This window comes from Panthera pardus, unplaced genomic scaffold (genome assembly GCF_024362965.1).
Source record: "Panthera pardus isolate Hobbes unplaced genomic scaffold, ASM2436296v1 HiC_scaffold_13, whole genome shotgun sequence".
Lineage (NCBI taxonomy): Eukaryota > Metazoa > Chordata > Mammalia > Carnivora > Felidae > Panthera > Panthera pardus.
In genome coordinates this window covers 163,511,247-163,625,523 of record NW_026526688.1, presented here as the reverse complement: position 1 = coordinate 163,625,523, position 114,277 = coordinate 163,511,247, and the positions used below count along the sequence as shown (strand labels likewise).

Here is a 114,277-nt window from a genome sequence, read left to right as displayed (position 1 = left end):
GCTTGCAGACGCTGAGCTCTGTTCACGGTCGCCACAAGCAAGAAGCAGGGCAGAATCCAAGCTAGGTCTCTCTGACTTGAACCGTGTTTTAGTCGCTGTTTCAGGGCTCAACAGTAGACATCTGCCGAGTGCCTCCCTGGGCTAGGCGTTGTGTTAAGCCCTGGACAGACACTGGCAACAACACGCAAACTCTACCTTCTAAAGCTGCCTTCTAACTGGGCTCTGACATCCTGCAAACCCCCTAGGTCTGACTGAAAAGGACTTGATAAGGACGAGTATATTTTATGAGACTTAAAGAAATCACTGCATGGAATTGGTTGGGGAATTTTTTTTTAAAACCTTAAAATATATAATTATGCAGCATTATAAAGCATTTGGAATTCTATTGGCTTTGTGTCTGCGAATTTTATTATCATTTATAGTGCTCTTTCAGTGGGAAATGCATTTTAAGTTTCAAACACTCAACTTATAAAGTAACTTTTCACAATCTTTTCAAGAGGCAAGAAAGTTATTATGGCATTTTGGAAAGATTTTCAACAAGAAGCATTGATGGAATTTTCACATACAGTACCGTGCTTTTGAATATTCTGGCTAACTGATTTCATTATATCAAAATACTCTAAGGTGAATGAATATAACCCTAGGAAAAGAAATCATTGTTCCAAATTTCCTTTATGAAATAAATAACTTAGAGCCTAATGGTATTCTTTGCTTTGCTGGAGTTTGCATTAGTATCCCTTGCTTACAAAGCCTTGGCCCTCCTCAAAATAAATATTTAGATGCTGAATGTATTTCTCTTAATCTCCACTATTATCACCTGACGGCAACTGACTTTGCATCCCTAAGTAGTAATGGCAAATGTCACCAAAGTTAATACTGAGTAAATGCCCGTGTTCAGAGACTGTATTTGTTCTTTTATACACTATTGACAAAACATGTTGCTTTGCAGTCTACAAGTCCTTTTCCATCTACAGTCTCTTTTTGAGTCTCACAATCATATTTGTAACTAATGTGGATTACCTATTATTATATAGTAAACTATGTCTCATGATTTTGTGGCTTAGAACTTGGCTGCATAGGGGCGCCTGGGTGGCTCAGTCGGTTAAGCGTCCGACTTCAGCTCAGGTCATGATCTCACAGTTTGTGAGTTCAAGCCCCGCGTCGGGCTCTGTGCTGACAGCTCAGAGCCTGGAGCCTGCTTCAGATTCTGTGTCTCCCTCTCTCTCTGACCCTCCCCTGTTCATGCTCTGTCTCTCTCTGTCTCAAAAATAAATAAACATTAAAAAAAAATTTTTTTTTTTTAAATTAAAAAAAAAAAAAAAAAGGAACTTGGCTGGGTAACATTGACTGGGGTCACTTGCTGGCATGTCCAAGCTAGTTTTACTCATGTGACTGTGCCTTGATGAGGACAGCTGGAAGGCTAGATTTAGCTGAACCCCTTAGCTGTTTTCTGTCTGTTGTCGGGTAGTTGGACTTTCTATATGGTGGCTCAGGGCTTCCAAAGTGAGTATTCCAGAAGATAGAAAACGGAAGCTTCCAGAAGAGTAAGGCCTAGGCTCGGAAATTGGAACAGTGTCACTTCTGCCATATCCTATTCACCAAAGTAGTGGATAAATTCAGATAGTGAACTGGACTCCACCTCTCAATAGGAGGGGTGTCAAAAAGTGTGCGGCCATCTTTAACCTGCCACACCTAGATTTCAGGAGGTGTTGTTTGCATTCTCTAGCTGAGGAAACTAATACTCAGGCTAATGGAGTTGACTTGCCCAGAACAGCACACTTAGTAACGTGATTCTAAGACCGACATACATACATTGCTGGACGCCGTACTGAACTCAAATAAATATTTTCTGAGGAACACAGTGTGTTAACATTGCTTCGTTTTTGCTCCTCTTCTTTCATTATTTTATTTTATTTTATTTTATTATTTTATTCTTTTTTATTTTATTTTATTTGAGAGAGGCACAGACAGGGCAAGTGGGAGACGGGCAGAGAGAGGGAGAGAGAGAATCCCAAGCAGGCTCCGTGCTGCCAGTGCAGAGCCTGACGGGGGGCTTGAACCCACAAAACTGTGAGATCATGACCTGAGCCGAAACCAAGAGTTGGACGCTTAACCGATTGAGCCACCCAGGCGCCCTTGCTCCTCCTCTTTTAAAAGCCATTGGAGAAGTCCAGGGTATCTAAGGGCCCAGACGGGCCTTATGTGTCTGTTTCTGATGCTACATGGTCCCAGTGCCTCTCTTTTCCCATTTGACCTATTTCCTTTCTGAGGCAGGAATGAGGTGAGAGGCAAGAGGTAAAAGGTGGAAGCCTGTTTGTAAGAACTGGATAATTGTAGCAGTGCCGGATGATTCCCTTAATGCATGCTGCTGAGTTGACATTACTTTAAGTTCGGAGCAAGTAAAGGCTTAACCCGTGGAAGAAACACCATATATTTGAGGCGAATGAGGGTGGAAAACTAGTGAAAAAATAAATAGCTGTGGGGCAAAGAAATGCGCATGAGCAGTTTCATGGGCCAATATGCATCAGTCCTTTGGAATCTGGTTTTAAATTGAGACTGTATTCAACAAAAGCCAGAGCGTGTCACAGCAGTCTTCCTGTATGGTACAAATGGCTTTTTGAAAAGGACCTTCTAGTACATGACATTTTCTCTATTGCTCAGATTTGGTCACAGGAAATTCTGGGGTTATCTCTGGCAGAAGGCACTTTGTCTTTACTAATAACTATGCTTCCACTTTCCTCTATGTCAAAATTTCACAAGAGGCTTCTTTTCTCTTCCAGTGAAGCAATGGCTAACTAACCTTTTTTTTTTTTTTATTATTATTATTATAGTATAGCCTATTGCTATAATTTAGAGTATTTATAATATTATATCTTAATTATATCATCTATTATTTATAATTATATTGCTGTAATAGCCTATTGCTATTGCTATTATAGCCTATTGCTATAATACCCTTTAGATATTATCTGTATTAGATATTACATTATATTAGACATATATATTGTATATAATATAGGTATTGAATTTATGCACCAAGTTTTTGCAAATACTTGTGTCTCTTCTCTTTCAAGGTGCTGGGACTGGTTTTATTCACTGCATGTAAACCTGCCTCATTTTTCACCAAACAGCAAAAGCACGGAAGAAATCCACAAGAGCACTTTGGAAATCTACATCATATGTGAGTAGGGAAAAATTCCTTTCCAAGTGCTTCTGAAGGTACCCATGCCTAACGTCGCTTGTGCAGAGCCAGAACTTCAAAGTAACAGCAAAATTAAAGTTCAATCGAAACGTTGTTCACTCAGAACACTTTCGCTTTGTGGATATCAAGTACCGCATGTACTTGCAGTGGCTAGAATTTCCATAAAAGGAACAACAGGGGTGCTAGATTGCATTACCTAAAAGTGATGGTAGCTGTTATCACAAAGGGAAAAAAATTAAGGCAGAAGAAAGATGATATGAGTAGAGTTAGCTGCAAATGAAAAGCAGAGTGCTTGAGCCCTGTGGGGGGGGATTAGTGGGACCGAGAGCTCTGCCCATCTGATGTGTCCTTTTATTATCTCCTTTGTTCTCAATGTTTGAGGTTTGGGAAATTTCTGTGATTTCTGAAGTGCCGCCTAGCCTGCCTCTCTGGCAAAGGACAGAGTGGCTCAGCTTAATGCACTGGTTTCCAAAATGGGATCTTGCACTCCTGGAGCTTTATAAGACAATTATCTGGGTGAAGGAAAAATATTAATTAGAATTACTGTTTTATTCCATAATATTTTAGTGCTTTACATTTCTACCTTGGGGGATGCCTGGGTGGCTCGGTTGAGTGTCCGACTTCGGCTTAGGTCACGATCTCATTGTTTGTGGGTTTGAGCCCCACATCTGGCTCTGTGTTGACAGCTCAGAGCCTGGAGCCTGCTTCCGATTCTGTGTCTCCCTCTCTCTCTGCCCCTTCCCCACTCAAGCTCTCTTTCTCTATCTCTCTCTCTCTCAAAAATAAATAAAACATTAAAAAAATTTAAATTTCTACCTTGGGGTCATGCTTATAGCAATGCTACTGAAAGGAAGGTCCATCAATAGCAGCATTGACACCACCTGGGAATGTTAGAAGTACAAGTTCTTGGGGCACCTGGGTGGCTCAGTTGATTAACCATCCAGCTTCGGCTCAGGTCACAATCTCACAGTTTGTGGGTTTGAGCCCCATATCAGGCTCTCTGCTGTCAGAGCAGAACCACCTTCAGATCCTCTATCTCCCTCTCTTTCTGCCCTTTGTCCACTCACTTGTGTGCTCTTTCTCTCTCAAAAATAAATAAACATTAAAAAAAAAGGCACAAATTCTTGGGTCACATCTCAAACCCACAGGATGTCTGATGCTCTGGGGATGGGCGCTGATGAGCTGTGCTTAAATAAGTTTTCCAGGTGATGCTGGTACTAAAGTTGAAGAGCAAACTGTTTTCTAACGTATATACTTTTTTCTTTAATGTTCATTTTATTTTTTATTTTTGAGAGAGAGAGAGAGAGAGAGACAGAGCATGAGTGGGGCAGGGGCAGAGAAAGAGGAAGACAGAATCGAAGCAGGCTCTAAGCTCTGAGCTGTCAGCACAGAGCCTGACGTGGGGCTTGAACTCACAAACTTCGAGATCATGACCTGGGCCGAAGTCGGACCCTTAAGTGACTGAGCCACCCAGGCGCCCCTCTAATGTATATACTTACAAATAAATACATATGGGAGACCCACTCAGAAGTTTTTCCCAATGGGACGTGCAAATACAGAAGTTTGAAGATGATGGTGTGGTAGAAATGCGTTGATTCAAGAATCACAAATCTTTTGCCTTTTTTTCCTACTTTGCCAATTGACCCTGAGGCGAGGAGGGTGAGTTAGCCTCTTTTACTTCCCGGGCGAGCTTAAGCAAGTTACTTGACCACCCTGAGAAATGAGGATAAAGTGAGATGTCGCTCTCTCACGGGACTGTCATGGGTGTTACGTGCACTTGTGTAGACTACAAACACGGAGTGAGCCCTGAGCATAAACCAGATGCTTGGTTTGTCTTTTCCCCGATAGCGGTGGACCCCACCACACAACAACCTATGTTCTTCCGCCTGCTAGGGTACACCTATCAGTCCCCAAACCATCAGTATGTTATATGTATGGAAGCCCAAAAAAATCCTTTACCTCTACAGACTGTAACCTGATATATTACACTTGGTTTAGCCTTGACAATAAAGACAGGTGCAGAAGGCAGAGTCAGTTTATTCAACATATTCACCCCTTCCATGAGTGGCACCTGACTTTCCATTGAATTCCGAGCTGACACTGCTGTGTCAGTGATGCGGTGGGAGACTGACGGTAGCAGTTTAACATCATGCTGTGGTGAGGGACACCTGGTAAAACCACGACATCGCCGATGATCCTGATAGAGCAAGTCGCCTCTGCCTCAAGCTGTGCATACAGCCCGGCAGCCAGACGCAGCTGAATCAGTCAGTGGGACAGAATGAAAAGTGGCCGGCCAAAGCTTTTCCCTAAAAGACCTGGAAGTACTCCCAACCCTGTGTTCATAGGAATCACCCCTCGGAGAGCTTGTGAAACTGGCACATTTCTGGGCCTCACCCCCAGAGATTTTTAGTCTGTTGGTATGAAATGGGCCTAGGACTTGTATTGTTAACAAGCTTCCCCCCTGCAAGCTTCACATTACAAGTGGTTCATGAAGGAGAGAGTTTATATTCCCTGAATCGCAGATGTTTTCAAGCTGATACGCACTTTTAGAGCTCGTTTAAGATTTCTTAACCTTTTTCCCTTCATGAAAGTCAACACGATTGCCATCAAGATACACACATGGCACTCTCTTATTAATATTTTCACATTTGACAAAACCACAAATGTTGGTAAGGACTAACTATTAGCGACAGTAATTCACTGCAGACTGAGTCATTGAAAAGATTGTGTTTTACTTGATTCGCTATGTCTGAATTAAACACTGCCTCTCAAGAAAACTTATCAAAAGTATAAGGAGGAGAGCATAAGTGGTAACACAGGGATGACTTTGAATCCACTCACATTTGTAAAACAATTCGTTAGTAATCTTGAGTAGTTCATGAGCAGTAGGTTTCCTGGTATACAAATCACAATGGAGACATTGTGGCAGAGCCTGTCATTGTCCCCTGATATTGGTTTTCCTGTGTCACATGGAAACCCAGAAAAAAGGCTACATTTCCCAGCCTCTCTCACAGCTACAATGATCATGGCACAAGTTCTTGACGCCAGGATATAAAAGGAAGGAGTGTATGAGACTTCAGAAGGTGTCCTTAAAGGGGGTCATGCCCTTTTCTCCTTTCTGTGCCTGAAACATGGAGATGAAAGCTATGGCAGCCATCTTGGACCATGTGGTGGAAAGCATGTGTTAAGGGTGCCAAAGGAGAGAACCAGGTAGAAGGAGCCTGGGTCCATGAAGATGCCGGAGATATTATGAGATCCTTGGGCTGTCTGTTTGTGTGTAGACAATTATATTTCTATCTAACTTAAGCCACTGTTATTTCTGGATTTTTGTCACATGTTGCAACCCTAATGTTGAGGACCTCTAATTTAGCTAACCCTCTTGGTTTTTGGATGAGAACACAGATACTTGGGGAAGTGAGTGGCTCAGCTGAAATCACACAGCTAGTGAGGCACAGACCTGGGAATGGAATCTAGGTCTCTTGGGTTCTGGGTCAGGGCCCTTTTTACCAACTCAGGCTTTCTCAAAGTCTCTGTTAGAAAGCAAGCTCTGGTATCTCTTTCTCTTCTGTAAGGACACTGATCCCATCACGGGGGCTCCATCCTCAGGACCTCGTCTAAACCTAATTACCTTCCAAAAAAGCCCTACTTCCAAATGCATTGGGGGTTAGGGCCTCAACATATGGACTTTAGGGTGATATAAACATTCAGTCGGTAACAATTCCTCATGCCAGAACCTGATTCAGGGAGATTTGCAAAGACGTTTTATCCACAAAACAACCCTTTGCTAATGGGTTATTAAATAGCACACAGCTGACAACTGAATTACAGTGTTGGGAGATCAACCCAAGGGGTGTGGCCAGAACTCAAAATGAAAATGGTTACTGGATTTCAAGCTATATTATAAAGCTGTTCTCATCAAGACAGTATGGTACTGGCACAAAAACAGACACGTAAATCAGTGGAACAGAATAGAAAGCCCAGAAATTGGACCCATAACTATATGGTCAACTCATCTTGAACAAAGCAGGAAAGAATATCCAATGGAAAGAAGACAGTCTCTTCAACAGAGCTGGGAAAACTGGACAGCAACATGCAGAAGAATGAAAGTGGACCACTTTCTTATATGATACACAAAAATAAATTCAAAATGGATGAAAGACCTCAATGTGAAAGGAAACCATCAAAATCCTAGAGGAGAACACAGGCAACAACCTCTTTGATCTAGGCAGGAGCAACTTCTTACTCGACACGTCACTGAAAGCAAACATGAACTGTTGGTACTTCATCAAGATAAAAAGCTTTTGCACAGCAAAGGAAAAATCAAAGTAATTAAAAGGCGGCCTATGGAATGGGAGAAGATATTTGCAAATGATGTATCTGATAAAGGGTTAGTATTCAAAATATATAAAGTACTTATAAAACTCAACACCCAAAAAACAAATAGCTCATAGAAATGGGCAGAAATAGAAATGGGCAGAAGACATGAATAGACACTTTTCCAAAGAAGACATCTAGTTGGCTACCAGACACATGAAAAGATGCTCAGCATGACTCATCATCAGGAAAATGCAAATCAAAACCACAATGAGATATCACCTCACACCTGTCCGAATGGCTAAAATTAACAACACAGGAAACAATAGGTGTTGGAAGGAGAAAAGGGAACCCATTTGCGCTGTTGGTGGAAATGCAGGCTGGCACAGCCACTCTGGAAAACAGTGCAGAGGTTCCTCAAAAAACTGAAAACAGAACTACTGTATGCTCCAGGAATTGGACTATTAGGTATTTACCCAAAGGGTACAAAAATACAGATGTAAAGGGGTACATGCACCCCAATGTTTATAGTAGCACTATCAGCAGTAGCCAAACTATGGAGAGAGCCCAAATGTCCATCGACTAATGAATGCATAAAGAAGATGTGGCATATATATATATATATATATATATATGATGGAATATTACTCAGCTGTCAAAAGAATGACACCTTGTCATTTGCAATGATGTGGATGGAGCTATATTATGCTAAGTGAAATCAATTAGAGAAAGACAAATACAATATAATTTCATGCATATGTAGAATTTAAGAAACAAAACAGATGAACATATGAGAAGTAGGGGGAGAGAAGAGAGGGAAAAAATCACAAGAGACTCCTAACAATAGAGCACAAACTGAGGGTTGACAGAGGTAGGTGGGTGGAAGATGGGCTAGATGGGTGATGGGGATTGTCCACCATCACCCATCTTTCCGTGCTGCCATAATGGTGTGCCTGAATGTCCTGGCAGATGCTCTCAAGGGCATAAACAATGATGAAAAGACAGGCAAATGCCAGGTTCTTATCAGGCCATTCTCCAAAGTCATCGTCTGATTTCTGACTGTGATGATGAAGCATGGCTACATTGGTGAATTTGAAATCATCGATGATCACAGAGCTGGAAAAATTGTGAACCTCAGAGGCAGGTTAAACAAGTGTGGAGTGATCAGCCCCAGGTTTGATGTACAACTCAAAGATCTAGAAAAATGGAAGAATAATCTGCTCCCATCCCGCCAGTTTGGTTTCGTTGTACTGACAACCTCAGCTGGCATCATGGACCATGAAGAAGCAAGACGAAAACACACAGGAGGGAAAGTCCTGGGATTCTTTTTCTAGGGATGTAATACATTCATACTAATAAAATGCCTCACTGGAAAAAAAAAAAAAAAGAAAAAGGAGAGCACTTGTGATGAGCATTGGGTATTGTATGTAAGTGATGAATCATTGAATGCTACTCCTGAAACCAATATTGCGCTGTATGTTAACTAAAATTTAAATAAAAACAAAACAAAATGAAATGGTTAAAGAGGGGATAAAAGTTAAGACTCATGGTGGATAGGTCTAGAAGTTTATGCGTTTGTGTAGAGGTAAGTAATGAAGAGACTGGAGGGAAAGAAATAAAGAAATAGAAGAAAAATGTCCAGGGCTGAAAAAGAGGAATCTTGATTGAATGTATCCTCTAAATCCTGAATGGGATGAAGGAGACTAAATCCACATTGAGAGACACCCTGGCAACATTTCAGGAATCACAGCCCTCGTTTCCACAGGATCTAGACACATTTCAAATTGCTGAAGACTATGGGATTGTTATTGCTTCAGTAACTTAACTCTTGAAATAACTCTCCTATACTCTGTTCTCGAGGTGTAGCGAGTAAGCAGCCAATGGATGTGTCTTGATCGATGTGCCTCCGGAGGAAAATGCACAGATACACTAAATTTAGATTCTAGGAATAGTATCACATAAAACAGAATGCAAAATAACAGTAAAGGAGATAAACAATAATTCATAGAAGAAAATAACAATTTCATATCTGTACCTGCTGTTGAAGCCCAACAAAAAGAACACCATGGACACCTGCTGCTTATACAAGCTGAGTTTATTGAAATTGTGAGCAAGGAGAAACATGAGCTGGATGGAATCTCAGTAGGGTCTCCAGAGAGGAAAATTAGGGAAGAGTACTTGCAGAGTTTGTAGGACTGGGGTTAGGTCAGGATTGACAGAATTTGTAAATCTGGCAGGTTGCTAGAACTGTCTGCGGTCTTTGGAACACAGAAATGAATCCACGTGAAGTGACTGTTACTATAGCCTTATCTTGGGATATATGGGTCTGAATGAGCTAGTGTTAAAATAATTTGCGTTTAGATAGTTTATATTGCATATTATGATTTGGTACAGTTGATCTATTTTGCAAATCAAAAATACAGGTTTCTTGTTTGTTTTTTTTTTTTTTTACCAATTGTGGTTTCCATTTCTTTTTTCACTGTAGTATTTAGGGAACTGCTTGGATGGGCACTCAATGAATGGTTGAATGAATTAGTAAATTAACCACTAAAGGGGAATCTGGAACAGAGGTAATGGTCTTAAATATCTACACACAAAAGCATGTGGCAGGGCTGCTCAATAAAAATTCAGATTCTGGGGATACCCCTCAGATAGTTTGACTCAGTAAGTCTGGATTTGGGGTGAGGTGATTCTGATGCAATTGGTCCACAGTTTCCACTTTTGAGGAGCTTGCACAGTGGCAAGACAAAGTAGGCTTGAGATGTTAACAAGTGCAAGGAAATAAGACCTACAGGTATCTCTGAGATTGCTAAGATAGGATTGATAAGTGAACTAAGGTAATCAAGAGTAGGTCCCCTTCAAAAGAAGCCAGCTGCTAGAAAAGGGAGCAGAATCAACCTGTATGTCTATAAGAACACACCTACCTGACAATCCACGCATCTCTAGGTGATACACAGTGGCAAGCACTTAGCTGAGAATTAAAGGGAAATAGAAGTGATATTGCTGGGGGGGGGGGTGGGGGGGGAGGAGGCGATATTGCTACAGTAGAGCACTTTAGATTACGGTGTCTTCACAGGTATGTTACTAGGCTATTTCATATTCATAATAAAAGATCTGGGTACCCGAGTGGCTCAGTCGGTTAAGCGTCTAACTTCAGCTCAGGTCATGATCTCATGGTTTGTGAGCTCGAGGCCCGCATCGGGCTGCCTGCTGTCAGCACAGAGCCCACTTTGGATCCTCTGTCCCCCTCTCTCTCTCTGCCCCTCCCCTGCTCTCTCTCTCTCTCAAAAACAAGTAAACATTTAAAGACAATAATAAAAGGCCAAAATTTGAATGCTTTGTTGTTTTTTTGTTGAGGTATATAATAAAAGGCCTAAATTTGAATGCATTATTATTTTTTTTAATTGAGGTAAATTAACAACAAATTAACCATTTTAGAATGAACAATTCAGGGGCAAGTTAGTGGCACAATGTTGTGCAGCCACCACCTCTGCCTAATCCAAAACGTTTTCATCATCCCTCAGTAAAACTCTTTCCCATTAAGCAGTTACTCTCTCCTCTCTCCTACCCCCAGCTCCTGACAACTGCTGATCTAGTCTGTCTCTACAGACCGACCCATTCTGGATGTTTCACATAAAACGAAATCACAGAACATGTGACCTTTTGTGTATGGCTTCTTTCATGTAGCACATGTTTCCAAGTTTCTAAGTTTCATCCACATTGTGGATGGATCAGTTCTTCAGTTTTATGGCTAATAATACCCCATTGTCTGCATACACCACAAATTAATTTGTTCACTCATCTATCCATGGATATTTGGGTTGTTCGCACCTTTTTGTTATTATAAATAGTGCTGCCTGTTCATGTGCATGTATTTGTTTGAGTAGCTGTTTTCAATTGTTTGGGGTACACCTACCTACGAACAGAATTGCTGGGTCATATGGTGATTCTGTTTACCTTTTGGGGAACTGCCAAACTATTTTCCCCAGTGGCTGAAACATTATACATCCCCTCCAGAAATGGAATGGTTGCAATTTCTCCACATCCTTGTCCACACTTGGTCTGTCTTTCTTTTTTCTTTCTTTCTTTCTTTCTTTCTTTCTTTCTTTCTTTCTTTCTTTCTTTCATTTATTTTGAGAGAGAGAGAGGGAGTGCACAGCAGGGACAGAAAGGGAGAGAGAGAGAGAGAGAGTCCCAAGCAGGCTCTGAACTGACAGTTCTATGCAGGCCTTGAACTCACGAACCATGCATGAGATCATGACCTGAGCTGAAATAAAGAGTCAGACGCTCAACCAGCTGAGCCACCCAGGGGCCCCTAAAAAAAATAGAAAGAAAGAAAGTCTCCCTAGCCACACTGACCTTGCTGTTCATCAATGTGATTGGGATACTCCTGCCTCAGGGCCTTTGCACTTACTGTTTCCTCTGCCTAGAGCACTCTTATCCCAGATCTCCCCAGGGCTTGTACCCTCATCTGCTGTAGGTCTCTTCATGTGTAATCTTCTTTGCCTTCAATAATACTCTAGTTACAATTGCAGCCTCTGCCCACTCTCCAGACCTCTCTCTCCCCCATTCTGCTTTAGAATTTGCTTTAGCAACACTGAAAACATTATGTTTATTTATATATAAACATCTCCCAATAGAGTGCAAGCTCAATGAGGGCATGGATTTCTTTTTTTTTAACATTGAGATATAATTCACATGCCACACAATTTACCTACAAAGTATACAATTTGGGGGTGCCTGGGTGGCTCAGTCAGTTAGGCATCTGATTTCAGCTCAGGTCATGGTCTTGCAGTTCATGGGCTCTGTGCAGACAGTTCAGAGCCTGGAGCCTGCTTCAGATTCTCTGTCTCCTTCTCTCTCTACCCATCCCCCCCTGCTCACACTCTGTCTCTCTTTCTCAATAATAAATAAACATTAATAAAAGGTACACAAATGCATTTTAGTATAATCACAGATTTGTCTAACCATCATTCCAATTTTAGAATATTTTCATTCATTTCTCCTTGCAAAATACATGCCCATTAGCAGTCACTCTCTTTCTTGCCATCTGCCACTCCCTCCACCCGCCATAGGCAGTGACTAATTTACTTTTTGTCTCTATAAATTTGCCTATTCTGGACATTTCATAAAATTGGAGTTATGCAATACATGGTCTTTTGTGACTGGCTTCTTTTGCTTAGCATGTTTCCAAGGTTAATGCCATAGAGTATCTGTACTTCATTCCTTTTCATGGCTCACTAGTATTCCATTGTATAGATATTCACATTTTATTTATCCATTCATCAGTTAATGGATATGAATAATGCTGCCATGAACATTTGTATATAGGTTTTTGTGTGTATATATGTTTTCATATTTCTTGGGTATGTAACTAGGAGAGGAATTACTGGGTTATAGAGTAATTCTCTGCTTAACCTTTAAAGAACTGCCAAACTATTTTCCAAACAGCTGTAAGTTTACATTCTCACTAGCAATGTAATTTCTTCAACACTTGTTCTCTAAGCCTTTTTCCAAGACTTGTTATTATCTGTCTTTTTAATATAGTCATCCTAGTAAATGTTAAATGTCCTCATTGAGGTTTTGATCTTTATTTCCCTAATAGCTAAGATGCTGGGCACATTTTCATGTTCTTATTGGGTATTTGTGTATCTTCCTTGGAGAAATGTTTATTCAGATCTTTTGCTCTTTTTTGATTGGGTTACATATCTTTTTTTTAAGGTTTGTATTTAAATTCCAGTTGGTTAATATACAGTGTAATTAGCTTCAGGTGTAGAATATAGTGATTCAACACTTCCATACATCACCCTGTGCTCATCATGACAAGTGCCCCCCTTAATCCCCATAACATATTTCACCCACCCCCGCCCCACCTCCCCTCTGGTAACCATCAGTTTGTGCTCTGTAATTAAGAGTCTGTTTCTTGGTTTGCCTCCCTCTCCCTCTCTCTCTTTCTTTTTTTTCTTTGTTCATTTATTTTGTTTCTTAAATTCCACATAGGCATGAAATTGTATGGTATTTGTCTTTCTCTGACTTTTTTCACTTATAATACACTCTAGCTCCATCTCCATCATCACAAATTCTTTTTTATGGCTGAGTAATATTCCATTGTGTGTATATATATATATATATATATATATATATATATATATATATATCACATCTTCTTTATCCATTCTTCCGTCAATGGACACTTGGGCTGTTTCTATAATTTGGCTGTTATAGATAATGCTGCTCTAAACATTGAGTCATGTATTCCTTTCAATTAGTATTTTTATATTCTTTGGGAAAATACCTAGTAGTGCAATTGCTGTGTTAGAGGGTAGTTCTATTCTTAACTTTTTGAGGAACCTCCATACTGTTTTCCAGAGCAGCTGCACCAGTTTGCATTCCCACCAGCGGTGCAAGAGGGTTCCCCTTTCTCCGCATCCTCGCCAACACCTGTTCTTTCTTGTGTTGTTAATTTAAGCCGTTTGACAGGTGTGAGGTGGTATCTCATTGTGGTTTTGATTTGTATTTCCCTGATGATGAGTGATGTTGAGCATCTTTGCATATGTCAGTTGGCCATCTGGATGTCTTCTTTGGCAAAGTGCCTATTCATGTTTTCTGTCCGTTTCTTCACTGGATTATTTGTTTTTTGGGTATTGAGTTTGATAAGTTGTTTATATATTTTGGATATCAGATATGTCATTTGCAAATATATTCTCTCATTCTGTATGTTGCCTTTTATTTTTGTTGATTTGTTCCTTGGCTGTGCAGAAGTTTTTTAATTTGATGAAGTCCCAATAGTTTATTTTTACTTTTGTTTCCCTTGCTTTAGGATATTTATTTATTTATTATTTATTTTGAGAGAGAGAGAGAGAAAGTGTGAGTGGGGGAGGGACAGAGACAGAGGGGGAGAGAATCCTAAGCAGTCTCCGCATTGTCAGTACACAGCCTGATGTGGGGCTTGAACTCAAGAACCATAAGATCATGACCTGAGCCAATGTTGGACACTTAACCCACTGATCCACCCAAGTGCCCCCTCAGGACACGTATTTAGTAGGAATTTGCTATAGCCAATGTCAAAGAGGTTACTGCCTGTGTTCTCCTCTAGGGTTTTTATGGTCTCAGGTCTCACATTTAGGTCTTTAATCCATTTGAATTTATTTTTGTTTTCGGTGTACAAAAGTGATCCGGTTTCATTTGCATTCTGCTGTCCAGTTTTCCCAATACCATTTGTTGAAGAGATTCTTTCCCCATTGGGTATTCTCTCCTGCTTTGTTGAAGATCAATTGACCATATAGTTGTGGGTTCATTTCTGGGTTTTCTATTCTGTTCTATTGATATATGTATCTATTTTTGTGCTGGCACCATACTGTTTTGATCACTACAGCTTTGTAATATAAGCTGAAGTCTGGAATTGTGATGCTTTCAGCTTTGCTCTTCTTTTTCAAGGTTGCTTTGGCTCTTTGGGGTCTTTGGTGGTTCCATACACATTTTAGGATTGTTTGTTTCAGCTCTGTGAAAAATGCTATTGGAATTGCATTAATGCTGTAGGGATTGCATTAAATGTGTAGATTGCTTTGGGTTGTACAGACATTTTAACAATATTTGTTCTCCCAGTCCATGAACATGGAATGTTTCTCCATTTCTATGTGTCTTCTTCAATTTCTTTCATCAGTGTTTTATAGTTTTCAGAGTACAGATAATCTTTTTAAAGGTATGAGAGTTCTTTATGTTGGCCAGATACAAGTCCCTTACTAGATAAATAATTTGAAAATATTTTCTCCCATTCTGTGGATTGTCTTTTTATTTTCATGATGGTGTCCTTAGTAGCACAAAAGTTTTTGGCTTTGATGAAGTCCAATTTATCTGTATTTTTCTTTTGTTGCTTGTGCTATTGGTGTCTTATCTAAGAAAGCATTGTCTAATTCAAGTTCACAATGATTTATGCCTATGTTTTCTTATAAGAGTTCTATAGTTTTATCTCTTCCATTTAGGCCCATGATTCATTTTGAGTTCATTACTGTATATGGTATGAGGGAGCAGTCCAAGTTAATCCTTTTGCCTGTGGACACCCAGCACCACTGTTGAAAAGACTATCCTTTCTCCATTGAATTGTCTTGGCACCCTTATTGAAAATCACTTAAATATTAATCCTCAGAATTTTAATTTATGCACTCTCAATTCTATTCTATTGATCTATATGTCTATCACTATGTCCGTACCACATCGTCTTGACTACTGTAGCTTTGTAGTAAGTTCTGAAATTGGGAAATGTGTATCATCCAACCTTATTCATATTTTTCAAGATTGCTTTGGCTATTTGAGGTCCCTTGAATAGCCGAACATGAATTTTTATGTTTTGTTAATCGTTGTATCCCCAGAGTTCAGCACAGTCCTGGCACATAGTAAATGCTAAACAAGTATTGTTTAAATAAACACATAAATTCTCATAAAATTACAAAATAATAATTATGAAGTAGACATTTCTGGAAAAAAAAAAGCCTTGCTTAGCATTCCTTCCCTCTATTCTTCTGGAAAGAACACTCACACTATCTTAGAAAACTACCCCTTACTAACTTCATGTTGTTCTTTTGGGGCTTCATATCATAGTATCCAATACCCCTGGCCTCAGAAGACAGTTTATGATTCAGGGCTGGCCAATTCCATTCCATTTCCTGTCATACTGATAGGCTTTGGTATGATCATGTGAGTCAGGCCCTGCCAGAGTTCTGTCCTAAGATCACACGTTTTAAGAAGTGACCCCAACTGTAAAAGAATGCACCCTACCAAGTTGAGAACCATGGGAAGAGTGTCCTGTTGAGTTCTAGTTCCCGGATCCAGTGGCCCCCTGAGGCTGGACTATCTCTGCTAAGCTTGGCAGGATTCTCAATCGTATACAATGCAACGACTCTGGTTAAATTACACAGATGAGGAATTCATGGGAAGGCTTTGGGACGCTCACAGAATGCATGGGAAGTTTGAAAAACCTGGCTGAAGTGAGAGCCAAGGAGGGTAGAGCATGATTTAGATCCTGCCGTAGAAGTTTTGTGCTTTGGACTTCCGGCTCGTGTTAGACCCTGCTACTCTTGAATTCTCTGCCCCTGGACCCTCAACCTTCCTGCAGTCAAGAAACCATCTCTAATTCACTCTTGGACCTCTGCACCATTTTCTTAAGAGGTGAAGTCCTGGATAGGAGCCTCTACTTTTCATATGTGGCCCTAGGTCAGCCACCATGGCCCTCCTCTCAGTGCCAGGACCAGCATTCAATAAATAAATTTGCTTCTATTATTACACTTGCTTTGCCTTTTTTTGATTATCTGAGCCAAAAAATTCCCCTCTCCACCCTTTTTTTGGTCTTGGCTACATTGATTGAATTTCTATCATTTACAACAAAAGAAATCTGATTAAAGGAAATAAAAATAATAGTAACAGCCACGATTTATGGTATGTTAGCAGGTAAATACTTTACATACTGTTGTATTAGTTTCCTATGGCTGCTGTAACAAAATGCCATAAATGTAGTGGTTTAAAACACACATACTTATTATAGTTCTTGAATCAGAAGTACAAAATGAGTCTCATGGGGCTGTAAAGTCAGGGTGTTGTCAGGCTGTGTTCCTCCTGGAAGGAATTCACTTACTTGCCTTTTCTAGCTTCTAAAAGACGCCAGGATTCCTTGGCGCTTCCCAGCAGCTGCTTCGCTCCGACCTCATCACATCTCCTTCTCTGACTCTGACCCTCCTGCCTCTCTCTTTCACTTGTAAGGATCCTTGTGATTACAGAGGGCCCACCGGGAGAATCCAGGATAATCTCCCCATCTCAGAATTCTTAATCATACGTACAAAGTCCCTTTTGCCATGTTAAGTAACATATTCACAGGTTTCCCGGATGAGGGTGTGGACATGTTTGGGGTGTCATTACTCTGTCTACCACACGTCTCATCTGTTTGAGTCCTCACAACAGTTCTGTCATGCTCATTTTGAAAATAAAGGAATATTGCACAGAGAGTTCAAATAATGTGTCCCATGTTGAGCCGAAGAGCCAATGTTCAAGCCTTGGCTGCCTTTCCAAAGTCTGGATGCATTATGTTTTCATAACCCTTCTACCTGGCTTCAATAGCCTTGTTGGCGTGGGAGTTGTGGTGAAGGAAGTATGGAAAGGATCTGATGGATGCATCATCTTTGTGTTTCCCTTCGTGTCTGATGAATTGAGAAAAGAATGGCAGAGTCTCTTGGATCTTGAGATACAGGGAAGAAAAGGAACCTAATTCTATGAATCTTATTTCCAAATGTTGGCTTATTCAGCAGCCTCCATAGGACAGCCTGCATCTCAAGCCAATAGAACTTGGCTTATTAAAAGGGGACTCGAGTCTCACAAAACCTCAAATACCAGCTCCTTTAACAAAGCTAATAGCCACAGTGGCATGAGATATTGCATGCAGCTGAAATTCTTCAGGCCCTGGAATTAAAGGGGAAGGATATACCCAAAAGAAGGACTGTCCTTAATTTGGGAATAATACAAAGACCAATGGGAAAGCAGACTGTTCTCGGCTGACAAAACGACAGAGGATTTCAAGTTGCCTGACACCCCTAAACAGGGCGTTAGGCATATTTAACATCCAGCTATGTCAGATCTAGAAAATGCTTCACCTGAAAGGCAGCCCACTAGCACTCAGCATGCAGAGACAGAATAAAAGCTGCTGACTCTTGCTTATGAAATCAATCCCACCAGCCCTCCACAGCCAAATTCTAGACAAACCAGAGCCATCTATTAACATAAGCATAAGTTGGAGTCTGCATACACTTAGGCCCAGTAGAAATCACAGGCGAACTGGTGGCAACGAGAGACACACAGAAAAGCTACTCTGTACTCTAATACTCACTTCATCCAGTCACAGTGGACAGAATGACCACCATTAAGAGTGACTCAAGTCTTGATATTATACTGAGTTTCCATTACATGCTGGAGACAATACTAGATCATCAAAGACAGAGTTCCTGCTCTGAAGATGAGGCAGTCTTAGAGAGTAGAGGTTTCTGACATGGAGGGATGGGGGCGTGGCCGAGGGAGGAGGCCCAACAGTCTTGGGAGGAGGGAGAGCTGGAGCAGCTTTGCTCTATGAGCTGGGGCTCTCCAGTTGCACGTGACAGAAACTAAATTTGAACTGTAAATAGAAAATGTGATGTTATGAGAGCAAGGCCCTGGAAAGGCGAGGCATCAGCTAAGACTCAGAAGTGACTAGAACTAGGAACTAGATAGCCATCATGACGAAGTCACTGCAAGGGCTGTTCCCTGTGTCTGGAAAGCTCTTCCTTTCCACTTAGTTTATTTACTACCCATCATTCATGTGTCTCCAGTTGCCTCCTCGGGGCAACCTGTCCTCTTTCCACTCATTTCTCTTACTGAATCACACCCAGAGTCCTGGCTGGTCTCTTTGAGCCTCTGGGACAAACTAGAAAATGATGACCCTTTTGGGTGGACAGTGCCCAGTGTGTCAAGAACAAAGTACCCTTTCCTCTGAGCAAACACAGCTTCACACCAAGCCCCATGGGTTGGTGAGCAGGCTGTTTAAGTGGTATTCCAGCCCTCTGCCCCCATGGCTGTGCCCCATTGTGCAGTGCACAAACTATATACCTGTGCAGAGTAGCTGAGCCAGCTCCCCTATTGTAAGCTCTTGAGGGGCACCTGGGTGGCTCAGTCGGTTAAGCTTCGGACTCTTGATTTCAGCTCACGGTTCATGGGTTGCAGCCCTGCATCAGGCTCTATGCTGTCAGCACTTGACTTCTGCTTGGGATTCTCTCTCCCTCCCTCTCTCTCTGTCCTTCTCCCATTCATTTTCTGTAAATGAATAAACTTAAAAAACAACTGTGTACTTTTTCTCCTTATTACTTGTTAAAATAGCAATTTTAGGAAGGCCTGGGTGGCTTAGTTGGTCAAGCATCCGACTCTTGATTTTGGCTCAGGTTGTGATCTCAGGGCTGTGAGATGGACTCCCGTATCAGCCTCCACGCTGAGAATGGAGCCTGCTTAAGATTCTCTCTCTCCCTGTACCGCACATGCTCTCTCTCTCTCTAAAAAAAAACAAACACAATTTTACATTGCTTGCATGATTATTTAAGGTATGCCTCCTTTGAAATCTCATAAGCTCCATGAGGGCAGCAATTGGGTCTGTTTTTGCTCAACGTGTAATTTCTAGAGCCCAGCAGTGTCCGGCACATGGAAGGCCATTGATATTGGTCATTTCATAAATAAATGAATGAGCTAGCAAGAGATCATGTGCTCACTGGGAGTGGGAGGCATGCTGATTGGCTATCATAACTCTGTTTGATGAATGGTGGGGTGAGTAGTTCCCCAAAAGAAGCAAAAGAGGGGCAGGCCGGGCAGAAAAGCATCCAAGTGTCCCCACCCAGCCATTGGCCTGCCTTGGGCAGTGTCTGACCAGTCACTTCTGCGTCTGTGCTTCCTCACCTGTGAGATGAGGGATTGTGCCCAGCTCATCCAACGTTCTGTTCCCTTTTGTTCTGGTTCCGTTCACTCCTTCCAAGTTCCATTCTAGTGCTGAAGGTACTAAGTGGAAAAAGACATGACTGTGGGCAGCCTCAGTCAAGGAAGGCTTAATGGAGGTGAACCTGTGCTGAGTGGGAAAGGCTGGGGAGGAGCTGTAAAGGAGAGACAGACGTGGGCAGACCTGGGGTGGGAGGCTGGCTGTGGGAAGTATGTTATTGGTGTTTGTCGGGAGTCTTTTTTTTTTTTTTTCAAATGTAAATATCTTTGCAAGGGGTACTATCTTAACACATCTATGTTTCCCCTGAACTAGCTTATCCGAGAACAGCAAGCCAGTCATGCACAAGGAGCTGAGGGAATGAGACATTGGACAGGTAAGTTTTAATCATCAAAATAGGTCCCGAATACAAGCGCCTCTAGGGTGTGTGAAAGCAGGCTGGTCGCCCTGGGGTCTACACGGTGCCCTTGTGTCTTGGGCTCCAATAGTGGCAGAGTGACTCAGAGGGAAGAAAGAAGTGTCTCCATTGCCTGATGCAAAAACCAGCAGGAGGAATGGGCCCTAACTCCCTTCCTGCGACCGCAGAGTGCAATAACCTCTCAGGACCGGCCTATTCTCCTTCCACTTCTTCAGGCAACCCCTCTGTGTCTGCCCTCCAGGATGTTGTTTAAACTCAAGTCTGGCTTCTTCAATCCTGCTCCTATAAGGGAACAAAGAGGTTTCTCCTTACTCACTAAGGGCGGACCTCATCCTGAAAATGGGCGCCCTCTGTCCTGGAGGGCCAGCCACCAGGCACCACAACGGGGCCCTGGACTGCTGGAAGGGGAGCCGGAAAAGGGAGAGAAGGCTCAGCAAGGTCAAGAGGGAGGCAGGGGCAAGAGGCACAGTTTTGGCAACCCTTTAAAGTCGAATTGCCCGTGACAATATTCTGCTACTTTTGGCCCTACTCTTACAGACCCCAACATGTAGTCCTGTTACCAGGTCCCCAAATAGGTTTAACAAGGAAGAGAATAAGGACACCTGGGTGCCTCAGTCAGTTAAGCGTCTTGACTTCGGCTCAGGTCATGATCTCACAGCCCATGAGTTCGAGCCCCGCGTCAGGCTCTGTGCTGACAGCTCAGAGCCTGGAGCCTGATTTGGATTCTGCGTCTCCGTTTCTCTCTCTGCCCCTCCCAGGCTCGCTCTCTCTATCGCTCTCAAAAATAAGTAAATATTAGAAAAAATTAAAAAAAAACAAAAACAAGGAAGAGAATAAATTTCCATACCCTGGAACTGGGAAAACCATGTTTCATGTTGCCACTGATGATGGGCAGTGAGAACACAGGACATTTGCCCCAGCCCCCTAGAGCTATGCTAGGTGTGACTGCCTACTGTTGCTGGAAAAATAGGTACAGCGTCCGCAACAGAGGACTTTGGGCTGTGTGTTGGGGGAGGGGTGGAGAGGGTGGGCACACAGCCATCTGTACAATGCTATGCAAAGAAGCAATATAGCAAAGTGATTGAAAATACGGATCTGGAGCCAGTCTGCTCGGGTTTAATTTCTCCCAGTTCAGCCATTTACTAGCTGTATGACTTTGGGGAAGATCCTTCACCTATCTGTGCCTTAGTCGCCTCACCTGTAAAATGAGTCTAACGAAAGTTTGTACTTCTTGGGATTGTCGAGAGGATTACATGGGTTGACAGGAACACTAGAACAGTGCCTGGTGCCAAGTGAGTGGTGCTTAAGTGTTTGCCAATACAGTATTTATATCCGCCGGTCTATCATCTGCGAATCTGAAATGTGTCCCAAAGCTATAGTTATAAATTTGAATGGAGGTTTAGAACAGACTACGGTGGTGGTGTTAGAGCTTTGAAGCCAGAATACGTGATTGGGAGGTGGAGGGATGCAGAATGAAACAGAGCAGTGGCAGGGGTTCAAGGTCAGACTTCCCCAGTAAATTGACCAGACTGTGGGGGTGGGGCAGGGCAGCTGGGAGACCCGGGGCGCAGTGGGGCTGATCAGGGCCTGGGGTCAGGGAATGGATGAGAGGGTGAAACAATTAGATGAGAGGGAAGGCAAAAGGTCCCCTGTGCACTGGGGAGGACCCCAAGTCCGAGTGTGGGTGGCTGCAGAAAAAGCAGTTTTGACTGCAACCTCGTTTGGAACTGGAGGGGAGCAAAATTTAGAAACAGAAATCTTGGGCACCTCCTCTTGCTCTTTGTCCAATAGTCCAATATCTCCATACCGTCTTGAAAATGCTGCCCCCTGTCCCAAGCCAAGCCTTCCCTTCTCTCCCACGACTCCACAGCCTGAAACTGTTCAGGTCCCCCTACTTGAGTGCAGGCTCAGAGGTCAGCCAGACTCGGGAGGGTAGTGTGGAACTCCTCTCTCATCAACAAATTACTCATAGCCACTGACTAATCCCTAAAGTGCCTGGGTTTTAAAAAGGAAGTATAAACTCAAATGAATGTCTAATCTAGGAATTCTTAATTTAGGGGGGTGATGGGGTGGGCATAGGTGGGTTTCAGGCCTTTGACAGAGTCATCATTTTCAATGCTTCCTAAAGGGGTCTGTGACTCCCAAACTGTTGGGGGCATTTGCTTTAACCTACTTGGACGAAGGCAGTGTAACAAAGTGAAGTGTAATAAGCATTCAGGTTAGTTGGAAGAAAATATTTTTCAATTGGATAAATTAGCGATTTGTACGTGTGTGTATGTGTGCCTGTGTGTGTGTGTGTGTGTGTGTGTACATGCACGCCTCCAAATTCTTTTTCTATTTTGGAACCACAGATATTTTTCTTAAATACTTGGATTCATTGCTTTCTTCCCACAACATGGCTTCTGTTGTCGGGGGGTTCTTCTTGGGGGGTTTGGGTATGAGTGTCAGGAGACTTGCAGTAGCTGAGGAAGATGTAACCGGGTTATAGGAGCTGGAATCTGCTTAGTCACAGGTGTTTTGACACCCTACATCCTCTTCCTTTCTAGAACAGGAAGTTCTTACTTCCATAACATGTTATCACCAAGGAAGTGAGCATATATTTTCCTCAGCTCCTGTCTTCCTCTTCCCTCCCCCACTTCCTACTGCTGCCTGCCGGCTCCATCCACTCTCCCAGAATGCTCCACTTTGCCATAATGAGATGCTCGGCAGCCACCGACGTCTGGAGATGGATGGGGCCTCCTGTACTGCCCTGAGAGGGATGTTAAAAAGACATTGTATTCATGGAAGCAGGCTAGAAAAGGCGAGGAGAAACGAAGAGCCTGACAGCACAGAAGCCATTGTACAAGTAAAATGGTTATTCTTTCTGCCCAAACCCTGCTAGCTGGAGTAACTGAAGCAATGCTATATTCATGAAAGTCACTATAAACGTCATGCATTGTTTAGATTCCACTGGAAAATTATACCTTCTGAGATCTAATTTAAGGCAACATCATTAGGACTTGATTAGCTCTGTGCGAATAAGGTGAAAATACCCAATTCAGAAAAGAACATGTGGTAATGAATACATTTTTGTTCAAATACTCTGTTAACTCCCTAGGCAGGTGTGATTTCTGTAAAATAAAAGGCCCTGGGTAAAATTAAAAAAAAAAAAAGTGCCAGTTGAAGCATTGTATAGTTGGGCTGGAGAAAAAGATTAGCAAAGAAAAAAAAAAAAGCTTATTAATGCTACCCTAATAGTCATGTAGTCATGTGTCAAGAAATCGTGGAAATTGGAAATAGTTTTAAAAATAAATGAAATTTTTTCTCTATATCCAGGAGAGGCAAAAAAAAAAAAAATGAAATTGAAATACTGATGTCAAATCTCATCAGAATTGGAAAATTCTTAGCTTTTCTGAGAGATCCCTAAAATGGCAGCTCCATAAAGAAGGAAACCAGGATTTTCTAGATAACTTAAAAACACAGACTCATTTTTGCTTGAAATAGCCCCAAGCATAAAAATTAGCCAACCAACTGTACCTCACAAGACTGCATGAGGTTCACAAAGAAAAATGTGGATGCATCACATAATTGGTGCTCATGCATTTATTTCTGCTTCCCTTTCCTACTTTTATAAATGCTTTCACATATTTTATCATATTTATCTCTGGAAGATATTACTCCCATTTTTATAGACGGAGGAATTGAGGCCCAGACAAGTTTAATTCCTGTTCAAGGGTTAAAGCGGTAGGGTCTGCATCTTATTCCAGGCTGGCTCAAGGGTAATATTTAAAGACATTTTGCCTCTGGTATAGCAGATTCAAAGTCTTTTATGCCAGTAACTGTGGCACTCAGAGAAGGGTAATATTACTTCAAAGGACAAGGAAGAGAAATGATTCACTATGGGAACACAATATATGCTTCTATTTATGTAGAATCCCCTGTAATTTGCTACAATTTGTTTAATTGTTTAGAAATTTCCTATGTACATCTGAACTTCCAGTATCAATCAATTTTCATTAAGCTAGTTTTCAAAAAGTTTGAATGACGCAGCATTGATATGGGGTCCCCATTTTCTTCTTTATTGTGTAAAGTCTCACATGTCAGTTTCAAACTAGGTTAATTTCACACTGGTGACATGTCTTGGTGAAGAAGGAGGCTTTTGTATCCCAACTCAGTGTTCACTGTAAACTCTAGAAAGGAGAAAGGAAGCCAACTTAATGAAACATAGTGACTGTGGAGTTAGAGACAGCTTAGAGGAAAAGAAGGATCTGGGATGACAAGGTGGATGTGAAGGGGAAGGGTTTATTCAAGAGTATGATGAGTACTGCAACTAACAGGTATTGAGCCAGGTACTTTCATATGCTTTCCTTGTACTTATTCATTTGCTTATTTCTCACAACATAACTATGAGGTGGTTCATGTTATTCTCACTCTTTTGCAGATGAGGAAACTAAGACACAGAGAGAGGTGAAATAATTTGTCTTCTTTAAAAAAAATTTTTTTTTTTAAATGCTTATTTGTTTCTGAGAGACAGAGAGAGAGAGCACGGGGCAGGGAGCGGTAGAGAGGGAAACACGGATTCCGAAGCAGGCTCCAGGCTTTGAGCTGTCAGCACAGAGCCTGACACGGGGCTCGAACCCACAAACCATGAGCTCATGACCTGAGCTGAAGTCTGACACTTAACTGACTGAGCCACCCAGGTGCCCCAAAATAATTTGTCTTCTCAAGTGGCGGAGCCGATGGGTTTTTAATCCAGGCCATCTGGATTAAGCCTATGTCTTGCTTCAGAAAAAAATGTCAAAAGTTCTGCCATGTCTAAAAATGCCCAGTGCAGAGTTGGTTCGAAAAAGTTCCATCTCTTAAGGTCTCTTTTTTTCCACTTTGGGAGTTACATTACTGACCCAATAGAGGCTGATGAAAAATATGGAAGTCCCGTTAATGTGCATTATAAACCCACATGACAGGTTATCAATTCTACGAAGTAACCTGTGATGATTATAGAGGTCACTTGCTTGTGTTTCACTGTCAGTGTTCTAACCTCTAGCATAATAGGGGCAGGGGAAAAGGAAGCTGATGAAAGAAAAAGTGTGTTAAACAAGATATATGGCAAATGATGCCATCTTTTCAGCTTGTCAATCATCACCAGTTTTTTTTTTAATTTTTCCCCACGTTTATTCATTTTTGAGAGACAGAGAGAGGCAGAGTGTGAGTGGGGGAGGGGCAGAGAGAGAGGGAGGCACAGAATCTGAATCAGGCTCCAGGCTCCAGGCTCTGAGCTGTCAGCACGGAGCCCGACACGGGCTCAAACTCACGAACTGTGAGATCATGACCTGAGCCGAAGTCGGACGCTTAACCAACTGAACCACTCAGCCGCCCCAATCATCATCAGTTTTGAGGAGAGACTGTCCCTGTTGGTGACAATGGAGGAAAATGTCTACTTCTGAGCCTTTTCCATTAGCCTAATAATTGGGACATGACTATATACAGGTACTGAAAAATGAAACCTACACTTTTATTACCCTAGTAGCATCTGCAAGTGGCTATTGCAAAACTGTTCTATGAATATAAGTGAAAAGAAGCATAAGTTACAGTGACATTCCTATGAAATTAAAAGCTTAAGAGCCGAAACTGTTTCCCAGTAACACAGGCCTCAATGGTTAAAAGGTTAAGTCCAGCAGGCCGAAGAGGCTGTCCCTTCCCACTGGTATATCAGAGTAGTGAATTTATTACATTCAGCAGAGCCTCATTAGATACTCTAGATAAATAATCTCATTAAAAAAATACCATGAAGTTGATAGTTGCTATTGAAATCAGGTCAAAGGATAAAACAGGTAAGAAGGATAGAGTAACCTGGAACTAATCTTTCTGACTCCTATTTTTCATAATATATATCTACAAAGGCAACCTGAGTCTAGATATTCAACTCGAGAATAAGGCCAGGTTTCACTATCTTTGAAAAGCACATTCATATCCATATCATTATATCCTTATAAATAAGTCTCTTAGGTATGCAGGGCATATATTAACCTGATTAAAAAGAGGGGGAACATTATAACGCAGGGAGTTTCACCACTTAGGGACACTATTCCTTATTAGCTAGATGGCAAGTTACTGAAGCTGTCTAAGCCTCCGTTAACTTATCTGCAAATTAGGGATAATATTAGTACTCTACTGGAGTGTTGCAAGGTTAGGTGGAATACTTTAACAAGCAAAGCACGATCACATGGGAAGGAACTAAAAAAAAAGTTGTCATCATTTGGATTAGCAAACTGTCAGTTGGTTATGAGTCTGGAGAAATGAATTATCCTGACCTCTACAGATATATTACTTTGTTTTGTTTTCGTTTCCATGTAAACCCAGGTAGCCTGACTTTTGATAAGAGTGGAGTTCTACACACTCTCGCACTGCAATCTGAGGCTGAATTGATTCCTCCTTGACATGTGTTCTTTTCCATTCTCTTCAAATTTTACCAGGGGCACATTTATCTACTTATCTAAGCAGGCCCAACTTTATTTCAGTCGTAGGACTCTGCCATTCTCCACTCTGTATCCCCATCCCCGACACATGCAGAAAAGCCTGCTATTGTGGGATGTGCGGAATTTGGGGGAAAGTTTTACTCTACCATCACACTCCCAAGATACTTATTAATTTTCCCTCCAAGGATTTGAATATAAATGCACAGAAGTGTAACATTATTATCTCTGTAAGCATCCCCATAAGGATCAAGTAATTTGGAAATGGCACCAGAGAGAAAAACGTTACATGTTATATTACATATTGAAAAAAAATTCTTATTGCGTTTCATAAAAAAGAAGGCAGTATTCCAGCTATGAAGTATAGAACTTGTATCAGGTTTTTATAATAACATTCAAATGGGAAGGAAGAGTAGCTTACCCATCCTTGGAGTTTGAAGGTATGGTATGGGACAGTGTGGTACGGGGGGAAAGACCTGGTCTGGGAGGTGAGAAACCTGAGTTTAGTTACTGCTTTGTTATTAACTAGCTGAGTGATTTAGATTAGACATTTAACTTCTTGGGACCTCAAGTCTCATATTCTTAAAATGAGGAAGTTGGGTTTTCCCAAGGCTTCTCCTAGATCTAAAATTTCACATTACAGTCAACATTCCGTTCACTTTAAGGAACGACTAACTGGTGCCTACTATTTGAAAGCACTATACTAGGTGCTGGGGACATAAGATATATATAACAAGTTTCCTGCCCTCAAAGGTTTCTAGTCTTGTGGATTATTAAAATGATGGGGTGATATTTACAGAATATTATGTAATCATTTAGTTATACCTGTTTTACTATTCATTCAACATGTGGGCAGTAAGTCTTAGCAAACTAAGAATGAACTTAGCCCCTCAATCTTCAGGCTGTAGCTGACCTACCAGAAAGATGTGTACTAATTACTAAGTCTGTTTTTCATTTGAAAATAACCATACAGGCCTGACTGAAAGTGATGCTGAGAAGTAACAAAGGCTGAACATCCTATATATTTTTTTGGACACCCTGAGCCAGTGAAGTGCTGGGTGCTAGGGGCAAGCAGTGGGCAGATCCCTCATGTAGCTTAGCCATTATATACATTATAAAGTTTGGTGCAAAAAAATCAATACAGTAAATGGCTCCCTAGAACAAATTAGTTGTGGGTTTATTTTAATTTGGTGGTGTCAAGAAGCAAACTCCTTTCTTTGCAAAATAACTGTGTCTCAGCCCTTAAATTACCATGATCAATAAAAAACATACAAATATATATACAAAATATTATGAATTTGTGTAAACTATATATAATTTACTATTTCCTAGATATAGAGTAGGTTGAACACATAAATGTGATAAGGATTGCAAGCACAGCTCTTAGTTCAGAGTAAGAAGGGACTTTTCTTAGAATTAGATCTGCCCAACAAGGAATGGCCTATTTCAGAGTCCGGAGGTACTTACCCATCTCTGTGAGGCCCAGCTGACAGACCTGTTAGGTTAAAAGTCACCAATATAGAGGAGATTCTTGAGAAGAAAACTGAAGCGGATAAATTCAGGTCAATTCTGAGATTCTATAATTAGGTGAAGTGATTCATAAATGTGTTAATGATAGGTACAAAATTATAAGGCTGTAATTTACTCGGGAGACATTAGGGATTTATAGGGATAGAGTATACTACAACAGGAGTGGTGTGGACAGATGAACTGGTTTGATCCTGTTCTTTCAAAATATCTTGTTTTTGGTGTAACATTTATCCACTGATTTGAAACCTAAATTTCGGAACTCTGAAACTCAAAAGCCTTGGCTATAGAAATCTAAAACTTAAACGGCTAATGTTTTGTTACCAGTTGTTTGTAATATTCTTGGAGGCGGTGGGTGTGTGTGTGTGTGTGTGTGTGTGTGTGTGTGTAATGCCCTGGCTGTAGGCTGGGGCAGAGCCTTGGGATACAGGTAAGCGGTGGATGTGCCCGTGATTGGGGTAGGAGAGGGCTGTCCTTCCTAAGTATCTCAAATTATTCTGCTACATTATGGTTAAGTGTGACGACTTGGTTGAAAAGCATTGAAAAAAATGGTTGGAACTCATAAGAATGGTGCGAGTTCTTGTCTTAGGAAACTCAGTGGTCCTACGAATTCACTTAAATTAACACCTTCCTCTGCCAACTAACAGCCAAATGAGGCCCTCTCAGCGTCAATGAATGACAGTCTCTCAATTCAGCCAGTTGTCCTTCGAGGACTCAGAACCTATCCTCTGGACTTGCCAACGTGCCAGACTGAGCCTGAAGCTGAGATCGTGGCCCTGATTTCCTGCGTGCTGTGGGGGGTGGGGGGGGGGGCGTATTCAGATGTGTGTATGACGACGGACAATGCCTGTTAGCATTCGAAGCCTTTAGAACAGCCCATTTGTGACCAAGGGAGAAGTGTGTTGATTCTGGAAAAGAAGTGCAATTCAAAACCGGGAAGAGGATGGATTGTTGTAATTGTTGTACAAGAAGTAGGAGTTTGTTCCTTAGAGGGTTTGCTGGAAACGAGAATGCGATGATCCTTTATCCAGTTTCCAGCAGTAGGAAACAGCTAACAAGAGAAGTCCCAGTCCAAGTTCGGAGCGGACTGGGCTTCTGTTGAGGACCGCTCCGAGGCGTGCGAGACAAGCGGGTGACGCAAGTTTGGGGCCAACTCCCCTACTCCTTGTAGCGGGACACAAGATGCCCCCAACTGTGCTTTCCCTTTACCGCTCTTCACGCAACACCACGCGTGCTTTGTTTCAGAAGCCGACCCTTCTTTCTCGGTTGGTCTGCAGCTCCACCAATCCCGCCCGTGACGGGGCGGGGCTTCAGGGTCAAGGTGGACCAATTCGCCAGCCTCGCCCCTACACGCGCTTTCGGACCCCCGGGGATGAGTGACAGCAGCCGGGCCCAACCTGCTGCTCCAGAGCGTGGCCTCCGCCAGGGGCGTTACGGGGACGAGGCGCCGGGACCAATCGCATTGGACCTCAAGGGGCGGGGCCTCTTTGCCAGCCCCAGACCGGCGCCCTCCTTACTCCTTTTGTCAAATGAGAGACGCGGAGGGGCGGTCCTTCGACCGAGGTTCAGCCAATGGTTGGAGGCGAGGTGGGCAGGCCGGGAGTGCTGGCGGCTGGTCCTCAGCTCCAAGCCGAGGTGCGGCGAGCCGGTGGGGGGACCGCGAGGCGAGCGCGGGAGCCTGGGCGGCGAGTGGGGTGTGAGCTGCCCGAAAATGCACTCGGATGCCGCCGCTGTCAGTGAGTAACAGAGAGCGAGCTGGCCGGGGCCGGGCGGTTGCTAGCACTCTCCACTCCGCTCCCGCAGTCCCCGCCCCGCGCCTCCTGTCCCGAAACGCGCCGGGAGTCCCTGCCCGGGAGCCACCCCTTCCCCTCCCGGGGCCGGGGCGGGCGGTGACGCTGCGGGCGGCGCGGGGCGGGGGCGGGCGTGGGGGGGAAGGGGCCGGCCTGATGGGGGAGGGCGGAGGTGAGGGGGGTGGGGACTGGCTCCTTTTCAGTGTTGGGGGCAGGGGGGGCGGGACGTGCGATGAAGGGCTGGGACCGGAGTGCCTGGGGTGAATGGAGGTGGAGGCGGCGGCGGGCGCTAGCGGGCAGGGCCGGGGGTGGCACCGGCGCGGGGAGAGAGGGAGGGAGCGAGCGAGCGGGGCGCAGGGGTGAGGATTTCCTAGGGGCTGAGTGGTGCGGGCGGCTCCGTGAGAAAGGCGGGTGAGTGCTAGGGGAGCGCGGGGGCGGGGACAATGGGAAGAAGGCTGGATGGCGGGGGTGGGGGGGGGGGAACAATGCGGTGGGGGAATGGGGGCAGCGGTCGAGCGGGGCTGGAGGGCGGGCGCGGAGATGAGGGCTGATGTAACGGGAGAGCGAGGTGGTGGGAAGGATTGGGGTGTGATGGGATAGTTGGGGAGTCCGGCGGGCTGGAGAGGCATAGGGAGGGTGGTAGGGTAATTGGGAGTGGTTAAGAGGGGGGCAGACGTTGGGGTAATAGGATTGAGCAGGTGTTGGGAAGAGAGGGTAATTGGGAGTTAGAGGCGAGGAAGGAGGGGAGGGTTTGAGGTGACAGGATGGGGGCAGGGGTAGGGGAGGTGCGGTGGGGGTGTAAAGCTAGTTGGGAGGAAAGGGGGGTTGGGAGGGGCCGGGGGCAGGGGGAGGACTGTCAAGTCCACATTCGGTCCGCGCGGGGCTCAGGGGAAAGGTGGCAAACTCAGTTTTCAGGGAGGTGTTCCCTCCCCCGGATCAAGATAGGGTCCATGTAAGGGGGAGCCCTGAGCTTCGGGGTGCCGGGAGAGGAGGGGGCGGGGCTGAGGTGGAGGGGGCGGGGAGGTGCCCTGAGGTTGGCGCTGGCCGCGGTTCCCCCAGAGCGGCGGGAAGCGAGGTCAGCGCTGGCGCGGGCTCCGGCTGCGGGACTGGGAGGCGGGGCACGGGCGCGGGCTGCGGGTTTTCCGCGGCGGGAGCGGGAGGGGTCGGGCCCTGGAGACCGGGTGGGGGGTTTTGCGCAGGGGAGGTGTTGGGGTCCCAGGCAGTCCGTGGGTTTGGCAGTCTGTGACGCAGTTGTCTAATTTCTGGTCGTCAGGTGTGGACGCTGGTACCTAGAGACCCGCTTCCCTGCACGGGGGAGCTGGACCACAGGCTCCACGTAGCGCCTGCGGAGCGCGACCTCTGCCTAGCTTGCGGGGAGGACGCGTTAGGGGTTTCCTTTAGGGTCTGGCTCTAGTGGCCGGGTGTGAAGGGGAAAGGCGGTCGCGCGGAATTCTGGGACTTGTAGTCCGCGCCGCGCGGGGCCGCGGTTGGGTTGGGTGCACGTGGGTAACTGTGGAAACGAGTCCCAGAATGCTTCGCGCCTTTCGGAGCTTCCCGGCTCTGCTAACTCGTGCTTTTTCCCCAGCGGACCCGAGCGCGCTCTTGGGAATCTTCTCTTGTCCCCTGGGGCTGGAGCGATTCACTAGACCTTCTCTCTGTGTCAGCGGGAGGGGGAAAACCAAGCCAGACACAGTCCTTTTGCACTTGGGTTCTTGATTCACTAGTTGATTACTTCCTCCGGCATTTGGTGGCCTTATTTGTAATTTGTAGGGTAATGCTTAGCCTTTTATCATCTAGCTCATAGGTTTGGAAAAACATTCAAAATTCAGCACGATCTTAAAGCAGAGTTTAGGATGCTGTGTTTATTGTGGCATCCAGTGTATGTAAACACTAGTTTAAAAGGCTTAATTTTACATAAATCTCGGAATGCAGTGGAGACCAGTGTAACCCTTGTGAAGGTAGTATAGATTATGTGGTTGTATTTCTTGGGCTGTTTGGACTGCCCAGAGATAGGACTTTTTGAAAAAAGATGGTCTTGAGTGATGGAGGAGGCTTAATGGAATTTAGGGTGGAAATGTGCCCATTCATAAAGCCTGCATGAAGACGAACAAAGGGAATATGTGATGTTTTCAGTTTTCAAGGGAATAGGGGAGCAAAGGAAGCTAGAAGAAGGTAAACTTGGTGGAGGGCCTTAAGTTTTCGTATTGGGTTTTTGTTTTTTTTTTTTTTTTTGGTTTGCTTTTAACTGCTACTGTCATTCTTTCTCTTTGCCTCTTTAATATTAGAGACCACCCTCTCAGTCTTTAGGTGCCCTAAATGCCACATCTTTTGCGGATTCCCATTACCATTTAAATACTGAATCTGTACATCGCAGAATCTGTAATGTAGAGGGCCATAAGATTAGCTCAGAGATGACAGACTGATTTTATGTGATATATAAGGTATTGTGAAACTATTGGTAGCATAGTCACTAGAAGAATATTATAATGATCCTAATGATAAAATTTGACCAAAAAGTCCTAAAATTTGGAAACCTTTTAGTATGGTTACAAATATACTGAACTTGCATACTTGATTAAGTGATTAATGGTTAAATGATGGCTGAAAAATTGGGCAATGTGTAATTTTTTCAGGAAAAGATTTCTGTTTATCTTACGTTTTGCTTAATCTTGTGATGAAATATTCAGGAAGCCTTTTGTGATGTGTAACTATGTAATGTGGACATGTTTTTTAAAATATGCACTTAATATTGGAATTTGTTCTCATATAAAGGGTAAAGTGTATGAAGATGAAAACAAGAGTTATAATTGTGTTCAAGGTGGTGTTTTAAAAGAAGTATTAGCTTAGTAATTTTTCCCTTTTTATCTCTATTATATCCCAAAGGGCAGTTGCCCTTTACACACACACAGTCCCCCTCTTCTCCAGCCCCTCAAACCCTAGGTTTCTAAACCTGATCAGCTTATATTTTATGCTGTGGATTTTAGGTTCCTCTTTAATTTTTGGCCTTTGGGGAGGTCCTTTCTTTTCTTTTAATTTTTTAAAATGTTTTATTTATTTTTGACAGAAAGAGACACAGAGTATGAGAGGGGGAGGGGCAGAGAGAGAGAGGGAGACAGGGAATCGAAGCAGGTTCCAGGCTCTCAGCCGTCAGCACAGAGTCCAATGTGGGGCTGGAGCAAGTGAACTTCGAGATCATGACCTGAGCCAAAGTGGGATGCTTAACCGACTGAGCCACCCACGTGCCCCAATGGAGGTCCTTTATTTTCATGTGAACTTATCTATGCATTTAAACAGATGTTTCTTACCCTTGGCCCAGTATTTTTGCACAGTTTTATATTGGGAAGGTTTTTAGGTTATCTTGTCTATAGCACTGCCAGCAAAGTCTCCCTCATTTTCTTCATCATAGAGAACTTCTGTACATTTACTCTTTCCTTCCTCTGTTCCTCCAAGAAGTGCCCCTGCCTGTACTTGATCACATTTTTCCAGATGTTATTTATCATTATATCCCTTTCTGTTTTTATCTTTAGCTGCTCCCAGCAGCTCTTATAGTTTATTGCTTTCTTCCTGGCTAATACGTTTGGTATTTTGTCATCTCAAGAATAAGGATCTTGTTAAATCAGCAGAATAAAAAATCAACCTGTCAGAAACCGACCTCATGATTTGACCTCTGTTGTATCCATTATTGGCAAGTAACAATACACAACTAAAAATGGCATAAATAATAGAACTTATTATTGCCCAGTAGCAAGAAATGTAGAGAATAGATGTTCTGGTGCAGTGTCTGAATGATACCTTTGAAGACTCTAGGTTCTTTGCATCCCTTTCTTCCTCTCTTCTTAATATTTTGACTTCTGGAAAGCCTCAGGCTGGTTGCCTCTTGTTGGCAATGTGGTTGCTGGGGCCCCAGACATCATGCCTGTGTAAGACAGGGAAGAAAGGAATATATTTTCTTATAACTCCCTCTTAGCAGAGAGGAGTCTTCTAGAAGGTCACCTTGGAGACTCCCAACCCCTCCCCCCCCCCCCCATTTCAGTTTCACTGAATAGAACTGATCCTATGGCACTGCTACTTGTAAGGAAGGTTGAGAAAGTGAAAGTCTGGCATTTTTCAGCTGCTTTTGTGAGATGTGGCCTGTGCTAGGGTGTAAGAACTGTGAGGAAAATGCTCTGGGTCGGCATCCTACAGGTTATATCCCTGATCCAGCTACTTTGTCCAGCTGTTTCTGGCTTGGTCTCAGTCTTTTTTTTTTTTTTTTTTTTTTTTAATCTGTCAGTTTATTTTCTGCTTCATTTTAAAACAAAGGTGACTTACTAAGTATAAATAAAAGCCTGTTAAGAGAAGGAAAATAAACTGTAGATTTACAGGCTGCATATAAATGCTTGCTGTATGTTAGAAACAGGCCATATTTTGGCTCTGAGCATCCTAGCAGTCAAAACAAAGAGGAAAACAAGACTAATTAGTTTTATTCCTCTGGTTCATGAACTGCAATTCATTTACTGACCCAAGCTGGCAGCTTAGATATTTCTCATCCTTCCCCATGCTCTACTGAACTCTCAGACCTATTGCCATCACCCTGAGGCTGATCCGTCTTTCCTTACGTTGTAGTGAATGGGCAGTAATCCTTTTGCTAGCCTCAGCCTCCTCTCCCTTTGCCTTCCTCATCGCTAGTCCAATCATCATTGTCCTTAGGATTCCCCTAGACAAAACGAGGGTTCCCGTTTGCTTCATGAAATACAGACTCCTCAGAACCTGGGTTTGAACCAGCTTCTGTAGTTGAAGCTCACTTTCTTCTCCCTGAACTGCTGCTTCCATCAGTGCTACTTCTGGGGAGCTTTTCCTTACCGGGTTCCTGTTCCCTCTCTAGCAGACTCATCCTCTCTCTGTGTGTTGAATCTCCAAAGTACTGTTTACTTCTGTTCTCAGTTTTAACTTCTATAACAGTAGCTGCTTGTTTACTTATTTGTCCCTTCCCCAATTAGATTATTACCCCTTGAGATCTGGGACTATCTGACTTAGTATCCACTTTGTCATCAAAGATGATGCTTTGTTTAGGTCCTCAAGCATGTATTGAATTGCACTTAAATGGTCAACTCTTAGTGAATTATCTAGAAAATTTTAATTCTCCTTCCTATTTAGTATGCTTCTGAGTCTTTCATTATCTTCAGATTGTCTTCAGGGAATACAAACTTTCACTTATTCATTCTCTTTTTTAACAAAGTCAGCCATAAGCAAACCAATTTCAATTATATAAATATAAATATATTAGAGAATGCAAGCATGAGCAGGGGAGGGGCACAGGGAGAGGGAGAATCCTAAGCAGGCTCCACGCCCAGCTACAGCCCCACCTGGGGCTTGATCCCACCACCCATTAGATCAGGACCTGAGCCGAAATCAAGAGTTGGTCGCTTAGCCAGCTGAGCCACCCAGGGGCCCCGATAATATTTCTTTTTAAATACATGCAGATGTATTGAAGAATGCCTGTGGCACGGAGAAGTTCTCAAGGGGAAAGTAAAATGCTGGTGATATACTAAGGGACCAGGAGTCTATGTGTGAAAGCGCATGTTTCCATTTCAGATCTGGTGTGTAAGTCTGTGTGGAGAAGGCTAAGGCAGGGCTTGAGAAGACTGGCATTACCTCTCTTTGTTTTGTGACCAGATTCTGGTCCTTAGGGTTTATTTCGTAATGTTAACTATACATTGAGATTGCTGGAAGCTTTCTTTAGATAATAAACTTTGTTAGTTGAAGGTGAATTTTCTGAGAATGTGACATTAATTCTGATATCTTTTTATAGTTGGTCATCTTGCATTCGTATTAATAGCTTTTCAGAGCTTGTTCTTTTTTCTTATTCTGAGATTCAGGTTAGGAGAAGTATCTCTTGAGAATTATTCTTTTAAGCAGAATATACATTTAAAAACTATGCTTTAAGTGGAAAAAGATATCCAAACGCATTTTAAATAGAATCATGTATTTTGGCAATAATTGCATTACTGTTTCAGACCTAAGTGTTTTGTTTTTCCCCTCTTGTGTCCATTATTCTAGCAAACAAAGAATTTACTACTCCAGATTTGAATTATTTTTCTTTTATTTAGAAAACACTCTTAATGAGTTATTTTCAGTTTAGGAAGGTAGGCTTGTAGTTTTTGCAACTAACTAATATACTAAAACACTAAATGATATGAAAAAGACCCCCACCCTCCCCAAATAGCATTACCTCTGGGTAGGATTCCTTTTAGTTCCATCTTTGAGGGGTTTTTTTGTTTTTTTTTTTTAAACCTTTTGCTACTTGCTGGCCCATATCGCTGGTATTTCCAGAGATGGTGTGCCATCCATTTGTGTCTGTGATGGGCATTGTCAGTCTTCGGGGCCCTGGCTCTTTCTCTGGTTGGGAAACTCCTACCTTTGTAGGCAGACCTGCTCACACACACCCACCACAGAACTTGAATCGTGAATGAATGGAATCTGAAGCTGGAGGCAAGGGATGGAAAGAAGCTGGGGGAGTGCCCTGAGGCCGTTTGGAGGGGATGGGCAGTGGGGGCAGCTGCCCTGGTCCCAGGGGCCAGCCAGTTCTGGCTGTGTCTGTGTGCTCTGCCGTGTGCTCGTAAGCATTGTTTTGGTTGTGTAACTTGGTTTTCTGGATTTCCTAGACATGCTGTGAATTATACGGTGGCCCTTTAAAAGAGCAGTCGTTATCCTGTTATATTAGCTAGTTGGTTTCTGGTGCTCGAGAAACTAAGAATTCTGAAGATCAACATCCAGACCTGTCACCGGACCGTTCGTGGCAGAGGCCCTTGTGGAGAAGAGCAGTGATGTGCCTTTCCACCCTGACTGGACTCTGTTCAGAGTCCTAGGTTCCTGGTCCCAGGTTACTCAAAGGACAGAAAGGACACATAGGCATGTATGACGTCCGTTGTGGGTGCTGTCTTGCCAGTGGTCAGTCAGGACTCTGGGCCACACATCAGCCACCCTGCTGGATCTCAGTATACAGAGCTTTTCACTGCTTGTCTTTTCCTAATCGCCTCTTTGCCCTGAAAACAAACAAACAAAGTCTGACGCTCAGGAACTAATGTATAACTTCTAGTGTGTCTTTTTTGGATCTGATTTGGAAGTATTAGCTATGGAAATAATATTTGTGGTTTTTTTGGGTAGAATGGGTGTTTGGCAGGCTAGAGTGAAGGGGACAAGGTGGAGGGGTGGGCAGGAGCCACACGGGCGGAGGGCTGCGAAGAGGGACCAGGGAGAGTGTATGAGTAGGAAGGAGAGGAGAGGAGGGAAGCACGAGTCAGACAAGGTGGGGCACAGGGAGAGAGGAGGAACGAGGGGGAATGGAGAGGGGCTGAGACAGGTTTGGTGATTATCCTTGGACTGTTCCAGCTGCTTTGCCCATCTTGACGCATTCAGCCCTCACCACGGCCCTCAGAAGCAGGCTATGTACCATTATTCCCATTTCACAAATGAGGAAGCTGAGGCGGAGAAAGGTTTAGTCGTCTTCGTAACGTCACACAGCTTGTAAGTAAGTGGCGAATTGAGATTCTAACTCAGGCATTCTGACCGCAGGGCTAGATGCCCCACCGCTGCCGATGAAATAATACTCAACGTTCTGTTTGTGCCTTTGGTTTAGTCCTTATGGCAGCCCTGCAGGTATCCTGGAACCCCCGATTTTGTCTCTGGCCTGTGGATGGTGACGGCAGAGCCAGCTGACCTCATCGTCTCCATTTTGCTTCTGGCTCTTTTGTTCTTGGAGTGGGCCCCAACAGCATCAGCATGGAGGATGAATTCCTTCTTTGCCACTCCTCTCTCCTCCTTGCTGCCATCTTCTCTCAGTGACAGTTGGCATTTAAAAACCGATTCTAACTGGGGGACTGATTGTGGCAAAGTATTGCATACCTTAACTCACGGAATAGTCGTGTTTATTTCGTCTCCTTAGATCTTATTTTACTTTTTTTTTTACATTTTTTAAGTTTTTATTTATTTATTTTTGATAGCATGGGAGAGGCAGAGAGAGAATCCGAAGCAGGCTCTGCACAGTCAGCACAGAGCCCGACATGGGGCTCAGTCTCACGAACTGTGGGATCGTGACCTGAGTCAAAATCAAGAGTCAGATGCTTAACTGACTGAGCCACCCATGTGCTCCAGCCACCCGGGTGTCTATTTTAAATAAACATGTATTAACTACTTCTAAAACATGCTTTTTAAAAATATGTATTTTTTTTTAATGTTTGTTTATTTTTGAGAGAGACAAGAGTGCGAGCAGGGGAGGTGCAGAGAGAGAGAGTGAGAGACACAGAATCCAAAGTAGGCTCCAGGTTCTGAGCTGTCAGCACAGAGCCCGGTACAGGGCTTGAACTCACGAGCCATGAGATCATGACCTGAGCCGAAGTGAGCCACTTAGCTGACTGAGCCACCCAGGAACCCCTAAAACATACTCTTTATATTATTTTTAAATCTAGGACATACCTAACAACATTGCAGAAAAGCGAGAAAACCTAAAACTTACCTTTCAGTAGAGCTAGTTACGTGTTTTTGTGTAACATCTTTGAAATTGTTTTCTTTTTTTCTGTAGTTGAGATTGAGTTCGACTCTTTTTCCCCTTTAGTATCCCTTTCTGCAGATGCCGTTCCCAGCAGTTAGACCACAGATTACTTGTTCTTAATTAAACGGGAGGCTGGGAAGGATAGTGGCATGGTCAAGTCCAGGCTACTGGCCACTGGTGCCACACTTTTAAAGACCCGTCACCTTGTCATCCCTTCTGCCCTGTCTTTACTTTTTGATCTTCCAGGTTCAGCGTGTCTTAGTCTATTCTGTGTTCTCATAATAGCAGGGGTTAAAACAATGAACCGTTACGGGTGCATAGCGTGGGCCAGCACTGTGCTAAGTGCTTGGCACACACCATCTCATTTGCTCCTCACAATAGCCTTGTGAAGGGGGGCCCGTTCTGTACAGATGAGGACACTGAGGCACAGTGAGATTGGGTCACAAGGGGTCGCTCAGCTAGGGTGTCACAGAGCTGAGACTCTTAACCCGGGCCTTTCTGATGCCAGAGCGTCAGGGCTCTTGTGACATCAGTGAGATTAAAGGATGAGTTTTACTCTGAACCACGGAGTGGGTCTGTGTTCTTCGGCGGGTGGGCTGGGGCAAAGGGAATGAATCTAGGGCCCCTTGTACCTTGTCACACTTGGAACGCAGCCAGACAGGGTGTCCTGAAGTGGCCGACTCCTTTGAGACGGCACCAGCAGGCACAGGTCGTGGAGTGGAAGACGGGGCTAGGTGGCGCACCGCCTCTCCCGGGCGGATGGCTTCTCGCAGCCTCTTTTACGGGTCCTGTGAGAGTTAGAAGGAAAAAGCCAGCAGCAGTATGCTTGGACAGCTTTAATTTTGGATCTTGTGCTCAGTGAAAATGCTGAGTCACCTACGGTGACCTGCTTCCCACCCCTTATCAGTGTCCTCTTTGTGTGGCTCACCTTTTGGCTCTTGTGCCTTTAAGTAGCAAGTGTTTATTGATGAGGGGAATGATGTTAAGGTCTTCCTACTGCTACTTTGTTTCTTTTCATTTTCACCTTATAATCTTTCCAGCCCTACAATCTTTCCCCTACATCTGGAGCTTTTCTTTTTCCCATGCTGACGGGGTCCCCGTGAATGAGTTGGGTTCTGGTCTGTTCTGTGCTGAGCTCGTTCTGGGCTGTGCCAGCAGGCTGGGGCTGGAACTCCCCTCCCTGGCTACATGTTAGAATCACCTGGGTTACTGAAACATCCACGACCCTGCTCCCACTTTTATCTAATTGATCTGGATTGGGGCCCTGGCCGGTTTTCAAGCTTCCCAGGTGATTCTTATGTGCAGCCACTGGATTAGCTTTAAGAAGCTTAATTAGCGAGCTGGGTTTGGTTCGGGCTACGGGGGAGAGGGCGCTGGGCGGATAGCCAGCCATTCCTGCTCATTGTGTGACGTCCCAGCCAGCGCTCAGTGCTTACCGTGTGCCAGGTACTGTTCCAAGCCCATCCCAGCATCAACCCATTTAATCCTCGCAGTAGCCCTGTGAGGCAGGCGCTGCTATTTTCCGTTTTATAAAGAAATTCCCACTAGCAACGAAGGGCATGTAGTATGAAACTGACCCACAAACCTAGCACACAAACTTAGAGTAATACAGTAAATCTAAAGCTGGGGGGTGCAGATGCTGCTTTTGATAGAGTCAGGAGAGGAGAGACCTCTCTGATGAGGTGACATTTGAATAGATATTTCAGTGAAGTCAGCTGGCAGGCTTTGCGGACACCAGAGGTCGTTGACGCAGAGGCATATTAAATGCAAAGGCCCTGAGGTAGGAATTCACGTGAGTCTTCAAGGAAGAGAGTGGCTGGAATGGAGTGAGCAAGGATAATGGAATGAGATGACTTAGGTCAGATCATGTAGGGCCTTGTAAGGACTTGTTGAAGACTTGGATTTTTTTTTTTTCTTTTATGCTGCAGTAACAAATCTAAAATTGTGTTGCTTGAAATCAGAGGTTGTTCCGTGTTCTTTGCAGGTTGGCAGGGGTCTCCTCTTGACATCATTGGCATTCTCATTCTCCGTCTCTCTGAAACTCACTGGACAAAGGGCTTCTGTTTCTAGAAGGAAGGAGGCAAGGCAAACCTAAAGAATAAATTTCAACTACCCTTGATTTTGACAACAGAATTTTTTTCATTTTCCTTATCACTGAGTAAGTCGACATTTCAGGAGAATGGGCCATGTAACCTGTAGCTTGGAGAACCCGTAGCATTACATATTTGAACCTGAGTTAGAGAGGCCTTAGCCCACTCTGCTCGACCATGTTGTAGTTCTGCCCCAGAAACATTAGGGACCCATGCTGATTTGATAACCTTTAATTTTGTCCGATCTTGTTTCACTTTTTTTTGTCAATAACATGGTTATTCTGCTCCTCCCCTCCTCAAGAGCCTTTACTGGTTTAGTTCATTCATGGTCATCAGGAAGCATTTATTAAGTACATGTCTGTGCATAGTGCTGCATCGAAAACCTCTAGACCTGAGAGCATTGCTCACTGCCCAACTAGAGTTTAGCTAATAATAAAATACTTTCATTCATCGTTAGTGCTCAAGAAGAAGTGTACTTGAAATCAAAATAACACGGGTGTTATTAGTGGTAGCTTCTTTGCACATCTTTTCTCTTAAAAAGTTGGTTGTTTTGGATTCAGCCAGTTTTAGTAACTTTTAAGAAAATGTTACTCTGATTTGTGTACCTGATTATTAACAACTTTGGGTGGGAAATGGTGTTGCTTTTTCCTTTTATGGAGCATGAAGATAGGTCAATTTTTGCTCTGATTACAAATAAGCTAGCATGGAGGAACGGACTTTGGATGGGGAATCAGAAGATGTGAATCATTCCCGGCTTGGCCACAGCTAGCTGTGTGATCCGCCTGAGCCAGTAAAAGGAGAATTGGACAAACGGACATGAAACGTTGAACTCCTCTCGCATCTCCTGAATGCAGTCATAGTGGTTTTTCCTCCTAGTACAGTGACATTTTATAAAGAGGTTAGTTCTGAGTCCATATGTAAGGTCAAAGTCACCTGTATTAAAGATAGCACTTGGGAACACTTTGAGAAGGTGCCCCTCGAGGGGTTTTCTCAGATCCACCCAGGACGGCCAGTTCTTTCCTCCAGCACGGGAGCAGATCACTGGCTCTTCGGTGGAGCACCAGCCGAAGCAGCTGGCCTGCATTGAGGGACCGAGTTTTATGGGAAATCCACTTTTAGATACTAGACTCGTTAAGTGTTGTGAGATGCACAAAATGTGACTGGCATGTGGAAACCGAGACTCAGGAGCAGCTATGGGATTTGTATTGCCTGTCTCCAGTTCGTTAAGTAGGATGGAGGGCGGTTGTGGGACAATTGAAATTTCTTTTCTTCTCTCTTCCTTTTCTTTCTTTTTTTTTTTTTTTGCAAGTGAATGAAGTTGAATTTGTGTGAGTTAAGCGTGGATCCTCTGCACTCCCACTGTATCGGGATTTCTCCTCTCCTCACTGTCTAACGTGAGGCCCTGCTTGTGCCCCACCTCAGTCACTCCCAGTCGTCTTCATGAGAGGCCACCCACCGTCCAGGCCGCACTCTTGCCGCAGAGTGATCCTTCTAAAGAATTCCTGATTTAAACATTTTGACCCTGTGCAGCACCCACGCTCCCAGCAGTGCTTCTCCAAGTTCTCCAGCAACACTCTGCCATGGCAGAGGTTCAGGGAATTAAGTACTTACAGGATCTTGGCAGCATGGCTCGGTGTGATGAAGTTTCTTTAAAGTCTTGTGCCATAACCATGTTGTTGTGTTCATATAATACTCTTAGAGGTGCCTTCTGTTGAGTAGAATCGATGCTGCTTGAATGCATCATGTTTATCTGCTTGGTTTGCATACCCTCTGGTGGCCCAGTTGGACATACGAGTCCTTAAGAGGGTAAATGGAAACTGGTGAGCAGGGTTCACAGACTCTTCATTTTCTGACCTTTGCCTTCTTTATGAGTTTCTCTTTTACCACACTGCTTCTCACAGTTCAAGGTCTAATGGTGTGGATGCATTTGAAATGCCCTGAATACATCAAAATTAAGATTTGGTGCCTTTGTATCTGCATTTATTCACTGAGTAATTATTGAGCACCTATTATGTGCCAGATAGCGTTCTAAGTTGGTACTAGGGATACAGTAGTGGACAAGACCTGAGTTCTGGCTTCTGTGAAACTTACACTTTAATTGGGAGAGAAAGATGACAAATACAGAGGAAAGAAAGAAAGCATGGTAAGGTGAAAGATCAAAGAAGGGGTCCTGCTTGTTAGTCTGGCAAGGTTGGTAAGAAGGTGATGTTTAAGGGCGCCTGGGTGGCTCAGTCAGTTAAGCGACCGACTTCGGCTCAGGCCATGATCTCACCATTTGTGAATTTGAGCCCCACATTGGGTACTCTGCTGTCAGCACAGAGCCTGGAGCCTGCTTCGGATCCTCTGTCCCCCCCTCTCACTCTCTCCCTCCCCTGCTGGTTTTTCTCTCTGTCTCTTAGATAAATAAACTTAAAAAAAAAAAAAAGGTGATATTTAAATGGCAACCTGGTGAAATGTGAGAGCAAGCTGTGTTATTATTAGAAGAAGGCTCAAGGCAAAGCATGTGTAAAGGTCCTGAAGTAGGAGTGTGCTTGGGATGGTCACTGAACAACAGGAAGCTCGTTGTGGCTGAGGAAGCAGCATGGGGAGGATGGGGAGGAGATGAGATTGCTTAGCCAACTGAGCCACCCAGGCACCAGGGAGGAGATGAGATTGGAGAGGTGGGTAGAGTCAGAGCAGAACCCGGAGCCCAAGATAAGGGCTTTTCTTTTGCCTTGGGTGCCTTCCCCTTCTATCTGTACGTAACTTTTGGGTGAGGCTGGAGTGAACTTTAATTTGTTCCACCTGCTAGCTAGTTGCCCCTCTACCGAATGATTAGCTCTTCCTCATTTATTTGAAATGCCGTTTTATCATATGTTAATTAGTATGTGTGTTTATAGACACGCACATATGTTCATCAGTGGTCTTCACTGATTTGTCTTCTTGCACATGTACCTGTCTATTATAATTGTTGTACCTTTATTCCAAGCATGGGCGAACTGTGGCCCACAGGCCAATTTGGGCTACCACTTAGTTTTTATAAAGTTTTATTGGAACACAGCTACACTTCTTTGTTTATGTATTTATGGCTGCTTTGAGCTACCGTGGCACAGTAGTTGCAACAGAGATTGCATAGCCCACAAACCTACAAAGATTTACTATCCGGCTCTCTACAAAGAGCTTACCAACCTCTGTTTTATACTCTGTTTTGACATCTGATAGGGCAGGTTCTCCCTCATTCTTCTTTTTTCAACAATTTCTTGGCAAGGCCAACATGTTTGTTCTTTCAGATGAACTTTAGAATCAATCTGCCCGAGTCCCTTCCTTTTCTCCACCTCTTTTGGGGTGGAGATCTGGGAGGCAGGAAGAATAGGAATTTGATTACATTTAATTTGTAGTTTAGTGCAAAGGGGAAGTGATTGCTTTACAATACTGAGTCTTTCCATTCCAGGAGTGTCATGTCTCTACATTTAGGTCTTTCGGTAAACTTTTATTGTTTTTTTTTTTTTTTTTCATTTGTATGTTACATATTAGTTTATTCCTGTAGGTATTATTGCTTTTTGTTGCTATTACAATGGGGATCATCTCCCAGCTATGTTTTACAAGTGAGGATGGTGTGAAGGAAAGGATTTGATTTTTAAGTGTTTAATTTGTGTCTGATCCTTTTCTGGAAGTAAACTCCTATAAGGGCTGTTCATTTTTAAATTTGATTCTTGTTGCTGATGGTCATTTGTCTGAACTCACATAATTGTTTCATTCCTAGTATTTATGTCCCTGTCTATATTGTGGAACTCTAAACCCAGGGGACTTTGGGGACACGGACTTTGACCTCCCCTCAGTGGCATTCTTTTCTTCTCCATTATGTAGGTCATGCCAAATGGTAATTGCAAAACAAACAAAAAACCAGGGAGCTTTATGCCCAGTCAACATTTGTTGATTGTTTTAAGAATACCCAGAATACCCAGAAGATAATTTAGGCAAGCTGTTTACCAAGCAGGCTGTGCCTTTTTGCAGAGCCAGTTTTGCTCTTAATACAGAATCTGGGGTTTGCATGTCACACAGGAGAGTGACACCCAGTCACTGCTTTGCTGTGGAGAAGCCATGTGGTCCTGGAGTAAAGGTGACTTAACCTGGCATTTATCCTTTGGAATTGAAATATGAGCAGAAGGAAATTTTTATGAATCAGTTAGTGCTTTCCTAAATACATTCTGTGTAAAGCATTTGATCTTTAGCCTTAACATCTATTCCTTAAGGATGTGAAATCTATTTTAGATTTCAAGGTCTATTACTTGCCCTGAGCACTGAACAGATGAACCATAAATTCAATATGTGTTAACCTTTGTGGATTTATCTTTTAATGCCATTTTTGTCTTTTTTTTCCACTGAATTTGTGCCACCTCCTTAGCTGCTTCTTACCTTGGTGAAGCTAAAGTAAAATTATGTGTGTTGCTGTTTCCTTTTCTTTTTCCTTTCGGTGAAGTGATGATAGTGGATATGGAAATGGAGAATTGCTGCCTATGTTATGTGATTTGGGAAATAAGCCTTGTTATTCTCCTTGCCGGTGAAGTGAAACTTTGTATCTAGAACCTGGTCTTAAACGGTCTTGTATATTTTTTCCACTGTGTTGAGATTATCTTTAACCATCATCGTGGACATCAGCTGGCGGTGTGTGAATACAGAAAGGCCATCACAGGCTGTAACGATATACTGGGCCACATGCCTCAATCACAGAGGGAGCTCCAACTTTGTGGAGTTTCTGTTGTGGGGCTTGACTTGGACCTATGGGAACTAGAGACCATTTTAGATAGAAGTGTGATTTGGAAAATGATATCAGCAAATGTAGTGATCGTTGGTCTCTTTTAGTGAGCACTTAATATGGTCCAGACATTGTAATGAATGAATGACACATCAAGGTGTTGTAATCTCATTTTATAGATGAGAAAATCAAGATTTAGATTAAATAACTGGTAGACTTGAGATTCAGATTAGCTCTCAGACTCCACAGAGAGGTTGTAAATCAAGTTGGTTATTTGGCTGTGATTTTTGTATGGAACTGTGTGTGTGTGTGTGTGTGTGTGTGTGTAGGAGGATTTAGAAATTTTAATTCATTTAGATTCTCTTATGTGAATTTTGACAATTGAATTAACATCAGAGGGGTGGAAAAAGTATAGCGTGGGGGGGGGGGGGGCGCGTCTGGAAACCTCAGTGCTTGAATGATCTTTGGCAAGCCCCCTTTTCTATTCCCTGCTCCATGTGGCCTCAGTGAAGAGAGAATCTAGACCCTTAATTTTTTTTTGTTTTTGTTTTTTTGGGGGGCCCAGGAGTTTAATTCAGGATTTAATTTGGAGATGGTAATGGAATGTATCATTTGTCCTCCAGTTTTTAAATTGCAAGTATGAAAAGGGGCCGTTATGGTGTGGTGGTAGATATGGGTCAAGGGGGCTGCGGATGTTTAAGCTCCCCAAAGCCTCCTGTGGCTCAGAAGAGGGCTGTTGCTTCTAGCTTTAGAGACCCCATCAATGTTTATTAAATGTAAACATAAGTAAATAAACACACACACATGTTCACATGCTCCAAATGCTTTCCTATACCTTTTCTATGCAACTGTACTAATTAAGATGGAAAATCAAGATTCTGTGCCACATTATGTCATCATTTACCTTAAGTGCGGCTAAACCATTCAGATGCTAAACAATTAACACTTGTCTGTATTTGAAGCCCATTTAGAGTCTGAGGCCCTGCTCTGATCGTCTCTCAGCCAAAAATTCTGGGCAGCTCTCAGTGGCTGTGAGTGTCAGACCATGGCCACCTCCAGGTGGGTCAGAGCAGTCCACGTGTTTGTGTGCAAGTGTGGCCTGCCGCTCCTGATGGTGACTCACGTGTGAGTGCCAGAGGCCCTGCTGCCCGCCAGCCCCTCTGCTCTGCAGGCCAGTCCAGAGCTGGATTCCTGGCACGACTGAGAAAAGAAAGTAAAGCTCTCTAAACACTGGCAGCGAAGTCAGCGTGCCTCCCAGACTCGGAGCAGCAGCCCCAAATCCAGCCCAGAGTCCAGTCCAGCACAGACAGCTGTATTGTAGTGTCTGCCGTTTGCTCTGTTCTTGGCACCCAATACAAGTCCCAAGTGAACTAGTGCCGTGAAGGGCGATTGTTCTCTTTTTTATCCAAATGGCATAAGTTGGGGAGTTACAGTATCTTTTCAAGGTTACTTTCAGACTAGCCTTTACGATAGAGTAGGGAAAGGAGCTAATATAAATCTTGATATTTTATGAAAATACTTCCTTGATGCTTTTTCAAATGTGAAATTAGTCATTGACTTTTAACTTGCATTTGTGTCGCCAATATGTATGCAAGCATACTTGACTTTAAAAGAAGCATTTGAGGTTAGAGATTCACAAGCCTAACAGTTGAAAGTTTTATGTTGTTTGGGATTCTACGACGTATGTATGATTTAGCATGTAGTCCTGAAATTATCAGAGATGCTGGGGGGCGGGATATGTTCTTTGAGTTGGACACGTCTATGAGCGCGGTTTCTGCTGCTTCCCTCCTGGGTCTGTGGCGCTTCTCAGTTCTGCAGTGCGAGTGACTGTAGACTCCATCCTCGGGCTCTGGGCGCGTGGACTCTGCTTGCAGCACAGTCCTTTAATTTGCCTGTGTTTGCTTGATGGGAGAGGAGGGACTTCGGTTCCATTTTTGCTCTCTCTGTTGTATAAGAGCCAGCAAAATAAATATATTGTAAGAAACGCCAAATGGCTGAGATGCTTTTCTGTTATTTTCTTGCCAGAAGCTTGATTGGATACTGTATCAGTAATTCTGGGGAAGGGAAAGAGAAAGAGAAAGTGAACATGAAAATCTCATGAACTTAAACATTTGGCTGGGGATTTAACTTTATTGTCAGACTTTAGTTCTAAGAGATAGGTCAATAGTTGCATGTTGAATTTTATTTAGTAAGTATCAAATTAACGAGGTACTATTCAGTGGTATCAAAACATTTGTTTTTCTGCACTTCTGAGTTTTCTTGTCTTACAGTTGTTTGGCAGCATGGGAAATAAATGACCCTGAATTTTCTTCTTTTTCTTTTAAAGACTTCCAGCTGAACTCTCATCTCTCAACACTGGCAAATATTCATAAGATCTACCATACCCTTAATAAGCTAGTAAGTCAAGCTTTTAAAGACCACCAACTGTTTAAAGTAGTTGTTTTAAGTGTATTTGGTAAAAATTCAGATTATGGATATTGAGATACCAGCTGTTTATGCAAATACAGAATTTTAAAACTTGCTGAATGGTATGTGATTTCTTGGTAATCATGAACATATTTCTTGCAGAATCTAACAGAAGACGTTGGCCAAGACGATCACCCAACAGGTATGTATAAATGCTTACGCTACTTAATTTAATTTAATTTAATTTAATTTTTTAAATTATTTTTAAATTTTATTTCTTTTTTTACTTAATTTTAAATAAGCTTCATAATACAAAGTTACGAAGGAGAAATACTAGCTGAGAATGATGTGTGTTGTAATACACTGACAAGTCGCTACTTGGTTGAGGATGTTTTTCAGGGTGTGTGAAGGAAACCATGTTGCAGCTCCTTCCCGGTGGTGTAGCTCCTTTGTGGGTCTCTGGTTTATGTCAGAGTACTTCAGTCCCTTTAAAGAGGCTGGGGACTCTCCCTAGTGGCCTCACGATACCGTTTCTTTACTAAAGTGCTTTAGTTTATACTAAAAACTTAACAGTAATGCAGTTTGAAAGGTATTCCATAAATGCCTGTTGAATTGAGACGAAAGATAATTTGATTGGTGGGTAGGGGTGTGGGTGGGTGGGTGGTATAGGTCCAGAGGAGTTACAAATGGAAACATTGAAACAGTTATTATGAGCCGTTCTCTAGTCCTGTGGTTCTTCAACTTCAGCTGGTTTATAATCAGCCAGGGAGGGCTTGTTAAAACAGATTGCTAGGCTCCACCCCCAGGGTTTCTGATTCTGTAGATTTGGGCTGGGGCCCCAGAGTTTGCGTTTCTAACAGGCTCCCAGATGATGCTGATGCAGCTGGTCTGGAGACCACACTCTGAGAACCACTTCTCTAAACTGTTGATAAGCAGAACGTTTAGAAACTTGCACTTGTTCTGTGGTTTCTATGACTTCCAACAAAAGTTATTAAAATGTATTTAGATTTTTTGAAAATTACCACGGTAATTTTCAGGTAATTATAATTATACAGGAATACAGGAATACATGCTTGTTGGTGAATGTTGAATAGCACAAAACTGAATGGAGTGACAAGTGACAATCTTCCTTCTCTTCTCCCAATCCAGCCTTCCCCCAGTATGCTGTTCAGTGTTTGTTCTTTCAGAGATTTTTATGCGTGCATTAATACTTTTATAGGACTTCTAAAAATTTAGCATCTGAGATCGTACCTGTACATATTATACAGCATCTTTCATTTTTCATGTAATGGTATATCCTTGGAGGTTTGGGGATTTAGAGCTCTCCCACCCTCTCCTCCACATTGGTTTAGAACCAGTTGAAAATTAGACACAAGATGGAGATTGAAGTACCAGTTTTGTTGGAAAACACAGCTTAGATATATAGCAAGAATGCAGAGGAGTTGTAGTATTTTACCTGAACTAAATAAATAGCCTTACACCCAGTCACCCAGTCACTGCCACAACTAGATGAGCACAGGCCAGCACACCTGTTGTCCCCACTCACCCCCAACTCCCCACTTCATGACAGCCCGAAGAGTCTGAACTTCTGCCGGCAGGTCAGTCTGAAGAGGGGGTTCAGATGGGGGCTGGGCCGCTCTGCTCAGCTCCTTCTCCCTGGACCACTAATTGGATTAGACAATCCTCCTTCCAGGGCAAGGAGTCAGAGAAGGAGAGCAGAGTCTGTGCCAGGAGTGTTCTAGAAGGCCAGGCCACAGAGGCTCCCTTCATCTGATCTTTTTGTGTCAGCAAATCAACTCGAGGGCAGTCAAAAACAATTTGCTTATTAATAAATTTTAAAAACATTGTGTGCACATGGTTTTAAAAGAAGTGTCGAAAAGGTAATTTAAAATAGGGGCTCCTGGGTGGCTCAGGTGGTTGAGCATCTGATTTCGGCTCAGGTCATGGTCCCGTGGTTTGTGAGTTCGAGGTTCACATCGGGGTCTGACAACTGGAGCCTGCTTCGGATTCTGTGTCTCCCTCCCTCTCTCTCTGCCCCTCCCTGGTCCCATCTGTCTGTCTGTCTGTCTGTCTCAAAAATAAATAAACATTAAAAAAAGAAGGTATAAAATAAAAAATGAAAATTTCTGTTCCATTTCATTACCCCCAGCTTTCATCCCACTAGTACTCCATGCTTGACTCTGCAGGGGTAACTCTTACAGTCTTATGTTTATGTCCCAGATGATGATATTTCCCCCCCAATACTGTATACATTTGTATGTGCCTCTTGTGTTTGTCACTCAGTATATCTTGATCTCTTCATAGCAGCCCATTTATAAAGCATGTGTTCTATACCTTCATGTCTCTGCATTTTTAAAGTTCATGGATATATCATAATATGTTTCTGCAGCCTCCTATTGATATACATTTAAGTGTGTTTAACTTGGCTGCTACAAGTAATGCTGAAATAAAATTTTCAGGGCCAGCTTTAATAGTTAAGTAGTAAAGCACATTTCTCTCCAATTCTAAAATAATATGTTGGTGGCTCTGAGGAGTTTTTAAACTTAAGAGTTAGTGTAGTTTTGATTTAAAACTGCTCTTTGTGTTTGTATAGCCTGGAGATTGTCTCTTCTTTAGCTGGGGTAATAAGACCTCTGAGTTCCGAATCCTATACATTATGCAGTTAACTTTGAACTTCAGATTTAAATGAATGTTGTTACTATAGTAATTTTATATCTAAATATTTAACCTGAATATAGCAATTAAATAACTGGAAGCTGTAATTAAGAAAATGAAAGTGGAAAGTGTGTTTGGCCTCGTGCCTCCTCTTGCCCCCTTGGGGATAGTGGATATGTGTGACACTTGGTATGTGACATGCTGGGGCAGTGCCTGGTACCCCAGACGTGCCAGTCAGTGCCAATTAGCATTAGTAATTCCTTCGAATAGTCCATTTCGTTAACGTTTCCCCGTTTGGTTATAGCATCACTTGTGATTCCCATACCTGAGTATACTCAAAAAATTAAACAACATAAAATCTGTAACGTTTGGAAATCCGAGAACATTAATCATTGTAATGCTGCTCTGAATCTTTTGGCACAACGGGGTCTCAGCAGTATCTGCCGGAAACTGTATGTGGAAGAGCCAACCAAGTGCGAAAGAGGCTGGTGTCTTCCTGCTCTGTCTCTTCCAACACTTTCCTTTGGTGCTTTCAGTCTTCCTCCCACCAAAAAGAGACAGACAGACAGAATTGATCTTGGACAAGTAGCCCCAAATCCGCATTATAGGGAGTGAATAAAAAATCGTGGACGGGGAGGACAAAAAAAATGAGTAACAAAGAAGGTAGATGTCAGAAGTCAATATTTAGAGACTAAGGAAAGGAAAATTTTTTTTTTGTCTTAAGTAGTAGGATGAAAATTGCACATTTGGACCCTGATAGTTTCACTCAAGCAAGCAAGTAGTTCAATGATCTGTTCAAGGAAATGAAAGAAAATATTAGGTACTGGAAAGATGTTTTCAAACACGATCTATTTATCAACTTAAATCACTATGTCTTTGTGACATTCTTCAGTGAATAGTGAGGTGAAATAGCTCCATAAAAAGTAGTGAAGTGGCAGAATGAACCACGTAAAATGTTATTAAGTGAAACAAGGTTATGATGCAACAAACTCAATAAAATGGAAAATTAGATGGTGGAATTTTTTTTAAGTTTTTTATTTTTTAAAGTTTATTTTTGGAGAGACAGAGACAGTGTGAGTTGGGGAGGGGCAGAGAGAGGAGGGGGAGAGAGAGAGAGAATCCCAAGCAGGCTCCTTACTGCCAGTATGGAGCCCAGCTTGGGGCTTGAACCCATGAAACTGTGAGATCACGACCTGAGCCAAAAACCAGGAGTCAGATGCTTAACTGACTGAGTCACCCAGGCACCCCAGACAGTGAAAGTTTGGTACTGGAACATGCATTTCTACTAAGTTAGGAAAGGTCAGAATAATTCTCTAATTTTATGGGCCTCTTGAGGCCCACAAACAAAAAGGTCAAAAAGGGAAAGGCAATGGTGCACCTACTTAAATAATGTTTACGAAGAATAACATATTTAGTTAAATTATTATCAAGACAACAAGCTGGATAGTCATTAAAGGGCCTTGGTCCAAACAGGTGAACTCAAGTTTCTCTTTAAAATAGATTTTCTAGGACCAGATATTTAAAAAAAAAAAAAAATGTTGAAAAATGTTGGCAGTATTTCTAATTGTTTAATGTGGGAAGAATTCATTGACTACCTGGTTTATTTGAAAATGCGGTCAATTAATAGAATATTTCATTTGTTTTAACAACTTAGATCACTTTAGATCTACTTTAGTGCTCTGAAGTTCTTTTAAAACTAAGCCAAAAAGAAATGAACTCAAATCATAACCTGGGGTAAAAAATATAAACAATTTTCATTGCCTTCCTAAGGATCATATATCGACCCTAGCATCTCAGGCTAGATTTCAGACTGACTGTCCATCTAGTGTAGAAGTATTGAGACTGAACACCAGAACATCAAGATAATTATAAGGAGTGAGAATTCTAGCTTGGGATTATTAGTTGATACTAGTCTTCTCTTTCTCCTGCTTTATTATGATTATCAGAAGGCTTTTCTTCTTTCATATGTATCTGCCAAATATTTCTCCTGATGTAAGATAGATCTTTAAAATCTTTTTCATCACCGCTTTTTCTTGGGTGATTGGCAAAGAATGAAAACTTGCAGCTCTGATCATTTCAGATGAATTTTGGGGTTTCTTAAAGTTCATCTACAGGAAGTTGCTTTTCTTTGTTAAGTATTTATTGATGTAGGAACTTTTGGGTACTCAACCTAATGGGCCAGTTTTCTCATCTGTAGAATTGGGGCAGTAATAACACCTCTCAGATTAGTGAGCATAACTTTGAAAGTTCTTCAGAGTTATCTTTAAAATGCCAGACATTTTAATAATAATATTTGGCCTCTAATATTTTGCCTCTACCTGTAATGTCAGATTGATTGTGTTTAAGTAAATACTTACACAGAGTGTTAAAATAGTCCATTCTTTGTTTTGTTTTCTAAAGCTTATTTATTTATTTTGAGAGAAAGAGAGAGGGTACGTGAGCAGGGGAGGGGCAGAGAGAGAGGGCAAGAGAGGATTCCGAGCAGACTCTGAGCTCTTACTTGGAGCCTGACGTGGGACTCTATCACAGGAACTGTGAGATCATGACATGAGCTGAAATCAGCAGTCGGATGCTTAACTAACTGAGCCACCCAGGTGCCCCAGTCAGATGCTTAACTAACTGAGCCACCCAGGTGCCCCAAATAGTCTGTTCTTTGAAGCAGATAAACATTTCATAACGTTCTTGTTACTTATTATTTTGTTTTTTTAAAGATAAAGTTTAATTGAAGTAGATTATGTGATATAAGTTCCGAGTAAAGCATAAATATAATGATGCAAATAAATACAAATTTGTAAAACATTCATTTAAACAAATACAATTTTTATTATAAAAAGACTTATCACAAAGTTATTTTAAGGGGCAGACATTCTTGAATATTTTTGTTTAAAAAAATCCTACTTTGCCAGGAGACTTAAAGTGAAGTGCTTATTTTCCTGACGAATGGGAAAAAAATCTGAAGTTATGGTATGTTATCTGTTCATAGTATTTTAAATCTCTGGAAAGGTACTGAAGAAACGTAGTGACTTTTTTTTTTTTTTTACTTGTTTATTTATTTTGAGAGAGAGAATGTGTGTGTGCACATGAGCAGTGGAGGGGCAGACGGAGGGAGGGAGAGAGAATCCCAAGCAGGCTCTGCGCTGTCAGCACAGACCCTGATGCGGGGCTCGTTCTCACAGAAGCGTGAGGTCACGACCTGAGCTGAAACCAAGAGTCAGACGCTCAACCAACTGAGCCCCCCAGGTGCCCTGAAACGTACTGACTTTTTAAAGTACAATTTGATTTATACATGTTTTAGGAACAGGTATTTATTGAGAGTCTCCTTTTGGATTCTCAATAATGTATGTATCTTATTATTATTGTACTGAGACACTGTATTGCCCGCTGTCTATGCACAGGTAAACCAAACGGGGCCCTGCAAGCCAGGGCGTATTTGGAATGTGCGCTTAAAAACCCTAGTTTATTGCTCTTGCTCAGCTGGGATCCCTGGAGCCGTGTTGGGGGGAAGAGGAGCAGTATTGGGGCAAATACGCCTTGAGTTGTGTGCTCTCTGTGTATTTTGTTGACTTGGTTCGTGTTGGCAAAGTATTTCAAGTAAACTTGTTTTCCTTGCATTAAAAAATTGCTTTTTAGGTAGCCTGAGACTTTTCACTGTCGTTATGGGTTCTATCTCGGGTTCTACCTGTGAAGCTGTGCTGCGTCGTCCTTTGTATCTTCCCTGGCATGGGAATTGGATGTGTCTTTCCTCTGAGGCAGGGTTGAAAGGGTCAGTGAGCCAGTGAGTGCTGGAAAGGTGAACAGATGTTGTTTCTTTGTGAAAGATGGCCCCACAGTAGCCACTCACTTACGCTGATCGTTAGAGTAGAGAGATCTGAACAGAAGCGATAGTTCTTGGCTAGAAGGAAAAAATTTTAAATAAATAAAAGAATAAAATGCCAAATTGGGGCTCAAATATGAGTGCATTTTACATGGACACGAGGAAAAGTGATTTGTGAAACCTTTTCACAGAAAGCATCAAATAAGGAAGAAAATAAGAGAAAGTTGAAAACGTTAGTTAACTTAAGATGTTTGTATGTTTCCCCAAAACATGATGCTCTTGTTGAGTAGGATTCAGTGAAAGCCAGACATTATACCTGTTTGTCTATGAGGAAGCGGGTAGGAGAGGAGCGAATGGGTTAACCTTTATTGGCGAATATTGTGAAGACGTTATTTTAAATAGTGTTCGCTGTTCCACGGGCTGAGGGGATAGTACATTTTCCTCTGTGTTCTGCAAACACTGGTGTGGGGGAGAGTTTATTGCCAGACTAGGTGCTCAGAACTAAGCCATGACTGGCACTGGAAGGAAGTGACTTTTCTTCATACGTACACATTCAGGGAGGGGAAAGTGAGCCTCAAGGTTTAAGACAGACTACTCTTCCTTCCTTCCTTCCTTTCTTTTTTTTAAGTTATAGTTGATATACAATGTTGTATTAGTTTCAGGTGTATAACATGTTGGTTTGGCAGTTCTGTACGTTACAGCGTTCACCAAGGTAAGTGTTGTTACCGCCTCTCACCATACCCGGTTATTACAGTATTATTCGCTATATTCTGTACTTTGCATCCCTGTGACTTACTTATTTTATAACTGGAAGTCTGTACGGCTGAATCCCTTTCACCTATTTTGCCCACCTTGCCCCGACCCACCTCTCCTCTGGCAGCCACCAGTTTGTTCTCTGTCTTTATGAGTCTGTTATTTTTCATTTGTTCATTTGTTTTATTTTTTAGATTCCACATACAAGGGAAATTCGGTGGGATTTGTCTCTCTCTGACTTCTTGCGCTTAGCATAATACTCTCTAGCTCCATCCATGTTGTTGCAAATGGCAAGATTTCATTATTGTTTGTGGCTGAATAATATTCCATTGTGTATGTACACACATCTGCTTTATCCCTTCATCTGTTGAGGGACACTTAGGTTGCTTCCCTATCTGGGCTATTGTAAATCGTGCTGCAACACACCTAGGCGTGCATATATTCTTTTCAAAATAGTGTTTTTGTTTTCCTTGGGTGAATACCCAGAAGTGGGATTGCTGAGTCGTATAGTAGTTACGTTTTTAATTTTTTTCAGGAACCTCCACACCGTTTTCCACAGTGGCTGCACCAGCTCGCATTCCCACCAACAGTGCACAAGGGTTCCCTTATCTCCACATCCTCGCCAACATTTGTTATTTCTTGGACAGACTGTTATTTCTGAGCAGTGTGGCAGGCTTTCCAGCTAGGCAGGATGTACTTTTACGTTCTGCAGGCCCCAGCCCAGAGCGTTAACGGACAAGAATGAATCTTTTTCTTGTGTGTTGGCAGTCTCCAAAAGCTTGGGTCGCTCTGAAACTCTTTGGACCTTTTTGTATGCTCCCATGTTGTTTATAAGCAGGACCACCCCTTCATAGGGGAGATGGTGTGTGTGGTGGTGGGCAACACTTTCTTTGGCTTTCTCTTTGGGTTATTGCTGCTGTTGTTGGGGAGAGAGACACGGTACGCCTTGTGTCTCTGAAAACCCCCCTGCTTGCATTCTTGCAAGGACAGGATCTGGTTGGGATCTGGAGTAGGGCCACTGAGGGTCGTCGTTCTAGCCCTGTTTGGGGTCTGCTTCTGTGCTAAAGGAGCAAGCAGGACCCTCGAGCTCACGCGTTGTTCAGGACCTGGCATTGGGTAGAAGCCTCATTCAGGCTGTGGTCCTGGTTTGTAACAGAAAAGGTGCTTCCTGGGAACCTAGCACAGTGTGGAAGCCTCACTGTGAACTGGGCTTTAGGTTCCAGTCCTGATGATTGCACTTCTTGTGGTTGTGACCATGAGCTATTGACAACTCTCTTCCTGCCCACAGAACAGTTTTCTAGAAGGAGCTGTCTGTGTGCACTGTGTTTGCTCCCTCACCTCGTATCCCTCTGCAGCCCATCGCAGTGTGGCCCCCGCCCTCACCGGCCCCGCGCTGCTGTGCTTCATTGCCCGTTGCGGTGTGTCCCTTTTGCTCCTTCCCTGAGCTGACCTCTGTGTGCACTTGACCGCGGCCCGAGACTGTCTCTTCCTGGCTTGTAGGACATTATACTTTCCTAGGTTTTCTCCCTGTCTGGGTCTTTCCCTGACCCTTGAACATCCGTACTCCCCAGGGCTGTGTCCTGAGTTCCTGCTTCTCATCTCTGCCTGGATGGCCTCAGCGGCTACAGAAAATAGCGGCTGAGGGCTTGGACTTTGCTGCCAAGCTGCTTGGCTTCCGTCATCCATTTCGCCTACCGCTTTCTGGCTGTCACTTAATCTGTCTTCTTCAGTTTCTTAGTATGTAAAAATGGGGTGCTAATCATACCTACATCGCAGGGTTGCGATGCAGCCTGAGCACTGCCCGCACACCTCCAGTATGGAAGTTAGGGCGTGTTTCTTTATGTCCCCGCCATCTGTCTACGCACAGCGCTTGGCACCTAGGCACTCACTGAATGGATGTTTTCCTTCATAGAAATCCGGAGAGGTGGGTATCACAGTTCTTACTCCTTAAATGAGGAACCGGAATAGGGTAGCGGTTGACCAAGCCACACAGTTAGATGAAGAGCCAGAACTTACTCGTCGAATGCAGGTCATTTACACACTAGCCTCTTATGCTGCCTCTTGTCTCTGACTCAGTGAGAGCCCAGAGCCTTCCACCAAGGAGCTGATAGAAGGAGGAGAGAGTCATGGGGGTCCAGAATACACCGCTGAACACTTTTGGGACCTTGGAAAATCACGTGGCTGCCTGAGCCTTGGTTTTTCCCATATGTCAAGTACAGATTATGATCTTTCCCCTGCCTGACATTTGGGGTTATTGTGGGAACCAGATGGCATATCTGATTACCCCTGTGCCAGGATGGATACAAGTATTTTAATTTATAACAGTTTTAGTCTGAAACGAGACTGTCTGGGTTTGTACCCCAGTTTTGCCACTTAACTCCCTGTCTCCGTTTTCTCATCTGCATGGGCAACAAGGGTTATTCTCTTTTCATAAGCCTGTTTGGAGGTAACAGGTCAGTAGGTCATATGAACGGGGCCTGGCTCACAGGGAGGTCCCTGTAAGTGCTCTATGTTGTGATTGTTGTTACTATAGTTTAGTATCTTTTACCAAATGAAAGTTATGCGTCTGAAAACCCAGACTGAAAGTGGCAGAAACAAACTCAAAATTAGTATGGAAATTCTGCTCAAGATCATGTCAGGCTTCTGTCCAAAAAATCTAAATCCTGTTTTTCTTTTTTCTTTTCTAATTTTTTTTTTTTTTTTAACGTTTATTTATTTTTGAGACAGAAAGAGACAGAGCATGAACGGGGGAGGGTCAGAGAGAGAGAGGGAGACACAGAATCTGAAACAGGCTCCAGGTTCTGAGCTGTCAGCACAGAGCCCAACGCGGGGCTCGAACTCACGAACCGCGAGATCATGACCTGAGCCGAAGTCAGACGCTTAACCGACTGAGCCACCCAGGCGCCCCTAAATCCTGTTTTTCTAAGATGAGATATCCCTGAAGCTTAAGAGTATTGGGACTGAGGTGCCTGTTTGTATTTTAGATTCAAGGTTACTGGTTGATCTGGCCTTGCCTCATGAAATACTCAATTGAGATAGCAGTGCAGTTCCTTTTGAAGGAACGTTGACAAATAAGAGAGACCGAAAGCTTTGATGATTTATATTAATGTTTTTGGAGAGTAAATGGAAATTGTGATAACTTCCGTTTCTGATGTGGTTTTGTGGGGACAGTGTTAACTTATTTGTGTCACTGCAAGGTTTATTTCTTGACTATAACATTCTCTCAAAGAGGAACTAAAAACCTTTTGTTCACCTTATAACATTTACAGATAACCTCTAAACCCTTTACAGTACAAGCCGTGAAAGTTTTTAATTTGGTGGTGGTATTCTTTGGAAATGTTAGGATGTGGCTAAACTTGATGCTGTGCCCTTTGACTCTCTGTTCGTAGGAAGCCTGCGGTCTTGCAGTTCCTCAGACTGCTTTAGTAAAGTGATGCCGCCGAGGAAAAAGAGAAGACCTGCCTCTGGAGATGATTTATCTGCCAAGAAAAGTAGACATGACGGGTACGTCGTAGATCAGAGCGGATGATGTGTATCAAAGAGGCACATTCCTACCCGGCCCTCTGTGGGTCTGCTCGTGCGCAGATTCCACTGGAATGTTGTTTTGGTTCTGCCAGGTGTATTTTCAAGGTGTAATTATCTTGCGATTCTTCTTTCGCGTGGGGGTTTCTAAAACGAAAACAAACTTAGGTAAGTTGAGTTCTTAGGAACCGAAGTTTTATCTTAGTCCATTGATCCACCAAAACTCGTGTAGAGTTCTTCTTTCCTTTGAAGGGCTTGCCATCTGTGCGTGTTGAGGACCGCGGGACTGGTATGCGTGTGTTCTTTAAGAGGTCTCACTGGACACACAACCACAGGAATCCGTAATCGCTTTCGCAAGGGACCCAGGCTGGGTTGCTAGAGAGCGCTGCCGGGACTGAACGCTCTGAGCCCACTCGGAGTATTAGCCGAGCAGAGGTTGAGTCTCAGATGAGTGAGAATTTGTTAGGAACTGCGAAAAAAGAAGACCATGTAAACGAATTCTTTTTCCGACAAGTGAACTGTTTAATTTTGCTAACTCTAAAAAGTCATTAGACTTGTTGATTTGAGGCGTCTCTATCATTGCACCTTGATTTTCATACATCATCTTTCCTTTTCTCTCTCTCTCTCTCTCTCTCTCTTTTTTAACAATGAACAAACATCATAATTTTAGTCTTTGCTGCTTTTCTTACATTTTCCTCCATTCTGGCCTGTAGGTTACTTCACTAATGGGCCTGAATATTCACATCTATAAATCAAGGAGATTAGATGAGATTTTTTCGTTTTTTTTTCTTGCTGTGATACTTAATAGGTTCCAACTCTGTTGGAAGGATAGAGAGATAGACTCTGAAAATGTGAAAATAATATGACTCTTCATATCCCAGATGAGTAGAAAATAATGATCTCTAAGAAGACAGCGGTGATTTAGAAGATAAGCACCAGCAGTGTGTAGACCAGTGATTTTCAGCTTTGGGAAGCCAGGTTACTTGATACTTCTTTGGTGTAAAGAATTATTTTTTTTAATTAAAAAATTTTTCTAATGTTGTATTTATTTTTGAGAGAGAGACAGACAGAATGCCAGCAGGGGAAGGGTGGAGAGAGAGGGAGACACAGAGTCTGAAGCAGGCTCCAGGCTCTGAGCTGACAGCACAGAGCCCGACGTGCGGCTCGAACTCATGAACCGTGAGATCATGACCTGAGCCGAAGTCGATGCTTAACTGACTGAGCCACCCAGGCGCCCCTTTGGTGTAAAGAATTACTAAGTTCTGATAATCACATAGCATTTTGTGACTGTGTATGTAGACTTGTTATTTTTCCCCACAGTCCGACAGAACTTAGTATGAAGGAGCTAGTTTGGAAACTGGTGGCTGTGTTGCAGAAGGATGTGAGGTACTCTTACTGATAGCATTTCATTGGCCACCCAGGGGGTAGGGGTCTGTAGCTTTAGCTCAGTTTCCCTCTTGTTCTTTTTTGAAAAACAAGTTTATTTACATACCATAGCTTTCATCCATTTTAAGTGTACAACTCGGTGATTTTTACGAAGTGGTTAGGAATTACACAGCTGTCCCTACAAAGCAGTGTTAGAAGGTCCCCACCACCCACTGCGATCCCTGATGCCCATTCACAGTCTGTCCGCATTCCCGCCCCCAGACGCTGCAGTCACCCATCCAACTTCTCTCTACAGATTGGCCTTTTCTGGGCATTCCACGTGAGTGGTCTTCATGCGTCATGCTTCTGTCACTTAGCATGACGTTTTAGAGGTTCATCCATGTAGTAGCATGTGTCAGTATTTTTCTCTTATTTACGGAATGGTATTCAGTTGTCCTTTTTTATGTGGGGTATTCTTAGGCCATTCAGACATTACAGCGTCATACGGAGGTCTCCGTGTTGTTACAGACTGTGAGCTAAGAATGTCTAGGCCCAGGACTGTAACCTGTGCGTTTGAACCCTTGGCCAGTACTCCCCTTTGTTTCTGGGTAGTATGGCTAACTCTTCTAGAAGAAATAGAACACTGGTGGTTTGCAGTTTCAGTATCTTAATACCTTGTAACCATGTTTGGTATCAAAACCCAGAATCTCTAACCAGAGGTACATATAGTTACTCTGATAAATGCCTAGGTCATGAGTAAATACTTACTAAAAAGTAATTATGTGTGATCTTTACAATATATACTATATAAAACTACATTCATAAATGTTCATATATATATATATATATATACACACACACATGCACACAACACACATGCACACACGTACACACATACACACCTATTTAGGCAACTTATATAGAAATGAGAGAAAGAAAAAGTATACGCTCCTCATTTTTCTATTAAAATGACTATTTTCAAGATCCTTCCTTCGTTCCCCTCCCCAGGTAGGGAATATCTTGGTTCTTAGCCCCAGGTCATCATAAAATAGAGAATTCTGCAGCAAGTCACAGTGTTGGAAGGAGGAAGCCACCCTGCCTCCCGACTCAGTTCTCCAGCTCATGCTAGCCGTCCGCACGGTAGGGGGGTGTTGCAAGAGAGTGGCAGAAACCAAGGCTCCTCTGTCCGTCTCTCTCCTGAGGTGTTTTCCTGGAGGTGTAGACATAATTTGATGTTTCTTTTTATTTGCTTCATGGTCGCTTGACATGTCTAATACTGACAGGTTCTTCCCTAGACTGTGTTCTGTGCCCAGCCTGACTTGTAGGACATGAAAGTCAGGAGGCTTTTCATGCAGAGACATGAGTGGGTTCTAGGGTCATCACTTGAAGAAAACACCTCAGCTGTTGCTGACCGTGTCTCACTATATCATTCTGTAGTTGGTTCTGGCTAGTGGGGTAGAGGGGAGGATATCCAATCAGTTCTTACCGATCACTTGTTAATCAGAGAAGAACCTGTATCAAGTGTTTACTGTTTAATTCTGTTATGGGTGTGACCGTGTTTAAAACGGTAGTTACAAAAGCTGAAGCTTCTGAATGCAGGAAGTAAAATGTTTATACCGGGAATCTGATTGAGTAGGTATCTGGTTTGGGTAAAAGAGTAAAAACTATCTGCTACTGAAAAGAAACTCAGCATCTTTAAATAATTTCAGATTCCTTTCTCAATTTCCAGCATGTATAGAAAGTATGATTCAACTAGAATAAAGACTGAAGAAGAAGCCTTTTCAAGTAAGAGATGCTTAGAGTGGTTCTACGAATATGCTGGTAAGGTCCTCGCTTATACTATCTAATACTGATCCTCATGAAAATAAGGAATACCTTAGGGGAGATTAAAGAACTTTAAAATGTGTCCTTTTCTAATGTGGTTTCTGTGCTGTCTCTTCCTGTTTGAGGGAGGGAACATAGTCGAAACAAATCACCAAATGTCCTATTTATAGCCAGCAGCTAAGCCAAAGAATTCAGAACACTAGAACGGAACTGAAAAGATGAATGCACTTGGGAGAAATACTCTGGATTGCTAGGAAACCTATTTAGAATGCTGGTAGTGGGTGATGATTTGGTTTGTATATCAAAGTTAAAACAAGCTTTGCTTGCTTTGAACCTTTATGTGCAATGGAATTTCTTATATTAAGTGTCTGTTTTGAAAGATCATTTGGTGGAGAATGTTTGTTTTGTCATTTAAAATGTCTTGAGTTCAGTCCTGTTTTTTGCAGCTGACAGTAACTGGTTGGATAATATAATACTGGAGTCTAGGGGTTGTTTGTCACTGTAGCTGTGCATGGTGTAAAAAGAAAAAGGAGTATTTCCAGATAAGTTTGAGCTGAAGGCTCTTTTACTTTTCCTCTTCACCTTATTTCAGGCCCTCTCCTGCCCCATCAACTTGACAATTTCAGCCACTTTCAAACCGATTTTCGTATCATGTGTCTCTGCTCCCGGCTAGGTTTCACGCACCTTCCGTTGTCTCATTTAAAAAACAAAACACAAACAAAAAACTGAACAGGTAGATCATACACGTCATTCCCTAACAATCCACTCCAGCTTCGCCCCCTGCTGAAAAATCCCTGCTACCTATATATGGGTTGAAAGACATCTGACTCCCTGCCGTCCCCTTACCTGGAGTGTTTTTTCTCCACTTTTCCATCTGACAGCTGTGCTGTACATCTTCTGAGCCCCTTAATTTGCTTAATAGCCTTCTTTGTACTTAACACAGCACAGGACAGTTTTCATAACTAGTTCTGATACCCTTTTATTGGGGGTCAAAGTGAGGGTTCCTCCTATGGCCTGATCTTGCCACCCGTCCCACCCCTCCCACCCCTCCCACCCCTCCCACCTCTCCCACCTCTCCCACCTCTCCCACCTCTCCCACCTCTCCCACCTCTCCCACCTCTCCCCCCTCTCCCCCCTCTCCCCCCTCTCCCCCCTCTCCCCCCTCTCCCCCCTCTCCCCCCTCTCCCCACCCCCACCTGACCCTAGCCCTTCTCTAATAACAGCCTTGCCTTTTTGGCCACAGAAGTTGTTGTAGGGGCCGACGGGTTACCTAGGCCAGGCCGACAGATAAAATTTCCCAGGATTTTCAGATTGAAGCTTGGGAGGGAGAAGGGCTTCTTTCTCTTCGGGTGGAAGGTTTGAAAGGACGCGATCCTGATTCCTGTAGGTCTTTGGTTTTGTGAGCTACCCCAGTATCTTTCTAATGAATTCTCCTTTATTACTTGAACTAGTTTGAGCTAGATTTTGTTTGCAGGCACGGACATTAGTATAAACACTTAACACAGTATTAGAATGTATGTGTTCCCATGTTTACATCATGAGAATACGAATCTTTTGAAGACATTTCGTGTCCCTAGGAAAAATGGGTGGCACTTTTCCAGGTGTTTGATATATGGGTACTGAATGAAGAGTTTTCTCATATTCGTATCACCTTGATTATGAAAGTTTTTTGCTTTCTTATCTTGGTTCACATTTATTTTTATGAAATGTGTTATGAAAAGGAAGTTTTATTTTTTTAGTTCTTTTAAAATATAATTTATTGTCAAATTGGTTTCCATACAACACCCAGTGCTCATCCCAACAGGTGCCCTCCTCAATGCCCATCACCCACTTTCCCCTCTCCGCCACCCCCCATCTACCCTTAATTTGTTCTCAGTCCTTAAGAGTCTCTTCCGGTTTGTCTCCCTCCTTCTCTGTAACATTTTTTCCCCCTTTCCCCTCCCCCCTGGTCTTCTGTTAAGTTTCTCCAGATCCACATATGAGTGAAAACCTATGGTGTCTGTCTTTCTCTGCCTGACTTATTTCACTTAACATAATACCCTTCATTCCATCCACGTTGCTGCAAATGGCCAGATTTCATTCTTTCTCATTGCCAAGTAGTATTCCATTGTATATATAAACCACATTTTCTTTATCCATTCGTCAGTTGATGGACATTTAGGCTCTTTCCGTAATTTGGCCATTGTTGAAAGTGCTGCTATAAACATTGGGGTACAAGTGCCCCTATGTATCAGCACTCCTGTATCCTTTGGGTAGATTCCTAGCAGTGCTATTGCTGGGTCATAGAGTAGATCTATTTTTAATTTTTTGAGGAACCTCCACACTGTTTTCCAGAGCGGCTGCACCAGTTTACATTCCCATCAACAGTGCAAGAAAGTTCCCATTTCTCCACATCCTCGCCAGCATCTATAGTCTCCTGATTTGTTCATTTTAGCCACTCTGACCGGCGTAAGGTGATATCTCATTGTAGTTTTGATTTGTATTTCCCTGATGATGAGTGACATTTAGCATCTTGTCAGTGTGTCTGTTGGTGAAAAGGAGGTTTTAAACAGACAAAAAGTATACTTAATCCCACCATTGTAGCACAGCTATTTTGATTTTTTTGTGTGGATGTGTCTTCGTTTACAAGCAAACATAATTTTTCCATGGCGTGATCACATTTCTGTTTCCTTTAAAAAGAGAGCAGTCTACAGTTTTCCTTTTTGTTTGCTTTTCTCTGGCTCAGGAAGGTGACATTTCGGATAAAGGTTACGCCACAGTTTTTAGGTTCCTGGAGATCCCTGCCAGGTGGTTCCTTGCAGTTCATCCCTGCAAAAAGTGTTTGTGGGTGTGGCCATCCCTATTTTTACGAAGCACCCCCCCCCCCCCCGGCCCTTTTCTTCTTTTCTTGTATCAATGCCTTGAAAGTGGAAATAATTAAGAGCCCCAACTGACACCCACTTCACTTTTAATATCGAACTACATAAAAACTGTAGATCATTATTATTTTAGAAAAACCAGTGGTGAAATGACCCGGGGTGACTGTTAGGTTGTGCTGTAGGATGAGTCTGTAGGCCACAGGCCCCCTGGATGCTAGAATGAGGAAGACTTCACAAGCTGTGGTGAATCCTGTTTCCTTAGAAAAAAGTCAGCTGGTGTGGGCCGACTCCCTGCACTTTAATCCAGAGTGAATGGAGGGGTGGGTAGAGGCCTTGGTAGTGGAGCTGCTTCACATGGGTGCCCCCTTGTTCTTCCCAGAGTTCTCCATTCCACTCCTTACCCTGCCTCCACCATCCATGGCTCCTGCAGCCTGAGCCCCTCTCCTCCCAGCTTTGGCCCAGCCAGTTAACCCCAGCCCTCCTTTACACATTCTAGGATGCAGCCTCCCACCTTTTAGAATCCCTATCAACTCCATTTCTGGTTCTCAGGGATTTAATAGGGAAACTTACTCCACTGGGGGCTCCTCCTGTTCTCTGTGGTTACAGGTTTACTCCCTTCTGTACTTTGATTACCTTAGTTCTCTGTGACTTTAGAAAGGATTGGTTCCATCTGAAACTGGGGCTCCATTTCTTTTCATTAGAATGAAAATAACCAGTCTTACATAATATACAATTTACCTAATAACTCCCACTTTCTGAAATATATCTAAGAATAAGGAATTAAGCCAAATACACCCGTGCCAACATTGACTTCAAAGTTACACTAAAGCTCACATAGGTAGATCGTGGAAGTTCTCTAGGTCTTGACTGTAGGCTCTTAGTTTCTGTTTTTGATTAAGTTCCATGATGGAATTGTTTTTTGGTTTACTAAAATGAGATCAGGGACCCAGGAGCAGGTGCTGAGTGACCAAGTGGTCTGTCAGCAAAGGAAGAGATGTTAAAAAGGGACAGTGTGGCCTTGTTCGCCTCAGGGATGCAGTGTGGTGTCATTATGGAAACCTTATCGTGAGGGTCTTGGGCCGTCGTTAAAAAGGTCACATATATTTTTTACGGGCCCCTGCTTAAAATGGCAGGGAAAGTGGGAGGACCACTTTTTCCTAGAGTGTTGTCAGTCTATCTGTCTTCTGAACGTATCTTCGGTGTCTCGTTACCAGGACATTCCACAGCTTAGGATTTTAGATATAACTTCTTAAAATCCTCTCCTTCTGCTTCACTTCTAACCCGCCTTGTGTTAGCCAGTTACATATGCAGAATTCTCAATTCTTAATTTTAGAATTAAGATTGGTCAATTTTACAGGTGGATTATAAGTTTAGTATAAATACAGTCAAAATCCCAAATAACAGTGTGATTACAGCTAAATCTAACTAACTGTGTGCGTGGGAAAGATAATGGCAAAAAAAGAAACGTTGTTTTAAGAAGCAGAATTGTGGGTATTTAAAAGATATGGAAAAGCTTGTTGATTAACAGGCTATATTTTACTGTTTTTAGGATAAAATACTACTTTTGGCAGAGTCGTGCCTTTGCAAATCATATGGTTAAAAACTTGCTCTTTAAAAACACAGATGCACACTCTGTACACTGTATATGCTGTATATTAGCTAACTTGACGATAAGTTATCTTTAAAAAAACAAAAATAAAATTAATTTCACCTATTTCTTTTTACTTTTGAACATGGCTGCTAGAAAGCTTTAAATCACATATGTTGTCTACAGTATTATTTCTGTTGAATGGCATTGAGATAGAAAGCCTGAATGATATAAAGTCAATGTAATAGATAAAAGATAAATAACAATGGAAAATAAAAACATAGACGCAGGTGCATACAAGTAATATGACAATGGCATTGCACAGAATCTGGAAGAAAAGAGAAAAGCATGGAGAACTTAACATTACTCCTGCACAGTATACCTCAGTAAACATCCTTTGAGGGCTTGCTGGGATGACGCACTCCACCCATTTTCTTGTGCAGCAAACAGACAAACTGAGAAGCATCGTCTTTAGGATGAACGCTGGCAGAGAGAGGCATCAGTGGCCAGGTTTGGAGGGCGGATGAGGGGGAGTAAGCCGGGACCCACCCAGGTCTTGTGCACAGACAGGGGGAAGGCAGGTGGCTCTTGAGATTCTAGAATAGGTTACAGTGGGGGCGCCTGAGTGTCTGAGTTGGTTAAAAATCCGGGTCATGAATTGGGCTCAGGTCAAGATCCCAGGGTCATGAGATTGAACCCCGCATTGGGCTTTGTACTGGATATGGGACCTGCTTGAGATTCTCTCTCCCTCTCAGCCCCTTCCCCGCTCGCATGTGCACACTAGCACTCACTCTCAAAAGAAAAAAAAAAAAAGAATTGGTTATGGGGAAAGAGCTTTTTTAAATCAGGAGGAATGGAAACCAAAGACAGGAATTTTAAAAGAATTGTAAAGTAACTTTTTCTTTCAAATCTGCAACTACCTCCCAGGGAGTCCTCTCAGTAGGTACCAAAAAAAGGCATCTGTTCCTAAAAATAAAACCTCTTAGCACAATAGGAATAGGTGAATATTTCCTTATGAGAATAATTATTCTTTGATCTCCTAGGCAAAATTCTTTCTTAGTAGTAGAATAATAAAAAAACAATGAAACATACATACATGCAGTGGAGTAAGGTAAGAAGAGTCCGCTAACAAAGGAGATGTATAGACATTCCCACAGGAAGGTTACAGGCGTACTCAGTGACAAAAGCCAGGTATAGGATTCATAGGGATAGTGTGAACCCCTGTGTGTAGATAAATTTAAAACTGATTTCATTGTATATTTGCACATACATAAATATAAGCACAAAGGTCTCAGGACACGTGTCTGACTGGTAAGGAAAGGGAGAAAACAGTTTTTTCTTTTTAGTCTATTTTGCTCTGACTTTGCCTATATGAGTATTTTGCTATGTGGACGCATTACTGTGTCATTCGTATAATATGTGCATGTGGGCACACATGGGTATATGCACTCTCAAAGCCAAAGCTAGCAGCCTATCAAATGATAACATGCAAAATGTATTTCCATTTTTGAGTGGAAAATGAGAAAAGCATGCTCACTCTTGGAATGCTTATTTGCCATTGTTTTGGAAATTATTAGCCAGTGTGATTAGACAAAAGGAAGAAAGAAGGGGCATAAATAATTGGAAATGAGGATGGGGCACCTGGGTGGCTCAGTCAGTTGAGCATCCGACTCTTGATTTTAGTTTAGGTCATGATCCCGGGGTCGGGGGATCAAGCCCGGCTGTTGAGTGCGTGCACTCTCTCTCTCAAAGATAAAAAATAATAAAAATAAATAGCTAAAAATAAATAAATAATTGGGAAGGAGTAGGCAAAAATGATCATTTGTTGGAAATGAAATGATTAAATTCTACCTGGAAAGCCACAGAGAAATTTCATTGACACTTAGAAACAGCAAATAAATATGTATATATTATATGCATGTAGAATTCTATGAACGAGTTATTTTGGGAAAGCTGCTTACAGGAATTTTTAATAAATGGTTGTCTCTGAGGAGTAAGGAGGGGTTGGAGGGGAAACTTGATTTGTAAATTTTTTCACTTTCACTTTTAAATGAAATTTTGTATCATGTTTATGTGTTAATGTAGCAAAAAATAACTAGCTTAAAAATGAAGTAATCTTCTTTGAGTAACTTTTATTATCTTAATATTTAATATTTAAATATTATTTAGATATTTCAGTATTTAAACTTTTATTTGAATAATAGCTATTCCCTTAATAATCAAGATAAGACAATTAGGAATACTTGGACAAACATGTAAAATAAAAGGAGAAAATAGAAAACCCCAGAAAAAGGTAACAGATTGGAAAATATGAAACAAAACATTTTGTAACAAAACAGCACATTTGTGATTACAAGGGAAATAAAGCATGCAAAAAAAGTATTTGCTGTGGCCAGATTACAAGGAAAGGGCCTGAGTGTGACTTTAGGGGAGCCAAGGATTTGAAGCAGAGAAATGACATAAGACTTTTCAACAAGCCCTCTAGGTGATTTTAATATTTATCCTTTGTTGAGGACAACCACTTTATACATTTATTGTGGTTTATTATTACTATTTTAAGATTATATTTTTAAGTAATCTCTATACCCAACGTGGGGCTTGAATTTGCAACCCAGAGATCAAGAGTCACCCACTCCACTGACCGAGCCAGCCAGGCCCTCCTGTTTATTATTTTGTATTGAAATTACTCCTGGGGCACCTGGCTTGCTTGGTGGTGGGGCACGTGACTCTTGATCTTGGGGTTGTGAGTCCAGGCCCCATGTTGGATGTAGAGATTACTTTAAAAAAAATAATAAAATCTTTCTCAAATTCCATATATGAATGAAACCATATGATATCTGTCTTTCTCTAACTTATTTCGCTTAGCATAATACACTCTAGTTCCATCCACGTTGTTGCAAATGGCAAGATTTCATTCTTTTTCATCACTGAGTAGTATCCCATTGTGTGTGTGTGTGCGTGTGTGTGTGTGTGTGTGTGTGTATACGTATATATACGTGTATATACACATATATACATATATGGACATATACATACTACATCTTTATCCACTTATCAGTCAATGGACACTTGGGCTCTTTCCATAATTTGGCTATTGTTGATAGTGCTGCTGTAAACACTGAGGTGCATGTGCCCCTTTGAATCAGCATTTTTGTATCCTTTGGGTAAATTCCTAGTAGTGCAATTGCTAGGTCGTAGGGTAGTTCTGTTTCTAAGTTTTTGAAGAACTTTGAGGAACCTCCATGCCGTTTTCCAAAGTGGCTACCGCAGTTTGCATTCCCACCAACAGTGCTAAAGGGTTTCCCTTTCTCTGCATACAAAACTCAACAGATTAATATGCAGGAAGGGAAGGAAAAATGAGATAAAAACAGAGACGGAGGCAAACCGTAAGAGACTCTTAAATACAGAGAACAAACTGAGGGTTGCTGGCAAGGAGGTGGTAGGGGATATGTGAAATGGGTGATGGGCATTAAGGAGGGGACTGTTCAGGATGAGCACTGGGTGTCACATGTAAGAAGTGAATCGATGGGTTCTACTCCTGAAGCCAAGACTGCACTGACTGTTAACGAACTTGAATTAAAAAAAAAAAAAAAATCTTTAAAAAAATAAAAAAAGAAATTACTCTCTACTCGATCTTCCTGGATGGCAGGGACCATGTTTTCTTCATCTTTAGCAGTTACGACAGTGTATAGCTTCAGTAAATGTTACCTGAGTGAAACTGAGATATATTGAGGAGTGGACGCTGCAGGACCACTGGATCTAGAGGCCGTGGAAAGGTTGTAGAGTGGTCCCTGTATTCTGGTATTCATTCATTTATTTATTCAGTACATTTTATAAAAGCAGCTGCTCCTTGCCAGGTGGTATGCTGAGGTTACACAAGAACTACAATAGCTCTTACTTTTGAGGAACTTAGAGGGAAAGGCAGATGAGCTGGGACTTAACACAGATGTGCTAAGTGTGAGAGAACCACTCCTAGCATTGCTGGGGTCACAGAGGACCGCCCCTCCCAGCCTCTGCAGGTGGGAGTCAGGAAGAGCGGGAGGGCTCCCGTCTGCTTTCCCCTTAAAGACTGAATGAGTTGGCCAGATAACATGGGGAAGGGAGAGGAAGATGGGCCGAGGTCAGAACAGTCTGGTATTGGGTGTGTGGCAGGACCTGTGTGCAGAGCAAACCATAGGTAAGTATTTCTGGGTCTCAGTTTTTATTCATTTAATAATATTTATTGATTCATTTATTTTCAAGAAACTTGATTTAAAGGTGGAAAGATAGGAGGCTGAAGAGGAAAGGAGGCACTAGATCATTGAGAACCTTATTTGGTAAGGTTGAGACTTTGGACTTTATCTTCAGGTGGTGGGAGCCATTGAAGGATTTTAAGCCAGCGTGGGATTTGTGTTTGGGATGGCTCCTTTAGGCAGCTGTGTCGAGGAGGGGCTGGAGGGTACAGGGCTATGGAATTAGGGAGATCCTGGGGAGACCGCTGTGGTCATCTGAGTGAGAGAATAAAGCCTGAGCAGGTCAGCACGGGATAGGTACAATTAGGTGTTTGGCAGGAAAAACGGGCAGTACACTTGGTAATTGACTGGATGTGGAGAGTGTAAGAGAAGGGAAGAGTCCAGAGTGACTCCCAGGTTTCTGTTTCTGCTGGTGCCACCAGTGGGACAGAGTACAGGAGGATAAGCAGGCTTGGCATGGACAGATGATCCTTCTCCGTGAGGTGATGGCTGAAAATGTGAAATGCAGGAAGAGGCTTGGGACAGAAGCTGAGTTTAGCTGTGGCAGTGAAACAGCAGGTGAGGTAGCCGGGCAGTAATGTGGTAGTCCAAAACTACAGGGGGAAAGTGTGGGCCTGGAAACTCGAGCATGGTTGAAGCTTGGGCGAAGGTATAGAATGGACCAGACGAGGGTTAAAGATGGAACCCTGCACATGAAATCTAACAAGCTGGGAGAAGCGAAGGAACACATTAAGAAGCCAGAGGAGGAGAGAAGTAGGAGGGAAACCGGAGGGAGGGTACTTCTGCGAGCCGTGGGAGGAGGCAGATTTTGCAAAGAATTGCTTCAGAGTTTCAGATACCACAGAAAGGTCAGATAAAATAAAGATCCGACTGTCGATTAGATTTGGCAGGTAAGGTGTTACTGGTGACCTTGGCAAGAAGTTTCAGGAGAGAGAGAGAGGAACAGAAACCAAATCGCAGTGGTTAAAGAAGGAACAGGAGGTCAAGTGGAGATGGACCATGCAGGCGGTTCTTTCGGGAAGAAGCAGAGCTGAGGCCCGAGGAGGAAGAGGCTTTTTGGCCTTACCAGGAACAAAAAGACTACTGGCTTTTCTTCTATGTAAAAGAAACGATTATGTTATTTCCCAGTTAATTTTATAAAGAACATTATGTGGTTCTCTGCTATGTTTCCAAAAATTATTACCAAAATCAGGCAGAGCTGTACGCTACTTTAAAGAAGCAAAGTGGCCTTATCTTCAGACACAAATTATGTGTAGCCTCTGTCCGTAGGTCGAGAGGCATGGCAATACATTGACAGATGATTGTGCAGAGCCGAATCCTTTAAAGAAGTAACTGAAATTCCCGAATATTTTTCACTTTACACTTGGTGATTTCTTTTTTTCAGAAAGGAGTTCTGGCCTGTAGGTATTATTTGATTTTCGTTTATTTTAATAATAAATATTTCAACAGTGTAATATCACTGTAGTAATAATCATGTACGTGGTCAGATTTAATTTATGTAAGATTGCATTTCATCGCAGGTACTGATGATATTGTAGGTCCTGAAGGCATGGAGAAATTTTGCGAAGACATTGGTGTTGAACCAGAAAATGTAAGTCTAGCCTATTAAGTTGGGCAAATCGGTTGATTATTTTTCTTGTCTTTTGTCCCTTGACAAATAAAGCAACAGTAAAGAAGGAATGGTGTGTTAGTTTTGTGAGACAATCTAAGAAACAAGTTCCAATTCTAATTGGATTTCTAAGCAAAATTTTTTTGTTTTAATTGGCATGGTGTAACTAGTCAGTCATGTTTTCCTCTTGTTTGTTTCTTGTATCTAAAAGGTACGATAGTAAAGTAATTAAACTAGATGTTTAGAAAGTGTTATGGGCATGTGTACCTCCTGTGAGAGATGAGCTGGGGGGCCGAGTTATAGTCTATTCTGTACCTTTGTCCCCCTCCCTAGTTGTTCCGCATAATGTAGAGTTTGTCCAGATTTTTGAGTAATTAATTATTCATAGGGGTTTGGAGTAAGTTGTAATTATCAAGAATCTTTCATAGCTCTTTCACTTCCGATTAAATTTAACTCAGGGATTGGTTTTTAGTATAAAGGCCTTAAGTATTTCCTTTAAAAATTTTTTTTGAGAAGTTATTTTATATGCTTAATTATTTTTCCCAACTCTTATTGTCATGTTATTGTTGAATATTTTTTTCCTGTTCCTACATCATCTCTCTTACACTAAAATGAAAAGTTATGCGCATACAGGTGCCCTGGTTCATTAACTATGCAGTTTAATATTGCATTAGCCTCCAATTTAACAAATATGTCTAAGGTCCTAAATGAGTTTATGATGGGGAAGAGATCACAAGAGATCATCCCCCTCATATAGACTCTTCTTGGAAGATAGGTGCTGCCTATGCACATATGTCATGCTCTTAAAACTAGAAATTAAGACTTCACACTTTTGGGGCGCCTGGGTGGCTCAGTCGGTTGAGCGTCCGACTCTTGGTTTCAGCTCAGGTCATGATCTCACGGTTTGTGAGCTTGAGCCCCGCATCGGGCTCCGTGCTGGCAGAGAGGAACTTGCGTGGGATTCTCTCTTTCCCCCTCTCTCTGCCTCTCCCCCAGTCGCTCTCTCTGTCTCTCTCTCAAAAATAAATAAACTTTAAAAAATTAAAAAAAAAAAAAAACAACTCTAAAGACTTAACACTTTATTCTTAAAACTTTTCTTACCCTTGACATTTGTATGCCTCTGTCCTCTCCCAACTCCCTCCAACACCTTACATTTTCTAAAGAGCCTTTTGCTCATTACGTGGATTTTTGTCTTGTAGTTTTTTATTTTTTAAAAAATTTTTTTTTTTTCAACGTTTTTTATTTTATTTTTGGGACAGAGAGAGACAGAGCATGAATGGGGGAGGGGCAGAGAGAGAGGGAGACACAGAATCGGAAACAGGCTCCAGGCTCCGAGCCATCAGCCCAGAGCCTGACGCGGGGCTCGAACTCACGGACCGCGAGATCGTGACCTGGCTGAAGTCGGACGCTTAACCGACTGTGCCACCCAGGCGCCCCTGTAGTTTTTTATTTAAAAAAAAAAAAAAAAAATTTTTTTTAACGTTTTTATTTATTTTTGAGACAGAGACAGAGCATGAATGGGGGAGGGGCAGAGAGAGAGGGAGACACAGAATCGGAAACAGGCTCCAGGCTCTGAGCCATCAGCCCAGAGCCCGACGCGGGGCTCAAACTCACAGACTGTGAGATCATGACCTGAGCCGAAGTCGGACGCTTAACCGACTGAGCCACCCAGGCGCCCCTGTAGTTTTTTATTTTAATGTGATCTAGTTCAGTATCTTAATGAACTATTCATTTTGTTAGAAAGGTTTGGGGAGAACTGCCAGTAGTATTTTGTCTGATCTTGCCCATAGACTAGTCATAAGCATAGAAAAGAACACTTCAGGGGCACTTGGTGGCTCAGTTGGTTGGACGTCCGACTTTGGCTCAGGTCATGATCTTGTGGTTTGTGGGTTTGAGCCCCTTGGCAGGTTCTGTGCTGAAAGCTCAGAGCCTGTAGCCTGCTTCAGATTCTGTGTCTCCCTCTCTCTCTGCTCCTCCCCTGCTCGTGCTCTGTCTCTCTGTCTCTGTCTCTGTCTCTCTCAAAAATAAACATTTTTTAAAAAAGATTAAAAAAACCCAAAACACTGGCTTATGAAAGAAGTTTCCTGATGACAGCTGGGCCAACGTTGGCAGAGTGTTTTCTGGACTGAATAATAAGAAGGGCAAGAGTGAGTTGGACCTGAGAGCAGACCCAAAGGCTCTCTCCCTCTGTCTCTTAAATTTTTATTTAGTTTTGGGAGAGCGCAAGCCAGGGAGGGACACAGGACGGGGACGGGATCCGAAGCGAACTTTGCACTGACAGGCTGACAGCAGCAAGCCTGATGTGGGACTCGAACTCACGAACCACAAGATCATGACCTGAGCCAAAGTTGGATGCTCGACCAACTGAGCTACCAAGGTGCTCCAGACCCAAAGGTTCTGCCCAGGGGACTGTCATCAGCATATGATCAGAGGTGGGCAACAGGGCCAGAAAGGGAGGAGATTGGGAGGCCAGGGTCAGGCTGCAGGTGTGAGAGGCACTGTGTGAACATTTATTCTCAGAGGCCCGGAGGCCTGTCAGGTGGGAGGGAGGGCTGGTGTTGATTCTAACTGAAGAAAGGCACAGTTCTTCAAATAGCAGTACTCCGTAACAGAGAGCTGCTGTTATTATCCTTTTGGGGGGCAATGGTGTCCCTTAGTTCTCCTCTTAGGAATAGAACTAGACTTAACATGTTGAATCACATTGAAGACTAGGAAACTGAATTCAGAAGATTATTCTCAAGTATTTATTACTGTACTTCAGTTCTCAGCTGCCATTAATAGAAGTTGTATATCATCACTAAGAAAGAAAAAATGTTGCTAAATAAACTCTGATATGCATCCATTTGGAATGCATCCCAATTTCAGAAATGTTAACATTTGAAAAATAAGAAGTAAAATTGTTTTTAAAGCCTTGTCCTCATTGTTGAGTTAGCACTTTCAAATACTTTAAAGTACTTAAAAGCTTTACCTTGCCTGATATTTATAGCCTAGGAAATTTAAGCAGGTTTGTAAAATTCAAATCTACTGTCATTTACTACGGCCACAGCAAAACCTTTTGTTTGCCTAATTAGCTTCCTTATTAGCTACCATAAGAAAAGTCCATTTTGTGTAAAGAAATACTCATCGTGAATATCTACTTTGACTTTTTAGCCACATTTCATGCATACTTGTGTGTGTTTCTGTGCCCTAACCATTTTTTTTTTAAATTTAACAAGTGTTTATGTGGAACTTTAAATCTTTCTTACTGAGCATTTAGTATATATATTGTTTGAGAACATAGGAAGTTTGAGTTCTAGAATGTGGGTTAGGGGCGCCTGGGTGGCTCAGGCGTTGAGCATATGACTCTTGATTTTGGCTCAGGTCATGCTCCACATCCGGCTCAGTGCTGACCATTCAGAGGCCGCTTGGGATTCTGTCTCTCTCTCTGCCCCTTCCATGCGCACACGTGCTCTCTCTCTCTCTCTCAAAATAGTTTTTTTAAAACTGAAAATGGGGGTTATTTCACCTAGGTAAATTGTTATGTGGGAGTCAGAATTCCAAGAAAAGCTGAGGGATGAGGGGAAATCCACTAATGTGTAAATATTTGGAAGAACATGTGTGCTCTTTTGGGGAAGTTTGGGTCTCTTAAGTTAAAAAATTTTTAACGTAGGGGTGCCTGGGTGGCTCAGTCATTTGAGCTTCCAACTTCGGCTCAGGTAATGATCTCGTGGTTTTTGGGTTTGAGCCCCGTGTCGGGTTCCATGCCGACAGCTCAGAGCCTGGAGCGTGCTTCAGATTCTGTGTCTTGTCTCCCTCTCTCTCTGTCCCTCCGCTGTTCATGCTCTGTCTCTCTCTGTCTCAAAAATAAATAAACATTAAAAAAAAAAACTAAAAAAAAATTTTTTTTAACCTATTAAACAATGCTGTTTTGTGATGGTGTGCATATGTAGAAACATTGGTTTACTAATCAGTGCTAGTAATCTACCTAGTAATCTAGATTGTTTAATCTAAAAAACCTAGTGACTTTAAAAATTGATATGTACTGATTTAATTGAGATTTGATGAAAGGGCTTAGAGATTCAGTGGGTTCTCACTGCTAATCACTTCTAACGTGGAAAACCATAGAGTCAGCATCAAGAGAAAGCTTTTCATTAATCTTGCAGTTATAAATTAGACAAAGCTGGACATTTTTAGTCCACAAGCTAGCTTGCTGGCAAACGCAAGGACCGACTTTCTGAACCTCCTAAATAGTATTGTTCTGCAGTACTTAATTTGTGTAGTGGCTTTCAGAGGCCAATTAAATCATCTGGAGTGATTTCTAATTGACTGCTTGCCTTACTTTTTTCATGTTACATCATCCCGATTCCTTTTACCACCATCGCCATCTGACCCAGTGGGGCACGTGGGTGATAGATTAATGGTTGGGTTGGTTCTTCCAGCCGTCGAAATGAGGCCTTCAGGTCCTGTGTGAAGAAATCACATTAGCTGCCAAGTGTGGAATATGCTAGTCCCTGGCCAATTTTCACAGATCTATTTTCTTACCATTGATTTTTTGTTTGTTTGTTTGTTTGTTTTGTTACAACAAATGGAGATGTAGCCATTTAGCAGTGAATATGTGATCCCCAGGTCAGGACTTGGATGTCCGTTAGGTGTGGACGATGTCCTGAGGTACGCAGTCCCACAGAGTGGCAGGATGGTCCTCGGAAATCCCTGTCCCTCTTCTTTACCCTCTTCTTGGATGGATGGCCTCAGCTCTTTCCCTCTGCAGAGCCCTGGATAGTTGGAAGCTAGATGCACTTTTGAAATGTAATTTTGTCTTTACTCCTTCAGGTATTTATTAAACTCACTGGCAGTATCTCTGTGTCATCTTTTCTCTAAAGCAGCTAAGTGACAAGCAGTGCCATAAACTAGAGTTGTTACAGTTCCTGATGCCTACAGAGTTTCAGAAGATTCACTAAAAGCAAGAGTGGCGCCCCGCTGAGAAGTGATTGGGCCCTGTCACTCATCCTGTGCTCATTCCAGGCACAGCGCTATTTAAGTGGGATGTTGGGCCACTTCACAATAATTTTCTTCAGTGTGTATAGTTCAACTCACAAACACTAATGTATTTGTGGTACAGCTGCATTATTGTATATGACTCCCCACTTCCCTTTTTATTTTTCAGCCCTCTGATCTACAGCTTGCTCTTTTCACTAAATCTTGGAGATCGTTCCCTATTTGTACCGATAACTCTACTTCATTTGTCTTAATGGCAGCATAGTATTCCTTCGTATAGAAAGTATTCAGCAAGGAAGTATATACTTAGTCCCTGATTAATGTTTGGTTGTTCTCAGTCTTTTGCTGCTATAAATAATTCTGCAGAAAATATTGTTGAATATACATCTTTGTGTTCGTGCACAGGTATAAGTTATATAACTTTCCTTAAGTGGAATTGCTGAGTCAAACACTGGTTTTAATTTTGATAAATATTGCAGAATTGCCCTGTGGAGAGGTTAATGGCATTACATTTCCACCATTCTGCATCATAAGAGTTCATGTCTCCCCAAGCCCTTGTCAGCAGATGAATTACCAAACTTTTGGATGTTTCCCAGCCTAGAACTCATTTTTGAAGTTACCCTGTTGATATTTCAGTGACTAAACTGTGGCGAACAGGAGCATTTGGAGAGTTGTTAATATGATTAATTACTGAGATCTGTCGTTGTGATTTGATTGGTCTGTTTTTTTGTTTGTTTTTATACAGGTAGTTATGCTTGTCCTAGCTTGGAAATTGGATGCACAAAACATGGGTTATTTTACTCTGCAGGAATGGTTAAAAGGAATGACTTCTCTACAGTAAGTCCCGCGGCTGCCCTGGTCGGGAGGCGGGGTGGCGTCCTTGCACTCCCCAGCTGGCTGCCTCCTCCCTGGCGGGTCAGGAGCCTGGGTTGGGTGACTGCAGGAAAGCCGGGTGATCTGGCAAACTTCACCTGTGGCTATAGGTGTAAAGGCCAAATCCCATTTTCATGATGAAGAGAAGACATTATGCATGAAGTTTTGTAATTATAATCTTTATGTAATGTGTATTGTTTATTTTAGTATTCTTCTAGAGCAGAGCTGCCCAATAGAAAATAGACCAGCCTGTCCTCTTCTCACAGATGTGAGCCACATATGTAATTTTAAATTTTCTAGCAGTCCCATTAAAAAAAAGTTAAAAGAAACAGGTAAAATTAATTTTAATATATTTTATTCAACTCCAGATATCCAAAATATTATTTATTATTCAGACATGTAATCAATATTTTCAAAATTTATGAGCTGTTGTACATTCTTTTTTTCATATTAAGTCTTCAAAATCTGGTACATATTTTACATTTATGATCCCTCTCAATTTGCATTAACTGTATTTCAAGTGCTTGATGGCCATGTGTGTCTAGTGACTGTCATGTTAGCACAGGCTTAGAGCTTAAAAGGCAAAGGCCTATCAGCATCTGGTTTACAGTTAGGGAGAAAAAGTTGACTGAAGTTTAACTTATAAATGAAAATATGTATTTTATATATTCTGATTTTACCTTTGGGCAAAATTGGAACTTCATTACTCCAGTGGTTGAAAAATAATAATAAAGAGTCTATTTGTGTTACCCAGAATGAGAAAAAAAACGGTGGTTTTATGTGTTCATTGTGTGTGTGTGTGTGTGTGTGTGTGTGTGTGTGTGTACGCACACAAAGTTTCATTCAAGTAAACAGTTGTTACTCTGTATTCTGAATTGAAGGATACAGTTGAGATGGGTAAGTAAATATTTCAGTGGTACCTGAAGATGAAGAGCAGATTATTAACATAGTAACTTTGATCTACGGAATGACTCTTTTTTTTTTTTTTTTTTTTTACTTTTACTAGGAATAATAGACTTTGACATTTACTGGATTGAAATTGGAGTGGAAATGGTTTTATGGTTTCATTCAAATAATTTTGGAATTTGCCAAAATTGTTATCCATTTGTTATTGATAACAATGCTTTATTTTCACCATGCTTGAGTAGTTCATAAGTCATTTTGCTGCTTTTCCATTTGAGCCTCATGGCTGCCTTCCTTGTGAGGAAGACAAATCAGGCTTTATCCTGCACATTTTACAAATGAGGAAACTGAGGCTTAGAAGGGATACATGGGATACATGATGTGTTAAAGTAAGTGGCAGAAATGGGAAGAAAACCTAAGACTTCTGATTCTTTTTTTTTTTTTTTTTTAATGTTTATTTTGAGAGAGAGCACAAGTGAGCAGGGGAGTAGTAGAGAGAGAGCACAAGCAAGCAGGGGAGTAGTAGAGAGAGAGGGAGAGAGAGAATCCCAAGCAGGCTCCACACTCAGCACAGAGCCCGACGTGGGGTTTGATCGTAACCGGAGATCATGACCTGAGCCAAATCAAGAGTTGGATGCTTAACTGACTGAACCACCCAGGTGCCCCAAGACTTCTGATTCTTAAGTCACATTCTTCCTTTAACAACTGTTGTCTGATGGCAAATGAGTTTTAGTTAAAGCCATACACTTTCCTGTCATCATGCTCTAGAATTTTAGGGTTAAGTCCTCTGAAATCTCTTTAAAAATTACGTTTGTCATGTTGGGAACATCTCCTTAAAAATTTTAAGTCTACTAACTTTCACTGTTTCCCCCCTGCCTTTCTTTACTGCCTTCTGAATACAGCACGTAATGGCTGCACTTTTTAAAGGGGGGCCCGTGTAATGATGAATGCATGGCCATATCAAGATTTTATTTCAAGCCTTCAGAGGAGGCACCATTAGTATGTTTCGGGCACATTTTCATTTGTCTTAAGAGGCTATAATATCCATTTTTAAGTAATTCTAGATTATTTTTTACATTTGCCTTTACAAAAGAATGTTATACACTGCCGGGTCTTTCCCTTGCGTTTTGAGGGCCACACCACCTGGGAAGTATGCAGTTTCCTGGGAGGTCTATGTAAGTTCAGGGAGGGCAGAGGGGAATTGCAGGGACCCCACCTCGTAGGTTCTTTGTTGGGAACCCTGCTTGCCACTCCGTGTGACACACACGCGGGCAGTTGGGTTCCTCTAGGGTACTGCCACTTGGTCCTTGTAGTTCAAGATGAGGTGACAAGCTGGGTCCACTCTAAGGGCAGGGAGGAGCCTGCTTTCTTCTTGTGCGATATGAAACTCGGAGACTGGTTTCCTCATCAATGAGGAAGAGATCATTACTCAAAACAACCTTTAAGGTTCTCTATAGTTCAGAATAGTCGAATTGCAAGTTTTAAGAACCTCCACTCCCCCTCCCTTAACCTCCCTAGATTCGTTTGTTCAGCAAGTGTTTGGATGGCAGCGATGTGCCACCTGCAGTATTCTACATCCTGGGGAAATAAAACTCACGAGCAAGACAGTCCTTTTGGGGCAGGGGCTCAGAAGCAAAGTTCAGCCAACAGATCCAAAAATAGTAAGGCCACTTCTCTTTATGCTTCTCGAATTGATTACATAAGTACTGTATTTTTAAGGTGTCCACACCCGGTAAATAAGAATACTCAGAGACGAATATGCTCTAGAGATACAAAGTAGTCTGTCTACTGAATTGCCTGTTTTGTCTTCTAGTTTGGGTTTTTGTCTTTTTTGCCCTTTTTTTGGTTTCATTAAACCTGTCCAGTGAAGTGTTTTGAGCTCAATCTGGAATTAAAGTGTATGTGACAATCCCTGTATTTATAATAGAATATTTGATTAAGATGCTAAGTTTGAAGAAAATGGTTACTGGACAGAGGGAGTGGAGACTATGCTCTGCTGCTCCCTGGGTGGCTCTGGCAGCACGTCTAGAACCAGGAAAGGGAAGCGATGCTCTGTGACTCCCACCTGGGCTCTCAGAACTCCGTCTCCTGGACACTGGGGAGGGGAGCGAGCTGTGTGCAAGCCCCACCAGGGCCAGTGTTTTCGAAGTGCTGGAAGGAGTGACGGAGGGCATCTGGCGGGGGTGGGGGGGCGGTACGTTCATTCCACTCATTCCACGTTCTGTAGCTCATTCTCAGTCAGGAGAAGGCACAACTCATTTCAGTGGACTGTTTGTTTTATCGCCTTGCTCCAACACGTGGGTTTAAGGTTACTTCTAATGAATCAAACTTATAAAGCTGTTTAAGCTAAACGAAAGTGTGTTAGACTTGTAGCTTACTTTGCATAGACGTGAGGATTGGCTGGAAAAATACCTTTGGCTAAGTGAAGGGGTGAAGGCCTTTCCCCAGGGAATGGAGAACTCCTTTTGGTTCTAACCTTTGGTGCTTACCGTCCCGATTTCTGGTGCTTCTGAATCTGTAACAGGAGCAGAAGTCACGGAAGAAACGATGCCACAGTGTGGCCACGTTTTGTTTTGGAAAACAGTGCTCTTGAGTGGTGTGGCACTATGTCAGTCAGAAACTAACAGGAGTTTTCTTACGTGTGATACACCGGAAAGCGGGGGTGGGGAGGGGGGAGGGGGCAGGGGGGAGGCTGAAGATGTGGCTGCTTCCTGAAGTCCCGGGCTGGTTTGCTTCAACTTCCCGACAAGCCAGTTTCTTCACTTGATCTTGTTGAGTGGCCACTAGATGGCAACCTGTAGTTCGGACTGGGTGACTCAGAGGCGTGTTCCCTGCTGGGGGTCACTCCAGAGGCTCTGTGGGTCAGGGCCCTCCCCCCCCCCCTTTTTTTTTTAAACGTTTATGTATTATTGAGAGACACAGCATGAGCATTGGATGGGCAGAGAGAGGAGGAGACACAGAATACGAAGCAGGCTCTGAGCCATCAGCACAGAGCCTGATGCAGGGCTCCAATTCACAAACCGCAAGATCATGACCTGAGTCGAAGTGGGACGATTAACCGACTGAGCCACCCAGGCGCCCAGGGGCAGGGCCCCTTTTAAAGCAGATTAAACTCTTTATTGATGGTAATAGCTCTGACATGTGTAACTGTCTTTATTACATACGTGAAGTGAAAATTTTACTTTGGTATTTTGTGCTTTATACTCCAGACAGGATCTCTGAGCGTCTTAAGACAAATGAAAACGTCTTTCAGGGGACATCTTTTGCCAGGGTGGCAGCTAGACTCCCAGGCATGCTAACGAACTTCCATTTTGCCTTGCGGTTCTACCCAAAGACTCATGGCTACTTTATTTTCTTTTAGCTATGTAGCAGATGTCTAAATGAGTGCTCTCTGCCCTTGAATCTGTTGAAACAGACATCTGTTCTTCTTCCTCTCATTGGACAGGACTAAACTAAACCCCCTGCCAAAATCTGGCCAATTTCCTGTGGCTTTGGTCCTTAACCTTCCTTTTCCAGTGAAGAGGAGAGACCTCGGCCTTAAATGTTTCGGGGTTAGCTGCTTTCTCTCCTCTTTGACCCTCTGCCATATTGTTAATAAAGTATCATTAGTTATTTATGTATACAGTAAAAAATCAAACCATACAGAAGAGTCCCCAGTGCGGAGAAGGCTCTGCTCCCTTCCTGCTTCCTAGACTCCAACTTCCTGCTTTCTCGTGTGCCCTGTTAGCTTCTACCAGCCCTCTTTTGGGGGTTGGCGCTAGATCTCTAACTAGGCTATCGGCATCTCTCTTTTTTTTCTTCCGCAGCCTTTCTCCACAGAGATTCAGAGTGAATTTTTCAAGATGCAAGCCTGATTGTGGTCTCTCCCATGGTTGGAGGTGGCTTCCAGTGTTTCTAGGATTCAATTTAAAAAACAAAAAACAGTATGGACCACAAAACCCTTTATGGCCTGGCCTCACCTCCCTTTCAGCCTTATCCTGGAACCACTTCCCCTCTTACTCTCTTCCGTTTGGTCACAGTGGGTTTCTTTAGTCTTTGAGCTTGGCATGCTCCCTTCTGCCACTGGGCCTTTGCGCATGCTGTTCCTTTTATCTGGAAAACCCTCTGCTCCAGAAATATCCTGTTTCTGCTTGTGGCCATTAGCTAACATTTCAGTCCCTTAAAGAAGCCTTTTCTGACTTCTTAAAACAGTTTTTTTTTTTTTTTGACATTTATTCATTTTTGAGAAACAGAGCGCAAGCGGGGGAGGGGCAGAGAGAGAGGGAGACACAGCAGAATCACAAGCAGGCTCCAAGCTCTGAGCTGTCAGCACAGAGCCCGACGCGGGGCTCGAACTCACGAACTGGGAGATCATGACCTGAGCCGCAGTCAGATGCCCAACCGACTGAGCCACCCAGCCGCCCCTGCCTTTTCTGACTTCTAAAACAGTCTAATTATTATCTTTTTCAGTTTTCAAACATCCAGAAGAAATACAGCACATTCTAAATTGTTGTAGATTCATAGAAGTGAAACATTTACTCTAATTTTTGACTTTTAGGTATTTTATTATCTCAGTAGATTATGGGGACTATTTTGTAGTTAGCTACAAAAAGAAACCTTTACAAATTTATTGCTAAAGATAGATCAGTGTGCTGATCTGTGATGTGAACGTATGAACAGTATTTTAGTTTATAAAGTATATAAACTGTTTACGTTGATAATACTTTTACTGTGCATTACTTATGCTTAGTGGTAGGTGAAAGCCCTACAGGGAACACAAGAAAGCACGTCCAGCATTGAAAAGCTTTGATTTTGCTGATGGAAATGGTGACTCTTGGTTCTCATTTTTAAGGGCTAGATACGAGGAACAGAAAATTAGTTTGTAAAATTAGCCAATCAGTCTGCTTCCTTAGGAAAAATAAACAGTGTGTCCCTTATCTGTAAAAACAGGTTTTCATCACCAAAGCTCCCTGAAGATATAGCTGATTTCAAGTCTAGGGTAGAGAAAGTACAAGGTGAGCTGGAATATCTTGTACCATAAGCAAGGACGTGCTCAAAGACTGATGGCACATGTCAGAAGGACACTGGCACCAGCTTGAATGGGCCACTGCCCAAATGAGGACGATTTGTGCACCAAAAAGAATAAAGGCGGTAAAAGATTATAACACTGAATCAAAAGCAAAAATCCTTAAGTCCAGAAAACGCGAAAGGTGGTGCGTAGAACTCTTCTTTATAGAATAACTTAAGCCGGTGAGGGTGGTAGAGTCCGAAAAATCACCGTTTTGCATCTTCAAATGCAAAGCCAATTCAGGTGGTATCACCAGTGGAGGCTAAAACCACCGGATGGAAGGTTGTTCGGGAACAAGATTCACAGTCTCAAGATATCATCCCACAGATTACATACTGTTTCAGAGGAGGGAAAATACCTGTTCATGGAGAATCTGGGGGATGTTACCTTAACTGAATGAGTCCATTTACCGTGGCTCCTAATGGGACAGACTGACGTTACAAGTCCTCTCATGGGGTGCACTGAGAAGGGCCTCACAAGCAGTGTTGTCAGAACCATTTAGCTTAAGTATAATCAGAGGGAAATTATCTGACAAACGGAGATTCTACAAAACAACCGTTCTCAAAAATGGCATTGTCAAGAAAGAAGAGAGGTGACACCCTTCTGGAGACTAAGGAGATATGACCACTAAAAGCAATGCGTGAGCCTTGATTGGATCCTGGATCAAGAAAAAGCATCTGTGAAGAAAATTGAGGGAACACTGGGGAACTTTGTATATGGGTTGTGTATTAGCTAAGAAAGTTTACACTGGTAGAATATTAGGAGTGATGATGGTATTTAAGTGTTTAGGAGTGAAGTGGCATCATGTTAGTAAGTTACTTTCAAGTGGTACGGAAAAAAGTGCACACGAGAGCACAAATGTGACAATGTGTGTCATGAACTGAGGGGATGGGTATATGGGTGCTTGTTCATTATTCTTTCCGTTTTTCTGTACATTTGAAATTTTTAAAAATCAAAAACGTAGGGAAATGGGTCATCCTGAATGTGTTGCAACTCCAGGGTTTTATTGTCTTTTGGTATTCTGTTTCATGTTACTGCCCCAGTTAAGAAAAAAAACTCAGGTTATAATTTGCCTTTATTCTGTTTTTCTAGATGTGATACAACAGAAAAGCTCAGAAATACTTTGGATTACTTAAGATCATTATTAAATGATTCTACAAACTTTAAACTTATTTACAGATATGCATTTGACTTTGCACGGGTGAGTTCTCTGGAGCCTATCCAGATGTTTCCCTCTCCTCCCGCCCTCCCCCCCCCCCCTTTTTTTTTAATTGCCTTTTGAGGTTTGTTTTTACATGCTGCAAGCAAAGAAGGTTGAGTAAGTTACTCCCAGGGTGCTAGTTAGGATTTCTTTCTACATGTACGCTTTCTACACTAACCCTGATTCTGGGCAAAAATGTAGTTTGTTAGCAAAAAGCTATGGTGCCAGACCTTGAATAGCTCTTGCTATTGGCTTAGAAGTAATTTATAAACTGGCATGTAATAGACACTTTTCTAAATGTCTTTTAGATAGGCTTAGAAGAGCTTTTCATTCTCCTGAAACAACAAACCTTCACCCATTGAGTTACTGGACTAAACTGCAGATCTGATTCTGTTTCACTTCCTGTATTGTATTTGGAAATCGTTTGAATTTCTGACCTAAGCTAATTGCAATGAACATTATTCAACCCTAATTTCCAGGCGTCATTTTGAAAAGTGAGCATCTTGTTGGTCACATCGTGAGGCTGGGCTAAGTGTGTGACCGCGGTTCTCCTGGAGCGAAATGAAGGCTCAGTTTTTCAGCCTCGTCACCGTAGGCAGTGGATTCTGAGGCACCAGTTGGCATTGTGTTCATTCGCCCGCAGTCCACAGCCCACACGGTCACACTCCATTCAAGAGCGGTGTCGTGTTTTCTGTTAAGTTGGTGTGTTTGGTGCATTCAGGGCATTGGGCTTGATTGATCGATTGTGATTTAAAGCAGAGAATTCAGTGTCAGGTGACTCCCTTTTTTCTTACCACCATGTTGGTCTTTTTCACTGCTTGCGTGCTTTGGCTCTGCTAGTTCCGCACCAGAGGTTTACCCGATGGTGAATTCTGGTGCATCTGCGGTAGCACATGAGTAGTTCTCTGTGGTGTCCTCATTTGTGCATTTTTGCATTTGTCGTAACCTTCACATAAAATCCCAACCCGTGAAAGTTTATAGATGTTAGAAGTGGTATGGTGAAATTCAAATACAGTGTTCCACTAAATGGCATTAGCGTAATCGTATGTAGAAGTTATTTGCCAGATGCTTTTAGAATAGATACACAGTTTGTAGGATTAAGTATTTCATCCCGCGAGATCGTTTTCCTCCCAAAGTCAGCTGTTTCTTCCTGTTTGGTAAAGTTTGTGTAGAAGCGTTCTACCTTCTCACCAAAGTAAGCCCTGTTTTCCAGCTTTTCTGTTTGGGGGCCAGAGTTGCCCACGTATCTGCCGTAGCCCCGTCGCCGGCCGTGGTCCGTCAGCGCAGCCTGTGCCCCGGGGACTCCTTTGCTCGCCTCTTGTGGCGCCTTCCACCGCAGCCTTGCCGATCCGATCGAGGCCCTCGGTCCTCCTTGCCTGCGCTGCTGTGGTCCCCTGATTCCCGGGCTCTGTCACGTCCCCTCCAGCATCACATTAGCAGGGTGCCACTCCTCCACCTTCGGCCCCAGGGTCATTGGGCCGCCTTCTGGCTCCGCGAAGCCTTCAGTTCCCGGTGCCCGGATGTCACGTGGGGCTTCCCCATGCGCCCCCTGCAGCTGCTCTGCAGCCTCTCGAGTGACAGGCAGGGGCGTTTTCGGTCTACTTCACGGAGGAGGAGAGTGGGCCTCGGAGAAGCAGACACATTGCACCGTGGTCACTCTGTCCGCGGCAGTGGATCCAGGACTCAGACCCGGGTTCTGGCCTCAAGTCCAGGCTGCCGGTCACCCCAGGCTTCCTTTGTCCCACGGCACCTGTGTTGCGGGGAAGTCCAGTCAGCTGAACCTGCCGCCCGCCGTTTTTGGCCTTTCTGCTTTCTGCCTTTCGTCCCTCCGGGCCTCTGCCCGAGTCCTGTTGGTGCTCTCCCAGCTCTCTCCTGCGTCGGGTGCCTGGGCCCAGCCTCCCGGGTCCTCCTGTCCTGGGGGGTCGTGCGCCTTCGCTGCATATCCTGGCGACCTCCTCCGGCTCGGCCGTGGCGTCTGGGTACGACAGGCGTTCGTCTTCTCAGACCGAGCCAGGGACTGTGTCTTCTCTTTCTTCGCATCCTCAGTAACAGCCAGCAGAGGTCTTTGCTTTTGGTGAGCATTACCAATGAATTAATAAGCCCCTTTATGGAAGGTGAATACCACGCATATTTAATCATTGCCAAATAGATTCAGTTTGGCTAAAATATGCTCTAAAATGGATTTAAAAGATTGTTTTCAATGTTTATTTTTGAGAGCAAGAGCGAGAGCGAGCGTGAACGGGGGAGGGGCAGAGAGTCCCGCGCCCGCACGCACACACACACACAATCCAAAGCAGGCACCAGGCTCGGAGCTGTCAGCACAGAGCCCGATGTTGGGCTCAAACCCACGAACGGTGAGATCACGGCCGAAGCTGAAGTTGCACGCTTAACCGAGCCACCCAGGCGCCCCTAAGATGGATTTTTTATTGAATCCTTTGGTTTGCTTTGGTGTATTTAGCTGTATCCCACAAGATTTGAGATGTACGTATTTTCATTTGCATTCAGTTCAAAATGTTTTCTGTTTTCCCTTGTGATTTCCTCTTTGACCACTGGTTATTTACAAGTGTGTTGTTGGTGTTATTTTCCAAGTATTTAGGATTTCCCACATAAGCCTCCTGTTATTGATACCTAGTTTAATTCTGTTGTGGTCAGAGAAGATACCCTGTGTAATTTCAGTTCACTTAGAGGTATGGGGACCTCATCTGTGGTCCAGAATGGTCTCCTGTGATGAATGTGTTATGTGTAAAACACATAAAAAGAATGAATATTCGGCTGCTGTTCGGGGAAGTGTTTTATAAATGTCAGGTCATGTCGGTTGATAGTGTTGTTTCAGGTCTTCCGTATCCTTCCCGATGTCTGCCTGCTAGGCTCTGCCCGTCACTGAGAGGGGATTGTTAAACTCTCCAGCTCTGTTCCTCCTGTTGTTTCCATCATGGATTTTGAAGCAGATACTAGGTTTAGATCTACTTCATGGTGTTCTGTGCTCTTAAAGAATTGACATGTTAGCATCATGAAATGTCTCTTTATCTCTGGTAATATTCCTTAATTTGAAGTTTGCTCTGTCTGAGACAAATAAAGCCATTCCTGCTTTCTTTTGATTAAAGTCTGCATGATAGATCTCTTTCCATCCTTTTACTTTAAACCTGTCCATGTGTCTTTATTTAAAGTGGGTTTCTTATAGGTAGGATATAGTTTCTTATAGATACCATATACACAGTCTGACAATACCTGTCTTAATTGAGATGCTTAAACCATGTACATTGAATGTAATTATTGCTATGGTTAAATTTACATCTCCTATAGTATTTTTTTCCTATTTGTCTTATCTGTTTTGTTTCTTTTTCCTTTTTATCATGACTTCCTTGGATTGAGTTTTGTTTGCTTTTTCTAATGATTCCATTTTAATCATTCCATTCCAGCATTGTCTTAATAGCTGCATCTCTGTTTCATTTTTCTTGTGGTTGCTCTAGGCTTTACATATACATCTTTAAATTTTTATAGTCTACAAATAATATTCTACTACTTTATGTATAATGCAAGAACTTTTATAACAGTAGACTTTCATTTTGCCCTCCCATACTTTCTGCTGCTGTTGTACATTTTACATACATACATATATGTATATATATATATGTGTGTGTGTGTGTGTGTGTGTGTATGCTATAAATCTCACAATATATTGTCTTACTTAGTCTCTTCAAACTGTTACAACAAGATACCAGAGACTAAGTAGCGGGAATCTATTTCTGTAGAAGGGAGGCTGGGAGATCCAGGATCAAGTTGCCAGCAAGATTAGGTATCTGGTGATTGCCTGGAGCCTGATCCTTGAATGGCTGTCTTTTTACTGTAACCTCACATGGCAGAAAGGAAGAAGGAGCTTCTGGGGTCTCCTTATATAAGCGCACTAATCTCCAGCCTCGTGACCTAACCACTTCCCAAAGGCCACGCTTTCTAATAACCATCACCTTGGGGGTTAGGATGTCAACATACGAATTTTGGGGGAGCCACAGACATTCAGCCCATAGCATACATTGTTACCATTTTTGCTTTAAATAGGCAAAAATATCTCTGATGCTCCGTCTTTGTGCTCTTTATTTCTTTTGTGTAGATTCAAATTTCTTCCTGGTATCATTTTCCTTCTACCCAAGAAATTCCCTTTAACATTTTTCATAGTACAGCTTTTCTGGTAATGAGTTCTCTAAGCTTTTAATTTGCCTTCAATTTAGAACGTGCTTTTCTGGGTAAAAGATTTTAGATTGACTATCTAATATTCTTTCAGTACTTTTAACAATCTCTCTCCCTTGGTGTCTCGTATAATTTCTGATAAGTCTGATGTTCATTTTTCCTTTGAACATAGTGTCTTGTTTTGTATTTTATTCTCTTTTCACTGCTTTTCCTCAAGTTGATTATGATATGCATTGGCATAATTTTCCTTATATTTATTTTGGTTAGGGTTTGTTTAGTTTTTTGAATCTTTGGACATATAGTTTGCATTAGATTGGGAACTTGGTCAGCTGTTGTTTCTTCATCATTTTTTCCGTTCTCCTCTGCCCTCTGTCTGGGATTATAGTTATACCTAGGTTAGATGCCCGATACCGTCCCACAAGGCAGTGATGCCACGTTCAGTTTTTTGGGTCCCCCCCCATCCCCTTTGTAATATTTCTTGCTACATCTGCTAATATTAATCTTTTCTTCTGCAGTGTCTAGTTCTGTTAATCCTAGCTAGTGTATTTTTAATTTTAAGTACTGTAGTTTTTCATCTTTATAAGTTCCTTTTGAGCCTTTTTTTATGTTTCTCTCCTCATTATATGATAATATCTCCTACCTCTTGAATATCTAGAACATGTTTATAACAGTTGTTTTAACAACTTTATCTTCTGGTACCATCATGTATGTCGTTTTTGGATTTCTTTCTATTGCTTAATTTTTATCCTGATTGTGCGTCGTATTTCACAAGTTCTTTACATTCCTAGTAGTTTTTGTTTCTTTGTTTTTTGATTGGATGCTGGATATTGTGAATTTTATGTTGTTGGTTCCAGGGTTTTCTAGTATTCCTTTAAATAAGGTTTGATTTAAAAACTTTCCTGGTGTGTAATTATAGTTACTTGGAGATTGCTGTCAGTCTAGGGGTGATTCAGCTTCACCGTAAGACTCTTTTTGAGGATTCTACCCCAGGCCATGTGTGTTAGGTCCTTTCACTGTAGCTGGTAGGAATGCAGGGGCTTCCTAACCCTGCAGGAACCCTGCCTGCTTGTTTGCAGTGTGATTCCTTCCCCAGACTCAGGTAGTTTCCTCTTGCACAGACACAGAGAAGTCCTTGGCCAATGACTAGGGTGACACTTTGTAAATGTCTAGATCCCTCTCTGTGTAGGTCCCACCTTGGTATTCTGTCCTACAAACTATAACCACCTTTGTGTCGTTGAATTCTTGTCTTTTCCAACTCAGCAAGACCACTGGACTTGGTTTGGGTTCCCCCTCCTGTGCTCTGGCCTCAGAGGGGTATCCCAACAGTGATTTGGGATCACCATAGGGCTTACTTCCTGTCTCCTTTTTCTCAGTGGTCATGGTCCGTTGTCCAGTGTGTGAGAGGCATCACTTCATATATTCAGTCCAATTTTCTGGTTGTTGGAAGTGAAAGGGGAAATCTGATTTCTCTTAACTGCATCTTGGTTAGAAGCAGAACTCAAGTTCTTCTTTTTCCCCCCTCTAACGTTTTCTTTTTTCCTACTAAAACATGACTCCTGGAGGTAATAATGCGTAATTAACACAGCAGACCTTTTAAAAATCAAACTTTCAATAGAAATGAAACTTTCTGATCGTTTTAACATCTTAAATATTCCCTGTTGTAAATAACAATGGCATATGTTAAATATTTTCATTTATACTTTAATGTACCAGGAAATAAATTATAGTACAATACCAGAAAGTGGTAAAATGAGCTCTTTGACATCTCTCCACCAAGGCTATAGTCCTGAGGATGTGATTGGGTTTTTTTCCCCCTCACTTTCAAACCTTGTAGCCAATTAAAAATAGTGCTTGGCTGTAAAGTTGCATTCTTTTTCTCCTAATTTTACTTTGACTTGAACTTAGTCTTATGGATGCCGTGGAATTGTGGAGCTTTAGAGCTGAAAGAAAGCATTAGAGGCCACTTGGTCCAGTGTTGTTGTTATGTAGATGATGAGACTGAGCCAGAAAGGAGGGGACGGCAGGAGGGCCCAAGCACCGCCCCTGTCGTGCATGTCACTGTCTTCTCACAGAGCCACAGCGCCTTCCCTGACTGTCTTGTTGGAGGAAGATGGTGGGACATACATTCAGGGGCTGAAATGGCCAGTTTTTCCATACAAGTGGGATTTCATCTGAGAATTTTATGTGGAAGGGTTTTTTCCTCGATGTAGGTATTATTATACAAGCAAATATCATTGTATGAATTCCTTTAAATAAAACAGCCATTTTTTTCTTGATTCCTTTTTAATTTTTTTTAAGTTTGTTTTGAGAGAGATAGTGTGAGCGGGGGATGGGCAGAGAGAGAGAGAATCCCAAACAGGTTCCACACTCTTAGCACAGAGCCCCATTCAGGGCTCGATCTCACAAACGGTGAGATCATGACCCGATCCAAAATCAAGTCGGACGCTTAACCACCTGAGCCACCCAGGAACCTCTTGATTCCTTTTTAAACAAAGGACCTATTGACAGTAAGATTGTACCAATGGAATGAGGTAAAAAACTATAGTAAGTTTTTGTTGATCTGGGAATAGTTATTAAATATCCGTTAAATTTGATTTTTCTCCGTTCTCTGTGGCAGAGGCAGGTAGCGTGCTGAAGTCACGGAGCGAGTGGACACCTCGGAGTTTTGAGGAGGACAGATGTTGGGCTGAGAGGGCCTGAGAGCAGCAGCGTCTTAGCCCTGAGAAGAGCGGGCGTTCTTGGCCTTCCCCTGGCGGGATGTTTGGACTTGGTGCAGAAAGGAGACATAAGGGGCAGATTGAGTGAGGAGGCTGTGGGCGTGGGGGGCAGAGGGACTCGAGAGGCCTCCTAGACCAACACAGGTGCATCCACACGGGGTGGGGAGGAAAGTGGAGTCAGGAGGAGCCGCCAGGTGGGGAGAGGGAGGCCCTCCCTGTGAGGCGCGGGGGTGCAGGGAGCAGCGGGCGATTTCTCTGTGGGGGGAGTCCTTGCCCTTGCAGTCCTCAAAGTAAAGCTTTAAGAAGTTGTAACAGAGGGTTCTGTGGAGGCAGAAGAGCCCGGTGGGAGCCCCTCTTACTGGGAGGCGCTCTCACGGCGCTTACTGGGTAACAGGGTGGTTCCCGCAGCCTCCCTGGCTGTTCGTGCTTTGCCAGCCTCAGGCTCCCAGCTTCTGTGACCACTCCTGAGGGGGTGTTTTGGGAAGATGTAAGGAGCCCCACAGATCAAAGCTCCTGTGTCGTCTTCCTCTTGGTAAAATAGCAGCTGAGTCATGTCTGTCCATGCAAATTAGACGTGACTGAGCACGTCACTCATAGAGTTTACTAAGGAAAGTTTTCCTAGGCCTCGTTCAGCAACCTCTTATCAGAGAATCCCACCGACTCTAACCTACACCTGTTGCGGTGGTTTGAGTCACTTCCCCTAATAAATTTCTTACTTCTTAACCAGTGTGTCTGTCTAGTTTCCCTCTCCACACAGTCCCCCCAACACACACACACACACACACACACACACACACACACACACACCCCTCTCCACTTCTCATGTTTTCATTGTGAATTAGGAAGAAAACAGAAGGTTTTGTCCTGGGCGAGGACAAAAGCAGGAAGAGTATGCAGTCATCTAATCCCAGGTTGGTTACCCTGAAAATCTGGTCACTTTTATCTTTAAGATTACGCTGTGGTTATTGTGGACACCCAGGTTTGCCCAGCAGGTACTTGTAAAGCTAATCGGACCCTATGCCTCAGTATTTCAGCCTCTCTCCTCGTTCCTTCTCAGGGAAGCGACGTGGTACTCAGTGAAGAGCTCAGGCGTGCAGTCACACTTCCTGGTTCATGTTATTTAGTGCCCCGTGCCTCAGTTTCCTTATTTATAAAGTGGGGATTATAATAATGCCTGTCCTGACACGGTTGTTGTATTAAATGAGTTTAAGGCACTTACAACAATTTCTGGCACAGATTAAGTTCTTCGTAAAAGTTACCCGTAGAATTGCAAATAGTTGTTGTGTTATTCTTCACGGGCATTGTTGAGGTTGTCTGCATACCTCAAGTCTCAAATAATGACTTGTTTTCCAAGAATAGTGCTTACAGTAATACAGTCTGTGCCAAATAAAATGACAAGGAGAGACTGTGCCTGTTGGCAGATTTTTTTTCTTTTGTTCTAAAGGAAGTGTCAATAGTTTAGCCTAATTAAGTAATTGCCTTGCAAACATTGTTACCTGTAAGTGAGTTGCTGGGTAAGTTCTAAGAGCATAATTATTTAGTTTCATTTTTCCCAATGAGAGGGGACTCGGTTTTTTTGGACTTTTAGCTTGTTTTTAATGTGCATTAAAAAAAAAAAGCTCCCGCTCAAAAAACTGATTTACTGGATTGTCAGTTTTGTAAACTGAATCACAGTAAGCTTTGAGTCCTTTAGCATTATTTTTCCCTTACGTTTGTTTTCTTAGGTAGCTGTGTTGAGGAGGACTGCGTTCTCTCTTTATTTTTTGTAATCCTTGTGGTCTCAAGCGAGAAGTGCAGGACGCGTGTCTTCCGTTTTCAGTTTAGGCCTTTGGATCTCACACACCGATTTCCGACTTGGTTCTTGCCATCTATGTCTGTGAATTGTGGTCACATATATTGTTTCTTGAGCTCATCTAGTAAAGGCTGTCTCGAAAATTTTAGGAAGTTTTTTTATTTTGAAGGCTTTTTTTCCTTCATCATTTTAATAATTCAAGGTCCATCCCCCCTTTTCACATACAAGTCTTAAGCTGTGAACACTTTGTGAAAATAGGAACTAGATCATCTGGAACAGTTGGGGGCCTCGGATACAGCATATCTGGATACTGGATGTGAAAGATGTTAGAAGATTCATTTTTATAATACCATACTTATATTTACATATTTACAGTTGATTGCTTTGTTTCTATTATTGTTTCTTAAGTCACTTGAGCCATTTAAGGAAAAAAATGATTAATCTTCACATTTTACAAGAAGACCTATCCTGGAACAGTCTTATATAAACAAGAGTGCTTCTTAAAAGTATATGTATTAGAACTGTAGATCAGACCTTAATAGAACTTCATTACTCTCTACGTTAGCTATTGTTAGACTTCAGCCTGAGGAATGCATTTATTCCATATACAAAACATAACTTCCTCAAATCTTCAGATACATTCCTTTGGTTTTACGCGGCACCGCTAAGAGGCCTGATTCATCTGTAACTGCTTTTTAAAAATCTGTGTTTAAGGAGGCAGCAAGGCAGAATCTAGTTGTGTATTGTAGGGAGTTAGTGTATCTTTGGTGTATAGAACCTGTTCGGTTCCTATTATTTGAAAAATACAATTGTTTTTTAATGTGTTATCTTACATTGATGCAAGTGCGTGAAATATATACCTACACGTTTTGGGTCAGGAGTAGGCAGGAAGGAAAGTTTCGTTTCTTCTCCTTTAACCTTGATGGGCCTTCGGGGATACTGAGCGACTCTCGCCTGTCTCTCTCTCAAGGCACTTTCTGCTTAGATTCTGACCTTGAGATGCGGAAATCTGTCCCTCGCTCCTTGGTGCTCTATGAGCAGAGGGTCTTAGGGTTGGTGTTGACAGTGTACTATTTAAATTCTCGTGAGGAGCTTCTGTGTGTCTTTGCCGTACTCCTTGAATTTGTTAAGGTGAATTTTTTTTTTTTTTAAACTGCCCATGATGTTGATGGCTGCCTCATGGCATTCTAGAAGATTCATTTCACTTTTAATTGGGACTCCTTTGCAGAGACTGCCATTAGGATCATTGTCACAGAACCCCCTGAGTGTGTCTCCCATTTTGCTGTTTAGGAGATGTTTGCTGTGAGATCTCTCAACTGTGCTGTTCCAGGAATTTTGAGCCTTTCCAGTTATGGTCATTCGCACTTAGTCAAGTCCCCCCACTGGCAATGTTGGTTACCAGCAAGATGCCACTGTTCCGACCGTGAGTGCATCCATAATATCTTTCTCTTATTTGCTAGGCAGAAGATGGTGTTAGTGATTGCGAGCTGCCGGCTGGCACCCTGGCAGAGCAGGAGTAAGTGAGTGCTGTTCAGCTTCCGGTCCTGTGAGTCTGATGCCTTTTCCTCCATGTTTTGGCATCACTGCCAAACACATGCATTGAAATCCTTCATGATCATCAGTTTGTCAGATGATTATATTGTTGCAAAGAGTCTGTCCAGGTCCTTCGTATCTTTTTTTTTTTTTTTTTTTTTTTTTTTGTCACCTTAGTGTATGTCCATTGTGATGGGGACAGAGGCATTGATGTTGGAAGAAGGCACAAATGTATCAAGGCAAGACTAGTGATTTTAGGTGTGGTGAATGATGACAAACTGCTCAGAGGGAAAGCTTTTCCAGAATGCCGGTGGCGTCAGCCCTGTGCTACACGAGCTGTTGTTCAACAAACGACGTTTGGGCCCAGTCCTGTGGTGCCGCGTGTGTTCTCCACAGTTTACTCGTTATTATTTTTTTATTTTTCTGTGGATTGCTTTATAGCGTGGTGTGCTGTTGCTGTCTGCCACACCTATGTTACAGGGTAAGAGGAAGTTTTCCATTTGCTTGCACAGTGCATCACAGAAGTATGAACCCCCGAAATGCAACAAACCAATGAGGTGGTGGGCAAAAGGTGGGCAATCTCGGGAGCACCTTTTCTACTGTCTTCCTCTCCGTGGGAGTGAGTACCGCAGCCCTGAGCAAGACCCGTATGCATGGCCGGGAGACAGGCAGAGAACGCCGTGGAAAGGAGGTCCCACCTGTTGGCATTGAACTGTGGAATTGGGCCCCCGCCATCCTCAGACTCAGTTGTGTGGCCTGTAACAGAGAAGGGTGACTTGGAGCCATCTGACCCGGTCTGTACAAGAACGGTCGTTAACGCTTTATGACCGGGACCGAAAGACAGACCCCGTTGCACATCCTCCTGTATCTGCATCTACCTTGTTTGCTGTTGTTGAGTGAGGCCCTCACATTTGCTGTATTGTTTTAGTCCTTTACTTCTAAATCCGGTGTCATGGCCAGAAATTCTCTGTGTACTAAAGAGCATTTCAGCATTAAGTCCTTGAGGTAACAATTTATTTTATCGGAAGGTATGTGTGGCTGCATATGTGGCTGACAGTGGTGGTCACAGCATCGTCTGTTAATTTGGCGAACGTTTAGAGTCCACCCCGAGTGAGATAGCCAGGCACTTTCTCCCTTTGTAGAAAAGTACTTCTGCAAATTGCCACGGTAGTTAAAATACCACAGGGAGGCTAGCTTTGGATGTGTGAGGTTACCGCTTATGGTCCCAGGTCCTTTGTCCCTTTGCATAGAAAGTACCCACTTGTAGTTCCGGAATGGAAACTTGTACAGAAGGGGACAGTGAGAGAGGAGGATCCTAATTACAAATATAAGTGAATTTGAGCTTAATCTGCCCATATTCAGGTTTATGTAATATTTCTCTTCTGGTTTCCTTACAAAATGTTGTTTTTCACTGGGCTACTAGTTAGGTGTATTCTGCTAAGAGATTTCATATCTAATAAATCCAAGGTAAGAAGGACTGTAATAGGTTAGACTGTTTTCCCACAGAGTAGGGGGATGCATTCGTCCTCTTAGAATCCCCAGAGCCCCAGCATTTATTATGAGTTGAATTTAATTCCAGCATGTTTAGGTACAAGAAAAATATTTACGAATGAAATGAAATTGTTGGAAAAAATGGTTTTTATTAAGGAAACCTGATTCCTAAGCATGGAAACCGAAACCCTTAAATTCTGTTCAGTTAAGTCACGGGCTTTGGGGTCAATACTAATGATTTGGATGATCATCAGAAATGTCAAATGGCGAGTGATTGAGTTGTAGCTTTTTCTTTATCCCATGAAATAATCATCGGTATTGTTACTACCTAACTGATCCACTTTGCATTAGGGCGATCACTCAGCTGACATGAATTTCCTGTGGTAAATTGGTACGGTACCAAAACGATTAAGCCCTCCGTTGCGTTTGACTGCCTCCCCTCCCCCCTCCTTAGTCTTGGTTCAGGGTTTTTATGGTGTATGATAAATGAGCTGTTAACTAATTTTGTGTCGAAGTGAAATAGAAATTTGGATTATTGGAATTTATTATTTGGGGGCATCTGGCTCATCCTTGTTTTTGTTTGTTAAACAGGAAAAGGACCAGCGCAGCCTAGACATAAACACTGCCAAGTGCATGTTGGGACTGTTATTAGGAAAAATCTGGCCCCTTTTTCCAGTTTTTCACCAATTCTTAGAGGTACCAAATTGCTATTTTATGGAATGTATGTTTGCTTGCTTAGAACTACCAAGTATACTTTATTTAACCATTTCACGTAATTTTGTCTGTTGTACTTTTCTGCCTTTAGGAATTATGGTGACGTGTAATTGCTGTCCGTGAGCAGTTACCCGTTTTCTTGGGGTGTGTCTGTGTGTGGGGTCATGTGTCGCATCGCTCCCCGGCGCAGGTGCAGGCGAGACAGCTGGAGCTCTGTCCTTTCCTTTCTCTCGCCCCGCTCGGAAAGCTTTACTTCTGTCAGGATTTCCTACTCTGCATGAGCAAGATTCCCTTTCTTTTGTGGCTCTAGATGAATTTCCACTTTGAGCGAGCAAAGGTTAAAAAACAGCCTTCTGCCTTCTTACTAAAAGAAGTTTGTGATATATTGTTATCTAGTCTCGTCTAGATAGATAAGAGATCTGTCTTCTCTCCAGGAACTTGGGGACCTAGACCAACCTGAGCGTTAGGCGCACTGGCAGTATCCCCCTCAGTTTCCACTTGCTTCACGTCTGCGTTAGAAAAACGCCAGCGTTTCACTCCATCGTTGTTTGTTTGCTTTAAGTGGTAATGATCAGAAGTGCTGAGCTGCTGGTTCTCAGGAGCTGGTTTTGATGCTGTGTGATGCTGTAGGACCTGAGAGTGTCTGAGATGCAGGTTTGAGCTACTTGGGTTGTCCCACATGGCATCCTTCTTGCCCTCCAGCCCCAAACCCTTTAAAAGGTGCCCTTTGCTTGAAAGGATGAGGGTGCCGAGTCCTTGAGGAAAGCTCGGGCCGTACCCTGACCGGCTTCACTCCTGCCGTAATCTTCTGTGCCACCCACTTTTTGTATGGGTCCGGAAACACTTGCAGCTGATCTGATTCTTTGAGGACTGTTACTAAAAATTGCTTCTGATGTTCCTAACCAGGACTCCTCAAGACAGATCTAAAAACTCTAGTTTTACTGTGAGAAGTGTCTGTTTACATGGCAATCCATGTCTGCGAATGGTCTGTTCTAATTTCTCTGGCCATCCCGTGACATGTTAGCTTTCTTTGGAAAATGAGTAGAAATAGGTCCTTGTTCTTGGAGTTGAGTGACTGAGCCTGAGTGGGAGGTGCGTTTTAGCTGAGAGACCTTGCCGCAAGCAGGTCTGACTGCACAATTCCAGAAGCATCTTCAACTGTTTCCGTGACCGATGTTTGCTTTGCACTGCTTAGGAAGTTCAACTTGTAGTCTGTGCTTTGTTCTCTCTTTTACATTAGTTTGCTTTTTTTCTTTTCAAAGGACACAGCGATCCTTTCATTTGAGTTTCTCTTGTGTTTGCATCCTCAAAACCATTGGCTCAGCTCTTTGCTTTTTGATGTACTTGTATTGTTTTCCGGTGTTCCTGATTTTTAGTGGTTAGGATTCCAAAGCTGTTGCATCTGGGTTTTAGTTTTCAGTCTTTCTATAGGAATCGTGTACTTTAAAATATACCTGCGGCATATTTCTTGTCTAAGAGGAATAGAAAAACCACTTCATGGGTATCCTTGATTTGTTACTTTTGTGATCAGATTCAAGTTTTGCATTGTTAGAACAGTAACTTTCTTCAGTGGCTGGACAGAGCACCTAGCTCTGAGACCGCTGGTAGCACTCCGGAAGTTCTCGTACAGTAAGTCGCTGCTGTGTGTACTTTGTGCTGACACCCGGCAGTGAGCCGTGCCGCTCAGGACAGCGTTATTCATGGGAGCGGCTCTTCTCTGGCCCCTGCTTTCTGCCAAGCACCGAGTGAAGTACTTTACATAAATTCTCTCTTTTAATTCTTGCAGTATCTCTGTGAAGTAGGTTAATTACCTCTTTTTTATAAAAGGACTTCTGCAGGTTAGGAATTTCACTTCTAGGGACAACAATCACGTTTCTTTGATGTGCTTGTCATTTTGTGTTGAGCCCTCATAATATTTTTCTAATGCAAATTGTCATCTTCAGTTCTCTTGCTCTCTCTCATCCTTGTCCTCGATTGGTGCTTACCATACCTCAAGTGGAAAGAGTTAACCTTCGTGAACTTGATTGTGTTGATTCATACAGCAGTTGAAACCGTGCCATTTGTTAATTCTGAGTGTCGGTAATTCATATTACTTTTCCCTCCATCAGCAATCAAAATACAAAGTTATTAACAAAGACCAGTGGTGCAATGTGCTAGAGTTTAGCAGGACAATTAACCTTGACCTCAGCAACTACGACGAAGACGGAGCGTGTAAGTACCTGCGCTGGGCGCCCTCACACCCCCGCCACCGTGCATTCGCACATCCCCCTGTGAGGAAGAGCCTCATAGCCGTGTTGTTTTCTCTCTCTCTTTAGGGCCAGTTTTGTTGGACGAGTTTGTGGAGTGGTATAAAGACAAACAGATGTCCTAGGACTTTATGCATAGCAGCGAGAGAGTCACTGTTACCACAGATATGTCAACCATTAGCCATAAATTGCTGTTTGTATCCAAGCGCATGCTGCTTTTCTTGCACTGTCTCCCTTCTGCAGGGACGTTGTGGTGTTTGCTATGGAACGGGTCAGCTCTGCTTGCTGTGTAGCATTGTTCTCTTGGAAGGCTGCTTTGCGGTTTGTATTTACACTACAGATTGGTGAATTTGCCAACGTCCTCACTGTGATGATGTGTATATTGCTGTTTAAATTTTGTATATGTGTATAAAAAGAAAAAGCTTCACCTAGAGATTATTTCTGCAAAACTGTATTGTAAAAATAATTTTTGTGGCATATTTCTTAGTCCCTTTTTTCAGACGAACCAATTCTACTTTATTTGGTCTCAAATGTAGCATTTCAGAAAACAAGAGAGAACAACTGTTACCACAAGCAAATGTTACCTGAATTAACCTTCTTGTTTAAGAGGCCAACTTTCGTGAAGCAGGTGGGAGTCCTAAATTTTCAGAGGCATATACCAAATATAATTTGGTTTACTTAAATATGAGCGCTTTTAAACGACGGAAGTTCTAATTACTTGAACATACAGACACGCACCATGCCACAAGCCTTTCCACCATGCGAGGTGTAGGATTTTATCCTCTGATGTTAAAGCCGGAGTAGTTCGAATATAGGTACACGTGAACAAATGAAAATCGCACCTTTTGAAAACGAGCTTGAAACTCTCGTAAACTTCCTTCAGCGGTTCTGTTTCTCCTTTTGCATTCTCCTAGTCAGTGTTGGGTCTGCCGATGCTTCCCGTGCCATTCGAAGTAACCTTGATTTCGCCTCCTCCGTGGAAGCCGAATGGTTCGCTGGCAGTTTGTCACCGCAGAGCACTTCTAGTTGTGGTTTGGATTTTCAGTTAAGCTTTCACGGTGTCTAATTTTCTAGTTTTTTGGAAAAAGAACTCTACTGTAAGCGAGAGGTTTCGTTTCGTTTCGTTTCGTTTCTCTCATGCTAGGCTTTCCCTGGCAGAATGTCCATTGCAGGCAGTGGACACGAAACCACCAGCATTGAGCTAACTTTATTACGCAGTAGGACCTTTCCTGGAGGGGCCACTCGTCATTCATTACCTGGGTAATTTGTACAGAAAGGTGATAGCCATTATTTATGTGGATGAGGAAACAAGAGTAAACAGGACGGTATTTGGGGGTTTGTATGCTGTGTCTTTTTTTTCCCCCCCTTGCCTTACCCTTCTTGAGGAAATTTTTAGGTAACATGTTTCCCCTCAACTAACTGGTGCTATTGAATGCCTGATTTAGTCCCTAAAGTTTTGTGAAAACGTAAAAGTCTAATGATATAAACCAAGTAAAAAGCTAATGGTGCATTTGAACAAATGAATCCTATAGATGTGAGCAGGATCCATGATTAAATAATGATTGGAAGAGGTTTGGGTTATTTCAAAATCTGGCCAAAAAAATCTTTTGGATTAAATGTGAACCTTTAAATGGCATTAAATGAGTAAAGCACACAGACGATGCTACTCTTGACCACTATGTCACAGTTTATTTGCAAACAGTGTTCAGATTTTCATATTATTTTTTTCCCTAACTGAACCACCAAAGACAGAAATTTTGTATGTATATACGGTGTGTGTGCATATACAAAATCATGATATGGTAGAGTGAAATTACTTCCTTTTTCTACCAAATAGAAATGTTTGGTTTGCTGTGAAATAAACCAGAAGTGTGAAAAACTCTGTAGTGATTAAGCATACTTGATCATTCCTTGCTTAGGAATTGTAGACTCACTTCTACCTTACAAATTCATACCGGTTTGCACAAATTAATACCTGAGAAGCATAGAAGGTGTTGATGGCAAGCACAGCTCTTGGGACCGATGTGTTGCAAGGGGTTCCGTTCCAACGGGTGCCTGTTACTCCAGTGGCGATTGGCCATCGCCAAGTCTGAATTGGCGAAGAACTTGATTTGTTTCCAAAAGTATCCTGTAAAGTTAAAAAAACAAAAACACACTTTAATGGCCACGGTTCTTAAATTTGATCAATTGCAGTTTTGTTTAAACAAGTATGAATCACAGATAAAGTTGTTGTAAAAGTTATTGTTAGAAACTGGAGAATGTTTTAAACACTAAGCACAGTTAATCCTAAAATAAAAGGATTGTTATGGGGAGACGTTACATTTCATCCATAGTGAACATTTTGATGATGGGCGGAAAACCCGAGTGAAAACTGTTCGTGGTACAGAATGTGAAAGTAGGTATTCCAACGTGATGATAATCTTGCATATTTAGAAAACTCCAAATAATTTTCAAACTTCCTTGAAAAATAAGCCTCTGTGACTGTGGAGTGCTTGCCCTCAGTTCTTGATTTTATGCAGTCAGCACTTGTTTCTAGGGAGCAGAAAAGGGGCCAAATGAGTAATAAGATACTTTTCTCTTAAAAATGTTCCTAAGTTACATAAAATTGAGCAGTCATCAGACACTTATTTAGTGGTTAATGTTAAAGAAATTAGGGTGCCTTCTTCTGGTTTTTCTTTCTTACCTGTCTACACCTTTTCTCTCTTTCCACTGTGTTTTGAACTACACATTGCAATACTCTGTTGTCATGGAATACAACTTCTCGGTGTTTCCTGGTAGGTCAGAAGTTTCATGATTTGATTTGCCATGAACACCCACTGTAATGTTACATGCCGCTTTTTTGAAGCATGAACTCTGAATTAAGTTTTTACAGAATCTGACCAGACACCCCTCTAGATTCTCATTTAACAACGGACATCTGTTGCCTCTCAAGTCTCCATTTTAACAGTGCTTTTGAAGTTTATACAGAAAGCTTTCCAAGTTAGTTTGTGCCCTTGGTTTTTATTCTTACAACTGCTAAAATACCTCTGTAAGCCTTATCTTTTATTCTTTCATATGTTGTATAATAAATGTATAGAATTCATTGACCAACTAAACGTTGGGTGTCTGTAAATGAGACCAAAACATGGGTTGCTTTTTATCATAGAATCCTTTCCCTTGGGGGTTACTGTTAAGTGGACAGCAGCCAACCTGTAACTGTGAACGCTTCGTGTCGTCAGTATTTGCATTACATCCATAAACGCGTGCAAGTCCTGTGACTCCAGCTTAACTACAATACTGTTATGCCACCTAACTTGAGTACAGCAAACTGGTTTTAGGTTTTCATGGAATTGATGTAAAATGATATCCCATAAATAAAAAGTATTTGTGTTTGGTTTCAGAACTGACTTGTCAATTCTTTCTTCACTTCCCGGGGTTTTGCTTCAAAAACCACTGAAGGTAGTTCCAGAGTATTTTTATCTTTTTTCTCCTCTCCTCGCCGCCCCCCCCCCCCCCCCCCGCCGTGCCAATTCTTTATATTAAAGAATTTCAAAGCTATAGAGAAAAAAAAAACCGGAAGAATACAGTGAACACCCATCCATATACCTGTCACCCAGATTTTCTGCTCGTTAACATTTTGCCACCTTTTCTGTACCACCGAGTGTGTGGGTGTGTGCGCCCTTCTCTGTGGATAGGTACGCTTGTTTCTGAACTTGAGAGTAAATTACATTATGAAGCTCCAGACCTCCAATTTTGAAACAGGGACATTTTTATAACCGCAATACAGTGATCACACTCCAGAAATTTAACATTGATCCAAGACTATTACCTAATATACAGCACAGATTAAAATCTCTGTTTGTACCGATAATTGGCCTTGATAGCAATTTTGTTTTCGTAATCTGGAGGAAAGCGTTGCATCTGGCTGTCATTCCTCTTTAGTCTCTTTTAAGCTAGAACGGTTCCAGATACAGTACAAACGCTCCTCAGCCAAACTGTGATAAGAAGATCTACAACCGCATGTTATATATTTCCAAAATACCGAGCAGATAACGGAGTGTCTACTACGTGCCAGAGCCGGACGGAAATGACCACTCTTAACTGCCTCCAGCGCTACCGTGCGGTTAGTGTCTAGTGTGTGTCAGTCCTGGTTACTGCTCTCTGAAAGTGTCTCACGTTAGAATATCCGCTCCCTGGTGGCAGGACCTCTGGCCCGGAGTGGGTGCCCAGAAAATGTACGCGGAAGGAAGCAAGTCACACAGTTCGCACTTGGCAGAGAGTTGCCAGGAGCTAAGAAACCTCGCGTAAAGATGAGAAGATCCTCAAGGACTGATCCAGACTTTAAGACTCCCAGAAGCTTGAAAGTAAGACCGGAGGTCGAAGACAAGATTCCTATCATACAGAATCCAGACGCACTCTGTTTAAACTGGTGCTGTCGATGGTGTTTCAACGATAATTTGGACCAAAAGCTGAGGATCAAATCAAGAAGATACTCTTGCAGACACCTACAAAGGCGGTGGTTGGAATGAAGGGAAGAGCTTAATTCTATATGGATAGTAAGGAGTGGGAGGTGGCCAGTGTTAGGACCGAGGACCCAACCTGGGATACAGCAAACAGCAGAAAACCACAGGCCGCTTCATCCAGTGCTACAAAATAGGAATATGAGATGTGTTTCTCTGGGCAATACTAGTCTATATGAAAATTCACAGGACTTGAGGGGTGCCTGGGTGGCTCAGTCGGTTAAGTGTCCAACTCTTGATTTCGGTTCAGGTCACACACAATCTCATTCGTGAGATTGAGCCCCACGTTGGACTACCCTGGCAGCATGGAGCTTGTTTGAGATTCTCTCTGTCTGTCTCTGCCTCTCCTCCTGTCCCTCTCTCTCTCTCTCAAAAATAAACATTTAAAAAAATTCAGAGGAATTGAAATAAAGTTCTCCAGCAATGTAACAAACAGGGTAGACTGGGGAGAGAATAAATCACTAATGCCTGCTCAAGACAAAAAACCCAGCTGAGGTGCGTTGCAGCAGACTTCCGAAGGAAAAAGGGTTACAGGGGGCACCTGGGTGGCTCATTCGGTTAAACGCCCAACTTCGGCTCAGAGCATGATCTCACAGTTCATGAGTTCGAGCCCTGCATTGGGCTCTGTGCTGACAGCTCAGAGCCTGGAGCCTGCTTCGGATTCTATGTTTCTCTTTCTCTCTGTCATTTCCCACCCCCTCTCAAAAATGAATAAACTTCAAAAAATAAAAATAAAAAAAAGTTTATAGGAAGTTTGCTTCAAAGGAAGAGCATTTTTAAAGACCACTTTTTGCAATAAGGGGATGAAGAGGAAAGTGAACTGAAAAATGACAAACACCCACAGGAAAAGACGGAAGGTCACCGAGTCCACCCCAGGGCTACAGAAGTGAGGAAGAGAATTAGCTACTTCTGGACAGCACGTTTCTTGCTTTCTTTGAACCAACAGGAAGGCAGGACGTGTTCTCTGTGGTGCAGTATGCATTACATCATCCTATATGACTTGCTTGAACGTTATCCCCAAATCTTAGTGTGAAGAATAACTTTCAGGCAGAAGGTGAGAGAAAAGCTTTCATGATTCCTTTAGAGAAGAATTGCCAGTGGAACTTAGTTACAGCTAGAGAGGAAACAAACCTATCACGTAAGGAAAGAACACCTCAAGCTTGCTGGCCCTGTCTACTTATCTAAGCATTTAGGGCAGAAGATAATCCAAAATAGACCACTTTTGCCACTTTCGGCCCATTCAGCAAAAAATAGTTTGGGTTCCCCCCCCGCCAAATTCGTTCCTAACATTTATCTTCAATTGCCATAACAAAAAATAAAATCATCCCGTGTGTCCAAGTACTTGCTTAGAAATTATGGTGAGTAAGTAGACTATGCTGAGAATAATAATTGGAGACCGAAAAACAGAAATTGTCTGTAGTAATTAAATGGAAATGTCTTAAAACATCATTTAAAATGTAAATCTCTTCTGGAGAAGTGTATTCAGTCCTTTGAAAAAAATTCCTTTGCAATCACTCCCTGAAGCATGTGGGTTGTGAAGAACCAGGGCAGGAAGGGAGTAAGCTGAGGAGCGTTTGTGTTTTTCCAGAGACGTCTCAGAATTGCCTACATTTGAATATCTGAAATTCAAGCTAGCGTTTTCTAGAAATCTTGGGATAAATGTGATGATAAAGAAGAGCTGCAGCTGTACTCACAGCCAGTGAGCTAATTCACCAAAAAGTGTTGGCCAACTTTCAATAGTATATTAAGGGCCACTGCATTTCATGTCTCCTTGCTTCTTACGTGTTTCGGCTTCATTGCCTGTGAGGGCTCCTACCCAGTCCATTTTGAGAATGGGACTTGGACGAGGGTTGTGATTCCATCACACATAATCCCGATAGATTAATACGTGCATTTTAGCAACCTATTCTGCATGTCTCAGAGTGCTCATAAACGCTTCAAGTTCTTATTCCTCCTTTATTGCTCTAATCAAGGTTGATTTTCAGATTCTCAGTATAATCATTGTATCAACAAACTTTATATGTTAGGCAGGGCTCCTGTGTGAAATTGGGAACACGGGCATTAACGTGTAAGTGCAGAGTGGGGACTGGAGTAAATAGAAAATCACCAGACTGAAGAATTGGAAAGGACCTGGGGGTCTTGTGCCCATTGGCTGTAAGTGGCATCAGCCACTTACAAATAAATGGTAGATGAGAAAGACACCAGCTCAGTCGGAGCCTAGAGTTCCTCTGGAGAGTAGGGCATTATAGGGATAGATGGAGACTCGGCCGAGGAGAGCTCTCGGGGGGCGTCTAGTCGTGTATGCAAAGATAGCAATAGGGGCGGCATTAGATTAGGCTTTTCAGGACAGGAGTTTGTGGTTGTCACCAAGAGGTAGCGATACAACTGATGAAAAGATGCCAACAGAAGAAGTATCTCCTGACAAATGATAAGGAATGTACCGAGGCAGCTACAATCAAGCAGCGGGACAGTCGAGCGTGTTTCCTGGTGGAGGCACACCTTCCCAGATTACCAAAGTTCACTCTGGGGAAGGCTGACTGTAGTGGAAAACTCGCACACAGTGTGAGGCTTCTAGCAGGTGTGAATGCTCCCTTTGCCCTCTTACAGAGGGTGTAGCCCTCTGCCATCCTCTGGAGATCGGCCCTGAGCCTGCCCGCTCAGCAGATGGAGGAAACTGGTGCAGAGCACCCCAGCCCGCTCTCCACAGGAGGGGCACAGGAGGGGCACGGGAGGGTCAGTTTTCCTTCCCCGGGGCCCAGCCACTAGGCATTTTCTGTAGAAGGGAGGACACTCCTGGGAGGAAGACCCCCGAGGTTCAGCATGGGGAGTGGGAAGCTGAGATGCTGGGAGGTGAGAAGGGTCTGACAATACGGCAGAGGGACTTAGGGGGAGGAGAACTTCCGTGGGGAGCAGTGGGGCAAGTGGGACCAAGATATGGACGAGTGCTCGGAAAGCGGGGAGTTCGCCTGCTAACAGATTTTCAGAGAGCCAAGTCTCAGTAGCAGGGAGAACACGCAGGCTAGCAGAGAGCCTGTGCTTTCTCCGCGTCATCAGAATTGAGTCAGTCTTCATACAGCATATGTTCTTTTGTGGAGTCTGTCAGAATCTTTGCAGCTAAGCAGTTGGGTCTCCCCCTACCCCACCTCTACCCTCCCTGTTAAAAGAACAGGCTGCTAGAAGGCACCCACAACCACCCCCCCCCCCCCCGCCCCTTGCTCCAACGTGGAAATTGGAGGTGTAAGGGAATAGACTTTTATGGGTCTTCTAGGCAGAGTACTTTTTGAATTCTGACCACTATGAGATGACATTGTAGGTGACAGGCTCATGAGAGGGAACCAGAAAACAATTAGATTTTCTGGTTCAACACAATCATCTTTGTTACTTTAGACGCTGAATATCGTGCATATATTCATGGACTTTGTTTTGAGAGTTGATTGCTAGCAAGCTGTGATGGATCCGAAGGATGAAGACAGGAAGGCCAGTTGGTGGCTTACTGGCATCATTTAGCTCCTTTCAGAAGAGAAGACGGTCAGCCAGGGCGACGTGCTTTACGCTCATCTCCTGAGACACCTTTCAACCGTCATGGGAAACATGTGGAAGAAATGGAGGTTCAGAACGTTTACGTAACTTGTGCTAAGTCACGTGGCCGGAAGGTGGGGAGAGTGAGGATTCAACTCGGATGTGTCCACCTCCAACAGTTTGCTGAGGGAGCCACGTGGTGTAGAGAAAATTTTGCCACGAGGAAAGTTGAGGCACGGGAGCCCTGTGCGTGCTGCTTGGGTCTCCAATAGGGTTATTGGTGCCCCTCTCCTGCGAATTTTATCGAGTTCTAGGAACACACGACGTTCAGGGATTGGCCAGTTTCAGAAGTGGGAATGTTTATGGATTGGTTGTACTTCAGCCATGAAATTGAGGTCACTGGAGTAAGAATATTGCTGATTGGCTAACTCAGAAGTGTGGGGCTGGCTTTCAAAGGCATGGTCTGATGTGTGTGAGTTTTCCAACACCACTAAGCATTTAACTCAATTCTGACACTATCTACCTGGGTGGATCCCACAGCTTAAGGGCTGAGTCCACAAGACCGCGCCACATCCCCCTTCCACTTCAGACACCAGTTGCAAGAGCATTTGTCACCTGTGCTTCTCACCAACTGCCTATACGTTGGAGGTTTCCACATCCCGTCCTTGGGTTCAATTAACTTGCTAGAGTGGCTCATAGAACTCAGGGAAATATTTACTTACATTTACCAGTTTATTATAAAAGGATGTAACTCAGGAACACCTGGATGGAGAGATGCATAGAGAACGGTTTGTGGGAAGGGGCATGGAGCTTTCATGCTCTCCAAGTGTGCCACTTTCCCCCAAATTCCATGAGTTCCCCAACAGGGAGGCTCCCTGGACCCCGTCTCTTGGAGTTTTTATGGAGGCCTCATTACATAGGCACAATTGATTAAATCATTGGTCATTGGTAATTGAACTCAATCTCCAGACCTTCTATGGACGTGGGGGCAAGGGGGTGGGACTGAAGGTTCCAACTCTCTAACCACATGGTTAGTTTCCCTGGAAGCCAGCCCCATCCTTAGGTTACCTAGGGGCTTTCTAAAAGTCACCTCATTAACATTACAAAGGTATCATAATCCTCTCATCACTTAGGGAATTTCCAAGGGCTTTAGGAACTATGCCAGGATCTGGGATCAAAACCAAATGCACATTTCTTATTATCAGTCACAATATCACACATGGGTACTGATGATACAAAGCTGTCATTGATCAGCAGGGACAAGTTTAAAACCAGTTCGAGTAGTTATTACATGTTACTATGGCCAGTGAACCTGCTGCTTTTCCCTCCTTTCTTGAAGTGGAGTATAAGACCTTTTTATTCTCAAGATAAAGGAGAGAAAGGAGATGGTGATGGAATGAGGGACTGGAGATAAGCAGGAGGAAGAACCAACCCTACAGCCAAGTGGAGACTTAGGGCAAGGGACCAGTTTTCCCCTGAGACAAGAGGGGGAAATGGCTATGAGTAGGCGGCAGTTAAATGGTGTCACCTTATGAGACCTGATCTCAGAGACTGATTCAAAGATTTCTACTGAGAGAGGGAAGGGAGAAGTAGGAGGTTCAAGGAGAGAGATAGAAGTATGGAAGAGCCCCTGAGGAGAATGAGAAATGATTAAGGAATAGGTCTAATTGCCTCGAGAGAAATAAAAGTAAGGGAAACCCAGTGACGCCATGTCCACTGGTTTGAACTACCATGTATCCTTGAAGGCTTGCATATACTTTGCATTGTTTTCTAGGTAAAGGGGTGGTAAAACAAAGTGGAAGTCTCCATAGTTGAGATGCCATACCTACTAGTCTTCAAATCCAGACCAGCCCTGTGGTCAATCCCTGTGAAGAGTTAACACACTTGGGCAGAAAGACCTCATGTGTAAGAAGGTAGCAGAGAAAGACTAAGGCAAGCGTGAGAAACTTCCTAAGTTACTGGAGTGGTGCCATCCAGCCAGTGGCTTTCGGTGGCTTTCAAGCTGCAGGCACAATGGATGATGACATTTGTGTGATTATTCTGGGATACTGGCATGGGTCATCTGGTAGATTAAAAGAAAAAGTGGGATGAGAGGGCACGCTGTGCTCAGAGTTACAATATGAGGAATACCAGACTATCCCTTACTAATTTGGAACAAACATCAGAGGAGGTCAGATTTTCCCAAGAATATAGTAAGCTCTACAGAGACTGAGATACTAAGGTAGAAAGACAATTTATGACTACTTAGATGAAGAGGACTCACCCAATGGTGCTCTAGTTTCTTCCTGCGGGCCATCTCCAGGGCTAGAGTCCCACCTGACAAACAGGAGATCTTGAAGGATGTTCTGGAGGATGGAAGTGTAGGAGACTAAGAACCTAACTAGGTAAGAGACAACCACTCCTATGGGGAGCAGTCTAGAAATGGAATGGATGGTAATGGGAGGAAGCTGAAGAATGGATCTGGGTGGGCCTCCCCACCAGGACTGTGACATCATTGGCATGGTAACACATTTAATAGAGAAAAAAGAATCAGAGGTTGACTTTCCCCATCATTATCCAACCCTGTACTCCGCAAACCCAAGCTTTGGAGACTAATTGGAATAATTCCATGGACCAAGGAGTCCTAATATCAGGTCCCTCAGAAGATGGGAGACTATACCTCAATGTGATAGTCAAGTGGAAGGGTTGGAAAACATATTCTGAAGGTTCCCTCAATGTGAGAAATCAAATGATAGCTGGGTAACCCCTGTCACTTTCCAAACGTGTCTCCTGTTTGATGAGAGAGCTAAAGTCCAGCTCGCATAAGAGCTGGAGAGTTCTTGAGAAGCCTGGCCATTGGTGGTTGTGATTGTGTAAGACCAGCCAGAATGATCTGTGGACATATTAGGAAACAAGGGGAGAGGTGATAGTTTTTTTCTTATGGAAAGTCTCATGTCATGGTGGCAAATAGGGTCCACTCAAATGTCTCACTTTGTCCTAACTATCCCATTAGATTAACACTTGTCATTACCCATGTGCCAGGCAAAGTGGGAGAAATCACAACCCTCATCCAAAACAAAAAAGTGGGGTGCCTGGGTGGCTTAGTCAGTTGAGCATCCAACTTCGGTTCAGGTCATGATCTCACGGTCTCATGGTTTGTGAGTTTGAGCCCCATATTGGGCTCGCTGCTGTCAGTGCAGAGCCCGCTTCGGATCCTCTGTCCCCCTCACACACAAACTCTCTTTCAAAAATAAATAAAAATTTAAAAAAAGTGATGACTAGAGTAGAGGAGGACATGTATATCCCACTAAATAACACTTTTCCACCTTCATGAGTTGCTTAGGCCAAATTTGGGGTCTCTCTGACGCAACGGGGCAAGAAGAGAGAATGTGCTATAATGGCCTTGAGAAAAACCACCAGGTGCAACAATTAATGTAAAAGTTAGCTATAAAATCTTTTATAATATGGAAGGACCAAAGGTCCTGGGAAATAAGACCAGTTCTTATTATAAATTGGTGACATTCTTGGGAAGTATGTAGACAGCAGATGAAGTTTGCTTCCTACAGTGGCTGTCTTGACAACTTCCTCATAAAGATAGCTTCAAAAGTTAGGCAAGATATTTTTAGAATCTGCTTGAGGAATTGAAAGGCTACTAAGGAAGTGAACATTTGTTGGGCAAAGATCTAGAAGAAGAAAGAAGCCAAGAGAGATGAGGTAGTATTTGAGGTCACTTTTTTCCCTTCAGAAAATAGCCCATTCTGAAAGTGAAAGCAGAGGCTGAGGGCTCACTGACATGACTCACTGAGTCTTTTGAAGGACTCTTTGATACGGGGTGATAAAATTCGAGTTCAGAGTCTGCTGAGGAGGATGGGCTTTGGTAAACCCCCAGACTTACGATTAGGACTCTGAGAAGCTAGAGGGGTTTACAAGTAAGGATGAGCTAGAAATAGACCAGTACTCATAGGACTAGAGCTCAGTTCTGAATCAACTCAATCCCTGACGTGATTGCCCTCAGTCTAACTGCCTAACTGATTCAGATGTAACTTCTCTCTGGAAAAAAACAAGAAAAAAAAAAAAAAAAAAAATATATATATATATATATATATATATATATATATATATATATATATATATATCTTCCATGGCTTATTCATATGTGAAGTAAAATTCTATTCACTCATAAAAAATGGAATTCAAATTTAAAACAATGAGGTAATTTATCTTCAGGAAAGCTAATAGATGAAGACAATAACATAAAATGTAATGATGCTGTCATCAATTTTTTCAGACTATACTAGATGTGATGATCCTTGGTTCTGCTGGGACTTCCCTCCAAGCCTGATCTTGCTGCCCTTTTTGAACATGTGAGTTCACACCTATGGTTACGGTTATGACTGACTAGACTAGGAATACACACCATTCCCGACGGGTACCAATCTGTTGGCTGAGCCTCTCATATTCTCTTTTTCAGGAATTTGAACTAAACTGTGCTGAATCAGTCAGGAGGAAATAGGTGGGTATGAGATCCAGAATGTCATGAAGATCTGAGGTCGATTGTCATCTGACATGGTTTATATGTCAGTAAGTCAGAAGTAAAAGCTGGTTAACCCAGAGCAGCAGTGAGAAGCAGCTTTGAGATGAGCAGGTCCCTGAGGGAGAGTTGAAGCAGCTCTAGTCCCCAAAGTTCTAAGACCGGAATGCATTTTCCCAGCTGTCTTTGCTCCACTTTTTGAGGTCTACATTTAGGTACCTTTAAGACTCTTGAAACCTTGAAATAATCTTTCTTTTGTTAAATATCATACAGGGAGCACCTGGGTGGCTCAGTTGGTTAAGCATCTGACTTCAGCTCAGGTCATGATCTCTCAGTGGTCTTTGAGTCCAAGTCCCACATCGGGGCTTGTCAGCTGTGCTGACAGCTCAGAGCCTGGAGCCTGCTTCACGTTCTGTGTCTCCCTCTCTCCCTGCCTTTCCCCCACTCACGCTCTGTCTCTCGCTGTCTCTGAAAAATGAATAAATGTTAAAAAAATTTTTAAAAAGAAATATCATACAGAACTTTATGTCTACAACTTCATTGTCTATACACAATGTTTGTTAAATGTTAATCAGTCAAAAATAACAAAAAGGCCAAGACTTTTTAATGTTTGTTATTTTTTTTAACGTTTATTCATTTTTGAGAGAGCACAAGTAGGGGAGGGGCAGAGAGGAAGAGAGAGACACAGGTTCTGTGGAGAGTAGGCTCCAGGTTCTGAGCTGTCAGTGCAGAGCCCCATGAGGGGCTTTGAACCCACAAATGATGAGATCATGACCTGAGGCAAAGTCAGACGCCCTACTGACTGAGCCACCCAGGTGCCCCATATTGATTATTTTTGAGAGAGAGAGAGAGAGAGAGAAAGCACAAGTGTAGCAGGGGCAGGGAGAGAGGGGGAGGGAAAAAATCCCAAGCAGGCTCTGCACTGGCAGTGCAGAGCCCGATGCAGGGCCCAAGCAATCCCATGCACCTCGAGATCGTGATCTAAGCTGAAATCAAGAGTCAGACACTTAACCCACTGAGCCACTCAGGTGCCCCAAGGACAAGACTTTTTTTTAAGAAAGGAGAAAAACCAATAGATAAGAGGCTCATAGGAAATTGAGATACTAGTGTTATCTAACATGGACTTTAAATAACTATGAATTATATCTATAAGACAGACTTTCAGCAGAGAACTGGAAACTATAAAAAAGAATCAAATGGAAATTCTAGAACCGAAAAATTTAATAGATGCAATAAATAACTCAGTGGATTGGATTTAATAGAAGATTAAACCCAACAAAGACAGAATTAATGAATAAAAGATATGTCAGAAAAAATCCAAACTGAAGCCCAAAGAAATTAAAAAAAAAAAAAAAAGAAGTGGAAAATATAGAGACAAGTCAGAGATTTATGGCACAGGGAAGAGGTCTAAAATACAAATAATTTTAGTCCTGGAGAAAGAGGACAGAGAAAGTGGCAGAAGCAATATTTTAAAACATTGTTCAAGAATTTTCCTAAACTAATGAAAGACAAGAAGCCCCAATTCAGGAATGCTGCAAATACCTGAAGAGGACAAATAGAAAGCAACATACGAGTAAAACTTCTAGAAAAACAAGGACAGAAAATCTTAAAAAGCAGCCACATGTACGAGTAGAAACTATAAAGTGCTGTAAATAAATTAAAAACAAATAACCTGAAGGCACTGGAGAGTAAGCAAAAACAGGCAGAATCTGAAGGTAAGTTGACACCTGGATTAAGAGAATGGCACAAAAAAAGGTTTTCCATTTTTTATAGCTTTTAGTTTAGTTTAGCTTTTTAGCTTTTAGTTATGCCATAGTCTGCACCACATGGGGAGAGTAAAACTTTCATAGAAACCCTGCAGTCTTTCAAATAACCAGAAGACAGATTTCAGGACAACCA

At 42.7% G+C, this 114,277-nt stretch overlaps 1 protein-coding gene and 1 pseudogene across 10 annotated transcripts; both read left to right on the top strand.

Annotated features, from left to right (window-relative positions):
• Nucleotides 1–8,442: 8,442 nt before the first annotated feature.
• On the top strand, nt 8,443–8,904 carry LOC109275532 (40S ribosomal protein S15a-like; annotated as a pseudogene).
• Nucleotides 8,905–20,058: 11,154 nt separating this feature from the next.
• On the top strand, nt 20,059–103,232 carry DCUN1D4 (defective in cullin neddylation 1 domain containing 4). 10 transcript variants are annotated; one of them, XM_019412269.2, is made up of 12 exons: nt 20,059–20,127; nt 20,322–20,382; nt 47,875–47,945; nt 48,117–48,156; nt 58,566–58,680; nt 61,793–61,884; nt 72,086–72,156; nt 77,894–77,985; nt 85,064–85,172; nt 97,482–97,586; nt 99,713–99,815; nt 99,920–103,232. In XM_019412269.2, the coding sequence occupies exons 1-12, from the start codon at nt 20,122–20,124 to the stop codon at nt 99,973–99,975; spliced, it is 921 nt and encodes a 306-aa protein (XP_019267814.1). In that variant the 5' UTR covers nt 20,059–20,121; the 3' UTR covers nt 99,976–103,232. The 10 variants fall into 10 exon arrangements, with proteins under 10 accessions (XP_019267814.1, XP_053757565.1, XP_019325741.1 ...); XM_053901590.1 differs by lacking the exon at nt 97,482–97,586; XM_019470196.2 differs by lacking the exons at nt 20,059–20,127; nt 20,322–20,382 and adding an exon at nt 29,989–30,139.
• The last annotated feature ends 11,045 nt before the right edge of the window (nt 103,233–114,277 follow it).

What these genes read in the sequence shown, in the direction of transcription:
- DCUN1D4 (XM_019412269.2), top strand. An exon ending in TTTTTCACCAATTCTTAGAG is followed by an intron (nt 97,587 to 99,712) that starts GTACCAAATTGC and finishes TCCCTCCATCAG; the next exon opens with CAATCAAAATACAAAGTTAT. An exon ending in CTACGACGAAGACGGAGCGT is followed by an intron (nt 99,816 to 99,919) that starts GTAAGTACCTGC and finishes CTCTCTCTTTAG; the next exon opens with GGCCAGTTTTGTTGGACGAG.